The following is a 140,120-nucleotide window of genomic DNA, read 5'->3' on the forward strand; positions in this document are numbered from 1 at the left end:
GCTCAGCGGTGTCCATGTGTCTGCAGGGACCTTAAAGGATGCACGGTGGTCGGAGCTGTGACTCGGAGGACGAATCCTGGGTCTGTCTCCCTAGGGTCTCCAGGCGGAGGGTTGGCTGTGAACGGGGTATGGAGGCTGTTTAGAGCTCCTCGTGTGAGCTGTATGGGGTCCCCCGGGAGTGCGGCCCAGGCCAAAAGCCACAGAGGAACCGGGTGTGGGGCACTTAGAGGTTCCCGCGGGAGCGTCCCCGTATTGAGTCCCTCGGAGGCCCCGAGAGACTCCAGGGTCGCGGAGCAGCCTGTCAGTCGGCTAGTGGGGCTGGGCCCGGGTCGCGGCCCGCCGGGGGCTGGGACCTCACCTGCAGACCCCTGAGCGCGGCCGGCGGAATTCCAGAGGCCACGGCGGCCCCCTGGGGCCCGGAAGCGCCGCCGCCCGCGAGCCCCGCGCGGAGCCAGGCGCCCTGTCCCGACGCGGCGCGCGCTGTCGCGATCCGGCGGCGGATGACGTGGCGGGGGCGGGGCCTGAGCGGTCGCGGCGGGGGCGGTGGCAGCGCGACCGAGCATCCCGGAGGCGCCGGGCCACCACGAGGTAACGGGCCGCGGGCGGGCGCGCCGAGGGAGCCGGGCCGTGGGAGCAGGGCCGCGGGAGCCGGGCTGGGGCCGCGTTCTGCTGGGGCCGAACTCTCTGCGCCGCCGCTGCATGCGGGATGCGGTTCCCGTAACCCAGCACGGGGCAGGCGGGCCGCGGGCACGTGAGAGACGCTGCGAGTGAGCGCGTGCCCGAGGGGTACGCCGTGCGTGTGAGCGGGACCTTGAGCGTGAGGGGGACTCCAGGAGTGTAAGACTGAGCGTGTGAGGAGGACGCCGTGTGTGTGTGTCTGTGTGTGTGTGTCTGTGTGTGTGTGCGTGTCAGTCTGAGGGTGACCCTGAGTGTGCGAGACGCAGTGTGAGGGTGACGCTGTTAGTGTGACGGAGACTCGGTGTGTGTGTGAGAGAGACCCTAGTGTGGAGGTGACTCCATGAGTGTGAGAGGGACTGAGAGAGGGAGATTGTGAGAGACTGAGTGTGAGAGAGACCGCGGTCAGAGTGGCCCTGAGTGCGACCCTGTGAACGTGAAAGAGACCGTGTGAGATACTCCAGTGTGAGTCTGGTGCTGAGAAAGAACTTGTGCTGCGTCGGAGAGACTCAGAAAATGAGTAAAGGCCCAGGGGACGAGCCTGAGGATGTGAGCACCTGAGCAGAGCTTCCTGGGGCCGCGGGGAGACTGGCCTGTTGGAGGGAGGACGGTGTGTGCTCCTGCTTCTATGGCTCTTCTTAGTGTCTTCACATCCTGTCATCTTGTTTGATCATCTCATGTCGTAAATGGAAGGCGATATTTGTGAAACATTAAGAGAATTCTTCACAGAGCACTGAGTGAACAGTTTGGGCACCACTTGTGTTATAGCCAGTGATAAGCAGGAATCAATATTTAATTTAACATTTGTTTTTGAGTACCTCTTGTGTGCACTGGACTGTGTGCTTGGTAAAAAGAATTCAGTCTCTGCCCTTGATGGGGAAGAAAAAGCACTACCAGGCTAGCAGAATGCGCAGCCATCTGGTGCTTATCTCTGAGAGCTGCTCCCTGATTTTGAAGATCTGGGAGGAGCAGACTTTTGAAAGCCTGTGAGAGCTTCCTGAAATCATTTTCAACTCTCTGTTCTTGTTGGGAGGCCCTTGAGGAAACGGCCCAGGCTGCCTACATTGCTGAGGTCCCACTGCGTGCTAATGGCTTTTGCTTCCCAACTTTGGTCTCAGATTGTCATTAAAAGTTCTTATATTTGATTTTCCTTTCCTGACAAATTTGTGGGAAACCACAGGCCTGATATTCTCCTGTCTGCCTCCTTCCCTTTCTGACTGTGGACATATTTTTATTACAAACCAAAAATAATAGGAGTTATATGACTGATCTCTCTGGCATTTCTTGGTACACAGGAAATTTCCTGACTTCTGTCCTTTGTCCTTCCTGCTGTAGCCTCCAGAATGTGTGGATACATTACTACAAAAGTGATGCAGGTGGTGCTCATGGGACCTGGGACAGAGGGAACAGCAGTTGTCTAGACATGCATGACTTGAAAGGACCAGGCTGGTTCTCAGACACGTGTTCAGTTACACCCCACTGTGGGTGTGATGGAACTTCTAAGACTTCATTTTCTTCTTCGTACCTGACCATTTACGATGAGGTGGCTTATGAAAGTGTGATGTTTGCTTATTTCCTCACAGGTGGATATTATTGCTCTGTTCTTCGTTAATTTTCTTGGATCTTTGCAAGTTGTAAACCGTTTTAGTTAGTTATTTGAGTACAATGCTAGTAAAGAGAATGGCTCACACATAATTAACAGTTATGTAACACTATAATTATTATATAAATAACTTATATATTTATTATATCTCTTTCTAAAGAGTAATTTTGGTGGTTTATATTTAAAGATACTTGCAATGAGGAAGTAAAAATAGGAAACCAAAGCCATGGAAAAGACTAGATATCAGGTACTGTTGAAAAGTGAGGGTATCTGTTCACTGTGATTGGGAGCTGAATTTGATATTGAGTTTCCTGGTGTCCTAAGTGAAAAGACAAATGTAAAGAGTCACATAATTTAAGTTTAAGCATAAAAAGAGTAATACATTTTCATTGTAGAAATTTTGTAAAACTCAAAGTATAAAAAAGAAAAAGTCTTCTGTGTTTTCACCACATTTAAGATTTTGGTGTCTTTCTCAACAGCGTTTTTTTTTTTTTTTCATAGTCATCAATTATAAAAGTTTTAGAATACAGCTTGTAAAATATTCTTTGTTTGAACTTTGAAAGAGACAATTTTTCTCCCTGAAAATTGCATATGATAGTTTCATGGTTAAATTTTCATGAGGAAATTTTAGTGGTCTAGTGAATTCCTTTATTATCTGCTGCACAGGAGCTTGGAAAATATGATGAAAACCTGTTAAAAGCTGTGTTATGTCCTTACAAGTGGGGTTTAACACTAGTTTCTCAAGGCAGAAAATTACTTATAGGGTGTATGGAATTGTTTAATGAACACTGTCTTCAACAATGAGTTTAGAGACTTTTGTTTTGTTTTGTTTGCCATGCCGAGGGGCTTGCGGGATCTTAGTTCCCCAACCATGGATCGAACCTGGGCCCCCTGCAGTGGAAGCACAGATCCTAACCACTGGACGGCCAGGGAATTCCCAAGAGACTGTGTTTTCGAGAGAGGGAGACTAGACACACACATGCAGGGACACAAGGATATGTGTGGAGAAAGAAGTCAGCCAGGATGTTGAGGAAAATGGTGGGAGGAGAAGGGTGTTAGAGGCAAAGGACTCAGTATGAGCAAAGATGTGTTTTTCTGATGGGCTCTGGAAACCCTGGACTACTCCAGGTTCTGGAAACTGTAAGTAATTCAGTGTGGCTGGACCATGGGAGGGACCATATGCAGCAGGGGGTCTAGTGATAAGGCCCTGATAAGAAGGTTGGAATTGATCCTAAAGACCTTGGGCAGCACCTGAGGAAGGGTTTCTAACTGTGCTCTGATAGCAACCAACTCAGTAGATAGTAAGGTTGGTATTCTGTTGTGAAACTTGAGGAGCCAAAGCAGTTTTTCCCTTTTGGAAGGCTGTCTCCCACCCCTGATCTGCCCCCATCTCCTGCATGGAGGTAAGCCCTATTGCAGGTGCCTTTGTTTGTTTTTCCCCTCAGAATTCACATAATTTTAGACAAGAACTATGTTGGGACATTCCATTTTCAGGTGTTCTAGATCCTTGCTGATTTTATGTTTACTTGTTCTGTTGGTGACTGAGAGAGGTGTATTGAAGTCTCCAACTATAATCGTGGATGTCTGTTTTTCCTTTCAGATCTATCACTTTTTGCTTCATGTATTTTGAAGCTATGCTGTTGGGGGAAATACACGTTTAGAATTTTCTTCTTGCTGAATTGACCTCTTTATCATTATATAATGTTCTCTTTTATCCCTAGCAATACTTCTTATTCTGAAGTCTCGTCGGATGTTAATATAGTTACTCCCCTTTGTTTTTCTTTTGTTTTTTGCGGTACGCGGGCCTCTCACTGTTGTGGCCTCTCCCGTTGCGGAGCCCAGGCTCCGGACGCGCAGACTCAGCGGCCATGGCTCACGGGCGCAGCCGCTCCGCGCTCCGCCCGGGATCCTCCCGGACCGGGGCGCGAACCCGTGTCCCCTGCATTGGCAGGCGGACTCTCAACCACTGCGCCACCAGGGAAGCCCTCCCCCTTGGTTCTGATTAGTGTTTACATGTTTTTTCACCATCTTTTTACCTGTAACTTATGTCTTTATAGTTCAAGTGGGTTTCCTGTAGACTGCATATTGGGTTTTGCATTTTTATCTAACCCAACAATGTCTGTCTTATAATTGGTGTGTTTAGATCATTTACATTTCATGTTATTATTGATATGGTTGGATTAAAATCTTCCACCTTGCTAGTTGTTTTCTGTTTTCTACTTATTTCATGTGTTCTTTGCTTCTTTTTTCTTCTTTTCTCTACCTACTTTTGGATTGAGTATTTTTTATGATCTGTTTTATCTCCACTGTTGGCTTATTATTTATACCGTTTTTAACTTTCTGATGTTTGCCCTAGTTTCACAATGTACATCTTTAATTAATCACAGTCTACCTTTAAATAATATTACATCAGTTTTCACATATAATATTATATAAGAATCTTACAGTAGTATAACTCCCAGTTCTTCTTTCTTATCTTTGTGCTATTGTTTTCATACACTTTACTTTTACCTATGCAATATATTAACGCTGCATTGCTACTATTTTTGCTTTAGGCAGTTAGTTATATTCTAAGGCATTTAATAGAATCAAAAAAGTATATTTTTTAATATTTACTTCAGACCATTTGATATTGTCCTACAACTCTTAGATGCTCTGTTCTGGATTTTTTCACATTTTGACTTGTATGGTTTTCATTTCTCTGCTGAAATTCCACATATGTTCCTGCATGCTGACCAAATTTTCCATTAGAGCCTTTAATGTATCAATCATAGTTATTTTATTTATTTATTTATTTTTAAATTTATTTTATTGAAGTACAGCTGATTTACAATGTTGTATTAATTTCTGCTGTACAGCAAAGTGATTCACATATAAATGTATATATGTATATTCTTTTTTTTATAAATTTATTTATATTTGGCTGCGTTGGGTCTTTGTCGCTGCGTGCGGGCTTTCTCTAGCTGTGGCGAGCGGGGGCTACTCTTCACTGTGGTGCGTGGACTTCTCATTGCAGTGGCTTCTCTTGTTGCGGAGCACAGGCTCTATGCACACAGGCTTCAGTAGTTGTGGCACACGGGCTCAGTAGTTGCAGCTCGTGGGCTATAGAGCGTAGGTTCAGTAGTTGTGGCACACAGGCTTAGTTGCTCCGCAGCATGTGGGATCTTTTACAACCAGGGCTCGAACCCTTGTCCCCTGCATTGGCAGGCGGATTCTTAACCATTGCACCACCAGGGAAGTCCCTGTCACAGTTAGTTTAAATTCCCTGTCTGATAGTTCCAATATCTGGATCATCTCTAAGTCTTGTCCTATTGATTAATTTGCCTCTTGATAGTGGGTTGTTTTTATTGCTTTTTTTATGTTGCTTGTGATTTGTTATTGATTGTCAGATGTAATATGTGGAAAAGTAGAGATTGAGGTACATAGTCTTTATTCTGGGAAATGGGTACAACGTCTTCTTTTGCTAGCCTGTTAATGTGGGAGTTTGAGTCAGTTAGGAGGTGAGTTGGGTTTGAGTTTTGTTGTTGCTATGATTACCTTAGGTGCACCAGTGGCTCCAAATTCCTCTGGTGTTTCCTTGCCCTGAGGGTGCATTTTTCTGTGTTTATGCTCCACCCTCAGCATTAGGTCTTCTTTGTACACCTGTGCCTCAGCACACAGTGTACCACAGCCTTGTTGCTGGGTGCTTGCTAACCTGGTGGTGGGGAGTAGAGCGGTTCTCTGTTGTCTTGGTTCAGCCTCAGCCTTAGGCAGGCCCTATTTCCCTGGGTCGGGGGGGTGGGATCTTTCTGGGTGAGCCTGCCATGTCTAATTGTCTGGACCAGAATTTCCTGCTCCTCCCTCAGGCAGAGAGGATTGTTTTATTTTTTCTTTCACCCTGTCCCAGCTGCCTTGGGAATGACAGTTTCCCCATTCCCCAGGTGTTTAAGATTTTTAGAGAAGGGAGCAGGTGGACCTTCATATTTTTCCCAGAGCAGTGACTGCTTTCCTTCTCCAGGCCAGCACTTCTGAGAGGCTTTCTCTGGCCTAGTAATTCTTGTGAGCACCCACTGAGGTCTCACTGGAGAAAACCCTCTAAGTGTCTACGGCTCTTGCTAACCCAAACTTGACCTTTAGTAATTCATTAAAAATTGTTCCCGAATTGAATTCTTCTTTCCTGCCTGTATGGTGGTTCCATTGTTCTCCCTCCGCCACAGGTAAGCCAGAACTTGCATCTCTCTGGGAGGTATCTGTTTTTCCCTAAATCTCAGTCTGGTTGGTTGGCCTGTAACCTCAGCTCTCTAATGATTTCAAGAAAAGTTACAATTCTGTAGATTATCTGCCTTTTTCTTGTCATTGGAGTCGGAGTGATGCTTTTCCCAGATTTCTACATCTTAAGTGAAAGTTAGAAGTCAAGGCAGTTACATTTCATCCCATTTTTAAATTTTCCAGTGAAGTGAGTTTACCTTTTTCCCTCCCTGTGATATTGTGATTATTTATTTGGTCTTTGTCCACTGTTCCTGTCCCACAGCTCTTGTAATTTCCTAATAAGAGCCACAGAGGCATCTTTTGTTATAACATTTGTTTTGTTCCCAGTTCCTGAAATAGCTCCAGATCAGTAAAGGTTAAACGGATGTCTTTTGTTATTCATATAACCAGCCCCCTTCAACACACCTGAGTTTGTTAATGAGGTGATTTTTTTGAAAGCATCTAGATCCTCTAAGGATGGGGGTTGCTTGTCGCGGGAACCAACCCTGTGATTAGAGGGTTTGGAAGTTTTAGTCCAGGTCCGACCTCCTGGGAGGGGAGAGGGTCCGGAGATTGAATCAATCACCAGTGGTCAGTGATTTGATCAGTTATGCCTTTGTAATGAAGCCTCCATAAAGAACCCAAAAGGACAGGTTTTGGAGAGCTTCCCGTGCCTCTTCTCCATACCTTGCGTCTCTTCCTTCTGGCTGTTCCTGAGTTATATCCTTTATAATGAACTGGTAATCTAGTAAGTAAACTGTTTTCCTGAGTTCTGTGGGCAGCTCTAGCAAATTAATTGAACCCGAGGAGGGGATAGTGGGAACCTCCGATTCATAGCCAGTTGGTCAGAAGCACAGGAAAAACCTGGACTTGCGATTTGGCATCTTAAGTTGGGTGGGGAGGGCTGTTTTGTAAGATTGAGCCCTTAACCTGAGGAATCTGTTGCTATTTCCAGGTAGGTGGTGTTAGAATTGATTAAATTGTAGCAGACACCAGATCTGCTGGGTGTTGCAGAATTGTTTGATAGAAAACTCACAGTCTGGTATCAGAAGTCCAAATAGAATACCTGGTAACCTCCTCCCCCTCTCCACCAGCTGGGGTCTGATGAATAGGGGGAGGCTGGAGTGACCACGGGGGCCAGGTTTCTCTGCTTGCCTCCATGTTGGGTTGAGTGGGCAACCCAAGTCTCTGTGCACTGACTTTTTTGTTTTTTAAAGGAATGTAAGGTGCGGTGGCGGGGGAGAACACTTTCCCTCTACCCATTTTAGGTTCCTTGGCTGGGGAGTTGTAAATTAAACTGGCAAAAGACAGATTAACAAGAGAAAAACAATCAAGTTTATTAACGTGCATAGAGCATACACATGGAAGCACTCACTGATGAAGAGCCTGCACCTGACTCTTTTTTTTTTTTTAATTTATTTTTGGCTGCGTTGGGTCTTTGTTGCTGAGCGCGGGCTTTCTCTAGGTGCAACGAGCAGGGGCTACTCTTTGTTGCGTTGCGTGGGCTTCTCATTGCGGTGGCTTCTCTTGTTGCGGGGCACGGGCTCTAGGTGCGCGGGCTTCAGTAGTTGTGGTACCTGGGCTCAGTAGTTGTGACTTGTGGGCTCTAGAGCGCAGGCTCAGTAGTTGTGGTGCACGGGCTTAGTTGCTCCGCGACATGTGGGATCTTCCAGGACCAGGGCTCGAATCTGTGTCCCCTGCATTGGCAGGTGGATTCTTAACCAGTGCGCCACTAGGGAAGTCCCTGCACCTGACTCTATGTGAGACAGGCTCTTCAGGTGTTTCCTAGTTTTGTTTTCATGCATATCTGAGCTCACCTGACAGACACATGAAAACAGATATTTTCCCACGTGCCTGCATAGAGTCACCTTCATGGCTTGGTGCCAGGAGGAAAGGAAAAGTGGTGCTGCCTTAAAGCCAGGCCTCATAATAAGCAGAAGGAGGCTGGCTCAACTCCGCTGGGAGTGGGGGAAGGCTTATTAATGGCCCCAGAGGAGCTTTTTCACTTGGGCTTAGGTCTAGACTCTGGAGGGGTACTGGGACAGGTAAGGCAGGAGTTTTGAGTGGGGCCTGTGGAGATTGGAGTTTTCCCTGAGAACTACTGTCTTGAGTGGCTGTGGTTCACTTGCTCTGAGCTCCATGAGGCAAGATTCCAGCACATCCGTTGTTGTTGACTAGATGAGAAGGTTCTGGGAAGATGACGTACTGATCCCATTCTTATTCCTGGAAGTTATCTCTGTGACCTTAAAGGACTGACTCCTGGGAGGGAATCAAGTGGCTTACCAGATTCCTTTCTCCAGAAGATGCAGTAGGAGTTGGGGATCTGAATTCCCAATTCCTAGGGCACAGAAATTGAGGAAGAGAGAAGGTCCTGCTGAGTGCAGGGTCAGGAAGGTGCTTGTCTTCCTCCGACAGATTCTGGGTCCTTCATAGATAGGTTGGTGTGGGATCCAGCTTCCTTGAGGTTTCTGGATTGGCCCAATGCTGATCCAAAAGAAGCAGTGTGCATGTATGTACGTGTGCACACCATCTCCCTACAGGATGCCTTCCAATGCCAGATCTGTGGATAAGAGGAGACTTATAGCTTTGTTTTGGTGTCAAGATTACTGGGTCCTGTTTTGGGGGAATCTCTTTGCAGCCCCAGGTGGTAGTGAGAGGCAGGCTGAGGAGGAAAGCAAATAAGCCAATAGCAGATGAGTCCCACATTAGGGTGCCCTCTGAATGTTCTTTCTTCATCTGGTCTTATTATGTTATCCCTCTCTTTTAGGCACTTTAGAAGAAGAAAGGTGTTGAATGAGGAAGCAGCAACGTGGGAAGTGAGGTGGGTGTTAATGGACAAAGCAACACAAGGGTGTGTATTTTCATGGATGTTCTCTCCTTGGTCTAGTCTCTGCAATAGCGATATGCCCTTGTCTTAGCATCTTCCTAGCCCTTCCCACCACCTGTTGATGTTCTTTGCTGGCCTGAGAGTAGCTACAGACCTCTCCACATGTGGCTGGACACTGCAGAAGTCCCTGTTTATGTTTGGGTGGAGGTGAGTGAGTATGGAAACTGAGAGGCCTATCAGGCTGGCTAGTGCTGTGAACCTAGTGCTGGGACTCTGGCAAGTTTGTAGGTTTTAAGTTGGTAAGAACAGAGCAAAACCTACACCTCAGGGAGAATCCATGCTATGGATAAACCTAATGCCAGCCTACCCTGGGCATCAAGACTCTTGTTAGAAGTCACCCTCATGTCGTGTCTGAGCCCTGTTGGTGTCTTTCCTGGGAGCAGTGGAGGTCAGCCTGCCTCCATTTCTCTGTATCCTGTGGTGGGAACTCAGACAGGCTCATTGTATTTAGGTCTGTGTATGAGTCATGCTGTCCCTACACAAGAGGTAGGCAGGGAAATCTGCCTGCCTTGCAGGTCTGAACTAGAGCCTTATCAGCCACTACCCTAGACTGACATACTTATATTCTTTGCCAGGCCATAGTAAACACAGTTGTGAAGGAACTATTTGCCATGGAAGCCAGGGAGCTGGAGAGCCCCACACCCACATACCATCTCATTCCTGAGGCCAGCCGGCCCAGGGAGGAAGAAGATGTCAGCATGCTGCCTCAGCGGTCCACAGAAACTATGCAGCTAAAGAAGGAGATCTCTCTGCTGAATGGGGTCAGCCTGGTGGTGGGCAACATGATCGGCTCAGGAATCTTTGTCTCACCCAAGGGCGTGCTGGTCTACACTGCCTCCTATGGGTTGTCGCTGATCATATGGGCCATTGGTGGGCTTTTCTCCGTTGTGGGTGCCCTTTGCTATGCAGAACTGGGGACCACCATCACCAAGTCGGGGGCCAGCTACGCTTATATTCTAGAGGCCTTTGGGGGCTTCATTGCCTTTATCCGCCTCTGGGCCTCCCTGCTAATTGTTGAGCCCACCAGTCAGGCCATTATCGCTATCACCTTTGCCAACTACATCATCCAGCCCTCCTTTCCCACCTGCGAGCCCCCGTACCTGGCCTGCCGTCTCCTCGCTGCAGCCTGCATGTGTAAGTCTGAGGGCTTAGCGGGGGAGTATGCGTGGGGCTGTGGGTTATTTTTATAATGCTAATGGTAATTTATATTTGAAGAGCATAATTTGCTTTTCTTTTTCTGTGGGGAAGAGAGGCATCTTACCTTTTTGAAGAAGCAATTTCACCAAAGTCATTTGTTCCTGAGATAAGTAAGGGTAAAGGATGGGGATGGGGAGAGTCTGAATCTGTTTGTGGCTTCTGGTGCCTCACTTTCCTTCTTCGGTGTCCCTGAGTTCTGTTCCCCAGTCTATGTGACAGGTTGGTGCATGTCTTATATTTGTCTTATTTTGATTGGTGTCAACATCACTAGTTGTAACTTAACCCAGGAAAAACCCTCAGTGCTGAGGCGTTTATTCTGCTGCTCCAAAAAAAAAAAAAGTTATTTTGCTTCCCAGCTTTTAATCTTAGACCAGTTTAAGGCCATCAGTGAGGAAATGGGCTTCTCTAGACTGTGGGGGTCCCAAGGCTTTATGTCCTACAGGCTCACAGTAGGACCACTCCTTCCTGCCACTGCCACTCTTCACAGGCCGATCTAAGCAGCAGGCACCACACCAAAATGGCTGTTTCCCACTGGTGTTTCAGATTTCTTTATGCTGACTTTGTAAACAGGCTCTGCCTGCGGCCAGCGAGGAAGGTGGCTTCTACCCTGTATTTGGTTTCTGAGGGCAGAACCTGAGATCCCAGTGGATCTCTCTTTATTTTCCTTTTTTTCTTATGAGGTTGTAAGGAGGAATTCTGTGTGAAAACACTGGAAGGGAGAGAAGATTATTGTGAACTTAGTCTAGTAAAGCTAGTGTTTTAGCTGAGAAGTGGCCCAGAATTCCCTGTGTTCCTTAGCACTGTGCTGCCAGAGGCACTTAATTATACTCTGTTCTTTCCATATCTTTGCTTGCAAAGCGTTGGCAGTATGTGTAGTTTATCCACAGTGTTAAAAATAGACTGACAGTACCTTGGACTTAGCCGTAAAGGATTGTACAGTATGCTGTGACTCCTGACTTTAAGGAATTTATTAAAGACAGATGTTAAAAGGGAACTCTTCCACAGATACCCCTGGGAGGAGAGAAAGTGGGAACTCAGCGGTATATGTGATAGGGTTTCACCAGGGGGACTCTAGCCTAAGCTCTCCAAAAAAGGGAATAATTTTCTGATTATAAAACATGTTTGTTCAGGAGAAATTTAAATTAGCCTCAAATCACCTATAATCTACCGCCAAGACATGAGTACTTTTATTTTTTTTAATATTTATTTATTTATTTTGGCCGCGTCATGCAGCGACTGAACCCGCGCCCCCTGCATTGGGAGCGCAGAGTCTTAACCGCTGGACTGTCAGGGAAGTCCCCAGACAGGAGTACTTTTTTTTTTTTAATAAATTTATTTTATTTTTATTTTTGGCTGCGTTGGGTCTTCGTTGCGGTGCGCGGGCTTCTCATTGCAGTGACTTCTCTTATTGCGGAGCACGGCGCGCGGGCTTTGGTAGTTGTGGTGCACAGGCTTAGTTGCTCCGCGGCATGTGGGATCTGCCAGGGCCAGGGCTCGAACCCGTGTCCCCTGCATTGGCAGGTGGATTCTTAACCACTGCGCCACCAGTGAAACTCAGGAGTACTTTTAAAAAAAAATAAATTTATTTATTTATTTGTTTTTGGCTGCGTTGGGTCTTTGTTGTTATGCGTGGGCTTTTCTCTAGTTGCGGAGACGGGGTGGGGGTGGGGGGCTACTCCTCGTTGTGGTGCGCAGTCTTCTTATTGCAGTGGCTTCTCTTTGTTGCGAGCCCGGGTTGTAGGCACACGGGCTTCGGTAGTTGTGGCTCGCAGGCTATAGAGCACAGGCTTAGTAGCACGGGCTTAGTTGCTCGTGGCGTGTGGGATCTTCCCGGACCAGGGCTCGAACCTGTGTACCCTGCATTGGCAGGCGTGTTCTTAACCCTTGCGCCACCAGGAAGCCTGACGTATGGGTACTTTTAATAGTTCAGTTACGTCTTCATTTCTTTCTGTTATAGAATTGGAATCATACTTTGCATATAACTTGATATTCTGCTTTTTAAACTTAGTATATCATGGATTTCCCCCCTTTTTGTGAAATGTTCTTCAAAAGAAACATTTTTTAAAAATAAATTTATTTATTTTATTTATTTATTTTTGGCTGTGTTGAGTCTTCATTGTGGCACTTCATTGTGGCATTGTGGCATTCTTAGCCACTGCTCCACCAGGGAAGTCCCAAAAGAAACATTTTTTAAAGTTATATATATATATATATATATATATATATATATATATATATCTTCTTTTTTATTAAAAGGTGATGCATAGACCCTACAGAGAATTAGAAAAATGCAAAAAAAGAAAGTTAAAATCACCCATGATTTTACCTCCCAGAGAACTATTGTTACTATTTGTGTGAAATACCTTCTGCTATTTTTTTTTCTGCTTATCCATCATTTTAAAAAAGTACCCTTGATATAGTACTCTTTGTGGTTTGTATACTGCATTTAAAAAAATTTAATATTTAATCCCTTTCACCAAATATTCTTAGAAAACATGGTTTGGGACACACAAGTAGTTTCCAGGCAGTGTAATATAGTGGTTAAGATCATAGCCTCCCTTGGGAGTTCCCTGGTGGCCTAGTGGTTAGGATTCCAAAAAAGAGGACTTCCCTGGCGGTCCAGTGGTTAAGACTCTGAGCTTCCACTGCAGGGGATGTGGGTTCAATCCCTGGTTGGGGAACTAGGATCCCGTATGCCTCTCGGCATGGCCAGTGGGTGGGGGGAGGGGGAAGATCATAGGCTCCCATGCCAGGCTGGGTTTGATTCCAGCTTTACCATTGAGTAGCTATTGACCTTGGAGGAGATAGTTAACTGGTGCCTTAATTTTCTCATTTTGTAAAATGGGAATAGTGATTGTACTGTGAACTGAAAAAAACATGCACAACCTAAAAGTTGAGAATTATTTTTATTCAGCAGACAAAACTGAGGACTTAAGCCTGGGGCACAGCATCTCAGATAGCTCTGAGACACTGCTGCAAAGAGGTAAGGGAGGGGCCGGGATATATAGGAGTTTTTGCAACAAAGACCAGGTAGTTGGAACATTAAAAGATTACTGTTTTTTGTTTGTTTTTGGTTTTTCGCTGCCAAAAAAATGGGATCGAACCCATGCCCCCTGCAGTGGAAGCTTGGAGTCTTACCCACTGGACCGCCAGGGAAGTCCCAAAAGATTACTGTTAATTAAAGAAAACCAGATATCTCATTAAGGAATTTAGCTCTTTTCTATGTATGGAAAAATGCAAAAGTCAGGGCTCGTTGAAATCACTCCTTTGATATGTAGCTCAGCTATCTGGGGGCAGTGTCCTGTGGTTTCTCAACCTAAGTCTCTTCAGGGTGCACTGTCGGAGGTGGCTGCAGTTAGTGGGTGGCTGACTGCTAGGTGGCAGGCATCTGTTTCTATCCTGAGTTCCCTTAGGGCTCTCCGGGGAGCAGCTGTTTTGTGATGGCTTGATGGCTGCAACATTCTTTGTTTACTGATATGACAGGCAACATTTTTTTTTCATTTCATTGATAGTACCTATCTGAAAAGATTGTTGTGAGGAATAAGTGAATCAATACAAATAAAGTACAATACTTCTCTCTGACTGGCATACAGTAAATGCCCTATAATATCATTATTAAAAATAATGCTGCTGTGTAGAAATCATTTTCAGAGTTTCTTCATATTTTATTAGGATAAAATTATAAAAGAGAAATCCCTGTGTCTAAAGAATTAAACTGTTTTAAGTTTCTTCGTGTTTTACCCAGTTGCTTTCTAGAAGATTTCGTGAATTTGTACTCTTTTCTGAGCACCTGTGAGTGCCTGTGCATTGGTCCCTTGATGGCCTTAGGATGAATTCCAAGAGTAACCAAATCAAAGGGCACCTCTGTACATAATTTTTCACATAAAGAAGATTTTTGTTTGTTAAATCTTTTTTCTTTTATGATTTTTCCCATTGTTTTTTCTTAGGAAGCCCATCCCCACACTAGGAACTGATCTTTTGATTGGAGGAGAGACCTCACCTCTTAGAAATGCAAAGTTATGGTATCATATAACTTCTTTCATTCAAATGTACTTTTACACAGATTACTCAGTATTTGCATTACCAAAAACCCCTATTCCAGAAACCAAGGTATTTCCATAAAGCGGGCCTGAGGGCGGGAAACTTGTCAGAGCTGGTGCCAAGTCATTAAAACCTTGTCCCATCCTAACAGATTAGGGTTTAGGGCTCAGTTTACTCCTCTTCTTGGAAATTAGGGTGTAGAATCAGGCTGATGTATCATCCAGCTAAGCTGGGGTGTCCTGGAGGGAGCCTCCTTGGACAGAGGTGGCACTGAGAGCAGCCTGGTCTCAAGAGACCTAAATTGGAAGAAAACAACTATGTCATAATTAGGGGAAAAAACAAAGATCTGCACTGAATGCTGGGTGAGGCTTGGGTAGGAGAATTACGTTAGTCTTGAAACTGAGACATGAGAGGGGTCCAGGTTAGTTGGGAGACTGCTTAAAGAAGTTATATCCATGCTAAGCTAGACAATTAAAATTCCATCCTAGAAGAAAGGGCCTAGGCAGTCTCCATATAACTAACTCTAGGGCAGAGCTGCAAGCTGTTGGCCCACAGGCCACCCTTGGCCCACAGATATATTGGGCCTGCACAGTGTTCTAAATAATTTTGAATTACTTGCCAACATTTAAAAATCAGGACTTGCCCTTTCTCTTGAAAAATCAAAAGTTCTGGCAAACTTGGACCCATATTCCAGCCTCACACAATCAGCTGCATTTGAGTAGTGGTTACTCCTTTAAATGGAGCATATATTCTCCCATTGACTGCAGTCCCCCACTCCCTCTTGTTTTATGTCCAGACATTCTTGCCTTTGCTCATTTATATTACCTTCTCGGGCCCTGAAGGCATTGCTATTTCAGATCCTGGCTTCCAGCAGCCCTCCACTCCAGTCCCAGGTTATACATGGCAGGGAGATACATCCAAGCAGCTTTTATTTTTTTGGATTTCAGATTGTCTTAGGTACTCACTATGTCAGAACAGTGGTTCTCAACTGGAGATGAGTTACCCCCCCAGGAGACATTTGGCAAGGTTTGGAGACATTTTTGGTTGTTGCAACTGCTGGGAAGGGGTGTTGCTGGCATCCAGTGGGTACAGGTCTGGAGTGCTGCTGAACATCCTATAATGCACAAGACAGCCCCGCATGACAGACTTATCTGGCCCAAAATGTCAATTGTGCTGAAATTGAGAAACTGTCATTCTGCTATTATGTATTCTGGGATCTTGGACTCTTCTGTGGTGGGTGGGGCCTCAGGCTGCCCGCTGAACTCCGTATGCTTAGGGGCTCTTATTCACTTATGGGACTGTAGGGGAAAATGGCACTTCTTGAGGTCCATAGGTCCTTTCTCTGACCAGGTGACCAGCAGTATTCTCAGTAGCCCAGGTGCCCAGCATTGTAGGAGTACTTGATTTGTCTGCAGAAGTGTGTGTTTCTGGCTTAGGTCTTGGTGCATTTATCCCTGTGAGATTCTGTCTGTTATGTAACCTCAAATACATCATTGGAGAGTATTTGCCATGAACTGACGTGGAAGTCAGTTCAGCACTGACACAGTGGCATCAGCAGAGGTGTGCTCACAGCTGAGACTCCATTGTCCCTGAGGATTTGTTTGGTAAGGCTGACAGGGAAGGGAAGAGGAGGGGAAGGAAGAAGGAAAGGGAGACTGTCAAGGGTGAGACTGCAGTGAGGAAACACTGTGTGATGTATGAATGGCTTCCTATTGCCTCTTGCTGTCTTGGACTCATGCCTGGGCAGGGTTCTAAGTAGGAAGGATACTCTCCTCTATTTTGGTCAGCTGTTGCTATGGATAGACAGCTTTTATGTTCTGACAGTGGCAGGCCTGAGGAGGACTGGCCTTGACCACAGTTGCTCAAAAACCCTGGATTCTAACCCTATGTATAGGTTGAATGTTTTGATAATAAGATTAAATATGTATACTTGTGTAATTGAAAACAAGGAGGCTTTTAAAAAAGACATGTACATTATGTATTCATACACATGCCAAGAGGTAGCTTCTGATTCCAGGATCTCCACTTGGAAGGGTTTACCTCTCCTAGACTGTTGTAGAACATTTCTCTCCTAAGAGAATTGTAGATGTTTTTTTCCCCTTCTTTTTCTTTTCCCACTTTGTCGTCGTTGTTAAGGATTGCACTCCTCTGTCCTTGAAGGCCTGTTTGTGGGAGGAATTGGAATGTTCCTTTTCCTCCCAGTGCTTGTAGGAGAAGGGAGCTGCGACAGTCAGCATAACTGGAACTACGGCTTCAGATGCCAGGCCATCTCCTCATCAGAAGGAGAGTATGAGAGTTGCAGTTTTGTCTGTGGGCACATGTATTACTCAGGATTAGTCTGGGTTTCAAACAACTGAAAACCAAAAGGAGCATGGCTCAAGCATGTTGAAATTTATTTCTCACATGTTAGAAGTAGGCAGCGTGGGGCTAGTAGGATGACTTCATAATTCTTCAGGTTCCTTCCTTCTGTTTTACTGCTCTGCCATCCTCAGCATGTGACTTCTGGCTGGTGGTCCAGGATGGCTACTCAAGCTCCAGTCATGTCTGCCTTGTAGCTGACAGGAAGGACAAAGAAAGACACCTCTCACCCTTCAAAGATACTCCTATAAGGTTTTACTTATGCAACACTTTGCTTATATCCCTGGGTTAAGAACTTAGTTACTTGGCCATACCGGCCTGCAAAAGAGGCTGGGAAATGTCATCATTATTTTGGGCAGCCAGACTCCAGCTAAAATTTCTATTACTAAGGAAAGATGGAAGAACAGATATTAGAAGATATGTAGCCATCTTTGCCACAGAGAGACTTTGGGGATTTATTTCTGCTTAGGGATTGGATCTGGATCTGCTGTTTGAGTATTTCTCAGCAACAAGTCCCTAGAGAGCCTGGAAGACCCTGACATGGGTCCCACACTCATTGGTGCAGGCATGCAGCAAGGAAATGAGATTGGAGGAAGAGGGAAGGCGTGCATGTTTTAATTGTGGTAGTTGAGTCTGAGTGCCTGGCCTCCAGGCTCAGCCTGGCTGTCTTGTATTTGAGCTCTGGTGTAGTCCTTGCTGCTAGATGGGAATGGGAGTTCTGGGAGGCGGGTGGGGGGTGGGGTGGGGAGGTGGGGGATCAGATGGTGAAATTTTGTTTCTTAATTAGAATCAGGAAAACATTCGAGGGAGTTGGCTTCTGCTTGGTAGACTGTTCTCGGAGTTCTCTGTTCTCTGGCAGGGCTGAGAGTCCAGTGAAGCAAGCAGGGCTCCTGGGGCCAGCATTTAAGGATGCACTCACTCTCAGGTTTGCCAGGTTGCCCCCCGACAGTGAGTGCCTAGTTAAATTTTGTGCCCTGGGCTCCTTACTCACCTACTCTACTCCTGGTCCTGCTCCCTGGCTACATAGTGTTGTTGTTGTTGTTTTATAAATTTATTTTATTTATTTATTCATTTTTGGCTGCATTGGGTCTTTGTTGCTGCGCATGGGCTTTTCTCTAGTTGAGGCCAGCGGGCTTCTCATTGCACGTGCTCTCTTGCTGCAGAGCACGGGCCTTAGGTGCGTGGACTTCAGTAGTTGTGACTCGTGGGCTCTAGAGCGCAGGCTCAGTAGTTGTGGTGCACGGGCTTAGTTGCTCGGCGGCATGTGGGATCTTCCCGGACCAGGGCTTGAACCCGTGTCCCCTGCATCGGCAGGCAGATTCTTAACCACTGCACCACCAGGGAAGTCCTACAGAGTGTTTTAAATTAAGTACTTTTACTGAGAAAGAAGTGTATGTGCATGGTAAGTCAGTCAAACTATATAAAATGGTATATAGTGGAAAAGTCTCCTCCCTCTCAGAGCTTTAGTCTTCCTCCCTGAGGCAGCTGCTGTGACCAGGCTTTTGTGTATCCTTCCATCCGGTCTTTGAGAAGGGGCTCTGCAGGGGCTTCCATTGAGGTGCTGCCTTCACTCATTGAATTCCCACTGTGTGCAGAGAGGCCCAAGCCATGGGGGCAGTTTGTACCCGGATGGAGGGAAGGAAAAGGAGCAGAACCCAGAGGAGGGAGTGCCTGTCAGTGGGCTGAGGAGTGTGTCAGCTTCTCTCCCCATTTTGCAGCCACATTTCAGTGCTACAAACCAGAAGCACAGCAAGCACAGCTAGGACATTGTGAGACAGCCTCTTTCTCCGTGTGTATGTCCATCTTTCTGTTTCTATTCCTTTTGTCTCCATCTCTTTGTCTCTGCCTCCTTGTCTTTGTCTCTTGTCTGTCTTGCCTCTGCCTCTGTCTTCTGTATGTTTCTGTGTTTTTCCTCGTCAACCTTTTTTTTTTTAACATCTTTATTGGAGTATAATTGCTGTACAATCATGTGTTAGTTTCTGCTGTATAACAAAGTGAATCAGCTATACATATACATATACCCCATATCCCCTCCCTCTTGCGTCTCCCTCCCACCCTCCCTATCCCACCCCTCTAGGTGGTCACAAAGCACCGAGCTGATCTCCCTGAGCTGATCTCCCTGTGCTATGCGGCTGCTTCCCACTAGCTATCTGTTTTACATTTGGTAGTGTATATATGCCCATGCCACTCTCTCACTTCGTCCCAGTTTACCCTTCCCCCTCCCCGGGTCCTCAGGTCCATTCTCTACATCTTTGTCTTTATTCCTGTCCTGCCCCTAGGTTCTTCAGAACCTTTTTTTTTTTAGGTTCCATATATATGTGTTAGCATACAGTATTTGTTTTTCTCCTTCATCAATCTTTTTCTCACAAGCTGCACAGCTTCTTACAAGCTGCTCTCACTTCTGCTCGTTTTTGTAGTCCTGCTTCCTTCCTCTGCTTTCTTGTGGCTTTTCTTCCTCTATTACAGGGGTTCGTAGGTGATTTTGACTTGCTGTGGCCCCTGACTTCGCTGCTGTTAGATAGGTTCAGTTTCTTGGTATCCTGACTCCATATTCTTGGGAAAGAGAATCAAATAGGCCTAGCTTGGGTCCGTTGTTGGACTCTATCAGCCGTGATAGGGAAGGGGGAGCAGTTCCCAAGAAGGGGCCTGGCAGGTACTTCAAAATATGCTTACTGTATTGCACAGAGGTCTGTGGATTACTGGTGGCTATTTATTAGGTAATCCTCATGTTAGCTGATCTAGGCTTAGCTTCACACAGCAAACTCTGATTAGCAGGGCAGGTCCCCGGGAAGACCTGCCAGCAGTGTGCATTCCTTTGGTCTTATCCCTTCCCCCTTGGCCATTATTTACTCCCCACCGCCTCGTTTCTCCCCCACCCCCCGCCCCCATGCACCCTATATGACTGACTAGTAAGCACCCGTGTCATTTGCCAAAGTACTGAATGAAAGCTCTTAAAGTGCCATGGAGGCTGTTCAGCCACTCATGTTTATATCCACAGGCTGGCCCTAGGCTCTCCTCTCCATTTGAGTGGAGGAATGTCCAACTTTCTGAAAACTGCCTTGCTCCAGGGGATTGGCAGTTAAGCGAAAGTCATCACCATCTTGATTCCAACCACGGTTGATCAGTTCCCATCTTTGCTTGGCAGTAAGCTTAAGAAAACAGTATGCTTTTGTATCCCCCTAAGAATTTGTGATCTCCTTGGGGAAGTACCACCCAGATGCCTGAGGGAGAGAGAGGAACCTTCTTGAGACATATGTCCATATGACCACAGCACAAGGTACTAAGCTGTGTGTTAAGTGAGAATGTTGTAGGGTTCAGGGAGAGAGAGCTCAGGGAGGAGATGGCTGATATATTTTAGCAAGGTTTTACAGAGGAAGTGGGGACTGAGCTAGACCTTGAAAGTGGGAGTTGCTATTGCCTACGGCAGGAGGAGGAGGGGAGGAGGACATTTCTCTCATGTGTATATACGGCATCAGTAAGGAGAGAGTCGGGCTGAAGGAGAAAGTGCAACATGGGTAGAAGTAGGTAGACGTGGACTGGAGGATGAGCCCCCAAATTTTGTAATAACATTTGAGGTTCTCGTAAAAGTTCTATTTTTGGAGGCTAGAGGTGTCACTGTGGAGCCCCTTGGATACTGATATTCTCCATGGATCAGAGCAGTCCCTATTTAGCCGGGGTAAGGTGGTGGGACCTCTAACACAGGACCCAGGTATCACTGAGGTACGTGAGGAGCTGGAACGGAAAGCCAGCAGTGCTGACGCGAGCCCACTTTTCCATGGGCCTATCCGAGAACTGGGAGGTTTGGATAGGAATGGGGGTGGGGGAGATCGGGGGGGGTCTATGTAAGCTTGGGAATGGTAGTTAGCCTCTGTCAACCTCAGTTTCCTCATCTGTAAAATGAGAATAGGAATGTCTGTTTCGTGGTTGTGAGAATTAATTGAGAGGATGTATGTGAAATTGTCAGGCACATGATAGCCTTTTAAAAAAATAATTACATGCAAAACATTGTCTCCCTAACTGCTAGGTGACCTGCCACCTGCATTTAAATTGACCTTATTTGTTGTTGGGCCTCTCTTGTCCCCATTCTCTAATGTGGCCATGGAGAGGTCTTGTGCCCCAGGTGGTTTGAAACTTTGGGAATCTGAGTGGGGAAGAATGGGTGAAGTTCACCATTCCTGGGCCTGGGGGGAATTTCCAAAAATGGTTCGGGCTGTCAGAATGCATGAATATGTGGTAGTGCATGCCTTTGTATCATTACTTGTCAACATTGATGGGATGTTTTCCTCTCAGCTGGGGCAGATGGGGGATGTCCCCCATTTGCCTGTTCTGGTTCTGACCGGTCCGTCGGCCCCTTTGCCTTAGGCAGACAGGATAGAAATGATGCGCTTTGTAAAGAGAGGTTGGGCGTCGGTGCCCTCAGCTCAAGCCTGCCACTGACTTTATGGTTTTCTTCCTAGGTCTGCTGACGTTTGTGAACTGTGCCTACGTCAAGTGGGGCACACGTGTGCAGGACACATTCACTTACGCCAAGGTCCTGGCACTCATTGCCATCATTGTCATGGGCCTTGTTAAACTGTGCCAGGGTAAGAAGGGCCCCAGGTCAGAAGGAGGGTGGGTGACTCCGGGAGTTCCCCTGGATTCCCTGAGGAGGATGTGGGGACTCCGTTAGCTTTACTGCTCAGCTCTTTCTGTATATGTGCTAGACTGTGTCAGTGAGAACAGGAAATCTGTTCTTGGGCTTCTTGGGCCAGGCTGGTTTGGTCTAGTGGACATGAGTTAGCCCCTCCCTCGGGGCTGCTTTCCCTCAGTGGTGGTGGGGAGCATTGCAAGAAGCCAGCCGAAGGCCTAGGAGCTTTTGAAACTTGGGTTGTAATTGGGTCATAAAAGTAATCAGTGGAGATAGAGTGAGCCCTGCTCTGGCTCCTGCTTTTGGTCTGTGACCGCCAGTCAGTGGGGAGGAGGGCTTGGCCCTCCTTGAGAGGGGTGGGAAGTGTGTGGGTGGCAGGGAGATGGGGTCTGGAAATGAGTGGTTATTTTGCAGCCTTTACTTTTCATCTGGACTTGCTCTTATTTAGCATTTCCTCCCAAAGTCAGCTCTCAGCAAAATATTAAAATATTGTGAAGTTGGCACTGACTTTCCTGCCTGTTGGCCTTAGAGAGCTTTTCATTCCCAGATCAGAGTAGGCTGACAGGGAGGGTAACAGGCCTCCCAATATTCCCTGACCCCTTAGAGAAGTCCTGAGGTGCCCTTGGCCAAGGGTGTCTCAATCATTAGACAACACAGTTCTCTGGGTCATCTGTCTCTAAACTTGGCTGTGTTTACAATCCCCTGAGGAGCTGAGACTCCAACCTCAGACCTATTGGATCAAACTCTGGTTGGCTTGGAGTTCAAAAAAATGTGTTTTGGGGAATTCCCTGGTGGCCTAGTGGTTAGGATTCTGGCTTTCACTGCCGAGGGCCCAGGTTCAATCCCTGGTCAGGGAACTAATATCCCACAAGCCGCGTGGCGCGGCCAAAAAACAAAACAAAACTAAAAAAGAAAAAAGTGTGTTTTTAAGAAGCGCCCTGGGTGAATCTTAGGCAGCTGGTCCAGTATCTGTGTGCCTGTGTGCCAAGTTAGTACAGCCAGCCATCTGGATGTTCCTAGAGTCTCTGAAACATCTTGGGGTCTAATTGGGTAGTTGAGTAATTCTCCCTCCAGGATCTGTGCCCTAGGGAACAGCTACTGTGTGTGATGAGTGGCACCCCTGGGGTTCGGGAGTCTCTACTTACCCCCTCTTTGTTGCACACCCAGCCCTTTTTGCCACATTGGGGGATGGGTCTAGGCTTTCTGCAGTGGGTGACAGCAGGCTCCCTTAGAAGTCTGGGTCTTATTAAAAACCTCCAATGTGTCTAGAAGGTCTGTCTCCTGGACAGCTGGGTGCTGTTCCCTTGGCTTGCAAGTCTGCAGTCTCTGGAGGCCTCCAAGGAGGATGACAGATGTCTAGGCAGCCTCTCCAAAGGTGGAGGTGGCCCAGGCCTACCCCAGGCCCAGTGAGAAATAAGATCCCAGTTCCTTCGAAGCCTGTGATTTCCTGCCGCACACAACCATAGCCACTGCGAGTAGAGTTCTCTCCATGAGACTGAGAAACCCATTTGACCAAGTTGTGGAACTGTCTGGGCCATGAGAGGTAGTTCCACAGGAAGATCTAATTGTTAATGAAAAATGACTCCTTTATGTGAAACAGGGTTCTTTCTAAAAATAAGAACTGTGGCCTACCGTGTGGTCTCCCGCAGGAAATGGAAATTCACTAGGGCTTTGGAAAAGGTGTTATCAGGTCAGAAGGCAGCCAGGAATGCCTTTGTTTTTCTGAGATTGTCTCGTTCTACTAAAGGAAAATGAACTATTCAGAGGGAGTGGGTGGGGTGTGGGGAGCTGGTGGTGGTGGTTCTTTTGGTATTAAATTGTTTTTGTTTTTTGTTTTCTTCTCCCTGCCCTCTTGCTTTTCCCTTCTTTTCTTGACCCTCCTCCTCTCTCCTTTTCTTGCCTCTCCCCTTCCTCTTTCTTGCTGTCCCTCCCCCTCCCCCTCCTTCCTCTTCTCCTTACACCTGCCATCTCTCCTGTCCTTCTCCTTCTTCCTCTTTCTCCTCTCTGTACCCCCCGCTGCCCCCCCCACCTCCGCCTTTGCCCCCACAGGACACTCTGAGCACTTTCAGGATGCCTTTAAGGGTTCCTCCTGGGACTTGGGAGACCTCTCTCTCGCCCTGTACTCTGCCCTCTTCTCTTACTCAGGTTGGGACACCCTTAATTTTGTAACAGAAGAAATCAAAAACCCAGAAAGGTAAAGGTGGGATCTCACTCTCCCCAACTTGGCTGGAACTCCTGCTGATAGTGGGCACGCTTGCCATCTTCCCTCCCCTCCTCCCTCTGTCTCTCATCCCTTCTTCCTGTTCCCCCTTCACCAGCTGTGAGGGATTAGGGGCGAGGACGGGAGTGAGTGAAGGTGGGAAACCCCTGGCTCCTTGGCCTCATATTCACACTGGAGGATCCCCAGGGTCCTTCCTGGAGGAGAGGTCCTTCAGTGGGCAGCAGCTAACCCAGCTGGGGCTGAGATGTTAAGACCTTGCACTCTGGTGCTGACACTGAAGCCTGGGGAGCCAGAAGCTTATTCTGGGCAGCCGGGTTCCCAGCCTGGCCTCCAGTCCCTAGAGGACAGTGCTCCTCCTTCAGTGGGACCCAGTGGTCCCACTGGGGTGAGGATCAAATATTGATCATGAGCCATCTTCACAGGGAAGACTGTCTCTCTCTCTCTCTCTCTCTCTCTCTCTCAGGAGAAAGAGCCCGGGGCGTGGGGCGCATACTTCCCTTAGGCTACATGGGGAAGAGGAGTCAGCCTCAAAGATCCAGAGGCCAGGGAATTCCTGGGTAACTTTGACCCCCAAGGAGAGGTTGGTTCCAGGTAGTCCTATTTCTGTTGTCCTGACAGAAATTTGCCCCTGGCCATTGGGATTTCTATGCCGATTGTGACACTCATCTACATCCTGACCAACGTGGCCTATTACACAGTGCTGAGCATTTCAGATGTCCTTGGCAGTGATGCCGTGGCTGTGGTGAGTCTCTTGGGATCCCCATTTGCTCGTCATCTCATAGTACTGAATGGCTGGATCTTTGTTTCTGCTGCCACTCCAGCTCTGCAGGGCCAGGTGGTGGGTCTGTGCCAGAGGGCGGGCTGCTCAGCAGTGATGGCATTTGTCCTGAGAGATGCAGGAGGCTGTGTGCTGAGTGCCCCTTCTGTGCTCTGTCCCCAGACATTTGCTGACCAGACATTTGGCTTGTTTAGCTGGACCATTCCCATTGCTGTTGCCCTGTCCTGCTTTGGGGGCCTCAACGCATCTATCTTTGCTTCATCAAGGTACTGTGTTTCTGCTTCACCGATAACAGACCAGTATTTAATTCTCTGAGGCTCTAGGTGAATCCATCGGAGCCCTTCTTTCCCTTATCCCTCTCTCGGACATGCAGGGTGTGTATGTGTGTGTATGCATGTGTGGCCATGATCGTATAGTGGTTAGTACTCTGTGTTGTGTATGCATGTGTGCATGCGTGTCCTTGCCTTTGTGCAACACTTGTGTGCTGGTTGCTTACATTTCCATGTGAGATGAGGACAGATTGGTAAGAGGTAGAGGGGAAGAAGGCAGTAGCTTGGAGGAGGGATCCTGTTGGGGACAAGACTCTAGGCTCCTGCAGATTATGCTGCAGGCCCAGGATTCATTCTTGTAATAAATGATTATTGAGCACTTGCTGTGTACTGGGTACTGGTACAGGATGACTCTGCCCCTCACATCACAGAAAACACTGCGGCCGACGGGTAGGCTCCAGCTCTTTTCTGTGCACAGAGACTTACCTGTAAGAGCACTGTCCTTCCAGTTGTTTCATAGAGAGGACCAGTTCTGCCTTTTCAGGCTATTCTGCTACCTGGTCTCAGGGTTCCGGCACGTCCCCTCTTCTTCAGCACTTCACTTCATCACTTGGCCCTTCTCCTTGGTAGATGTTCATTTGGAGGCAGCTGTGCACAAGCTTCTCTCATCTTCACTTAGAGAAATCACAAAACAGTTTCTCATCTCCCCTCTTCCTTATTGGACATACTTCTAAAGGAAATGGTTTGCATTTTGACTGTCATTCATCTTTCTACCCATAGGTAGGCTTCTACTACCTTAAAAATGTTCTTGTCAAGGGTGCCAGTGACTTCCTTCTTGGCCTGCTTTCAGTTCTTATCCTACTGGACCCCTGAAGCAAGTGATATTTACCACCCTTCTTCCTCTGAAACTATTCCCATGGCTTCTGTGACCCTCTGATATCTAAGAGGAAGTCTGCTTTCTTGATTTCTCTTCCACTCACCCTATAAATGTTGCTGTCTCCAGGGCCAGGAGTGTAATAGGCATTCAATAAATATTTGCCACATGAACAGATAGGAGAATGAATTAATGAAAGAGATAGTTTTGTCCTATTCATTCTTCTTACTAATTTTGACACCCCAGTCCATGTACTTGGGGCCTCTGTAGGGCAACCAGAGTAATAAAGAGATCAAGGCCTTGTAAAAGAATATGGTGTCAGGGGTTCCCTGGTGGCCTAGTGGTTAGTATTCTGGGCTTTCACTGCCGTTGCCCACTCAAAGATGATGTTTCCCATAGCCTCACCCTTATTGAGGCCCAGGACATCCCAACTGACTCTGCCAATTGTCCCAAAATATTTAGGTAGTTGGTATATTCTAGCCTCACTCAGCTATCTTGTGGCATTGACAGGATGAGGGAGAGGGTGAGGGTAGGGAACTCAGAGTAAGAATCTGGACCTGCACATGAAGTGAACTGCAGTAATGTCGAGGTAATGCACAACCATTTCTGCCTGTGTTACCTTCTTCACTTTCTCTTTATTACCCATGCAGCTGTCTTTGGCTTTGTACTAGACACCTTTGCCTCACCTTCACATCCTCTCCAGCATTCCCTCTGCATATTTCTCCTCTACTTTAGTACGGATATTAGCCTTGTGAGCCAACTTCAACATCGTGCCCTATGACATCCTTCCAGATGATACCATCAACTCCTGTGGCTCCACCTGGATGGCCCATAAGTATCTCAAACTTCACATGCGCCCCACGTATGCTTTGTCTCCAACTGTGAGGTTGTGGTCCGTCATTCCTCCTTTCTTGGCCTCTTGGCCTCTTTTTGTTTTTGTCGGGGATGATGCAGCACACAGCTCGTGGGATCTTAGTTCCCCAACCAGGGATCGGACCTGGGCCCTCAGCAGTGAAAGCGCAGAGTCCTGACTACTGGACTGCCAGAGAATTCCCAGCCTCTCGGCCTCTTGATTTTTTCCCTTGGAGTCCACCCTCATCTCCCAGCTCAAGCGTGTGGGTACACACAGAAGACCAGCAGATTTGTCCTCTGCCAGGGTGTCCACCCTCATTCAGACCTCTTCTATTATGGGACCTTGTCACAGATGTCTGGCCATCCCCCCATACCTTAGCCTCTCCCTGCTTTAGTTGGCCTCAGTGATATTACCAGAGTCTCTGTGTCAAATCCGGTCAGGCTGTTACTTCAGAGCCACAGCTGGTTCTTGGTGTGTGTTCAGACTCCACAGCATGGCCTCATAAGCAGGTTTTTCCCAGCACTCTCGTCACACACCTTATCCTGGGACTACAGGCATTCTAGCACCCACCTTCAAAGAGGCTATACTCTTTTATGCCTCTAAGCCTCTTTTGCCTTTGCCCATGCTGTGTTTCCACCCAACGCTCACCTTCTGGAAAACCCCAACTCTTCTTCCCAGTCCAGATGTGATCATCTCTTGTGAAGCATTTTGTTCCCCAGCCCACCCCCAAGCCTGGTGCTGTGTGCTCCATGATGCTGCTGACTACCTGGATGGCGTTTCATTTCTCTGCTGCTCTGTTTCCCAGTCAGTAGGGCTCATTATGCGCAGAGAGAAAGCTTGGGTTGTCTCTTTGAGCCCCAGGCTCTCCCTGACTTTTCATATACCAGGAGCTCAGGGAAGGTACATGGAGGGCAGACCATCAGAAGTCTGGCTGCCCTTCTTTAAAAAGCCATTATGTTGTGTAGGAAATGTGTGGGGTGGCAGAGTGGGGTACCCTGGTGGGGTGCCAATGGGTGGGGTGCCAATGGGTGATGCCAGTGGGTGATGGCAGGGTGAGGTATCCATTGGGTGATGGTGGGTTGCATAGCTGAGGGGCTGGGGGTGTCAGTGGGTAACAGTGGGTTTGAGCATTCATGGGTAATGGTGGAGACATCTGTGGGTAAAATGGGGGTAGGTTGGGTTGGTCATGCATAGAGAACATGGGAGGTTCCTGAGAGACTGCCCCCTGCTTTCTTCTGAAGCTGAGCCTGGTTTGTCTGAGTGAGGAGTGTGGCTGCATGGCTGAGTATAGAGATCCTCCTGACACATTTTTTTGTCCTTCCAGGTTGTTTTTTGTGGGCTCCCGTGAGGGCCACCTCCCGGACCTTCTCTCCATGATCCACGTTGAGCGTTTTACACCCATCCCTGCTTTATTGTTCAATGTAAGCTGTGCTGGGGAGTGTGGGGATTGGACGTTATCTGTGTGGTACTCCTGCCAACTTCATGAGAAGACTGTTTGAGGGGAGGTGTACTAGCTTCTTGGGATACTTCCTGAGCCTCTCAGTGTTTCTTCCTTTTTCTTACAATTTTTTAAAAATATAAAAGTAAAACATATTTATATTAGGGAAGGCAAATACTACAAAAGAATGTAAAAGTGAATTAGTAAGATTTATCTATTTTTGTCAGTGGCTTCCTTTTTTCCTCCTCCTTCTAGCTCCTCTTTTTTTTTTTTTTTTTTTTTTTAAATCATATTTAGAAAAGCCAGGCAAGTTTGTACACTAGCTACCTAGGGGCCTCTGTTCATATCATAGGCATCATAGATTTATATATAGCAGATAGCATTAAAGTGTTTTATTTCAACAAAATTAGTAAATTATTAAGTATTCTGACAGATTCTGACAGATGGAAGGAGTCCTGAAGGACTGTCATTTTCTAATTTGCACTAAGGTATTATTAGGTGTAAAAGTTAACAGGGACCCTGAGGAAGGCCTTACTCCAAGATTTGAAAAATAGTTCATTTCCTTGTCATTTAGTTCTTTCCTTTATGGTTTCATTACTTAATGTTTTGGATTCATCTGGAATTTATATTTTGGTGAATGGAGTGAGGTAGGCAGGCATTCACTTAATTTTTTTCTCAAATGGCTAGCCAACTGTACAAATATCATTTATTGAACAATTCACTTTTCCGCATTTTTCAAATTTTTATCATATAAAAATAGCTAATTTTTAGAGTGCTTCTTATGTGCCAAGTACCGTGATTTGCCCCTTAAATGTACAATCATCTCAACTCATCTTTCCTCATCCTTGCATCGGCACCAAGCTTCCTTATTTAGCTTTATACTGAATATTTGAGAACTAAAGAGGGGCTGAGGGTACTTCTTCAGTTCCCCTCTCCCCCCTGGAATTTTCATCGCAATTCTCACCTGTTTATTTGTCTTGAAGAACTTTTGTATCATTTTATCAAAATAACAAAATATCCTCTCAATATATTGATTGGGATAGCACTGAATTTATAAATTTAGGGCAATCTGACATTGTGTCTTGTAAATTAATCACCTTCCACCCCACTTTTCTCCTCTTAATATAGGGTCTCCTTTCTCTCTCTAGAATGGGCTCTTCTTGTTTTAAATCCTTTGTTGATAATTTGGGTGAAAAGACAGGTAGGGGGAACTCCATATTCTTGAAGTTAAAGCAAATCTATTTTATTTATTTATTTATTTATTTATTTATTTATTTTTTTTTTGGTGGTACGAGGGCCTCTCACTGTTGTCGCCTCTCTCATTGCGGAGCACAGGCTCTGGACGCGCAGGCTCAGGGGCCATGGCTCAGGGGCCCAGCCGCTCTGTGGTATGTGGGATCTTCCCAGGCCGGGGCACGAACCCGTGTCCCCTGCATCGGCAGGCGAACTCTCAACTACTGCGCCACCAGGGAAGCCCTATTTTATTTATTTTTAAATTTTATTTTATTTTTTTTTATACAGCAGATTCTTATTAGTCATCAGTTTTATCCACATCAGTGTATACATGTCAATCCAAATCTCCCAATTCATCCCTCCCACCCACCCCCAGCCCCTGCCACTTTCCCCCCCTTGGTGTCCATACGTTTGTTCTCTACATCTGTGTCTCTGTTTCTGCCCTGCAAACCAGTTCATCTGTACCATTTTTCTAGGTTCCACATATATGTGTTAATATATGATATTTGTTTTTCTCTTTCTGACTTACTTCACTCTGTATGACAGTCTCTAGATCCATCCATGTCTCTACAAATGACCCAATTTCATTCCTTTTTATGGCTGAGTAATATTCCATTGTATCTATGTACCACATCTTCTTTATCCATTTGTCTGTCAATGGACATTTAGGTTGCTTCCATAAATAGTGCTGCAGTGAACATTGGGGTGCATGTGTCTTTTTGAATTATGGTTTTCTCTGGGTATATGCCCAGTAGTGGGATTGCTAGATCATATGGCAATTCTATTTTTAGTTTTTTAAGGAACCTCCATACTCTTCTCCATAGTGGCTGTATCAATTTACATTCCCACCAACAGTGCGAGAGGGTTCCCTTTTCTCCACACCCTCTCCAGCATTTGTTGTTTGTAGATTTTCTGATGATGCCCATTCTAACTGGTGTGAGCTGATACCTCATTGTAGTTTTGATTTGCATTTCTCTAATAATTAGTGATGTTGAGCAGCTTTTCATGTGCTTCTTGGCCATCTGTATGTCTTCTTTGGAGAAATGTCTATTTAGGTCTTCTGCCCATTTTTGGATTGGGTTGTTTGTTTTTTTAATATTGAGCTGCATGAGCTGTTTATGTATTTTGGAGATTAATCCTTTGTCCGTTGATTCGTTTGCAAATATTTTCTCCCATTCTGAGGGTTGTCTTTTTGTCTTGTTTGTAGTTTCCTTTGCTTTGCAAAAGCTTTTAAGTTTCATTAGGTCCCATTTGTTTATTTTTGTTTTTATTTACATTACTCTAGGAAGTGGATCAAAAAAGATCTTGCTGTGATTTATGTCAAAGAGTGTTTTTCCTATGTTTTCCTCTAAGAGTTTTATAGTGTCTGGTCTTACATTGAGGTCTCTAATCTATTTTGAGTTTATTTTTGTGTATGATGTTAGGGAGTGTTCTAATTTCATTCTTTTACATGTAGCTGTCCAGTTTTCCCAGTACCACTTTTTTTTTTTTTTTTTTTGCGGTACGAGGGCCTCTCACTGTTGTGGCCTCTCCCGTTGCGGAGTACAGGCTACGGACGCGCAGGCTCAGTGGCCATGGCTCACCGGCCCAGCCGCTCCACGGCATGTGGGATCCTCCCGGACTGGGGCACGAACCCGTGTCTCCTTCATCGGCAGGCGGACTCTCAACCACTGTGCCACCAGGGAAGCCCTCCCAGTACCACTTATTGAAGAGACTGTCTTTTCTCCATTGTATATCCTTGCCTCCTTTGTCATAGATTAGTTGACCATAGGTGCGTGGGTTTATCTCTGGGCTTTCTATCCTGTTCCATTGATCTATATTTCTGGTTTTGTGCCAGTACTATATTGTCTTGATTACTATAGCTTTGTAGTATAGTCTGAAGTCAGGGAGTCTTATTCCTCCAGCTCCGTTTTTTTCCCTCAAGACTGCTTTGGCTGTTAAAGCAAATCTAACCTTGTCCCAGGACTCTAGTCCCTGACTCCTGTCTTCCAGAACTCTTTTGTTCCAGAGGACAAATCCTGTCATACTTCTTCCCAGGGGGATGGTTCCATTTTGCTAATCTGCATTTCTAAGGCTCCAGGACAGTGAGATAGTTCTGAAGACATTTCCTCCACTTGTATGCCAGGTAGTTGGGACCCATGTATAACAGTCTCCAGAGGGCACAGTGTGATTCATGTTGAGGTTGGTGCATTGCAGTGAGGAGGGCCTCACTGTCTGCCATCAGAAGGGGAACTGAGTCTGGCTTGTTACTGAAGTGCTTGCAAAAAGAAGGGAGGCATTGAGTGCAGGAAGGGCCCCCAAATGAAGAAGGAGAGAAGGCCATTGTGAAGAATGGACCTATCTGATGCCAAGGGATCACTGAAAAGACCTGGAGGTAATCTGGTGAAGCTAAGTCAGCAGTCAGCAGATCTGGTGCTGACTGCTTGACGGTGGAGTCTCCTGGGTGGCTTGGTGGTGACAGTGCCCACTTCTCCCCAACCTCTCTCCCTCCAGTGCACCATGACACTCATCTACCTCACTGTGGAGGATGTCTTCCTGCTCATCAACTACTTCAGCTTCAGCTACTGGTTCTTTGTGGGCCTGTCTGTCGCTGGACAGCTCTACCTTCGCTGGAAGGAGCCCGAGCGGCCCCGGCCTCTCAAGGTCAGTGGCTCTAGGCTAGGAGGGGTGGGCCATCTCCCCAAGGTGACTTCTTCCCCATACCCCATTCTCCTGTTCCCCCATCCTACTTTATCTAATATCTCACCTCCCTTCATTTCAGCTGAGCCTGTTTTTTCCCATCGTGTTCTGCGTATGCTCCTTGTTTCTGGTGGTTGTGCCCCTCTACAGTGACACCATCAATTCCCTCATTGGCATCGGGATTACCCTCTCTGGGGTCCCCATCTACTTCCTGGGTGTTTATCTGCCAGAGTCCCGGAGACCACTCTTTATTCGGAATGTCCTTGGTGAGCTTCTCTTTGCCTATCACACATTGGCCTTGTGTGTGTGTGTATACAAAGACGCATGCACAGGTGGGTGTGGTGGCTAACAGCTTCCACATACTAGTGATATGCTGGAAGCCTGGCCGCCCCTTTTGGTCTTGACATGATCACTTTAATTCCAACTTTAGATTCGTATTTTGGGGTTAAAACACTCCCTCCTGAAAGTTCAGTCCATATAGCAAGACAAGGAGTCATGCATCAGACTCTCTGGTGGGGCATGGGATGGAAGTCAGTGAGGCTTGCTGGGGGTGAGCTTGGTACAGGGTACCCAGGGAACAGTTGAGAAGGGAACCACATGCTTTTTTTTTTTTTTTTTTTTGGGAACCACATGCTTTCAATCAGCCTGTGGTGTTCAGACTGGGGCTGTGGCTAAATGTCAGTTTGCTAAATTCTATTCTCTATTTTCATTTAGCTGCTATCACCAAAGTCACCCAGAAGCTTTGCTTTTGCGTCCTGACTGAGCTAGATGTAGCTGAAGAGAGACAGGTTGAGAGGAAAACTGAGTAGAGGCCAGAGGTGATATCCCCTGAAGCCTGGAAGGCTGCTACCTGTGGCCACAGCCACCGAAGTCCAGATGACAAGACTGTGTGGACCCAACTCTCTTATACTCAAGGAGGGCTGTTGGCCCACATTATGTAAGGGGGCTCAGGGCTGATGGCCTGCTCAGGTGGTCACTCTCATCGGTAAGCTATGGGTCTCAGGGTCTGGGGCCAGCCCGAAGGTGGGGACTTCAGAGGGTGGTGGTGGCAGAGGGCTCGGGGAATAGGGGAATGGTTGCTTAGTTTTGTTCCTGGTGAGTAGGTGCAGCCCTTGCAAACACTTACTTGGTGAGCTGCATTGGGGGAAGAGGGAGTGCTAGGTTAATAGCTGTGGCTGGTGGTTTCCGAATTTATTTGAGGTTTGAACCAGGAGTTTCTACAAAGGGGCTGCTCTATGGGAAGTTTTCCTCCGACCAGGTCCAAGCATCTGACATTAGAGGCCTGAAATGCTACCTTTCTTCCTCTGGCTCAAAATCCTTCCCTGGTGAAAGAGTTGTATTCTATTATTTATTGATATTATTTAATCCAGGACACCAGTTCTAGCAAAGCATTGGTGTTCATTAATCTACAGGATGCAGTAGGCTGATTGTGTTTAAAAATTCAAAGTATCCCAAAGCAAGTCCCTCTGACCTTAGAGGTGTCTATGTGGTGGTGGTGGGTCAGACTCTGACCACAGATTGTTCTGCTCGGTTTTAGCACAGTCTTCTGTTGAGTCTTACCTGCAGAGGTGAACTTTAAAGATTTTTTACTCATGTACCAGTTACACTTCAGTATACAGATAGGTCACATGTTACAAGCACCTGGCTCAAGTTCCACAAGGACGGGTGAACAAATTCATGAGTCAGAAGTCTGGCAATATTGCTATTTTGAAAGATAATCCTTTATTTTACTTGAGACCTTAGGTCTTTGTTCTAGTTGACAAAAAGCAAATCCCTGGGTTTCTGGTATGAACTCTAAAAGGGGAGAAACTGTCCTAGGATTCAGGTGAATCACTTGAATTCTTTTAGCTGTCAATGGTTTAGAGAACATCTCCTGGACCCAAACTGACAAGTAGCTTGCTCTGTAAGGGCCGGTATGAGGGGCTGCTGTGCAGGCCCATGCAAGCCCATCTTGGTGCTAGAAGTGGTCATTTTTCTGAAAACCTCACACCAGGCTGCATCCTCCTCCTCTTCTGTCCCTGACACCAGGCTTGTTTTACAACTGAGCCACCTTGGTGTGGATCATCGGGATAATGCACTCATCTCCTGCCTGCCTCCCCTTGCCTGAGGTCTGGTGGGGCTGCAGTCTCAGGAAGAGCTTGGTACTTTGGAGACTTCTATTTTCTCTGTGGAGATCAGTGAAGACTCTGGAAATAAAGCTGCTTCAACCTCCATCAGCAGATTCATGATCGGAAGCAACTAATTCTGGTGCTCAGGCTGTGCTTTAGCACCCAGGTCTGGCCAAAGGGGTAGGTTTGCCCTAATGGATGTTCCTTCATGGGCCACATGGCTGCACTGGATTGGACAATTGTCCTGTGATGCTTCTAGACACTGTCATCCTGGACCCAGAAGAACCTGCTGGCTTGGTATGCCCCATGGGCTTCTTGTCCTTAGGTTTTGAAATTGGTCAATGATAAAGACGGGAACTATGAGGCAATCTATCTTTCTGACCATTCTTCTCCACCAAACCGGCCCCAGTTGCAGACGAGGGACTAACCTTGGTCACACTTGCTCAATAAAGGCAATTTAGGTGAGCATGCTCACAGCTGCCTTTGGTTCAGGGCATGCATGCATCTGTGAGAACATGGGAGTACATTCCTACTGTCATGGGTTGGGGATTTGCCTGACAACAGGGAGTCTTGTGCAAAGGCTGACTTGCCCAGACTGTGTAAACATGACTCCTGTCTGACCCAATCTGGCACCTATCCCAGGGATCCTCTGGAGCTAATTCTTCAAGCAGACTACACTTGTCTTTGAAGGATCCCTGACCCAGGCTAGTTTTCTCTATTGAAGTAAATGACCAGCTGATCTCGGGAACTTGTTGCCTCCCAGTGGCTCCAGGGGGAAGCAAGGCCCTCACACTCCAGGTGCCCTAGTACTTGCTTAGTGAGCCGTCACCCTCCTCTCATTACTGGATGGTGACCACATTCTTCCCCTCTGTGCTGGATACAGACTTCTCCCAGGAAGCCTTCTGAGGGAGGGATGCCAGAGACTCCTTACAGCACTCAAGCTTCCTAGTGGAATTAATTTCTGCAAGGTCTTTGTTGTTTATCTCCTTCAATCCTTTTCCTGGTGTGCTAATCCCTTTTGCAGTGGGTACAGTGTGTGAAGCTGTCAGCCCTTTAATGTTAGCAAACTGTAAATGAGTACAGAAACAGCAGTGAGCACATTATAATGGCAGAGTGGTTTTCAATCCTTTGTTTCTATGCTTACAGGAGACTGAGATGACTAGTATTAGATCTGTAAGTTGCTGCCTGTTATAGCAGCACTGAATTGCACCTTAGTGGATAGTTAGGTTGGGAAACCAAGTCTGTTTGTTGGTTTTATAACTGCAATAGTAGGGCCCGAGTATACACACACATGGAAATTAATCACTTTGGGGGGTTTAACAACTTGTAGATAAGAAGATAAAGATGTACAAAAAATAGAAAGTGAAATGGGTGCAGGTAGGATAGAAAAGTAGAGATGCTTATGGAATCTTAGAATTGGCAGGAAGAAGACATTTCCTTGTGTAATTTATCTTCCCATGTGATAATAAGTCTGTGCCACAGGGCAAGAGGGCACACCTTGAATCAAAGTTTCTGTATACTGTTTCCCTAGACCTGTGCAGTCCAGTATGGTAGCTACTAGCTACATGTAGCTAGTTAAGTTAAATAAAATTTTAAAATTCAGTTGCACTAATCACATTTCAAGTGCTCAACAGCCATATGTGGCTAATGGCTACTATTGCACAGTGCAGATATAGAACCTATTCGTCACTGCAGAATAAATGCTAACTCAGTCAGAGTTAAGGCATTTGTGGTTTGGAAAGGAATAGGGAAAGAGAGTGTGCTTACAAGAGATACCAATTTTGGTAAAAAAAAATTGGTCCTGTTGACTGTAGTTTGTTTTTGGTGAGTGCTGTGTCTAGTTAAACATTTCTCAATGGAAAGCCAAGTTTAGGATGTGCTTTGCTTTTCCTCACTTGCCTTAAGTTCTTAGTGTCTGAAACTTCTCACCAACCCCTCCCCCTTTTTGGTGGGGGGGTAAAGGGATCAGGGAGTATGGTGGGAAAGCATATAAGATAGTCAGATTTAAAAACGTTTTAAAGGAATTACTTGCTCTCTTGTTCAAAGTTAGTTTTTATTAAAGAGATTCATACATACCCTGTTCCTTGGCACCACTGCCAGAGGAAACTAGCAATCTTTACAGCCATTATCAGAGTCAGGAAGCAGGGAGCTCTTAGCTTTTAACTAAAACCTCTCATGGCTCAGGCAGATTCTACTTTCTTTCCTAATGGCCATTACTATCCAGTCTGTGCCACTACAAGGGACCCACTGCAGCCCTTCTAGACTCTCTCTATCAAAAGAAACAGCCTTTTACTCGAGGCAGGTGGCCTGGGAAAGCCCAGTCTTAGTGCTGACAAAACGGGAGACTCTCTTCCCCTTAATTGGCTTTGGCGTAGGAGGAGAATGGGAATGCAGGTAAAATGTCTGGGCCAGGAAGCTTCACTTTCACAGCATCTCCCCCGCCCCCAGACTCTAAGGTCAGTTTTGATTGAGACGAAGGGGGGCCCTACAGATAGTAGAAAAGACGGACTCCCTTAGTGCAAGTTTTCACCATGGTGGAATGGTGCTGTTGGATATGCTTTTTCCTTCCACGTGTTAAGCTAGGAAACCCAAGAGGATGTTAACTAGTGTGGCTGACACTGCAGTCACAGAACCCTCAGGGGCTTGTGGTAGAACCTCATGGATATCACAGGATCATTAGTCTGAATCCAGGTCATGGGGGCTGTCATAGCCAAATTCCTTCTGCACATCCAAAGGGTATTTGCTCCACATCTGTGGTCCTCTGTTGTCTCCTTCTTCTTCACTGAGGCTGTTGTAATCATCAGAGACTAGAATGAGATAACAGGAATGGGCTCTAATTGTATGGTTTTCTAAATGACCACAAAAGCCACTTCCCTTCTCAAAAAAGTCTGTTTTGTTTCCTATTATAAAATACTTGCTCAATAAAGAGAACATAGAACAATTTTTAAAAAAGCAATAAACTTCTTACCATGTAAACCAAGTCCTTTAACATTGGAGTGCTTTGTCGTTTTCCCCTCAGTATTTTTTTGTTGTTGTTATAATAGTTGTAGTCATATTGCAAATATAATTTTGTTCCTTGCCACTTCCCCAATAGAATATCCCATAGCTTGATTAACTGTTCCTCTATCATCAAACACCAAGAAAGTCAAAGAACTGTGGTACCAAAGCATCCTTCCTTCCTCTTCCCCCAAGTACCATGTCTGTGTTGTTGCACAGGTAAATGCAACAGTTCTTTGGTTTGTGAAAACCCTGGGCCCACTCCTACTGGCAGACCTCTCCAGCACTCTATTCAAAGTAGGAGGGAAAGGGACCATTGCTAGGCAATGAAAGAACTAAGGATCTGAACCCAGGCCTAACTGACATTATACCTCCAGCAGCCCCCCTGGGAACACTGGTCCTTGCATGTCCTACAGCTCCGCCAGCTTGTGGTCAAGCTGGTGGAGCTCAAAGGGCAGAGAAGGAAAACCAGCTAAGATACACCTGTCAACCTTGCTCACACCTCAGTCCCAGATCCCATCAGTCCCTCCCCAACCAGGGCTGCTACCACCTACCTCTGGAATCTTCATCTCCGTTACTGTTCTCCTCCTCTGGGTACTCATTGCGCCAATTATTCTCACTGTTCTCATCATCTTCATCTTCATAAATGTCCTCTGGTTGTTGGTCATCATTCACCTGCACATCTCAAAATAAACATGAGTATAAGTCAAAACCTCTAAAGTTATGCTCTGGGGGAAGCTATCAGCAGACCAACTTGGAGAGATGTCATTTAAGGGTGATGTGTGAAAAAGAGAAAACATAGGTGTTAGTTTGCTAGAGGCTGTAGTAACCTTAGGCTATGAGAGGGAGACGGTAGCCCTACTCTACTCAGAGTCCAGCTCCAGGAACCACATTTCCCGGTTGGATGATCTGAACTCTACCAGAAGGGAACGCAGCAGGGTGCGGAGGAGAGACAGCTCTGAGCAGGTGATGGCAGTGATCTTCAAACTGCTGAAGGCCAGCCAGGTAGGAGAGGGATTATATGGATTACAGGTGATGCCAAAGGTTAGAGCCAAAACCCAAGTGTGAAATGCAGAAAGGAGGGGGGCTATGCAGTAGTCCAAGGTGGGTACCAAGGTGTGAGACTAGTTATAGTGCAGGTGTGGGATAGGGTGCTTCTCTTATAATAAGAGGATGAGAGGTAGACCTTAACTTTTCTCATTAATAATTTTAGAATTTAATAACGTCAGGATGTTAGCTTTCTTAATCCAACGTTTTTCACCCTTTAAGATACAATTAAAAAAAAAAAAAGCTTTTGTTTCCATAGGTCTCTTACACAAAATGGCTAAGTATTTCCATATAGCCTATGCACATTCTCTCATATACTTTATTCTTTTAGATTTTTACTTACTTATTTTTTAAATTAATTTTTATTGGAGTATAGTTGCTTTACTCCTCTCACATACTTTAAATCATCTCTAGATTACCTGTAATACCTAATACAATGCAAATACTATGTAAATAGTTGCCAATGTGCAGCAAATTCAAATTTTGCCTTTTGTAACTTTCTGGAATTTCCCCCACCGGAATATTTTTGATCTGTGGTTGGTTGAATTTGGGGATGCAGAGCCCACGGAACCTGCAAATTACACAGGGCCAACTGCATAAACAAGACTATGTTGCAAACCTTGTAAGAGACTCATTAAGAGCAAAAATTATCAATGTAGACTGTCTTTCCCAAAATTCCTGCACTAAACCCAGGTTTCTAAAAGGCATTTAGCATAAATTTTTCCTTTTAAGCAAGGATAAGAAGAACTAAGAACAATGGCAATCAGGAGTAGAACCTAGGGAGGCAAAGCATGTGACTAGAAAATGAACTGAGGCTGCCTCATGCCCCCTGCCTCATGGGCCCCCTTACCAACTCCCACTCTTGGCTATAGGGCTGCACAGAGAGGATGTTCTCAATCCATCCTGGAGTGGCCATGTCCAAATAGTAAATGTCATACACATAGTTGTCCTTCTGTTCCTCCTGGTACCCAACTCTTGGTCCATCTTCAGATAAAGTCAACCGCTCACGGATCAACTCTACAGAATTGCAGAGGATCACATCTGGGTCAGATGTCTGTAAAGAGAACAGCAGATGATACATGCATAACTTAAAACATGGATGTCCCAAGAGGAGGAACCTAAGACCTCGGTGAAGGAAGCCTCCCTGCAGTTCTCTATGTTGAATTCAAGATTCTTATCCCCATGGCCTACTAGTCTCTTCTCAGTTTAGTACTTTTTTTAAGATAGAAGCTTCCTGCTCTTTTGTGCTTGGCTGACATAAGAGCACATGGGAAGACGCCTGAGGAAGGGGAGAGCCAGCAGAGCTGGCTAGTCTTGCCCCCAGGCTCTGCTTCTACAGGTCTTCTCTGAGCTCCTTTGGTATGATGTTCTCCCCTTGGAGATCCACAGGCCGACAGCAGCACCGCTATGGTTGACCCCCAAATGGGTCTGCATTTTGTGCGGCCTCCTATAGGGGCCTAAGGGCGATTCCTGGACCCTGGTGACTACCACCAGCCATCACCCACCACTTGGCTTGCTCACCCTGACATCCTGCTTTTAATCACAAATGAGGAGTGGCCTCCCCTATAATCCTTTTTCTGTATTTTTTTTTTTTTTTTGCGGTATGCGGGCCTCTCACTGTTGTGGCCTCTCCTGTTGCGGAACACAGGCTCTGGACGCACAGGCTCAGCGGCCATGGCTCACGGGCCCAGCCGCTCCGCGGCATGTGGGACCCTCCTGGACCGGGGCACGAACCCGAGTCCCCTGCATTGGCAGGCGGACTCTCAACCACTGCGCCACCAGGGAAGCCCTATAATCCTTTTTCTGATAGTTTGAGATGGATTGTCCCAGAATAGAACTTGCCCAGGTAAGATGTGCTCCAGTGGCAAGAGGCTGTGTTGTCTAGGGTAGCACAGGTCACTTTGGAAACCATAGGGACATACTGCCAGTCACTCTCGACAGGTTCATCACCAGAAGCTCTGCAGCTCAAACCAGACACTATACAGGGGGAAGAGGGGGGTGTCCCATGGCCAGGGCAGATAAAGGGAGACCAATGTTCTCATCATTTACAGGCTACAGGGAATTCTTTCTTGCTCCAAAGTCAAAAGGAACTAGAGATGTCAGTTTTTGTGCAGACTCTTGACCAACCTCAAAGCTGCTCACAAGAAAACTTCTGGTTCCAACTCACAAGCCCCCAGCCTTCAGTTCAACAAATTATGCAGCCGTTAAAATATTTACAAAAACTAGCAATACAGGGACTTCCCTGGTGGCGCAGCGGTTAAGAATCCGCCTGCCGACGTAAGGGACATGGGTTCGAGCCCTGGTCTGGGAAGATCCCACATGCCGCGGAGCAACTAAGCCCGTGCGCCACAACTACTGAGCCTGCATTCTAGAGCCTGCGAGCCACAACTACTGAAGCCCGCACGCCTAGAGCTCCACAATAAGAGAAGGCACCGCAATGAGAAGCCTGTGCACCACAAGGAAGAGTAGCCACCGCTCGCTGCAACTAGAGAAAGCCCGCGTGCAGCAACGAAGACCCAATGCAGCCAAAAACAAAAAAAATCTCTTTAGATTTTTGGACGGCTTTAGAATCCAAACAATAAAAATAGTTTTAAAATACTAGTCTCCAATCTATTTTTAGGATGCCTGATATTACTGTAAAGCCCTGTTGTTTTCCCAAAGGCTTGCATCAATTTTAAGCACAACAGTCGTACAATTTTAATCACAGCCTTGCCAGCAGAGCTACCGGCAACCCTTTTCCTGATAGTCTAGTAGGCATAAAACCTCAAGTTTGCTTTCAGTTTAAATTTATGTTCTTTAGTAATTATTCTGCACAAACATTTTTGATGTGTTTACAGTTTGTATTGCATTGTTGGGAAAATCTGTGTTTATATCCTTCCTAATTTATCTACTAGGTTTTCTTATATGATTTAATGAGCTATTTAATTGACTTGATTCCACTGAACATTGGTTTGCTTTTAAAAATATGTAACTCATGATGCAGTGTGGAATTAGTTTTGGTAAAAGAGGTGGCTATGGACATCATGCCCAAATTGTTATCCACGTATACTAGGAATGTGATTAAATATCTTTTGCTTGATACATTTTGAATAAAAATTTCATTTTAAAAAAATAAATTTATTTTTTATTTTTGGCTGTGTTGGGTCTTCGTTGCTGCGTGCAGGCTTTCTCTAGTTGCGGCGAGTGGGGGCTACTCTTTGTTGGGGTGTGCGGGCTTCTCATTGTGGTGGCTTCTCTTGTTGCAGAGCACAGGCTCTAGGTGCGCAAGCTTCAGTAGTTGCAGCACACAGGCTCAGTCGTTGTGGCGCACAGGCTTAGTTGCTCCGCGGCATTTGGGATCTTCCCGGACCAGGGTTTGAACCTGTGTCCCCAGCATTGAGCACTGGCAGGCGGATTCTTAACCACTGTGCCACCAGGGAAGCCCAAGATTTCATTTTTTAAACTTCAGAAACTTAAAAGGAGATCTGAAAAATGTTTATCAAGAGGGGGCATACCTTAGATTGAGAATTTTCTATTTCTTTGGTCTTACTGCATGTAGTTGACTTTGCTTTCTGGTTTTTTTTTTTTTTTGTGGTACGCGGGCCTCTCACTGTTGTGGCCTCTCCCGTTGCGGAGCACAGGCTCCGGACGCACAGGCTCAGCGGCCATGGCTCACGGGCCCAGCCGCTCCGCGACATGTGGGATCTTCCCGGACCGGGGCACAAACCCGTGTCCCCTGCATCAGCAGGCGGACTCTCAACCACTTCGCCACCAGGGAAGCCCGTGACTTTGCTTTTTGGAAGTGAGGTACAAAACTAACTTAGAAAATGTAATTAGTAGAAAGTAACACTGGGGGCTTCCCTGGTGGCACAGTGGCTGAGAATCCACCTGCCAATGCAGGGGAGAGGGGTTCAATCCCTGGTCCAGGAAGATCCCACATGCCGCGGAACAATTAAGCCCGTGCACCACAACTACTGAGCCTGAGCTCTAGACCCCGCGAGCCACAACTACTGAAGCCTGCGCGCCTAGAGCCCGTGCTCTGCAACAAGAGAAGCCACTGCAACGAGAAGCCCGCACACCGCAACGAAGAATAGACCCCACTCGCCTCAACTAGAGAAAGCCCATGCACAGCAACGAAGACCCAACAGAGCCAAAGATAAACTTAAAAAAAAAAAAAAGTTAACACTGAATTAAATGTGAGAAGACTTGCATTCTAATCCAAAATCTGCCTCAAGCTTGGTATGCTACCCAGGCCTGGTCCTTTAACCTCCCTTTGATGAGTTTTCCCATCTGCTTTAGGATTCTTTACCTTGGTCAGAATCCTCCAGTGATTCCCCATCTCTGGGTGAAAGGCAGTGTATCCTTGCAACTACCTAGTTGAAAGGGTTTAGCCGGTATCCTCTCCCCAAATTCCTTACTATCTTCTCCCATCCCCCTGGGCTCCATGCACAATGACCTTGCAAACACCAGACAAATTCAGCTTCAGGGTCTTTGCACTTAGGGCTCCTCAGTGTGGAATCCCTCTGCCCAAAATATCCGCAGTGCCTTGCCATTCAAGTCTTTACTCAAAAGTCATTTTCTCAGTGAAAATGACACTGAAATGGGAGCACGCTCCCCCCGCCCCCAATAGCCCATTTCACCATCTAACATTGAATTTGTTTGATGTTTCTCTCCTCTACCTGAATGTTAGGTCCTCACTGCTGTTATCCACAGAACCTAAGAACCATGCCTGGCACATAGTGGGCGCTGAGTAAATACTTGTTGAATGGATAATCTAACCTGTAAAACATGTCCATCAAGCTGGATGCATCATCCATCTCTAAAGTGAAGCCATGTGTACCCTCCTTAACTGTGTGCTAACTTTGCGTACTCTCTGTCCCGAGAAGCCCAGAGCTCGACTCCCGGCGTGTACTCACTTTGCAGGAGATCGCGGCGGCCTCTGGGTCTCCTTCCTCGTGGACCAGGTCCAACAGCTGGAAGCCTGCGTCCTCGGCGGCTTCTGGGCTTCCCGGCGCGTCCTCGGACCCCAAGCCGCCCGAAGGAATTCCCGAGGATCGGCGGCTAGAGACTACCCTGTAGCGGCCGTTCTGCCGGATCTCCCGAGCCGACGCACGGAGATGACGGCGGATACGCTGCTGGCTGCCCTGGGACGGGCGCAGGGCGGCTCGCACAAGCGGCTGTACTGGCTCCTCCTGCGGGGAGTGGAGAGGGGGAAAAAGCGGGGGTGTGGGGCGGCATAAGCAGGGGTTCGTGAAAGGGTTAGGGAAAATGATGCGCCCCAGCTGCGCCCTAAGATCCCTTTCACACTGGCTCCCTCCCGGCCTTATACCTGGGAGCGCACGGTGGCCACCAACTGGAAGACATTATTTTCTGCTGCTCTCTCCAGATCCTCCGGAGGCGTCTTTTGGGCTCCCGACTCAACTGCGCTGGAGCAGAGGCGTTTACAGGCAAGGACAAGTGCCTCAGCGGGTTCCGCACTGCGTTTCCGCTTCACGCGGAGGACCGCTGTCATGCCGGCCTCCATAGCAGCTATCGTGGAGCACTATGGGAATGCGCGGGGTGCGACGGAAGAGCTTTCCAGTTCTGCTTCCGGGCCCCACCCACGGCCCGCTCAGCGGGCCTAGGGAAGTCCCGCCTTTGAACGCCTGCCGCGGCAAGATGGCGGTGGCGGCGGAAGTGAGTGGAGAGGTTCTCACGGCCGGTGAGGCGCCGGGCTGGTTGGGAAGGTGGGGTCGCGGTTGACGGGTCGGGTGCAGCCAGCATCCTGTGCTCAGCACAAGGCTTCGGCGGAGGAATGTGGCATGGTCGTACTCGGACACTGGGGTACGCATCTCTTCGGGACGCTGGAGGAACTTTCTAGAATCCGTATGGGGCTGCTCAGAGCTCCCGGGCCGGCGGTAGTGCGGGGTTGTAGGCGGTCCCTGGCTCTGCCATCCAGTCGGGTCATTGCTTCTAGCTGGGCCTGTGACTGAGCCACTCCGCCGGGACCTGGATCATAGTACTTGGTGCCTCCCTTCAGCAATAGAGACCCGCGTCGCAATCCTAACGGAGATTCAGCCATCGCGCCCCGACTGGGCCACGGTTCCCTGGCTCACTGGTATTTCCCAGTCACAGTATTCTCAGTAGTTGGAAATCTCGGTAGTTGGAAACCAGTCTACCACACACTGGCCAGAGCGGCCCTGTAAAAGCGTACATCCAACGTAGATATTCTTTTGCTTAAAACCCTTGAGTGGCTTCCAGTGCATTTAGAACAAAATCCAAACACCTTTCCGCAGCCGACATTGCAGAAGCCCACCCCTAGTCGCCCATCATTTCTTCTGCTCAGAGTGCTTCAGTCACTCAGGCTTTTGTCACTCTGCACCTGGTTCTTTACATCTTAGGACCTTTTCTTGGAAAAGTTGGGGTAAGGATTCCTGAAATATGAGCATTGCACTTTCACAGCTTTTAACCTGGGTTATTCTGTAGGCCTCCACTTAGATGCTCTTTTCCTCAGAGAGTCTTTCCATAACTTTGTTATTCTCTTTCATAGCGTCCTGTATATTTCCTTTCTTGCCCTCAGGTAGTCTTTAATTGTATATTTATATTTACTCTCTTTCCCCCATTAGGGTCTGTAAATTCCTGGAGGACAAGGATCTCTTCTGTATTGTTTGTGATAGTTTTCTAGTCCTAATACAGTGCCTGGCATACAGAAGGTGCCTAGTAAATTTTGAATAAATGAACCAGACAGGCGTCTGCTCTGAAATCTGACTAGTAAAGCAATTAGGGCTTGGCATGGTGATTTCCATTAACCCTGTGAGTTCCCAGCTCTTGTAGAATGAGGAGGAGGTTAGAGTATCCTGAATCTGGAGTATGGGCTCCTTCTTGGAGAGGACAAGTCCTGATAATACGAAGAGATTCATCCATAGAAGATGTTTAGTGTTCACCCAGAGAGGTTACAGGACATGGTTCCTGTCCTCAAGCATTTATTTAGACTTATATGAAACCAGTGACTTCTCTACAGATCTGAAAAGACACTGTGGTCCTAGTTACAGCCTCTGCAACATCATAGGTGAAAAGGGAATTCTATAAATTACAGTTCTTTACTATACTCTTAACCTTTAAGTGACTTTATGGTTGATTCCACGTGGACCACAGGATAAGGGTTTCAGGACTCTTCACAACATGGACCCCACCAACATGTTTGACCGCTTGTTCAGTGAAACTTCAGCTAAATGGATTAGTTCACTGTGTATGATTGTCTAAGCCTTTCTAATCTGGTGAAGTGCTTTCTCCCTCTTCTCACCCACCTAAATCCTACCCATCTTTTAAACTTTTGTCTACTACAGCATTTGTTGGACACGGTTATCTAAAGCATATTACAAATTACGGTAGTTCTAGATACTCTGTCTTTTAATAATAAGTATTAGCAGAGATGTGCAGAGCTGATTGTTGCAGCGCTTTTCAAACTGTAGGATGCAACCCTTTGGTGAGTTATTAAATCAATTTAGTGGATCGTGACCAGCATTAAAAATAAAAATTACATACAGTGGACTATATCAGAGGGTTTTGCCTACAGGAAGACTAGGTATTGTTTCGTGAAACTTTACATGTGTGTGTGTATGTTGTGTCTCAGGGTAAAGCATATTTCTTACTGGGGTTGTCAGAAAGCTTGAGAGCCACTAAATTAGAGATTAGACATGCTGAAGTAGAGTTAGAGGTAGAGTTTTACTGAAGGACAAATTGACTACTTTGAGCCAGTCCAGTGACTGCCTGAGTCTTTTCAGAAAAGATTGTTCTCCATCCTCTAGTATAAGAATTCAGTGTTTACTTAGTTTAGATAACTTCAAAAGAACGTAACTCTTGGCAGTAAAATGCCTTAGGAATGTTTAGGGTCCTGTGGAGTAGGCATTCTTTCTAAGGTTTCCTGATGATGGATCAGTGTTTATCAAGAAATGAAGGGGAGTGTGGAACACTTACTGTTTTCTGAATGGTAAGAGGGAGGGCACTATGAGAGGCCATATCTGCTGAGAAGTACTTTCAGACTTTGAGCTTTGGTGTTTATCTCTCAGAAATAGATACCTTTGGAGAAACAGACCATATAAGATATGCATCTGGTGACATTTATTTGAAGCCTTTGTTTTTTTTTCAGACGGAGAAAGGTTTTTAAAAATTGTTTTTAAAATTGAATATGGAGTGGATAAGTAAATTGTTTTTAAAATTGAATATGGAGTGGATAAGTAATCATAAAAAATAGTGAGGCATAAAGAATGACAATATCATGGACACCTGTATTCCCACCACCCGGGTTTTTTAATTTTTAATTTTTTTAAAAAAATTTATTTACCTTGGCTGTGTTGGATCTTCGTTGCTCCGTGCGGGCTTTCTGTAGTTGTGGCGAGCAGGGGCTACTCTTCGTTGTGGTGCGCGGGCTTCTCATTGCAGTGGCTTCTCTTGCTGCAGAGCACTGGCTCTAGGCGCGCGGGCTTCGGTAGTTGTGGCACACAGGCTTAGTTGTTCCGCGGCATGTGGGATCTTCCCGGACCAGGGCTTGAACCCGTGTCCCCTGCATTGGCAGGCGGATTCTTAACCACTGCGCCACCAGGGAAGCCCCCACCACCCAGTTTTAGAAAAATAACAATACTGTTACTTTTGAAGTCCCTTGTGTGGCCCTCGTTGATTCCATCCTTTTCCCCTCCCTCTTAGAGGTAACCACTATCCTCATTCCTGCCATGCTTTTTAGTGTGATCCCTGAAGAATATATTGTTCTATGTTGAATAGTTATAAATTTCATATGAATGGAATCATTTGTATTCTGTGATTTGCTTCTTTTTTGGCTCAATGTTATATTCCTGGGATTAGCCATGTTTGCATATAGCTCTGATTTATTTGTTCAGGTGAGGTTTCTTTGTTGGTTTGAATTGCTTTTTCTTTGTATTTTTCCTTAAACTAAGTGTTTACCTTTCTGAGGCAGTATTGGTGACACTCCTTTACCACCACCCCGATCGATCTCTTTGTGTTCTCCTTTCCTTCTAGCCCTTTCCTTTGCATTATTTCTCTTCTTACCTGCCTTCACCTGAGGCTGTACTCAGATGCACCTGTAAGGGTTATTTGACCCTATTGGAATCGTTGAGGACTGCTGAAGTTCCCAGATAGCTTTCTGAGTTTTTGTCTTAATAGTATTTGATGTTATATGCTGAATATAAAACCAAGTAACTCTGCTGGAAAGATTAAAATGCTGATTAACATATTTTCAGTGGCTCTGACATTTTTGTCTATTTCTTGGTTTCTTTTTTTTTTCTCCTCTACATTTTTGGGCATTACAATTTGAAGAGATTTCTGACGATCAGACCTGTCTACAAGCAGCTGGCAAGGCTGCCTTTCTATGCTAAAACTGAGGAGCTAATTGGCACCATGAAAGTCTTCTGTGGGCGGGCCAACCCAACCACGGGATCTGTGGAGTGGCTGGAGGAGGATGAGCATTATGATTACCACCAGGAGATCGCAAGGTAACAAGGGTTTTTCCACAGTTGGCTGCAGCTGGGTGGGGCCCTTGATCTCAAAGCAGATGCCTTGGAATCTAGTCTGAGTGGGGAATAGGCTGTCACCCAGTGCTTCTGATCAGGGCAGGTGTTGATCACCAGCAGGTCTGCTCAGCTAGGTAGGTTTGTGTGGGAGTTAGGCAAAGTTATGCCTGTGTGGAGAGTCAGACATTTTGTGGCAGCTGTACCAGAGTCCCCGAGGATCTGTCTTGTGGACCAAAGAGGACTCAAAGTTCAGTAGTAGTAGACGAGTTTATGAAGTTTAATTATTTACTTGCGTCACTGAAATGGTGGCACATTTATCATATAGTTAAATTCTCTTTAATGGAAAAAGTGGGAAAAAATGAGGTTTTTTTTTTCCTTTGGAGGGATGTTTAAAAGTATGTAAGTGAGTTACTGTTGTTTAGCAATCATTAAGTGCATATAACACCGTGCTAAGGCTGTGAATATCAAAATGACAAAGATAAGGTTCTCATCCTCAAAGAACATGCAGTTTTGTGGAATAGACAGACATATAAAAAACTATGACACCATGAGATAAAAGTCAGTGGAAATGGGCACAAAAGTACATGGAATCAGCAAGAACCAACTGGGCTGGGAGGGCGATATTTGAATGATTTCCCAAATCTAAAGAGAGGGAGATTGCTTTCTGAGCAGCAGGGATTATGTGCAAACTTCCAGATGAGCTAGTTTGAGGAATGGCTAGCAAGTCATTGTGGCTGGAGTGTGGTGCAAAATTAGGGCTATAGTGAGAGAGGATGCTGAAAAGGTAGGCAGGGGTCATGTTGTAATTGGTGGTAGCAAAATGCAGGAAGAGGAACCTGATTGTATAAGTTCTAGTTTAGCCACTTCTTAAGCTACTTGACTTCTTACCGTCAAGTAGCTTGACGTTAGCCAAGCTACTAAACTTCTCTGAGGATCAATGTAGTAATATATGCCTCATATACAGTATAACAGTATATACCTCAGTATAACAATATGTATATCTCATCATATAATACCCTTTTCTTAGGGTTATTTGATGAGTGAATGAAGTACAATGTCTGGTACAGAGTAAGGGCTCAAACACATTACTTTCTTTCTAAATATTTTGGACGTTATTTTCTGAGTGATTGAGGTGTTAAATGGGGAAGAAAAAAGATTAGGTTGCATTTTGGAACATTAACCTGAGAGCAGTGTGGAAAGTGGGTTGGAGGGTGTGAAAACCATATGGGCATTTGGGTGGATATTGCAACCCCAAGGCTGAGACAGTGGAGGTGGAGAGAGGAGGAAAAAGCTTTGAGAGAGCTTGAGTTTCGTAACTCATTGGATGCAGTGATGGAAGGAGAGAGAGAAAATGAAGTAAGCACCAAGATTTCTGGTTAGAGTGACTAGGTAGATGGAACTCTTGTTGCTTGAGAAGTACACAGGAGGAATGGGTGTTGTTGGGGTGATGAAGATTAGGTATCTGGCTTTGGACATCCAGATGGAAATGCCACTGGGCAGATAAATATGGGTCTGGAGACAGTTTGCAGTTGTTAGAGTTGAAACTGGAAGAGATTGCAGGGTTTCAGAGATTGTGTAGAATGTGAAAGGTAGAGGACTAGAGAAGGAATCCTGGAATAGCTGACGAGGCAAGACAACCAGGAGGGCATGGCCAGAGAGTAGAAAGGAAGAGAACGTTTCAGGAAGAGGGAGTGTCCAGCAGGGTCAGAGAAATCCTGGATGTTAATGACGTGAGTGAGCTGGTGGTGCTTAGGAAGAGTGATGTCAGTGGAGTCAGGGGAGTGAGTGGGTGGTGAGGCAGGGAAGATGGGGGAGTGAAAATGCCCCTTAAAAGGTGGAGAGGGGCTTCCCTGGTGGCGCAGTGGTTGAGAGTCCGCCTGCCGATGCAGGGGACGCGGGTTCGTGCCCTGGTCTGGGAAGATCCCACATGCCGCGGAGCGGCTGGGCCCGTGAGCCACAGCTGCTGAGCCTGCACGTCCGGAGCCTATGCTCTGCAACGGAAGAGGCCACAGCAGTGAGAGGCCCGCGTACCGCAAAAAAAAAAAAAAAAAAAAAAAAAAAAAAAAGGTGGAGAAAAGTAGAAAGGACCAGATTTCAACTAAACACTCGCAGGTGAGTTCAAATGTTAAAAACCTTGGTATGCCATTAAAAAAAAAAGAAGCCTTTGCATTTGGTGCAGTGTTCCTCAAAATGTAGAGTATGAAATACCTGTGTCACAGTTACCTGGAGCACCAGTTCAAGTGCAGATTTCCAGACTCCAGCTCCATCTTCTAGATCAGAAGCTCTTTGTGTGTATTGTGGGAATCTGCATGTAAAATAAGCTCTTCATTAATTCTGATGTTGACCCAAAGCTGGAGGTCCTCTGTTTAATGAGAGTGCCTTAACTCTCACCTGGAATTCTCAGAAAGCATCTTTGGGCTGAGCCTGTTGAGTTCTGGGGGCTTATCCTGACCCTGCCAGAGATTTTTCAAGTTTTTGAATTACTACAATAGAAAATATGGATAAGCAGCTCTCCTCCCTGTAGTTTGGTGAATGCTTCTTCGTTGTCCCTGATGACAACCAAGGGAAAGTGCCAGGCATGATACCCTTCACATATACAGCAGGCATATACTTTCCCTTTCCCCGATTCCTCTCCCCAGTGTTACATCTGTGATCATCCCAATGTACAAATGTATGCAAGATTATGTAAAGTATTGGACACATCTGAGTTGTTCCTGAGGAAAAAATCGTATGATGTACAACATGATCAGTATGCTAGGACTATGGAATTACTGTGACAGGCCTAACTATCAGCATTTTTAGTCTGAGATTCTTTACTGAAAATAAACATCTGTCTCTGAGATTTTTTTCTGCAGTACAGGAGAATGACAGCTTATAGCTCTATTAAAATAGTTTAAAATGGACCTGGATATTTGTTCCATCTGATAAAAGAATATATTTATATATGTAAATATTCTCATATGTTGATGTTTATCATTATTAGCAGAAGTTTCTGACCTGTCTTTTTATTCTTTTAGGTCATCCTATGCTGATATGCTGCATGACAAAGACAGGGTAAGTATAGAAGGAAACTGTTATCTTTATGTGGTGTTTGAAACCTTCCATTACAAGAAGGTTAAAAACTTCCCCCAGAGGCATGATGTTAGAATGATGCAGAGAGGCAGTACGGTGTAGTGGTTGGGAAATCAGGAAGCTGGGTCCTACTTCCTGCTCTGTTATTGACTTGAGCGTGACCTTGGAGAAAACATGGGACCTCTGCAGACCTCATTTATTAGAATTTACAGTGAGTGGGCCATACTAACTGATTTCCATGATCTCTAGATAAAAATACTTTGATTACACAGTTTTACCTCGTATAGTCAGTTTGTAATTTTAAAATAAAATCTCTAGAGGTCACTGCAGACTGTATTTTGTAAAGCATATTTGGCTTTCAATGCAGAATTACATTTCAGCTTTTGTCCTTTGTTTCATCTGAGTTTTCCTTGTCTGTTTGAGTAAATGTTAACAGTTCTGGTCTTATGATGGCTAGCAACCCAGGATTTCCTTGTCTACCAGAGTGCTTGACTAGTCAGCCTCATCCAGATGGTTCAGAAATTGGGAGGCTTGAAGGAGAAGGATGCAGGGCCACACTTAAAAACTGAGCAGTGCACTGCAGAAAGATCAGGGAACATGGCAGGGCTCGTCATGAGGCTGTGTGGTGTCTCCTTGACCCAGCCCTGGTTAACTGCTCAGCTTGCCTACTTCTTGGTAACACTATGACAGAAGGACCTCCTTCAGCACCATTAGTGTGTAGGCTACATGGGAGGGGCTAGGTGCCTCTCTAATTTTCGTCAAATATTTGAGTGCCTTTGCTGAGCTGTTGGGGAATTACAGAATGTGGAACAAATATTGTTCCCAGCTTTTGACTAATCCTTTCTAGTTTAATGGTCTTCTTGGACTCGTGGGCCTGTGAGCCTCTCTGATTTTAGTGTCATCTCCAGTGAGGGTCCTTTTTGACCCAGCTTCCAGGGGATTTGGGCAAATGGCATCGTCATCCATCTGGTCAGCCAAGCCAGATGGCGCCCTTTTCCTTATCTGAGCCTGTAGTTGGTTGGTCATCAAATCCTATGGTTCTTTCAACCCCATTGCCTGCTCAGCCGTCATTTACTGGCGTTGGTCCCTCTTCTCCTTCCTCTATACAGCAGCCCAAGGGGTCTTTCTGAAATGCCCATCTGACCATGTTACTCCTCTGTTTAAAACCCTTCAGTGGCCTGTCCCTGCTTTTGAGGTAAAATTCAACCTCCTTGTTGGAACATTCCTGACTCTTCATTATTTACCTCTAACTTCTGTTCTCCCCTCCCCGGTTCTGCACATGAGGAAATGGAGTCAGAAGTTGCTGGTTAGTGGCAGAGTCAATAAAAACATATTTCTCTATGCTTTTGCATGGTGCCTCACATTTTGTTGTTTTATTTTATTTTTTTTTAGTAAGGTTTTATTTATTTATTATTTATTTATTTTTTTGGCTGCGTTGGGTCTTCGTTACTGCGTGCGAGCTTTCTCTACTTGCAGTGAGTGGGGGCTACTCTTTGTTGTGGTGTGCGGGCTTCTTATTGCAGTGGCTTTTCTTATTGTGGAGCACGGGCTCTAGGCGTGCAGGCTCAGTAGTTGTGACATGCAGGCTCGGTAGTTGTGGCTCACAGGCTCTATAGCACAGGCTCAGTAGTTGTGGCGCACGGGTTAGTTGCCCCGTGGCATGTGGGATCTTCCTGGACCAGGACTAGAACCCATGTCCCCTGCATTAACACGCAGATTCCTAACCACTGTGCCACCAGGGGAGTCCTGTTGTTGTTTTAAAACACTTCCATTATCCCATAAAATTATTTCCTGTTTGTTTGTAATCAGTCCTGGTACCCAACTCCCTGGTTGCCCCTGCCTGCCAGGCAACCACTGATAGGTTTTCTGTCTCTATAGTTTTGCCTTTTCTAGAAATTTCATCTAAATGGAATGATATGATATATAGTCTTACGTGTCTTTGTCCCTTCATTCATCATTTGAGGGTCATTCATGTTGAATGTGTCAATATCCATTACTTTTTTTTTTTTTGGCCATGTTATGTAGCATGTGGGATCTTAGTTCCCCGATTGAACCCATGCCCCCTGCATTGGGAGCACAGAGTATTAACCATTGGACCTCCAGGGAAGTCCCAATATCCATTCCTTTTTATTGCTGAGTAATACTCCATTATATGGATATACCATGTTTTATCCGTTTACCAATTAACAGACATTTGGATTGTTTCCAGTTTTTGTGTATTTTGAATAGTTTTGTTGTGAACGTTCACATATAAGTCTTTGTGGGGACATGTTTTCATTTCTTTCAGAAAATGTATAAGAGGGACTTCCCTGGTGGTGCAGTGGTTAAGAGTCTGCCTACCAGTGCAGGGGACACGGGTTTGAGCCCTGGTCTGGGAAGATCCCACATGCCGCGGAGCAGCTAAGCCCGTGCGCCACAACTACTGAGCCTGCGCTCTAGAGCCCACGTGCCACAACTACTGAGCCCAAGTGCCGCAACTACTGAAGCCCGTGCGCCTAGAGCCCGTGCTCCGTGACAAGAGAAACCACCGTAGTGAGAAGCCCGTGAACCGCAACAAAGAGTAGCCCCCGCTCGCCGTGACTAGAGAAAGAGCACGCACAGTGACGAAGACCCAAGGCAGCCAAAAATAAATAAATAAATTTTAAAAAAAAACAACTACAAAGTTAAATAATGTACACTTAACATATAGACCCAGCAGTTCTACTTTTTTTTTTTTTTTTTTTTTTGCGGTACGCGGGCCTCTCACTGTTGTGGCCTCTCCTGTTGCGGAGCACAGGCTCCGGACGCGCAGGCTCAGCGGCCGTGGCTCACGGGCCCAGCCGCTCCGCGGCATGTGGGATCTTCCTGGACCGGGGCATGAACCCGTGTCTTCTGCATCGTCAGGCGGACTCTCAACCACTGCGCCACCAGGGAAGCCCTCTTATACATTTTTAAAATTTTTATTTATTTATTTATTTTTGGCTACCTTGGGTCTTCGTTGCTGCACGCGGGCTTTCTCTAGTTGTGGTGAGTGGGAGCTACTCTTCGTTGTGGTGCACGAGCTCTGGGTGCATGGGCTCAGTAGTTGTGGCACATGGGCTCTAGAGCGCAGGCTCAGTAGTTGTGGCGCATGGGCTTAGCTGCTCCGCAGCATGTGGGATCTTCCCGGACCAGGGCTCGAACTCGTGTCCCCTGCATTGGCAGACAGACTCTTAACCACTGTGCCACCAGGGAAGTCCCTATCTTTGTAGTTTTAATTTCCATTTTTTCTAATGGCTAATGATGTCAAACATCGTTTCATGTGCTTATTTGCTATCCGAATACCTTTTGGTGTGGTCTAGGGTTTTGAACATTAGGTAGGACTCTTGATAGATACTACCAATTGCCTTTTAAGAGGGCTCCAATAGTAGCTTTAAAGTTGGATAATTAATTTTATTTATTTTATATACAGCAGGTTCTTATTAGTTATCTATTTTATACATATTAGTGTATACATGTCAATCCCCGTCTCCCAATTCATCCCCACACCCAGCCCCCCGCCGCTTGCCCCTCTTGGTGTCCATATGTTTGTTCTCTACATCTGTGTCTCTGTTTCTGCCCTGCAAACCGGTTCATCTGCACCATTTTTCTAGATTCAAAGTTGGATAATTAAAAAGTGATAGCTAGGGCTTCCCTGGTGGTGCCGTGGTTGAGAGTCCGCCTGCCGATGCAGGGGACACGGGTTCATGCCCCGGTCCGGGAGGATCCCGCGTGCTGCCGAGCGGCTGGGCCCGTGAGCTGTGGCCGCTGGGCCTGCGCGTCCGGAGCCTGTGCTCCGCAACGGGAGAGGCTGCAGCAGTGAGAGGTCCGCGTACAGCAAAAAAAAAAAAAAAAAAAAAAAGTGATAGCTAATTTAATGAGTGTTATTAATTTGGAACATATGCAGGCCCTGGTTTACTGTTGAGGGTGCTGCTAATTAGGGTTCTCAGGTGATCAGCTCACTGAAACTCCCAGGCCAGTTCCCAGTCCCACTCTCTTTCTTGTTACCCCACAGGTACAGCTACACAAAGAAAACTGTGCCCTCCTGCTTTTTGGGGATATAGTGTATTTGATGTTCATTTTCCTAGTTCAACAATTCTAACAATTGCCATCCTGATTTTTTTAACTTTTTTTTCCTTTCATCGTGGTAAAAAGCACATAACATAAAATGACATACTGATTTTATCCAAAGCATAAATGCAGTTACTTTAGGAGTCAAATATTTCCGTGAGGCTTATTGTGAAAAATAGCAGTCCCAGGGCTTCCCTGGTGGTGCAGTGGTTAAGAATCCGCCTGCCAATGCAGGGGACACAGGTTTGTGCCCTGGTCCGGGGAAGATCCCACATGCCGCGGAGCAACTAAGCCTGTGCGCCACAACTGCTGAGCCCATGTGCAACAACTACTGGAGCCTGTGCGCCTAGAGCCTGTGCTCCACAGCAAGAGAAGCTACCACAATGAGAAGCCCGCGCTCTGCAATGAAGAGTAGCCCCCGCTTGCTGCAATTAGAGAAAGCCTGCGTGCAGCAGGAAAGACCCAGCACAGCCAAAAAATAAATAAATAAAAAATAAATAATTTCTAATAAATAAATAAATAAAATAAAATTGGGTAGACAGAATACACACACACATACAAAAACATGCTGTTTAAAAAAAAAAGAAAAAAAGGGACTTCCCTGGTGGCGCAGTGGTTAAGAACTCGCCTGCCAATGCAGGGGACACAGGTTCGAGCCCTGGTCCGGGAAGATCTCACATACCGCGGAGCAGCTAAGACCATGAGCTACAACTACTGAGCCTGCACTCTAGAGCCCACGAGCCACAACTACTAAAGCCCGTGCGTCTAGAGCTCGTGCTCCACAACAAGAGAAGCCACTGCAATGATAAGCCCGGGCACTACAACGAAGAGTAGCCCCTGCTCACTGCAACTAGAGAAAGCCCACACTCAGCAACAAAGACCCAACGCAGCCAAAGATAAATAAATAAATAAATATATTTATTAAAAAATAAATAAAGAAGCAGTACCCTGGTGTATCATCCCCCAGACAGTACCTTTTAATAGTTACCTTCAGAGGCAACCTCATTTCTTTTCTTTGAGCTGTTTTATGTTTACTTCCAGATCTAAATAACTATTATCTATTGACTTTCCACTGTGAGAGCTGAGAGTTTGGTATTCTTTCAGCTCCTCCTTCCCACTCGTTCTCTGTTTGTCCCAATGTAGTTATAATTTTTGCTAAATTGATATTCAGTGTTTCAGTAGGCAAGTCACTTAAATTCTTTGTGCCTCTGTTTTCTCATCTGTAAAATAGGGATAACGATAATACCTCCTTTTGAAGGGTTGTGATGAGGTAAACACATAAATGTTCATGTTAGTTAAGATTGTATGTTGACTTTATTAGGCATGTGTAAACACTGTTCACAGTTGAGCTATGCGATATACTTTGATTGCTTTTTCTTTCTTGAATAACTTTATTAATAATTATCTTATTTTTGCTTTGTTTTCTTTTTTTTCTTTACTTTTTGGCCACGCCTTGCTGCTTGCAGGATCTTAAGTTCCCCGACTAGGGATCGAACCCGTGCCCTCGGCAGTAAAAGCGTGGAGTCCTAACCACTGAACTGCCAGGGAATTCCCTTGCTTTGTTTTCTATGTACTCATCCTTTTATGCCCAAACTTTCTCCCAGTAGTATAATTTTCCTTTCTGAAGGAAAGGTCAAAACAATCAGCTATTCTGTCAGTTTCATCTTCTTGGAGATTGTCTCTGGGATCATTTTGCCCTGCTCCAGTCTGGACTGGGTGCCTTCTAGACCTGCTGTGTATCTGTCGTCCTGGGATTCTTGTTTATTGTCTGTAGACTTCCTTCATTCCTCTTTTTTTATTGGGTCTTCCATTTCCTGCATCCCATGTATTCCTCTTTGGTTCCCTCCCTCTTTGGTGAAGCTCATCCTTCCTCACTTTCCTGTGAGAGGGTTTGTGGGAAGTAAGGTTTTTGAGACTTGGCTTGTCCAAAAACTTCTGTATTCTATCCTCACACTTAAGGCTGGATTCTAGTTTGGAAATCACTTCAGAATTTTGACATTATCACTCCATTTTCTTTTTAAGTCTAGTACTATTTTAAAGGCTTTGATATTTTAAACTCTAGTACTATTCGTATTCTTTAAAAGAACCTTTTTGTTATAACATAGACACACAAAACAGTATAAAATGTATATGTATACTTTAAAGAAGAATAATAAAACAAATGCTCATAGACTCACTACTCAGCTTAGGAAATGGAACATTACCATTACTTGGAATTCCTTATGTGTTCCTTGATTGCATTTGTTTTCCTCCTTCCAGAAGTTTCCACTGTCTTGAATTTTGTATCAGTTACTCTCTTGCTTTTCTTTATAGTTTTACCACCTACTACATGTCCTTAAAATATAAATTCTTAGTTTTGCCTGTTTTTGAACTTTATACAATGGAGTCATAATGTGTTTATTCTTTGTGACTTGTCTTTTTGCTCAGCATTGTTTTTGAGATTCATCCATTTTGCATGTAGCTGTAAGTTCATTCATTTTCACTGCTATACAGATTCCATTGTGTAAATACATCACTACTTACCCATTCTTCTGCTGATAGGCTTTGGCGTTGTTTCCAGCTTCCTTCTATTGTAAGTAGTGCTACCTGGAACATTCCAGTAACTGTACTCTGGTGCATATGCTTATTTTTCTCTAGGGTGTGTATACCTGGGAATGGAATTGCTGGCCATCAGCCATCAGGTGTGTCTAGCTCTATGGGTAATGTCAGATTCTTTTCCAAACTAATAGTGCCAGTTTACATTCTCATGTCTTGTGTATTAACCAATTTTTACATCTTTGACAATCTGGTTGGATTGAACTAGTCTCTCACTATAGTTTTAATTTGCATTCCCCTGATCACTGCTGAATGTGAGCTTTTTTCATTTTTCATTGGCTATTCATGTTTCCTCTTTTATGACCTAGTAATTTGTAGGAATTCTTTATATATTCTGGGTACTAACCATTTGTCAGTTACATGTATTGCTGGTCTCTTAGTTTGTGGGGTTTTTTCCACAATACAAGTTCTTAAATTTAATGTCAAATTTATCTTATATTTTCTTTATTGACTGGTGCTTTTCGTCTCATATTTAAGAAATTCTTCCTTTTGCCAAGGGTTTAAAAGCTATTGCTGATAATACTGAATTTCAATTTTTTTTTTTTAATAAATTTATTTATTTTTGGCTGCATTGGGTCTTCGTTGCTGTGTGTGGGCTTTCTCTAGTTGCAGCGAGCGGGGGCCACTCCCTGTTGCGGTGCACAGGCTTCTCATTATGGTGGCCTCTCTCACCGTGGAGCATGGGCTCTAGGCACGCGGGCTTCAGCAGTTATGGCTCACAGGCTCTAGAGCGCAGTCTCAGTAGCTGTGGCGCACGGGCTTAGCTGCTCCGCGGCATGTGGGATCTTCCCAGAACAGGGATTGAACCTGTGTCCCCTGCATTGGCAGGCGGATTCCCAACCACTGTGCCACCAGGGAAGCCCTCAATTGTTTTTTATTTACTGATTTGGAATCCTGTAATCTTTCTCAGTTCTCTTAATTCTAATAATTATTTGTAGGTGTTTTGGGTTTTCTTCACACTCGTCTCATATGTGATTAATAATAATTTTCTTTCTTTCTATCTAGATCTTATTTCATTTTTTCTTGCTGTAATGTGTTGGATAGAATCTCCAATATAATGTTCACTTCATCTGATTTTGGGTGAATTTATTTGCTAAAGATTGTTTTTAATATCCTTTAATCTCTTTTGTTTATTTACTTATTCGGTTGCATTGGGTCTTTGTTGCTGCACGTGGGCTTTTTCCAGTTGCGGCAAGTCGGGGCTACTCTTCATTGCGGTGCGTGGGCTTCTCATTGCGGTGGCTTCTCTTGTTGTGGAGCACGGGCTCTAGGCGCGTGGGCTTCAGTAGTTGTGGCACATGGGCTTAGTTGCTCTGTGGCATGTGGGATCTTCCCGAACCAGGGATCAAACCCATGTCCCTGCATTGGCAGGCAGATTCTTAACCACTGCGTCACCAGGGAAGTACCCTCCTGGTGGACTCTTTAATCTCTGCAGCATATATACTGATATCACCACCTCATCACCCGCCCTTCATTCCCAGTTTTTGGCTACTTGTACTTCTTTTTCTTCCTTTACCATTTTTTTCCGTTTCTTTTTTGGACTGGTCTTACCAGAGGTTCTTCAAGTTTTTAATCTTTTGAAATAACTAAATTTTATCTTCATTGATTTCTGTTTTATATTTGTTTCCTAATTCATTGATTATTGTTCTTTATTATTTTTATTCATCTACTCATTTGGAGTTTATTTTGCAGCCCTGTTTCTAATTTTTTAGGTGGATGCCTGTCTCATCTTTTGTCTTTTTTTAATGCATTTCTCTCCAAATATTGCTCTTGCCATCCCATGAGTTTTGATATATAGTTTTAAAAAAATTACTCAATTCTAGATTTTTTTTTTAATGCAGACCAAGCGCAGACCTCAGGCCCAGCAGAAATCTGCATTCTTTTTGTTTGTTTGGTTTTGTTTTTTGGCCTTGCCATGCAGTTTGTGGAATCTCAGTTCCCTGACCAGGGATTGAACCTGGGCCATGGCAGTGAAAGCCCAGAATCTTTACCACTAGGACACCAGGGAACTCCCTAGATATTTTCTAATTCCCTTTTGCTTTAGTCTTTTACCTGTGAGTTTAAAATTTCTTAGGGTTCAAAAATCTTTTTTCTTTAGTTACATTTTTTTTTTTTTTTTGCGGTATGCGGGCCTCTCACTGCTGTGGCCTCTCCTGCTGCGGAGCACAGACTCCGGATGCGCAGGCCCAGCGGCCATGGCTCACGGGCCCAGCTGCTCTGCGGCATGTGGGATCCTCCTGGACCGGGGCATGAACCCGCGTCCCCTGCATCAGCAGGCGGACTCTCAACCACTGTGCCACCAGGGAAGCCCTTGAGTTACATTTTTGTTATTGAAATTTCTAACTTGATTGTACTGTGATCAGAGAATATTGCCCTTTTGGTACCAGTCCTGTATCAAAATATCAAAATATAGTCCTGTATTAGTTCATTTTCTACTGCATAACAAATTATCCCCAAACTTAATGGCTTAAAGAGTTATCTCACTTTTTTTTAATTAATTAATTTATTTTATTTCTGGCTGCTTTGTGTCTTTGTTGCTGTGCGTGGGCTTTCTCTAGTTGCGGCGAGCAGGGGCTACTCTTCATTGCGGTGCATGGGCTTCTTATTGTGGTGGCTTGTCTTGTTGAGCACGGGCTCTAGGCATGCAGGCTTCAGTAGTTGTGGCATGCAGGCTCAATAGTTGTGACTCTTGGGCTCTAGAGCGCAGGCTCAGTAGTTGTGGCACAGCGGGCTTAGTTGCTTCATGGCATGTGGGATCTTCCCGGACCAGGGCTCGAACCTGTGCCCCCTGCATTGGCAGGCAGATTCTTAACCACTGTGCCACCAGGGAAGTCCGTGTCTCACAGTTTTTGTGGGTCAGAAATCTGGACTCAGCTTAGCTTGAGTTCCCTGCCTCTGGGTCTCTTATAGGCTGTGATCAAGGTGTCAGCTGGTAGGGGAGTCATCTTAAGGCTCAACTCAGGTGAATCCACTTCTAGGTGTTGGCCTCTTTTTCTTCTTTAATATTTATGTATGTATGTATGTATGTATGGCTGCGTCAGGTCTTAGTTGCGGCATGTGGGATCTTCGTTGTGGCACGTGGGCTTCTCTCTAGTTGTGGCCCGTGTGCTCAGTAGTTGCAGTGCATGGGCTTAGTTGCCCCTCAGCATGTGGGATCTTAGTTCCCTGACCAGGAACCCATGTCCCCTGCATTGGAAGGTGGATTCTTAACCACTGGACCACCAGGGAAGTCCATGTTTGGCCTCTTAATATTGCTTACTGACTTGGCAAGGTCATCAGTGCATTTAAACAGATTTACATATATTTACCCCATCATTTTTAGTTATTTTCAACAGAAGGGTCAGGGTACTTAATCGGCCAAATTGTTATAGAGAAAAAAATGTGTCTGCTTAAGCTACTAAGGACCTGAACTAAAAATGAAGAAATGATTTTGTGAGAGGAAAATATTTTTTAGCCCAGGAAGCTGTATGAATTAGAGTCCAGTGAGGAGACCAAAAGCAATGTTATATATTTCAACAGAGGGAATTTAATAGAGGGAATTGGTTACACAGGTGTGGGAGGGCTGGGAGGCACCAGGGTAGCCTAGTGATAGTAATTGCAGAAAGCAGTCCCCTTTCCTAGGGCTGGGGACACAAAGGGAGAAGACTGGGGTTTCCAGAACCTAGATGTGTGGAGGAGAGTTCCTGTGAGGCTAGTGCTCAGATCTCTGAGAGGAATTTCTGCTTGAGTGCTGCTGCTAGCTCTGAAGGACCCAAGGAGAGCCCTTATGTGGGAAGGAACAAGCTTTCTCCTACCTTCCAGTCACCCTCTAGTTCCCCTGTTGTCCAGTCCTAACAGCTGGAAAGAGGAGAATGTAGTTTGCAGAGCCCTAGCCCCAGCATGTCTAAGCAGAGTATAGAAGAGTGGATGTGACGGGGAGAGACCATCGCTTAATTTAAGAGGTTGACCCAGTGCCCCTGGAGCCTCAGGAGGCCTGCCCAACTCAGCCAGTGTAAGTCACAGAGGTTATAGGGTCATGACTTACACTGCTGCTGCCAACCATGACTTCAGAACTTCGCAAAGCACTTATTTATAAAACTGGTATGAAATAACAACTGTTTCTCCCTTTTTCTTAGAATATGAAATATTACCAAGGTATCCGGGCTGCTGTGAGCAGGGTGAAGGACAAAGGACAGACGGCCTTGGTTCTTGACATTGGCACTGGCACAGGACTCTTGTCAATGATGGCTGTCACGGCTGGTGCTGACTTCTGCTATGCCATTGAGGTGAGGCACACTCTTCACATGTGTGTCCTGTGTCCTACGTGGGAAGTCCTTTGTGTCCCTTGCACTCTGCCCATCTGTTTGTTCACAGACAGACATCCATGCCAAGCACAGGGTCAGGTTTGGAGAACACAGAGATGAATCAGACACAGTTCCTTTCTCCAGGAGCTCATTTTCTTCCCTGAAAACAGTGGTTGTCAGCCTTGGCTGCATGTCAGAATCACTGAGGAAATTTAAAAAAGCTAATGTCTAGTCAGTCGTTGTCATGTCCTCCCCCCACCTACCCATTTTTTTTTTTTAAATCAGGGGTGATATTATTATTATTTATTTATTTATTTATTTATTTATTTATGGCTGTGTTGGGTCTTTGTTTCTGTGCGAGGGCTTTCTCTAGTTGTGGCAAGCGGGGGCCACTCTTTATCGCGGTGCGCGGGCCTCTCACTATCGCGGCCTCTCTTGTTGCGGAGCACAGGCTCCAGACGCGCAGGCTCAGTAATTGTGGCTCACGGGCCCAGTTGCTCCGCGGCATGTGGGATCTTCCCAGACCAGGGTGCGAACCCGCGTCCCCTGCATTGGCAGGCAGACTCCCAACCACTGCACCACCAGGGAAGCCCCCCATTTTAATTATTATTCTGGGATATGGCCTGGGCATTGGGATTTTTGAATGTGCACCAAAGTTGAGATTACCTTAAAGGTCCCCACAGAGCCAGCCATCTTACTACATTTACCAATAGTTCCGCAGTCTGCCATTTCTTTCCTTTAATAAAACATTAAACATATATTATTTTTCTGATAATGTAAATAATACATATCCTTATACGAGATTTGGTAAATATAAAATAAAAATAGTGTGTTAACTCAAAGTTAACCATTGTTAAAATTTTGGTGTATTTTCTTCCAAGCTTTTGGGAAAGGGGTCATGTATTTAAGCACTTTGCCCTACAAAATTTGGTTCATATGGTGATTAAGTTGCAGATAACAAAGTCCCAAAATAACAGTGGCTTAAACAGATAGAAGTTTTTTGCTTTCTCACATGAAGTGTAGAGGTCAGCATTCTGGGTGTTCTACCCAGACTCCTTCCAGCTCCCCCGCCACTGCTTGTTTACAGGGTGGCCCTCATGCTTATGGTCTAGAAAGGTAGGCATTTTAGGCTGAGGGAGTACCGTGGTGTGTTTGGGGAAGTGTCATCCAGAGTTGTGGCAGAGGGTTGTCATGGTAGAAAAACACAGAAAGGTGGATTATAGCTAGACTCCGGAAGACCTGAGTGTCTCAGTAAAGACTTTTAACTCTAATATCTTGAGTTAGGTGTTCTTAACTTGAGATAAGAATAATGGGCTTCAGGTCTCCATAAAAGTCCTGAGAGGGGTGTGTGCACGGGTGCGTGCAATTCTGTACACTTGCCTCAGGATTTCATTAAATTGATTAAGAGCCATTTCTTTGCCTTTGTGGGAGTCTTTGAGCTGATAAAAAGAAATCAGTGTAGGCTCAAATAGATTTTTCTTTTTTTTAAATTTTCTTCCAGAAACATTTTAATAAAAATTGGCTATTTCCAAGAAACGCCCACTGCATGCCCACCAATAAAAGGGAACCATAACAAAATAGAAAATTTACCATATGGCTGTGATTTAAATAAAAAAACCTAGTGCACACTCAAGCACACCAGCAAAGTCAAATATTAAAGTTACATTCTTTGTTATGGGCTATGACTAGGATTCTGAAGAGACACTGAAATAAAACTTAATACAAATGCTGAACTATTCAGGTCAAAGAACCTCTACAGAAGCATCTGACCTCAAAGGCATTCCAGTTTGAGACTCAATTTCAGAGTGAGGCATAACAAATGAACACAAGACATACAGCATGAAAGGAGGGATTCTGTAATTCCCAACATACTCTGAACCTGATAGAACAAATCTACGGTTTTTTTTTTTTTTTTTTTTTGCGGTACGCGGGCCTCTCACTGTTGTGGCCTCTCCCGTTGTGGAGCACAGGCTCCGGAAGCGCAGGCTCAGCGGCCATGGCTCACGGGCCCAGCCGCTCCGCGGCATGTGGGATCTTCCCGGACCAGGGCACGAACCCGTGTTCCCTGTATCGGCAGGCGGACTCTCAACCACTGCGCCACCAGGGAAGCCCTGGAGAGGAACATTTATTCGCTGTTCTTGAACCCTTTGATCCCTCTGAGGCCTCTGCAGTGGAATTGAATTTGAGATTGAGGCTTAGACTCTGGACGAGGCTGTGAAGCTGGTACTTTAACAGCATGAGGTGGTATCCCAGTAACTGGAATAGCTCCACTGGGTGGAAGGTTCTTGCTGGTCACAGATGTCCAAGAAAAGGTTCTCAAGTCCTTCTGCACTGTCTGGGCTATGTCTGCAGGCGCTGGAGAAGAACTCTTCTGAGCATCCTCAGGAGCAGTTTCTTCCAATACTGGCTCAGACTTTTCCTCTTGGACTTCAGACACAGGTTCTTGCTCCGGTTCTGGTTCAGGATCAGGCTCTGGTTCAGCAACAGGTTCTTCTAAATGTTCTTCTAAGTCATTGCTGACAGTTTGATCATAGAAAGTTCCAGAATCATCAGGTACCACCTCAGGTGTCTGCTGTCTTTCTTCAGGTTCCTCTACTTCTTCAGATTCTTCCTCAGGCTCAGGGACAAAGCCACCAAAGACCTCATCTTGGTATCTGAAGATATCATTGTGAACATAGAACTTATTTTCAGTAGAGCTCTCAGGAGCAAGGACAAAGGTCTGCATGAATCTCCTTAAAGCCTGGGTGTTATTAGAGAGCAAGCCCATCACCTGGACCACCACACGGTCATTCAGAGTGGCATGAGCATCAACATGACGGATCTTAGAGTGGCAATTGGTGAAGTTTTGTGACTTCACTTTCCTATGGATTTCTTTCTGTCCCTAGACTGCATCTGCTGGCTTTCCATTTGAATCCAATCCCGCATGGACATAAGAAGAGTTCTTTCCATAAAATCTGTGTAACATGTCTGGGGCCTGGTTCAGCAGTGTGTAATACTGTCTCACAAATTCCCGCCTGACCAGCAGGGGACTAGGCTTCTCCATAACCATTGCTTTGGTCGATTCAGCCTGCACGGCTGAGCGGGAGAGGAGCAAGCTCTGCTCCACAGCACGGCAAAAAACAAAAAACTCAACTAGATTTTATTATCTTTGTAAATGAAGAAACTAAGACCCATAGAGTTTAAAGATGTAAGTCCCACAGTTAATAAGTAGGAGAACTAGACCTGGAGCTTGGTCTTTTTAGTTCCTAATATGGTGCTGACTCCACATTGGTAGCTTTGATGGCAGGGTGTGCATGTATGTGAGAGTTAGTTTTCTAGTGTGGGTGTCTGGGGTGGAGGCAGGGATGCCATTGACTGGTAAGAGGAACTCAGAGGAAGATAACTTACTTTGCAGGAAAGACAATGCATTTCATTTTGGACGTGTTGAGTATGAGAGAGACAGGTCTTGTGGCAGGAGCCAGTATATATGTGGACTGCTAATTAAAAATATAGGGTGAGAACATACTTTTCGATAGAATTGGTAGGACTGTACTCTTAGGTTTTTCCATATTTTTACATCACTTACCTGGATTTCTAATTCTCTTGCTACTCTCGCCTGTGACTCTCAGACCTCTTCCATTTGATTCTTGACATCTTATGGTGGCCTCCCAGTTTTTGTTTTAGTGACTACCTGTTTGATCCTCTGTTCTTGTCTGTGGATTGCCCTGTGGTTTCAGCTCTGCCTGAGCTGCATGGCAACAGGAAAGACAGGTGCAGAAGAAAGAGTGAGAGAGAACCTGCTGGTCCCTATAGACGGAAGTCTGAACCTTGAGAGAGTTGCATATATAGAGGATTTGGGACTCACTTGCTAAAGATGTGACAGGTGAAGCTGGCAGTGTAGGAGGCTGTCCACGGAGAGAGAGTACACTGAAAAGAGCAGACCTTGGAACACACCTATGTTCAGGGGGCTGAGGGAAGAAGAGTGGCCATAAAGTCAAGTTCAGACAGACACGAAGAGACCCTAGAGGGTAGGGGCAGACTGCATAGAAATCGTGAGAAAGAGGGAGTGGTCAGTCGGTGTGGATGTTATAGAGCAGCACTGTCCGACAGAACTTTCTGATGTTGAAAATCTTCTATGGCTCTACTGGCCAGTATGCTGGTCCCTAGCCACATGTGGCTGCTGAGCACTTGAAATGTGACTAGTAGGCCTGAGGAACTGAATTTTGGAATTTTATTCAGTTTTCATTTACATTTAAATAGCTACATATGGCTACTGTATTAGCGCAGGTGTAGAAATTGAGCAGGATGAGGACTGAGAAAGCTGTGGGTTGGCAGCTAGGAGGTTATTGGTGACCCCCCTTTAGGTGATATTTTCAGGAGAGTAAGGTTGAGGAATGGATGGAATATAAGAAATCACAGACATTGACTGTAGGCTTCTCTTTTAGTACATTTGAAAAGGAAGGAATATTTAGGGAAGGTGCATTGGTTACAGTGATTTCTGTGGCAAATGCCTTGAAAACAAAGCATGGTCCTGGCTTCCTCTCTTTCTTTCTCCTTTTTAAGGGCAAAAAGAACTTTCTAGGCATCTCTAGCAGACTTCTCTTTAGGTATCATTGGCCAGAATAAGCTTAAATGCCATTTAACTTACCTCATTGACCTTAGACCAGACAGATGCACCACTTGAAAGAAGGTCAGTTCCCCAAACTGATTTGAGGGCCAGGAGAGGACACAGAATGATGTTGGGAAGTCAGCTTCAGGGTTCATTCCAGATAGTGTTTGGGGTGAGTTCTTGAGTTCTTGGTGGCTGAGGAGGAGGCTGTGAATGACAGAGCCTGAAGGGTCAGTGGAAGAGATGAATGATAAGTCAAGAGGCAGGAGGGCTGAGAGGATGGTGTGAGCTTGTGATACTTCTGGGGTGGAGGTAAACTGATAGGTGAGAACTGAGGGTTTGAGGCCCTCAAACTATGAATACATCAAAACCATCAAGCCAGAGCCTAGAAATAATTTGAAACAGATTGTGAAGATTTTTTTTTCCTAGCTGAGCACATATGCATTCTTTATAGAAGAATATAGCATTTCCCTTTTGACTATAATAAAAGAAATACGTGATCACGGCAGAAAATATGGGTGATGCAGAAAAGGTCTTAGAAAAAAATGGAAATCTTGTCATCGTGACCAGGCACTTTATCATTTTCAAAAATTCCCTTTCTCTGTGTGTGGCCCCATGTGCATCTGTATGTTTTATGCAGTGACGTGGTTGGAGCTGTGCAATCTAAGTTGGGCAGGCTGGAAAGTAAGAGTTGGAGAAACTTATGTTTAGGGACATGTGAAGGGTTCAGGGAAGACTTCTGTTGGGGGGGATTTGTGCTGCCCTGGAAAGTTGGGTTTGCTTGCAGGTGGGAGTAGGGCAGGGAAAGCTCAGGCTTGCCTCCTGCACAATGAGGACATCCGCGTGGCTGTAGCGTTGGTTGTGTGTGTATATGTGTGTATCGGGTGGAGGGTGTGGGAGGGGAGTAAGGCTGGGTAAAGTAAGGTGGTCCACATTTTGGAGGGCCTCAAATACCGTAAGAAAATATAGGCTGTGTTCTGCTAGCAGTAGGGATTTGAGACAGTTTTGAGCAGGAGAGTAACCTGCTGCTCACACTTAACATCTACTACAGTTACAGTCTCACTTTCCTCTAGAGAGCGCATACACTTCCTGTCCCAGTTCACAGATCATGGTTTTGTGAGGCAAGTCCCCTTCCTGGTTCCCTCTAGCATAGCACTGGCACCTGCCATCCTTACTAGGTAGTGCAGCCTCCTTGGGAGCCCCCTGCATCCCTCCTGTGCCTGGCATGTAATGGGAAGGCCCAGCTGCAAGTTAAACCCAGCGGAATTTCATCCTTTTGTATTCATTTCCAAGACACACATTTGGAGAAGTATTTAAGTTACATAGATGAAGTCTTGTTTATTTATCAACTGAACCCAAATCAGCCCAATGAAGTATTTTGCCTGTATCAAATGGTAACAAAGGTACATTTTGTGTATTCAGGAAGAAATTCTGTAGTGTAGGCCTCTTTTAGTACAAGTCATAGGACCAGAATCAAGGCATATCTTGGGTTTTAGGATGTTATTTAATTTATTGCTCATTTTTACTTGGGTTTTGTCTCTAATTTTTAGGTTTTCAAACCTATGGCTGATGCTGCTGTAAAGATTGTGGAGAAAAATGGCTTCAGTGATAAGATTAAGATTATCAACAAGCATTCCACTGAGGTGACCATAGGGCCAGGTAAGATCAACACATCCTGTGGCAAAAGCTTTACTTGCTCTTGTAGGAGAGAGGAAAAGGTTTATTCCAGTTTGTGGAATAGATGTACCCAGGTAATCACAGAGACTGGGGCCTCTCCATGTGCTGACCTGAAGATAAGCACTTTGCTTTTCTGTTAGTTTATTTCTCTACTAGTTAAAACAAATCAGGAATGAGTAAACCAGAGCTAATCAAGTATAAGAGTGGTGATGCAAACAAATGAAACCTTTTGCTTAAGCAAGTTGGAATTCAAAATTTATCTGAATTTTGAGTTTTATCAGATAGAAGTAAAACTAAGTTGATAGTAGAAAGAGGTTTGCTTAGTTCCGATATCCTGTCTCAGTATCCAGTGTGAGAGATTTGCCTGTGTAGCTCGGTCTCTCCAGGTTTTCAGAATATTTTTTATAGTTTAGGAATTTGAATCAGACTTCTAACATTTCACATGCCACTGATACTGGAAGAGCACAGTGGACAAGAAGCTTCTAGGGGGACTTCCCTGGTGGTACAGTGGTTAAGAATCCACCTGCCAATGCAGCGGACACAGGTTCAAGCCCTGATCCAGGAAGATCCCACATGCCACGGAGCAACTAAACCCGTGCGCAACAACTACTGAGCCTGCGCTCTAGACCCCGCGAACCACAACTACTGAGCCCGTGAGCCACAGTTACTGAGCCTGTGTGCAACAACTACTGAAGCCTGTGCACCTAGAGCCCGTGCTCCGCAACAAGTGAAGCCACTGCAATGAGAAGCCTGTGCACCGCAACGAAGAATAGCCCCCGCTTGCCACAACTAGAGAAAGCCCACAACTAGAGAAAGCCTGTGTGCTTTCTCCTATTGAGAAAGCTCCCCTAGCTCCCCCTATTGAGAACCCTTGTTCTAAGCAAGCTTTAGCCATACTAGTACAGTGTGACCTTTCTGGGGTCTCTGCTGAATGCCTGGGCACTGGCTAATCAGAACTAGGATGTTTCTTAGTCCTCTGAGCTCTGGCAGTTGTTCAGCTTATAGCTACATGGTCATCCTTTGCCCAGCCTTCTAGAGACTTAGCCTGTGTGTGTGTGAATATAGTCAGCAAGAGACATGAGGGGAACCCTCTGCAGATTTCTGAAGCCCTTTTTCTGTGTAACTTCCTGTCCGGCTCTCTCCCTGAAGTGTAGCCTCCTCCACTCCCTTGAACTCTTTGCTGTCTCCTTATTCAGCAGGACACTTTGCTTGGCTTCTCACTCTGTGTACCGAGTACCATGGTCTGGAAAGTGCCTGCTGGCTGGAAGCCAGGGCAGTAGTAGGGGTCACTTTGTTTCCCATTGTTCAACATCTAAAACCACTTGTTTCATATGTTTTGCAAGGTTTTCTAGTTGATTATGGTGGTGGATAAGTCTGATCCCAGTTACTCCATTTTGGCCCGAGATCTTGAGAGAGCGGAGACTCACCTGCCGAGCAGCCTTTGCCGTGTCACTCACTCTGTGCTCTGCCCTGTGCCTCCTCCAGGCTGTGTGTTGTTCACGCCAGCCCCCTCTTATGTTTCTTAATATTTTTCTATGTAGTGCTTATGACTGCAATAATGAAGTAATTATGTAATTATGTATTTAATGTCTGTATCCCCACACAGCTGAAGCATCCTGAGCTCATGGACTGTGTAGTCTTATTAATATTAATTCCATTCCATAACTTGGCACAGGGCCTGGCACTTGAAAGAATTCAGTCATATTTGTTTAGTGAGTAGCTTGTCAGCTTTGCTTGGTCCTTAACCCCTTGTAAGTGGGACTTTGTTTCTACTTCTTCAACTTGACAAGTGGCTTCCTCACTGCCCGGGCTGATGGTCTTTTCCCTGCTTTACAAACACTGCAGCTTTGGTACTTCTGCCATTGAGTCCTTCTGAAAACTCTCCCTTCCCAGGCCTCAGTGACATCTCCCAGTCTTGGTTGTCCTTTGCAGTTTCCTTTTTGCTCCCAAATGCATATTTCCAAGCTTCTGTTCTGAGCCCTTTTAAAAAATGGCGTCTGAGTTTGTTGCCTATTCCCCAGAGATGGATTACATGCTGAGACGTCTAGCAGCCAACTTGGGGTGGCACTTATTCATTCATCCAGTCATTTGGTGAAGACTTCTGAGGCACCTGGGGTAACTGCCCCTCCTCTGGCTCCCCCTGCACCCTCTGTACCCTTATACATTAGTACTCAACAGGCTCTCAAAAAGTATTTGTTGAAATTCATTAGATCATAAAGCTTTATTTTTGAAGAAGATTTGGGCAATAAATCATTTTAAGTTACATAATTGGCTTAAAAATTATTCAGAAGGTAGAATTGGTAGGGCTTGGTGATTGATTAGATGTAGGGTGACAAAAAGGGAGGAATCAAGAATTTAGCTAACATTTGCTGACTGTTACTGGGTGCTCAGCATTGTTCTAGGCGCTGGGGTGCAGTGGTGAACAGGCCAGTCAGGGTTCCTGTTCTGGAGCTGGTCAGTGATGCCCAGGTTTCAGGACTGTGTGACTGGTGATGCTGTTCATTGAGAAGAAATGTTGGACAGAGAAGCAGGTGTGTGCAAGTGGGGTGGTTGGCTTAGTATGGGACAGTGTATTTCAGTTGGAGTTTGGCATGATATCAGAGAGGATGGGCAGTGACCCAGGAGGGTGGTCTCTGTGCCAGGAGACAGAAGTTTCTTCTCAGCCTCCTTTCACGTTGTGCTGCCATTGAGGACACGTGTACTTCATAGGAACTGGATAGGTTTTACCTTTGTTATTTGAAACACCACCAGGTGAAGCAGATCTTGTAACCTACCACTCTTTTACAGATGAGGTGACTTATGGTCAGGACTGAGGGTTCAGGGCTAGAAAGTGGGATCCAGGCCCAGCTCTCTATGACTCAAGGCTCAAGCTCCCTCTACTGCGTCCTTCTTTGAACCTCTTAATGCTGCTCTTTTCTCACTTCATCTGTGATACTTGTCTTCTGTGTAGGGAAGATGAGTGGGCTTTGTCAAATTGTAATTCATGAGCCATTAGGAGTGTTTACAGTTAATTCTCCATGATAAATACCCCTTCCAAAGTCAGTTTTATCTGGGCTCATTAAAAATTGTAATTGTAGAAGTAATATTACTTTACATTATATTATAGAGGTTTAAAAAATAGAGTTAACAGAAAGACCTTCCATAATCCTACTGTCCTTAAAAAACTGTTATTTGGGGGATTGTTTGGTAGCAAGAAACTAACTTAATTAAGGGGGATTTAGTGTAAGGAACTGGGGTTTCTGAATCCTGGATCTCAGTTGTATCATTGCGTATCAGTGGAATCAGCCTCTCTCTTGCTTTAGTTTTCTCCCCCTCTCTGCAGCCTAGAAATATCTGAAGTACCAGCATTCAGTTTTGCCTTTCAAATAATTTTTGCTAATTTAATAGTTAATAGTTTAATTGTTTGTATCTCTCTAATTGCTAATAAGAATGAAAATTTTTTCATGTATTTGATTGATTTGCTTTCTGTTTTGAATTGTCTATTTGTATTTTTGCCTGGTTTTCTTCTTGGGTGTTTGTAGTTTTCTTATCAGTTTTACAAGTCCCTTGCATTATTAAACATACAGAAAAATTGATAGAGTAGTATGGTGAACACCCATGTTCTCTTAACCAGGACTTAGGAGTCACTCGTTAGCATTTTGATGTATACGTGTTATGTCAGTGTGGATTTTATTTTATTTTATTTTTTCTGAACCGTTGAAAAGTCAGTTGCAGACATGATGACACTTCTAAATACTTCAGCATATGTATGTGCTTTCAATTTTAGTGACCTATTAACCTTTTATCTTTTACATATTTGCTGTTAATATTTGTTCCAATCTGTTGCTTGCTTCTGACTCTTTCCTTTTGTTTCTCAGATGGTGACATGCCATGCCGTGCCAACATCCTGATCACGGAGCTGTTTGACACGGAACTGATTGGGGAGGGAGCACTGCCCTCCTATGAACACGCACACAGGCATCTCATGCAGGTAGGGGACTGAGGGCCTCCTTCGGGCAAATTGCTGTGATCTCAGTTGACTCACACAGCTCTCATTGACACACCACGCTCTACATAGCCTGAGCCCTCAGTGCCTCTCTGTACACCTTAGGGCAACCTTTGATTCCTACGAGATTCTGACTGTCCTCAATTATGACTCTGTGCCTCTTGAATGCCACGTCTTAGTAGATTAGAGTCAAAAGACTAGAAACTATCTTCAAATTGAATTCAGCAAACATTCTTTTAATGTCACCTGTGTGTAAGGTGTTCTAGCATCCAGGGAGAAGTATAAGCCATTCTTCTTGCTTCTATATCCACACTAGTCAGCAGTGGTAAGGACTTGATGGGCCAGATGGAGAGGTAGGCAGAAGCACCACTGACATTTGGTTTAGGGCTGGTGGAAAAGGTCAAGGCTCAGGAAGGAGATGAGGGCATATGTGGAGAGGGTGGAATTTGGAAAGGCACTGAGGAAAAGGAGAGATGTCCCAGGTGGAGGACCTGTTTGGTAGGTCAGTGGGAACACCAGCCTAAGGTGCTTGTAAGCTAATGTGGAGAATGGGGTGGAGGATAGAAGACCTTGAATGCCAGGCTGTTCCAGATGAAGGAGTTTGGGTGGTGATAATCTTTGGCAGGTTTTTGTTTTTTTAATAAATTTGTTTGTTTGTTTTTGGCTGTGTTGGGTCTTCGTTGCAGTGCACAGGCTTTTCTCTAGTTGCGGTGAGTGGGGGCTACTTTTCGTTGTGGTGCTCAGGCTTCTCATTGCGGCGGCTTCTCTTGTTGTGGAGCATGGGCTCTAGGCACGCAGGCTTCAGTAGTTGTGGCACACAGGCTCAGTAGTTGGGGCTTGCGGGCTCTTGAGCACAGGCTCAGTAGCTGTGGCCACAGGCTTAGCTGCTCCGCAGCATTTGGGATCTTCCCAGGCCAGGGCTTGAACCCGTGTCCCCTGCATTGGCAGGCAGATGCTTAACCACTGCACCACCAGGGAAGCCCCGACAGTTGTTTTGAGAAGGGAGAGATATGCTGAAAATTTTAGCTCAGAGATGTTGGTCTTGCTTTTTTATGAACATAAACTGGGAGGTGGAGACTCAGAGGCAAAGGCCGGCTGGGGAGGTGTGAGTGTTTGCTGCTTCTGCTGGCACCTGCCATGTGGGCACTGTTCACATGAGCCCGTAACTGTCTTGGCCCGGTATTCTTTTGAGGGGTACTTAGTACCCCTGGAGTGAGGAAGGGGGCTCCTTCCAAGGCATTTGGGGCCCGCGTCCACATTACTCATGAGGTCAGCATGTGATGGTGATCGTCCTCCAGCTCCCCATCCTGCGTGAGATGTCTTGTCTCCAAAATGCAAAATTCTTCCTAGTAACTTTGGTAGAAATTATTTCTATTTCTCCACATTAAAACCATCAATTAGATGAATCCCTGAAATAGAGAACAAGGATATTCAGAATTATGTTAATGTTGTTCAATTTGTCTTTCTCTAATTCATCTAGTAATTAAAAGGTGTACAGGCAGCCGTCCTCAGCTTCCTCTCCCAGCTGGCCCGTAGCAGCCAGGTGTGCACTGTCCACTCTAATCACTGTCCCCATCTGCCGAGCTTGAGTCTCAGCTTGAAGGAGCTATGGCGGCACACAGTCTCCATTACCCTGTCCCTTTTCCTGCCACATTGGAGGTCATGGAACTGGGGTGCTGGAGTGTCTGACAGATAGTCCATGTGGTATTGCAGTGACCCAGGAATTGATCTCAGAAGACACATTTATTGGTGCCTTCATTTTGCAGAGCCTTTTCTGAGTACCAAGAATATGAGGGTGAGCTCCTGGGGAGGCAGGTAGGTGGGCAGGTGGTCACAGTACAGTTTGAGGTCCACACTGATGGTGGTCGGTGGGGTGAGGTCCTGCCCCTCTGGTGGGAGAAGGCGGGGAGGTTGGGGAAGATGAAGCATGAGCTGAGTCAGTCTTGAGAGTGAGCAGAGTTTGGCCTGGCAGCTGGGGGGAGTCGCGGCAGAGGAGGTCAGCCTGCACAAAGATGTGAAGATGAGTCAGATTATGGGTGTGTGGGAGGCAGGGTAAGAGAGAAGGCTGAAGGGCTGGGCAGGGCCTGACCAAGAAGGGCCCCTGTGCTCCAGAAGGCAATGTGGTAGCTCAGAAGGATTTTAAGCAGAGGATCAGTGTCAGATTTATGCAGGCAGGCATGTGGAGAGCAGCTGGGGTGCAACACTAGGGGCAGGAAGACTAGTTAGAAGGTGGCTGGAGTTGTTCAGGTGCTGGGCTGAGGTAGGCCTTAGTCAAGGCCATAGCAGTGGAGCCCAGAGAGGTAGACTCGGGGAGGGGGAAGGTGGTCAAGGACTTCTGTTACTTAGATGTGGAGGCATTGAGGATGATGCCAGGGTTTGAGGTGTAGGTGACTGGCTTGGATGGTGGTGCTCCCTGTTGACTGGGAGGAGGACCAGGCCTGGGAAGGTGGGGGAGAGGTGAAGGTGACTTGTTTGGTTTAGACAGACTTTGAGCTGAGGGTCAGCCAAGTAGAGAGGACCAGGAGGCATTTGGGTACATGTATTTGGTAAATGAAGATGGAGTGGTTGAGGTCAAATGGGAGAGTACATGGTGGGAGAAAAAGATGGTCCAGACCAGGTCTCTGGGGAATTCTCTCTGTAAGGGATGGGCAGGGGAAGCACAGCTTTGTGAAGGAAACAGAGAGGGAGAGCAGTGCTTCTCATCCAGAGCTGTGTCTGGAGACAGTTTTGATGTCACAACTGAGAGGTGGTGCTACTGTCATGTTGTGGGTAGAGGCCAGGGATGTTACCAAACATCCTACAATGCACAGAGCAGCCCCCACAGTAAAGGATCACCTGATCCAAAAGGTCACTAGTGATGAGGTAGACAAACCCTGTGCTTGTGCTTTCTGTGCAGTAGCAGCTGTGAGTGTTCTCTTCATGGCTGGGCCCCTAGTGCCTGGCAGGTAGAGGGTGTTGGATGAATGAGGCAGGAGGGAAATCGGATGAGGGACTGCAGCCAAAGCCAAGTGAGGAGTGTGGTCGGCAGTGCCAGGTGAGGCCAGGAGGTCAGGTCAGTTGAGGATGGCCACTTGTCCAATTAAGATAGAATTCACATACCACAGAATTCTTCACCCTTTAAAGTTTCCAATTCAGTGGCTCTTAGTACATTCACAAAGTGTGTGGCAATCACCACTTTGTAATTCCTGTTTGTCTGATTTTCTTTTTTATTATTTAAAAAAATGGAAAACCAAAAGTGTAATTTTCATTCAATAAATATCATTTGATCCTTAGGCAGTTTTGTTGCAGAAAGTAAAGTCCATGATTTTAGAATGATGGTAGCAATTCATCAACCAAGTAATCAGTTTTCACACAGTTTCAATAATTGCAGCAATTTCCTTGAACTGTCTAGAAATTCTGAAACTGTGGAATTGTCATTTCGAAGGACTTGTTCTTTACTTGGCCTGAATGATCTGCCACTTTGAGCATCACTGCAACATAAGGATACTTAAGTGATCTGCAGCTGTCTGAGCTCACAGCCATACCCACCTTCCACGGAAAATCTATGAGCTAGTTGGTGACCTTGACCTTAGCATCCAGCTGTGGCTCACTACACCCCTCCATAGCAGCGCCCTGGAATCCCACCACCCACTCAGGTGGAAGCTCCTGGGGCAAGGTTTATTTTTGAAATATTCAAGAGTGTCAGGTAGCTAGGAACTTACCTGACATAAGTCGTCTTAGGCATAATGTGTATTCTTTCTGAAGTCTGGTTTCTTCTGTTCCCAAGGGCATTGGCTGAAAACAGTTCACTGTCCTAATAGTGATAAGGCATTAGATGTTACTAATCTATAATACTATACTAATAATACTATACTAATACTATACTAATATTTATATATTTGTATATGTATTATATATATAAATGTAATATGTAATATTATATATATAATGTAATATATATATTATTATATATAATATACTAATATAAATATTAGTATATTTATACTATACTAATATTTATAATATAAATATTAGTATATTTATACTATACTAATACTATACTAATATTTATAATTACTATACTAATATTTATTCCCTAATATTAGGGAATAAATCTCTTTTGCTCAATGGGAATTACTGTGGGTCAACATAACTGGTTATTTTTTTGTTCTTTTGTTTTACTTTTTTAATATAAACTTAGAAAAATTGTGAGGCAGTGCCTCACAGAGCAACCGTCTACGCACAGCTGGTGGAGTCCAGGAGGATGTGGTCATGGAACAAGCTGTTTCCCATCCGTGTTCAGACCAGCCTTGGAGAGCAAGTCATTGTCCCCCCCTTGGAACTGGAGAGGTGTCCTGGCGCGCCCTCTGTCTATGACATTCAGCTGAACCAGGTGTCTCCCACTGACTTCACTGTCCTCAGCAACGTGCTGCCTATGTTCAGGTACCAAGGAGCCACCCAGGGTCATGGCGTTTGGAGACACTTGGTGAATTGCGGTCTTTGGCAGTTCTTTTTGAGTTCATTTTGACATCAGGAGTCCATTGCAAACAAGTCTCATTGCTGGTGAGGTCACCATAAATGCTTAAAGATGGAGTGTGTGAGCTTAAAATATGCTTCAGTTCCTGAATATTCTTCCACAGTGTGGACTTCAGCAAGCAAGTCAGTAGCTCAACAGCCTCCCATAGCAGGCAGTTTGAACCTCTGGCATCTGGCCAAGCTCAGGTGGTTCTCTCCTGGTGGGATATTGAAATGGACCCTGAGGGGAAGATCAAGTGCACCACGGCCCCCTTCTGGGCACACTCGGATCCAGAGGAACTCCAGGTAAGAGGCGGGAGCTGAGCACGTTTTCGTGGAAATCAGGAAACTTGTCCACTTTTGGTCCTGGGAAAGGAGCATGTTGAATCTTAGATTCCTAAGAATTTAGAGATAGAAGGGACTATGTTAGAATCAATGTCAAAGAAGAGTTTAAAAGAAAAAAAGGCAAGGCTAGCTGTAGTAAGATATAAGATAGACCTTTCAGGCCAAGTTCATGGTCAACACCAGTGGTCACAGTGAGCCATAGGGCAGCTTTGGTGTGCTGGCTCTCCCCTCGTCCTGGTACAGCCACTCTTAGACCTGACCACCGAGTAATCCAGGGGTCCTCAGATTAGCTTGTGATAGAGAACTACAGCCTGTCTACAGCCGCATTTTCTGTGACCTCAAAATCTACCTTCTTCAGCTCAATGGAAAGTGGGGAGGATGTGAACTACAGAAAAGGAAATACATATTATATTCCTTTTTCTTTAAAAATATTTTTCTTAATTTTATTTATTTATTTATTTATTTTTCAGCTGCGTTGGGTCTTCGTTGCTGCGCACGGGCTTTCTCTAGTTGAGGCGAGCAGGGGCTACTGTTTATTGCAGTGCACTGGCTTCTCACTGCAGTGGCTTCTCTTGTTGCAGAGCACGGGCTCTAGGTGCGCGGGCTTCAGTAGTTGTGGCTCTCAGGCTCTAGGGCGCGGGCTCAGTAGCTGTGGCGCATGGGCTTGGTTGCTCCATGGCACTTGGGATCTTCCCGGACCAGGACTCGAACCCGTGTCCCCTGCATTGGCAGGTGGATTCTTAACCACTGTGCCATCAGGGAAGTCCAAGAACCATGCAGATTTAAACAGTGAAATACTGTTTTTCATGTATTAGTGAATAAAGTTCAGAGTTTGCATGCTGTTGGTGGAGCCGTGGGGCAGTGCAGGAGGGTGATCACCAGAGCGTTGTGGAGTGCAGCAAGGCCCACAGTCGGTCAGGATGGGACATGACGCCCCTTCTAGGCATTTAGGCTCTGGATGGAGCTGCATACGTGTAGAATGATGTGTGTGCCAGGATACTCACTGTAGCCCTGATTAAATAGAAAAGACTGGAACAACCTAGAGGCCACCAGCAGGGACTGGCCAAGTCCATTTTCCTGCATCCACGCAGAGGGTGAGGTGGCTGTCTCTGCACTGATGTGGAACAGTCTCAAGGACAGATCAAGTGAAACAACGAGAGGCACAGAACAGTGTGTGCTGTGCCAGCGTTGGCGTTATTAAAAATAAGAATATATGTGTTTATCAGCCTTTATGTGTGGTGCATGTATGCGAGGATATATTGGGAAGAATTCACAGAAATTGGTAAAAATGGTTGCTTCTGGGAAGGGAGCTGGAGGTTAGGGGTGGAAAGGAAACTTATTTTTCATTCCATGACCCTTTTATATCTTTTGAGTTTTCTCTCATGTGCATGTATTATCTACCCCTCTGTACACAAACACAAGGGAAGAAAGTGGGAAAGATGCTTCAGGACCAAGGAATCAAATGTTCCCTCCACCTGGGAGGCCTTGGGCACTGTCCTCTGTGTGTTCTGACTTCCTGTTCCCACTTGCTGGGCACTGGCTTGGCTTTGATTGCTCAGCTGCTGGTTCTGGGTGTATACATGGTGACTTCAGGGAAGGCCTTAGCATCTCATCCTGCTCCCTGAGTTACTGCTTAGGCCAAAGGGTCATGACTGCTGTGCGATTTCGGTCAGTCCTCCTGGGCCCTTGAGCTGCCCCGGCTCCACTCTGCATAGCCTCAGTCCTCCGTAGGCTGAGAGCGTGTGTGGGGTGTGGGGTGTGGGATGTGTGTGTGTGGTGTGTGATCTGTGTGTGTGGGGGGCGTGTGTGGTGTGTGTGTGGTGGGGTGTGGTGTGGGGGGGAGGTCAGAATTCTCCAACAGAATTGAGGTTGGCACTGGGCTGCTTTCTTCCTCTCTAGGAGTGTGGTAATTGCAAAATTAGCATAAGAATTTCATTAAAATGTAAATACTTCTCATTTGTATATCTTCAAAGTGCTTCTATGTGTATTTTCTCCTTGAATCCTCATATAAGACATGCTGGGTAACCACACAAAGCCGGGCCGATGAGGGGAGCAGGGCCTCAGGTGTAGGCAGCCTTGGTGGGTGCTTGTCCCCAGGTGTCCTGACTGTGGGGCTTGTGTCCTTCCTCTACCAGTGGTGACTTTTGGACTGTTTCGAATTTGAAGAGCTGCTAATGAATCTCCCTCATGACTTCATTAAACTGCTTTTGATCAGCCTCAGACAGTGGATTCTGGCTATCATAGCTCTTTAGCATTAGGACCTGGGAGGCTGGTGTGTGGGAGGGACATGGTGACAGGGAAGCACTGTGGGAGACTGGGAGGGGTCAGGGAGGCACAGTAAAGAATGAATAACAGGTTTTAGAGATCTTTTTTCCTCCTTGTTAGTGTTTATTTTTTCCAGAATGTATCTGGTTAGATTTTAATTTTCTAGCTTTTACATTCAAATAGACATCTTAGATAGATGGGAATGTTATTCACCTGTCTTTAAGTTCAAGATCAGGTAGGATAGAATGTGTTGACTGAAAAAAAAAAACAACACAGTGTGAGAGTTGTGACTTAACTTTATTTGAAGTCAGATGAGGACTGTAGCCTGGGAGACAGCCTCTCAGCTCTGAGGAGCTACTCTGAAGAGGTGTGAGTGGGGGCAGGAGGTCAGTATAGGTATGATTTTAGTGGAGGGGAGATACTTGCAATCAAGTACACATTTTGGCAGAAGGTTCCTGCTAGTCACGAACACACACACACACACACACACACACACACACACACACACACACGCACGCACGGCAGAGGCTGTAGTCCCCTCCCCTGAGCCCACCTTGAAGACCACTGCCCTAGGCCACATTCTATCCTTCTGAAGCCAGCAGTGTTCCAGCAAGATTTTGAACCTTTAGCCTCTCTGACTTGAGGATTTTCTTCTTTATCTCTTTGGCCGTAGTAGCTATCTATAGTCCACACAGTGGTTTCCCTGCAAATTGATTTTTGAATTGGGTTTTGGCCCCCAGATTAGATGCATTGCTCTTGTTGCAGCTTGGTGATAGCTGATTCTCTTCCTGTTTCAGTGGCGGGACCACTGGATGCAGTGTGTGTACTTCCTGCCAGAAGAGGAGCCTGTTGTCCAGGGCTCAGCCCTCTGCCTGGTAGCCCACCATGACGACTACTGTGTGTGGTACAGCCTCCAGAGGACCAGGTGTGCCCCAAGCCTCATTGGGTGGGACATTAGGCTTGTGACACTGTGCCTTTATCTAAATTCCCTGTACAGACCCTGTAGAGGTTTGAGTGGGCACATTTGTATCTGAACAGAATAAGAGCAAAAGTTTGTGACTGGGTATTTCAGTGCCTGTTTGTGTGTACTCTGAAGAGGCTGCCCCAGTGGCAGGACCCCCATTTGGAGCAGATATATATGAGAAGCCTTGAATTGGAGGGCCCTCCGACCTCTAACGCCCACTCCACAGCCAGTGCCTAGACTCATGCCCCCTAGAGGACCATGCGTGTGTCCCCTCTCCATCTCGATTTCCCTGGGGCAGGTCCCTGTGCCATGCCTTCATACTCACTGGTGCCTAGCAGGTCATCACCCTGTGTCTGTTCATTTCCTGACCCAGCCCCGAAAAGGATGGGAGAGCCCACCCAGCACGCCCTGTGTGTGACTGCCAGGCTCACCTGCTCTGGAACCGGCCTCGGTTTGGAGAGATCAATGATCAGAACAGAACTGATCAATACGTCCAGGCCCTGAGGACGGTAAGTGTCCAGCCCCTTAGGTGGTTGTAGGCCAGGAGAGGTTTGTCCCATGGACCCAATCGAGCTCATTGCTCACTTATGATTAGCTGGTTTTGTTTTCTGTGCTCCCTTCTCTGTCCATGAGTGGCTTCAGCCGGCTCCTTCTGGGCGGGCATTTGGGCAGAGGCCAGGGAGCTTGTTTCTGGACTACCTGAGGGCTTGTTCTCTGCTCTTCTATGGGAGCCTCTCCCTGGCCCCTGCCTTACCTCTGGACACTTTGCCTTTATGGTCACCAGCAATTCCTTTGCGTGATCCTTGTGGATTCAGCCACCCCATTATTCCTCTCATCTCCTACTTCCTTTCTAAAATTTTCTAGAATGTAAATTTTGTCATGTAACTCTCCTGAAAGACCTTTGCTCCCTGCTACCTGTAGAAGGAGTGTCTCAGCCTGGGGACCACACACAAGGTTTGGACGGGGGTCTCTGGACCCCTTGGAGTCATATGCAGAAAAATATGTGTGCACGTATGCATATGCCTGCATTTTTGGGGGGAAGGAGGGTCCCAACCATCCTAAGTTTCTCTCAGAGGAGTCTCTTGACCCATAAAGGCATTCCTGCTTTGGGGAGTCATTTGACATGCGTACAGCTTTCTGTGCTGTGACCAGGTAGGGAAGAGGCCTGTGGTTGTGGATTGGGAGGTTGCCTCTGATAAACAGGGCAGCCCTTCAGCTGGGCCTTCTAGGATGGCTTGAGGACAGTCTTTCCTGATGGTGGGGAGAGGTGAGGGAGGTGGTTGTGTTGGAGTGGGGGGCTGGTTACCACCTGGGCCTGGGAGGCAGGTATGACTGGTGTTAGGGCATAGGAAGATCCAGCCGGGCTGTGTAGGGGATGGAGTGAGGAGGAAATCAAGATTGAGTAATCACAGAGTGAGTTAGGGGGTCAGATGGGAAATGTTCCTGTCAGTTTGTCAACAGGAATTTCTTGACATTGTAAGAAAATCTGTGCTGAGGTTGTTCTTTTCTGCAGGTGCTTAAGCCGGACAGTGTCTGCCTGTGCATCAGTGATGGCAGTCTGCTCTCCATACTGGCGCATCACCTTGGGGCAGAGCAGGTACTGGACATGTGCCTTCTACCAGGTTCCTGACGGCCGCCCTTGAGTTCGGGTGTCATGTGGTCTGGGTACATGGTTTTGTGACTAAAGCTCTTTCAAGTGCAGCTGCCACATATGTGGCAGGCGTGCTTGTGTTGGTGACTAAGGGGTTGTTGCCTCGTGTGCGGGCAGGAGTCAGGCTATAGCTGTTGCCCCATCGCCACAGCTCCCGAGTCTGAGTCTGCCACCTCGCTAGGCTCAGCGCAGAATGTTGTACTGTCCCAGGGGGATAATGAGCACAGGTAGAGTTAGTTAGATGTTGTCCTCTGCCTTGGAGTTGCATTTTAATCTTTGTTTTCTTTCTCTGTTAAGTGCACCTCCTACAACTAATAGCATGGTATCCTCTTCAGGTATTTACGATAGAGAATTCAGCAGCTTCTCATAGACTGATGAAAAAAGTAAGTGATAATTGTTGTTACTGAAATAATGAGGGGACCTGTGGGGCCTGCCTTCCTGAGTCTGGGATTGATCGCTTTGAAGCAGTGCTGGTACCAAGGGAACTGGGAGAAGTAGGAGCTGCCAGTGAAGTTCTTGTGACCCCTGAGTCGAGAGCTGGCCTGGAAGTCTTCTGGGGCTGCCGTTGAATAGCAGTGAGCGTTTAGACTCTACTTTGTTTGTTGTGGCTGAAGATGTTTAGGCTTCTCTCCTCACTTCACATAAAATGAAAAAAACTAAAGTCTTTGTGGTGATAGAACTGAATTTGAGATTTGTTTCTGGGGCACCAGCGCCCACGGAGTCACTGCTCACAAACTGACCTGACTGGTTGGTTCTGTGACAGTGTTTCTCCTCCTGGCCTGTGATTCCCTCTCTGAGGGATAACCTACCTCCACCAGAACTACAAGCCTACAGCTAAGTCTTGCCAATGTGCCTGCAAGAGAAATTTCTTTTGCTCTTATGACATTTTGTTCCTGATCTCATCTGAGGTCTGTAGGCGGCCTTTGGATGGGAGAAGTTCTGCAAAGCAGCTGAAAGTGGTGCTCCAGAACTGTTTGGCCAGAGAACTGCACACAGATAAAGGAACTGAGATGTTCTTTTTCTGGACAAAAACAATAGTTTTGTTTTCTCTCTAAGATCTTCAAGGCTAACCACTTGGAAGATAAAATTAATATAATAGAGAAACGGCCTGAATTATTAACACCTGCAGACTTGGAGGGTAAAAAGGTAAGTAGTGAGTGCTCTGCGTTTGCTCTGGACAGCACGGCTCTGAGACAGCCTGACTGCCCCCTTCTCCGGACCTCACTGTGTGTCCCCCAGTCACTCACCAGCTAAGGACTCGCCGCTGTTGAGGGTGTGGTGAGGTTTGCAGAGATGCCTGCTGAGCAAATACTTGCACAGCTCTCAAGTGGGTCATGGCTGCTCCTTCAGCAACGGCAGACGAGCTCTGCTAAGAGCGACTTCGGCACATCGTGTCCCCTCCCTTTTCCCCTCACAGCACTGCTGTGCACGCTTCCGCCTCCCATCTGTTCCTCAGTCCCCCGTGTGCCTCCGAAACTGCTCCCGGCCCTCAGTAACCTTAGCTACTAGACACGGTCTCCTTGTCGCTTCATCGCGCTGGCCTCCTGCACCCTCACAACAGGGGCCTCTCCCTCCTCAACATACTTCTCTTTAGGCCCTTAAGAGGCTGCCTTTCCAGGGTTTCCTCTTCTCTTTCTGGCTGCTCCTTCTCAGTCCTTCATCGGTCTCTCTTCCTTCACTTGATCCTTCCCTGCAGGTGTCCTTGGTGCTCTCTTCTTGTCTGTCCTCTCCTCTTCCGTTGCATCTCCTCTCGAGACCATCACATCCCTTCCCAGGTGGGAATCGTGGGTGTCCAAGCCGGGTCTTCAAATCTCACATATCCCACAGGCCCTTCAAGCTGGAACCTGTCATCTTTCTTGCCAACATTTTTTTTAACCCCTTTATTGAGATATAATTGACATACCATAAAACTAACCCATTCCAAGTGTACAATTTGAAGATTTTTTAGTAAATATAGAGAATTATATAACTGTCACACTGTCTAGTTTTAGAACTTCCATCACCCAGCCCCTAGCCCCAGGCAGCCGCTGATGTGGTTTCTCTCTCTGTAACTTTGCCTTTTCTTGGCATTTCGTGTGAGTGGAATAATACAATATGTGGTCTTTTGTGTCGGGCTTATTTCACTGTTCGTGGCTGAAAGGTTCATCCGTGTTGTAGAATGTGTCAGTATTTTGTTCCTTTTCAATGCTGAGTAGTGTTCCAGTGTATGACTGTGTGATATTTGGTTTACCCATTCACTTGTTGGTGGACATTTGGATTGTTTTCAGTTTTTGACTATTATGAATAATGCTACTGTGAGCATGGGTATGTTAAGTCTTTGTGAGGGTTTGTGTTTTCGGTTCCCTTAGATACCTAGGCTTGGAATTGCTGGGTTGTGTGATATTTTTGTTTAACTCTTTTTTTTTTTTTTTTTGCTGTGCCATATGGCTTGTGGGATATTAGTTCCCTGACCAGGGATTGAACCTGTGCCCTCAGCAGTGAAAGTGCCGAGTCCTAACCACTGGACCGCAGTGGAATTCACTGTTTAACTTTTAAATAAACTATTAAACTGTTATCCAAAGCGGGTATACCATTTTATATCCCAACCAGTAATGTATGAGGGTTCCAGTTTCTCCATATCTTTACCAACACTTCGTATTGTCTCTTTTTTTTTTTTTTTTTTTGCGGTACGTGGGCCTCTCACTGTTGTGGCCTCTCCCGTTGTGGAGCACAGGCTCAGCGGCCATGGCTCACGGGCCTAGCTTCCCCGCGGCACGTGGGATCTTCCCGGACCGGGGCACGAACCCGTGTCCCCTGCATCAGCAGGCGGACTTTCAACCACTGCGCTACCAGGGAAGCCCTCTTTTTTTTTTTTTTTTTTTTAAGTATAGCCATTTTAGTGGGTGTGTGGTGATGTCTCGTAGTTTTGAGTTGTGTTTGCCTAATAATGTTGAACACCTTTTCATGTGCTTATAAGCTATTCTATATCTTGTTTAGTGAAATATCTATTTAAGCCTTTTGCCTGTTTTCCTCCCATGCCTTTTTTTTAAGAACAGCTTTCTTTCTGAGATATGGTTCATGCAGCAAGGAAATTTAAAGTGTACGGTTCAGTGATTTAGTATATTCATAAGATTATGCAGCCATCACCACAATCAATTTTAGAACATTTTCATCACCCAGAAAGAAACTCCTTGCCCATTAGCAGTCACTCCCTATTTATCCCCAGCCTCCCAGCCCTAGGCAGCCACTAGCCTGTTTTCCTTCTGTATGGATGTGCCAGTTCTGGACATTTCATATAAATGGAATCATGCTATGTATAGTCCTTCGTAGGTGGCTTCTTTCAGAGTTCATTCATGTTACAGCATCTATCAATACTTCATTTATTTTTGCTGCTGAATAATACTCCACTGTATGGCTGTACCACATTTTATTTGTCCATACTGATGGAAATTTATTTATCCATATTGATGGACAGTTTATGGACATTTGGGTGGTTTCTCCTTTTTGGCTACCACGAAGGATGCTGCTCTGATCATTCGTGTACAAGTTGCTCTTTCTTTCCCTTATAGTTGAGGATTAAAAAGATATTTAGGGAATTCCCTGGCGGTCCAATGGTTAGGACTCCACGCTTCCACTGCAGGGGGCATGAGTTCAGTCCCTGGTTGGGGAACTAAGATCCCACAAGCCGCACGGCACGGCCAAAAAAAAAAGAGAAAGAAAGAAAATTTAAATTCTGAAAGCCATTGATATGGTGCACTGGCTAGACTCCAGGTCACTGTTGAGTAGAAGTGGTGAGAGTGGGCATTCTTGCCTCAGTGTTGGGGGAGCAGGGAATACACAGGGCTAACCCCTTTCTGTTTTCGTTGTTTCCTTCTGCATCTCTGTCATCTCAACTAGGAACCCATGTGTCATCTTGGACTGGCCCTGTCCTTGATGCCTGTCTGCTTGGGCCCAGCCCTGGGTGGTCTGGCTCCTCAGCATCTGCTGTCTGGTTCTCCTCCCTTTGACACAGACTCCCCACTCCTTGCCTGGACTATAGCAGTGCTCGCCCAAGTCATGTCCTGTCCCCAGCTCCACCTGCAGGTAGCCTCCCTACTTCTACATACTTTGGGGATCTTTCTTTTTTTTTTTTTTGGCCACACTGTGTGGCTTGTGGGATCTCTCAGTTCCCCAGTCAGGGATTGAACGTGGGCCACAGCAGTGAAAGCCCAGAATCCTAACCACTAGGCCACCAGGGAACTCCTGAGGGATCTTTCTAAAGCACATTCCTTCTCATACTAAACCCTGATTAAAGCTTTTCGTGATCCCCTCTTGCCTCCAGGGCAGAGTCCAGTCCCCTTTATCTGTCATCAGCTGCCTTTGGTGACCTGGCTTCTCTCCACCTCTGTGGCCTCACCCTTTCTTTACCGTCCTACCCCACCTGCTTGTCTGACAAGCTCCCAAAAGGGCCTTTCTCTATTTCACACCCCTGCTTTTGCTTCTGCCCATCCCTCTGCCTGTAATCCCTACTCCTTTGCTTTTCTGTCTCCTGTTCATGCATTTATTCATCTAATCAGCAAACCTTCACTGACCATCTGCTCTGGGCCAGGTGCTGTGCTGGGAATACTGTGCTGCCACTTCTCTGTCCCTACTTCTGTGGTCTCCGAGCCTGGTGAAGGAGACAGACTAGCGCTGATAATAAATTGTCATGATAAGGCTTTGAGTAGGGTTTACAGGATGCCATCCTGGAAACTCTTCCCTATGCTCTTACCTCTAGAGTCTCTCCACGAGCCCCTTCCTTGCTTCTGTCAGAGCTTACTGCACTCTCTGAGGACGGCCCCCAGCCTTGTCTGCTGCCCCTTCCACTCTGCACTCCTGAGGGCAGGGCTCATGTCTGTTTCTCATCTTTGTATCCTCAAGGGCAGGTGCAGACCTTGATATGCTTGTTGACTGACTGACTGACCAAGTGGGTGAGTGAATGAATGAACGAATGTGCCTGTGAAACTTGTAACCTGTCCTTTACTCCTCAGCCGAATCCTTCTGACGCCCTGGTCCTGCTTCTTGCTCTGATTGCCAGGTTTCTCTCCTCCTGGGTGAGCCGTTCTTCACCACCAGCCTGCTTCCGTGGCACAACCTGTACTTCTGGTATGTACGGACTGCTGTGGACAGGCACCTGGCGCCTGGCGCTGTGGTGATGCCCCAAGCTGCCTCGCTGCACATGATGGTCGTGGAGTTCAGGGTAGGCCACCCAGAAGTTTTCGGGTGGAGGATGGGGGGAACCTTGTTTTCTTGTAAAGACTTTGGATGCAGATGGAGCAACTAGGGTCTTAATAGTTTGGGCCTCTGTTTTTCTGTGTCATCACACTGCAGGACTGAATAGAAGAGGCTTGCCTTTGTAAAAAATGAAGTAATTTGGCACATGAAATGGAAATGGCTGTGTGTTGTCATTTTACAATTATGGCTTATCAGAATAATTTTAAAATATAAATTAAGAGTTTCAGAAGATAAGCTGTTCAGCTTGCTCTGCTCTCATTAAGAGCTGAGGCTCCAATTCTGTTACCATACCTCACACACAGCCCGCGCCACGCTGGGCCGAGAGGCCTGGCCCCCGCTTCCTGTTAATAAAGTGACTGTTCTGGCAAAAAAAAAAAGAGAGCTGAGGCTCCCGTTGTTAAAAGCATTTTGAGATGGGCGAGTCAGCTTCTTTATGCGAGAAAAATTGAAAACCTTCATTTTAATTTTCTCATCAAAGCAGAACCACAGTCACAAAGTCATTTTGGGAAAGGCATTTTTTATTAAAAGGATTTTGAAATGCTTTTAACCTGAAATGTAGCGTGAATGTCATTTGATATTTCTTTGATAAGAACGGCTTTATCCATTGGTAGCTTAGTGGTTCCATCACTTAATTTTCTGGGCATTTCTTTTGTGTTTTTTATTCACTTGATCAGATTCCATGTAAATTCTGGTTTTCATGGCCAAAGAGGGAATGTGGAGAATGACACTGTTCCTAGGCATATGTCCAAGAGACAGAGAATGCAACATTGACTGGCCAGAGTGCACCTCTGGTCCCCTCCGGGGATCCTGTCCTCACGCTCTCTTTATAGGCGTAGAGCCTCGAGAACTGGTTGATAGAGCTCTTCCCAATGAACCGGTGTTCAGGATGGACAAGGAGGGAGAGACACTATCCTGGTAGCTCTGGCCGATTGTCCCTCATAGGAGAGGGCTTGGGATCATGGGGGGCTTTACAGGTTTGAGGAACCATCCTGGGTCTTTGGTGTCTCTGGGCCCATTCAACTGTGGGCATTTCTTCCACGCCTGCGGGAGCAGCAAGATGTGCCTCAGGTTTGGACCTGGGGCAGCCCCCCAGCCTGACCTCACTTACCCTTCCTGCTCTTGTCACCACACTTCCGTGTGCCTGGGTGGGCGTGGACATCTCTGTGCTGTCCCACAGAGCCCTTGGTGTGCCTGCCCACCTGCCCCCATTGGGTGAGTGCGGATGTTGGTGTGCCCTGGCTGGGTGGGTGTCAGTAAGGCTGTGCCTTCCTTACAGGACCTGTGGAGGATCCGGAGCCCCTGTGGTGACTGTGAAGGCTTCAATGTGCACATCATGGATGATATGATTAAGGTAGGCAGGGCCACAGCTCCCACCCACAGTGTCCCACCCACCCACTCCACATGGCCACAGGCTTCTGATGGGGACGTGTGGCTTCCATGGAGGGACCTGGGTTGGGCAGTGCAGGCAGCACGCAGAGAGCTCCTCTGTTGGGGGCAGCGAGGGCAGGTGTATCCGTTCTACTTGGTTCACCATGAGCATGAACCTGAGAGCCATTGGGTCTCCAAGTCTGGCTGGTATTAGGCCATTCTAGCCCCTGGGCTGTAACCCCTGAATCAGAATTTTGGGTTGGGGCCTGTCCACCACCAGGCCACTGGAACCATTCCTGCCAGTGTCAGCAGCTTGTTCTCTTTTCGGACGGTCTCTCTAGAAGGCAATTTTGGCAACCTTCTGAGCCAGCTATTTTCATTTTGGGGACTCTATTCCAGGGGAAAGTGCTAGAGCATGGAGGGGGGTGGGATGTGCAAGGAAGGTCCTGCAGGGTTATTTGTACATCAGTAGGGGATCGAGTCAGCCACCAGGGTCTCCATCTCCCAGAACCCAAAGCAGTCATGAAAGTGCCAGTGATATTTGGCTCAGCCAGGATGGATGTGAAGAGTCATGAGCCCCATTAGAAGGGCAGGGCAGGGAGCACCATCCCATTTTTATGTATTAAGAAAATTCACACGTGTAATAACTATAAATGGAAAGTAACCTTTAAAAATTGTGTACAATATTAATTTTTTTTTAATAATATAAATTTATTTATTTATTTTTGGCTGTGTTGGGTCTTCGTTGCTGCACACGGGCTTTCTCTAGTTGTGGCGAGCGGGGGCGACTCTTCGTTGCAGTGCACGGGCTTCTCGTTGCGGTCGCTTCTCTTATTGCGGAGCACAGGCTCTAGGCGCGTGGGCTTCAGTAGTTGTGGCATGTGGACTCAGTAGTTGTGGCTCGCGGGCTCTAGAGCGCGGGCTCTAGAGCACAGGCTCAGTAGTTGTGGCGCACAGGCTTAGTTGCTCTGCGGCCTGTGGGATCTTCCCAGACCAGGGCTTGAACCCATGTCCCCTGCGTTGGCAGGCTGATTCTTAACCAGTGTGCCACCAGGGAAGTTGCCCCAATTTCTTTTTAATTAGAAAAAATTTGCACATGCAGAGAAAAAGGGGTGGAGCAGTGGACACCAAAATGTTAGTTGTGTGATTAGGAAGTGGTTAATATTTTCCTCATTTTGCTTATCTTTCTGTTTACAGTTTTTCTACAGTGATTGTGGATTACTTGTGTAAACATATTTTAAGTAAATAAATCCAGTGGACATTTTCAGTTTCCATCTTACCTGCCTCTTCACAGCATACCACTAACTGTTCGATTCTTCTAGAAACCACTGCACACCCGGGCTCCCCCTGGCCACTTCTCAGGCTCCTTCCTGGATTCCTCCCCTCTTCTCATCCCCTAATGTGTCCTGTGTTCTAGGTCTCCCCCAGGCCCCTGCCCAGACCCCCATAGCTGTCCCCATCTTCTCTCTTTGCTGGCCAGTGTCTGCATCTCTCCTGAGCTCAGACCAAATAGCTAAGAGCTGTGGATTCTCCACCGAGATGACTTCAAGCATTGTGACCTGATGCTTCCAGAATCCATCTTCTCTTTCCCCTCCCTGAGCCTGGCCCCTTCCAGTGCTCCTGTCCTAGACCTGCTGCCGCTTCATACCTGCCTGCTGGGCTCAGGGCCCCAGCAACCTCCCAGACAAGTCTTCACCTTCCCTTGCAGTTGGTTGTTGGGTTCCATAACCATCAGGTCCTTTGTGAGCCAGTTTTCTTCCCTCGCTGCTGCTGGTCTGGTCTGGGGCACTTTGATCTCTCGTTGTCTGACCATGCACCCTCCTGCCTCTCCCAGTCAGCCTTCCTCCGCAGGGAGCCCAGGTGAATCTGTAGATCCGAAGTCTGGCCCTGTCTGTCTCCTGCAGGAAAACCCTGTAAGGCTCCCTGAGCCCTTACTCCCACCCCAGCAGTCACCCCGCACTGTTCGGCCCGCTCTGCACTGCTCTTCACCCTTCCCCTGCTGGGCTTTGTCCACTCTCCTCTTTGCTGCCAACTTCTGTGTAACCTTCAAGAGGCAGCCTAGAGATCACCCGTCCGGGCAGCTCTCCTGCCCAGCCCTGTTCTCAGCTGGTCAGTGTCCCCCAGGCACTGTGTTCGCTTGTCTTCCAGTTGTCTCCATCTAGACTGGGAGCCTTGTATGGGGGTGATCTGGCAGCTGTAGTGCTCAGAAAGGGTCACTGAATGGGCAAGTGTCCAAATGACAGGTATTTTCATCAATAGACAGTTGGTCTTCAAGGTAGCTCGTGAGATGGGCAGTGTCATCCAGTTTTATATTTTATTTTATTTATTTTATTGTATTTTACTTTATTTATTTTGGCTGGGTTGGGTCTTCGTTGCTGCGCGTGGGCTTTCTCTAGCTGCGGTGAGCGGAAGGCTACTCTTCGTTGCGGTGCGCGGGCTTCTCATTGCAGTGGCTTCTCTTGTTGTGGAGCATGCGCTCTAGGCATGCGGGTTTCAGTAGTTGTGGCTCGCGGGCTCAGTAGTTGTGGCTTGGTGGCTCTGGAGCGCAGGCTCAGTAGTTGTGGCACATGGGCTTAGTTGCTCTGCGGCATGTGGGGTCTTCCCGGACCAGGAATCGAACCCTGCATTGGCAGGCAGATTCTTAACCACTGCGCCACCAGGGAATTCCCAGTCATCCAGTTTTAAAAGGGAGATAATGAAGCTTAGAGTGACTTACTGAGGAAACGACTTGTGAATGGTGGCAGGAACAGAAGCCAGCTGGTCTGGCTAGGCACCTGTGGTCTTTTGTGAGGACCCATTGCCCCACGTGACTATGGCAATTACCCTGAGGGACCAGGGCCATGGAGGTTAGGGGCCACTGGCATAGATAAACCCTGGAGCCGAGGACATGGCCTTGTTCCCTGGTCGCCCGGCTCTGTCTCTGCACACCCCTACCTCCTCTTCCCTTCTCAGCACGCCCTCGACTTCAGGGAGAGCAAGGAGGCCGAGCCCCACCCACTGTGGGAGTACCCGTGCCGCAGCCGCTCCGAGCCCCAGCAGATCCTGACCTTTGATTTTCGGCAGCCGGTCCCCCTGCAGCCTGTCTGTGCTGAGGGTGCCATCGAGCTGAAGAGGTGAGCGTGGTCTCCAAGGTGGGGGCAGTGGGGGAAGTGGCAGGGTTGTTTTCTCATAGTTATTGCCCGAGTGGCTAAGCACTTACTTTGGCCACTTTCATGTGGGTGGGATGGCTGTCCTTGTCTCAGCCTTGCCCCTCCTGAAGTGGCCCTGAGTGTATAGTGGGTCCCCACAGCTTCTGGGTGGGGAGGGCGAGCCAGAGTGGGCTCTCTCAGATCCTCCCACATCTGAGGCTCCCTTTGAGCTAAGCAGCATGTTACACACAGCTGCAGAGAAATGTGAATTTGGTTGCTATGGTTACCCAGTGGATCATATTCCTGAACTCTCCTGGGAATTAAAGCAGGTTAGGAATTGGTAGGGGCTGTCGTTGTGATGCACGGTCAGGCCCATCCAGCTCCAGCCCTAGCTCCCTTCATGGGGAGGGGCGGCTTCTTCCCAGAGGAAAAACTTTCTTCTAACTGGGTGGAGGCCGTGAGCCCAGAACTCCTTTGGGCTCCTGTGACAAGGGGGAGGCAGGACAGTTGCCCATCTGTGCCTGCCATCCAGAGTATCTGGGAGAGCTCTTCTAGACTTTGATGCCTGGACTCCTCTCTGAGCCTTCTGAGCCAAACCTTTCTGTGACCTCAGGCCGAGGAGGCTGGTCCGGCAGCAAGCTGGCCCTGCCCCAGGGTTACTCTTGAGTATTTGGCCAGGCTGTGGGGAGTGAGTGGGAGCTTTGGGTTGTGGCTCTTCTTGCTCAGCATTTTACTGAGTTGCCTTAGTCAGTTGGAGTGTTAGGAGCCTCCTCACTGGGCAGGATGGAAGTGGAAGAGACGAGAGGTTTCTGAAAAGCAGAGGGGAGCCATGACCATGCTTAGCCAGTCTCTCGTGCAGCTGTTTGTTTTTGGCCCAACGTTCCCACCCCCCATCCCACCCTCACCCCCAGGTCTGGGAGGAGCCACGGAGCCGTCCTGTGGATGGAATACCACCTGACCCCGGACAGCACGGTCAGCACCGGCCTCCTGAAGCCTGCGGAGGACAAGGTAGTGCTGTGTGCGCGGGTCCCAGAGTGGGCCGGCCCTGAGAGCAGGTGCCGCCGTGCCACCTGCCTGCGCTCCAGGTGTTCCTGGCAAGTTCAGCCAGATGATAACTCCTCAGTGGCCCCAGGTCACCCGGCCCTGAACAGCAGCTTCCCACCACGAGCTGCCTGGGCTGGAGGCTGGCCAGGAGGGTGCTGGGGTGTCAGAAGCCCTCACCGCCTTCTTGCTGCTTCCCCTGCAGGGGTACTGTTGCTGGAACCCCCACTGCAAGCAGGCTGTGTACTTCTTCAACACCACACTAGACCCCAGAGTGCCACCAGGTGGCCCCCAGACCATCACCTACACCGTGGAGTTCCACCCCCACACTGGAGATGTCACTGTGGATTTCACGCTCTCAGATGCCCTGGACCGTGGGTGCTGACCCTCACTTGTTGAGAAATAAAGTGGCTGAGGGTGCCAGGCTCTGAATGGTGTGGCTTTCTGTGAAGGAAGGTGAAGGCGCCTCTCCTTTCAGGGCCCGGCTCGGCCTCTGGGCTTGGAGGAGACCTCTTCCCTTTTTGTGTTTTTGCTCTGTGGCTCCTTGCTCCAGATATGGTGGGAAGCGGGGATGGCTTTGGAGCTGAGGAGGGGCCAAGGAGCCCACCCTGCAGTGGTTATGAAGTGCTCAGAAAGCTCCAAGGCTACAGCGTCCCTCCTACCCAACCAGGGAGCGGAGCCAGAGTTGACTGGGCTGGGCAGCTTGGGCTGCTCTTGGCTATGCAGTGCTGGGGTGGGCATGCTGCTCTCGTGGGAGCTGGCCTAGCCTGGCCTGCACTGGGGACCTTTGAGTCCCACCTGCCTGCTTCAGCTAGGAGGGGCTTCTGGGGGCAGAGTCGCAGACTTATGGCTGGGCCCCAGGCCTTGAAGACCCTGGCAGGGCCAGGCCAAAGACCGAGTTCAGACCCTTTCACTTGCTAAGTAGTGGCACCAGTCCACATTTGTAAGGGTCTGGCCTCCATGTGCAGCACCAGCAGGTGACCAAGACCAGCACCTAGACACCAGGCTGCTTTTCAGAGGATAGGGAGGAGGCTGTCCCAAAGCAGTTCCTCAGAGGCAGACCCAGGAAACCAGCCATCAGAAGGGAGCCAGGAGGTACGGCCCTTTCCCGTGTGCCCCTCTTTTAGCAGAAGGACCTCGTCCCCTAGAAGTCTGGGGCGGATGGGTATGAGTGCAGTCACCCCGACGTTGCCTTGCCAGAGAAGGTCAGAGAGCCCCAAGGAGGCCCTAGCCTTGTTTCTTCCCACACTCAAGGTGCCCTTCTGCTGTTTACTCCCAGTTCCAGAGGGAGTAAGAGAACCCAAGGGGCCTGATTTCCTGGTGGTTCAGGGCAGACTCAGGCTGTGCCCATCCTGTGGGGAGAGGCAGGAAAGGCAGGCCCCCCACAGTGGCCTCCCCACAGCCCCGCTTGGCCGCCTAGCCCCTTGGAGTCAGAGCAGGGCCCAGCCTAGCTTTTCACTTAAATGAGTGGAGAACACCAGCCTTGAGCCTCACAGTTTTATTTTTTCCTCATTATCCATCCTTTCAGCACCAGTAAAGGAAAAAAAAAACACCTCTCTTTTCAAAATATTTTATCAGGTGTAAAGATTGTTTTTCTTCTAGGGAAGAATCGTGTGGATATATATTTGATAATGTTCTTACCAAAACCTCAGGTGTGCTTACCATATAAAACCCCTAATGTCCCATGAGGATACAATACAGAAAAAAATACAGAAATTAAAAAAGTCTTTTTTTCTTTTTTAAAACAGTATTTCTAAATCTCAGCAAGTTAATACAATAGTTAAAAAGCATCAAGATTAATATCCATACTTAAAACTCAAGGTGGTCTGGACAAATGAAATGACCGTTTTCTTCCAAAGTTGACCCCTGCCTCCTGCCTTCTCTGGAGGAGGCTGGGCCCGGGGCAGGTGCAGGGCCTTGGGGATTTGGGTGACCCCTGGTCCATCCTTCCCAGGCCTAGATGCCACAGAAACATCTGAGATATTTCTTTTCTTTCTTTTTTAAAAATCGGAATGGAAAAGTCTGGCTTGTACGTAGACCCGGGGGTGCACAGGCTTGATGAAACTCGTGGCTGGGTGATGGCGGCCTCAGTGCTGAGGCCCTGCCAGAGGGCAGTGCGAGGGGAGAGGGGAGCCAGGCCAGCTCTGCTCTGGACACTAGGCAGGCTGGGCAGAGGTGACCTTGTTAGGACAGGAAATGACTGAGGCACAGGGAGGTATGACTTGCCTAAGGCCGCCCTGTGAGTAGGGAGAGAAGCATGGCCCCCTGTGCCTTGGCTCCTCCCCAGCTGCCCTGGGAGGCAGGCGGCCCCTCTGAAGGATGAAAGCTGTGCTGGAGTCGCTCTGCTTCAGGAGCCCTGGCCCTGCTTCCGCTGCTGTCCTGGGTACACAGCTGACCCGCAGCCTAGGGGCCTCGGCTCAGGCCCAGACATCTAGGCATCACATCTGCCCCGTTGAGCTCCACCTGTGAGCAGATTCCTGGCTGCTCCTGGGATTGGAGACCTCTGATCCAGTGAAGCCTAGCCAGGGCCTCAAGAGCCACAGCCTTGGAGGAGGGGTGCAGCAGAGAGCCCAAGGAGGACTACACCCTAGACGGTGAGCAGCCCCTCCTGGCTTGACTTGGGGGGTGGGACTGGGGGCCTGGCCAGGGAAGTGCTCCAAGCAGTGAGGCCCTCAGCTCAGCTGCTGCCCCAGCCAGGGGCATTCAGACCAACCAGTGCCACTGTGAGTGTGGCTCTCAGGAGTGTCTTACTCCAGCGCAGGCCTGGCCTCTGGCCTTGGCCCCCTCTTGGTCCCTCTTGCAGCTCAGTGGGTGACAAGGCACAGCATCAGCTTATTGGCACCAGGAGGCTCCTGGCAGCATGGTCCTGGTGTGTCCCCAGCCTCGTTGGGCAGAACTGGCCTCGAGCCAGGCGGGCACATGGGTTGGGGCGCTGTGAAGAGGGGAGACCATTGGGAGTTGTCAGTAACAGCTCCCAGAGTCGAAGGGGCCTCGCACCTGGAAGCAGACAAAACCCTCCCTGCGTGACTCTGGGGGGCGTCCCCAGGTGAGTTTAAAAAGGCCAGTGGGCAGAGGCAGTGCTGCCGTGGGATGAGGAGCTGTGGGCTTCACCTGCAGGCTCTGCCATGCTGTGTGCGTGTGCCTGGGGCTGGCCCTGGTCACATGGTGGCAGAGTGGATGCCAGCCAGTATCACTCCCTGCCTGGGGCGAGCAGTGGCCATTGGCCTTGCCACCCCCGGCCTGCACGCTGGTGAGGGGACAGGCTGCTCTGTGCCTTGGCTTCCAGCCCCTTTGTCCAGGGCCCCCAGATCGGGTTGCTGTTGAGGATTGGCCTGGGAGGACAGAGCCGCAGCCCCACCCAGAGGCAGGTGGACGGTTCCTGAGCTCAGCCAGCACGTGGATGGGGACAGTCCCCAGGAAAAGATTGGTCCCAAACCAGAAGGGTGTCCGGAGGGGAGACAGGATCAGGCAGAAAGAGGATGTGTTGGTTTTGACAGAAGAGAAGCTACAAATCTATCATTTTCAAAACCAGAAGTTCCCCTCCCCCCTAATGCCGTGAGTTGCCCTTTTTCCTGTAAAAAAGTGATGCTCTTTCCTTGGATTCCCGTCTATGGCTCCATTGCCCAGATTGGAGTCTCCAAGGGAGGCTCCAGGCTCTGCTGTGCCTGTCTTAGGAAAAGCAGCATTCTCCCTCGTGGCTTGCAGACCCTTTAAAGTGAAGGGTTGTTTTTGTTCTTAACTTTTTTGATTTTCTTTAAAATGTAATCGCCCTTGAATGCAAGACCCTGGGGAAGAGCCCGGGCTCGCTGGTAACTGGACACAGCCCTCACGGTCCCTGCTCATGAGCTGTCCAGGCTGGAGGTGGCGAGCCGGCGGCCGTGTGTCCAGGAATGCTTCTTTGGCTGGTTCTGATTGTGTTTGGAGTTTGGCCTTGGGTGAGGCCCAAGTGAGGGGTCTGTGGCTACAGCGTGGCACATGGCATGCGGGCAGCGTGCATGCGAGGGTGCAGGCATGCGAGACAACATGGCAGCAGACAAAAATAATGAACCCTGGACGAAGCTTGAAAAGAGATACAAAGAGTACAGAAACCCGGTTCTCATACTAACCCACGGGTTACAAACTAGGTTGTGCTGTAGATTTGTAGAAAATAACAATTTGAAAGAATGGCACTGGTTGGGCAGCCAGGACTCCCAAGCCCGGCCTGACTCCTGTCCATGGCGAGTGCCCAGAGGTGCTGGGCAGCGCTGGTTCCAGCTCACCCAGGACTGGCTGCAGCTCTCCCAGGCCCCTGCCCGCCTCCCCCAGCACGGGTGGTGCTCGCTGAGGGGACATGGCCAGGGAGGGACTGCAGCTCAGAGGGCTGGCGGAGGCCCTGCTGCTCGTGATGACTTGGCCCATTTATGCCTCCTCCTCCCCCGCAGATACCATCAGTCGCATGGCCACCGGGAGGTGGTCTGTCAGGCCCGACAGCTGGGTGATGAAACTGAATTCTTCTACCTCCTGGGCGGGGGGAGGAGAAACATCCCAGTTAGACCCAAAGGGCATCCTGTAAAGGAGAGGCCTGGCCCAGACCTTCCTGAAGGCAGAGGGGTGGGAGGATCCATGGGCCCCAAAGGCCTCCTGGATGGGCACGTCCCATTTCCAGAGGAGAGCTCAGTGCTGCCAAGGGGTGCAGGGCTAGGGTCCCCTATGCCCAGCCCAGCCCAGCCCAGACTCACGGCCTTCCAGTCTGGGCACAGCCCCTCCTCCCCGTGCAGCATGTAGTCAATGCGCCTGCCGTTGCCCTTCAGCAGCTCTTTGCGTCCCTTCTGGCCTCCCCCAGGGCTCTTGCTGCTGGGGAAGGCGAGGTACTCGCGACGACCTTCCTCGCTCTCCAGGACCCTGCTCACACAGAAGGCACAGGAAGGCAAGGTGAGCCCCGCCCCCGCTGCGGTCCAGGTCCTGAGTGTGGAGCCGCGTTCTGCCCGCAAGTCAGACCAAACCCCTGCATTTAAGATCTGTCTTCCCTGTGAGCCCCAAAAGGGACTGGGATGGACAGAGACCGCACCTGAGTCTGAGTTCCTGACCGACCTGGGCCACTCCAGAATCTGCCTGGGAGCGTCCCATGTCCACTGTGGGCTGGCAGCACTCTCTTTCCCTTTCTGAACTAGAACGTTGGCACCACCCAGAGCCTGTGACCAAGCTGGGGACAGAACTGCCCAGCCCCTCTCCAGGATGGTTTCTGCTCTGAGCTAAGAGTGTCCTGTTTTGGGGAACTTGATCTTTGCAGTGAGCCTCAGGGACCTTCCTCTTCTGGAAGTCCCCAGGCCTCCCATGACTCTTGTTTCAGGTCAGCAGGGGGCCAGGGGAGCCAGGAGACAACCAGACCCCATCCCAGGACTGGACTGCTGTGTCGGTCAGTCCCTGAGTGGTTTTGCCATCAAGCCTCTGAGCCTCCACTGTCCCTCCTAACACAAGAATGATGACTGTGGCCCCAGAACACTTTGGGGACCAGGTGTGTGAAGAAAGGAATAAGGTAGGATGCAGCTGTCGCCCCATTTCTCAGTGGAAGGAAACTGATAGGGATGCGTATGTGTTGGTCAAGGATCTACAGGGAGGGCAGGGCGCTCAGGTGGAATGTTACGCCCTGAGTCCGGGTCTTCTGACTCCTTGACTGCCATCTGCTTCCTGCCAGGTTTCCTCCAGAGCCTGAAAATCGGTGGTAAGGAGCCTTCAAGGAACACCCCATCTTAGAGGGCAGATGCAGGCCAATGTTGGGAGTGAGAGGTGCAGCCACTGAGAGACACTACACAGGCCTGCCTGCCCGGCTAACGCCTGGACAAATGGACAGGGCACCTGGACAGGCACAGCCAGCAAACATGGATTTCTGCAGGGTCTTTATCAGCCTTGAGATAAATAACACTAATGACATGCAGAACGTAGTCATATCTCAGAAATATAATCCATTACTGTCCTTTGCCTTTGATAATTAATTCCAGCATCAATGATCTAAGAGTTACTGATAGTCATTTTTAAATCATCATCTCATAAAAAGATAATTTTCTCGGCATAGGATGATGTTTCAAATTTAGTCTATAATTAATTGGCTCAAATTAGCTGCAAGGAGCCATTGCCGTGGCTCTGTGCAGTCTCAGGATGTGAATTATAAATTGGCTCTGCTGCTGGCCTCTCAACTGTGTCCTTTTTGGAAGTCTCGGGTTCAAGAATGCAGTTTGGCTGGGATGGAACGGTCTCTACTTTGAAAAGGACAGGCTTGTCTTATCTCTGTTCGTGTTTTTATTTGCCTAATGGGTGGCTACCAGCTGCCGGGCTCCTGCAGCAGATGCCATCCCCAGGGCTCTTCGGCAGGGGTGTCTGCAGCGCTTGGCCTCGCCCTCGGAGATTCTGGTCCTTTTTCCTGTGCCCAAGGCAGGCTGGGGCTCAGGGCAGGCCAAGCTCTGGTAGAGTGGACCCGGACTCTGGGTGCTGGTGTAGGAAACACCACCTCGAGGCCCCAGGCCTACTCGGAGGCTTCTTCTTGGTAAGGATACCCCTGAGGCATGAGGTCCACCACAGCCTCCGCCCACCCCCAGCTTGCCTCCCTGAGGCTCTCACAGGCGTCGTCCCATGGGGCTGTGCGCTCTTGTCTGCCCGCAGAGCCCATCTCTCCACACCTGTTTCTGGGTTGGTGCTCATCCCAGACCTGAGAGCTGCCTGGATCTGCCTACCCTGCCTGACCACAGCAGCATGGGTGCTGGGTGCTTACTTTTGCAGATTGTCAGGGGTGCACACTTCCTCGTCGTAGAGACCGTCCTTGTCCAATAGGGTACCTGGGGACAAGGGGGTGAGAGTGGTCACTGCGGGCAGGGCCCAGCCAGCCTCAAGGAGGGCTGCCTCCCTGGGGCAGTAGGGTTAGGCCAGGGCTTCTGTGGGCTGGGCAGCTGAGTGCCCCCCCTCTCCCCAGCAGTGAGGTCTTGGGGGCAGGTCTCTCCGGGAAGCCCATGGGGTATCAGGCCTCGGCAGTGCCCCTCCCCTGCCCCAGTCCCCCTCCCCTCCCCCCCAGAGCCCGTGCCCAGCCCCAGCTCACCGATTGCCCATGGCTTCTCCTCCCCAGGCCCCAGGCGGCAGGGGTCCTTGTAACGTGTAAACAGGGAGTGCTGCTGCTCCAGCTTGTCGTCTGTGCAGGGAGGGAGGGAGTGCTGAGGAGCTCCGGGTGTCTGGCCTGTCCTGGAGGGCCACCTGCCCCTGGTTCCGGTCTGACCAGAGTCACCAGGTCCCTGTCCCTCAGGTAACTGCCTCTGGGTGGGGTTTGTGTCCCCAGACAGATGGATCTGTGGTTCATCTGTCACTGGGTTTCTGTGTCCTTGAGAATGCCCCCTTTAACAGCCCTCAGAATTGTGCCTGGTGGGACTTTCCTGGTGGTCCAGTGGTTAAGACTCCACGCTCCCAATGCAGGGGGCCCGAGTTCAATCCCGGATCAGGGAACTAGATCCTGCATGCCACAACTAAAAGCGCCCGTGTGCCACAACTAAAAAAAAGATCCTGCACGCGGCAACAAAGATCCCGCGTGCCGCAGCTAAGACCCGGTACAGCCAAATAAATAAATGTTTAAAAAAAAAAAAGAATTGTGCCTGGTACAAAGTAAGAGCTGAATACAGACTTGGTGAGTATCATTAGCTAACCCCATTAGTCTGGGTTTCAGAGGCTCCCAGCCTTCCCTGCCAGAGGTTCATCTGTGGGGCATCTCTTTTTCTCCAGCGAGGTGGCCTCTGAGCTATTTAGGGAGATCAAGGCCTCTTATTCTAGGAATTCTTGGGGGCAGAGAAATCATAGTCTTGCCAAATGTCCCACCCCCATGCTCTGGAGGAGCAGGAAGTTACTTGAGCTGCCTGACCCCGGTCTTTCCAGCTGTGACTGGAACCCACGCCTCCCCGAGTGGCCGACCCTAATGGTGAGGAGCACGCCTCACCAGAGGAGCAGTTGTCAAAGTTAAAATCTCCGCAGACGACGTCAAACGCCACCAGCTCCTCGGGGTTGGCTGCGCTGGACGAGGAGGTAGATTTTCGGAAATCAGCCAGCCAGTCCTGAAGCATGTTCAGCTGCTCACACCGAATGTCACTGTCCTCTGTGTGGCAGAACCACAGAGAGATGATGAAGCTGCTGCCAGGCCCCAGCCAGGCCAATCCCAACACTCTGAGGGGACATTCCCCACCCGCTGAAGCTTGGGCCCCTGGACCCTACCTGGCAGGGCGTGCAGGTGTGTGCAGGAGATGTACCCGACAATTCTTTGGTCGTGAGGTGTATTTCCTACCTGCACCTGTAGGGGAGGAAGCAAGGTGTTGGTGATGAGGCCTATGAGTTATCACTTCTCTGAGCACAAGGGGACACTGGCGACTCCTGCCCCCAGCCAGGTCAAACTCTCAGAAGCCCAGCTCTGTCGACTCCTGGCTAGACTGGGGCCCTGGGAAGAACAGCACATGTCCTGCTTCTAGGAACTTCTGCTCCAGTGTGGGAGGCAGATGCATGAAGAAGTACCAGCCTGTGGCATGGTGAGTGCCACCGACAATTCAGGCACGGTTTTACAGGAGAGAGATGCAGAAATTGCTCCCCACACCCCTGCTGTCTCCGGGTGACCAGAAGGGCCACATGGATGACCCTGAAGTGCCAGCCCCTTGGTTCTTTGTCCACTCCTGCCTGGTGGCTCTTTCCTCCTCCCCTTGGTCACACCCTGGACCTGATCATGGCTTGGAGCCCATTCCTGTGAAGTCTGAATTAGGCTCCCCTCTGGGATGTGGTGCAGCCACAAAGCCCACCACCCTCATCCACTGTGAGATGCCTTGGACCTTGCCTTCGGCTCTGTCTTCCCAGTCTCTGCCTCTCTGGCTTCATAAGCAGTCATTTTAACTGCTTTTTGATTGTGGTCCCCTGTTAGTCCCCAGATCTGGGATGACAGCTGTGGCTGGTGTCTCCATGGCACCTATGTCATGGCTGGCCCCAGGCACCCCATGGCCTCCATCCTGAGCCCAGTCCTCCTTCCTCCACAGGGGCTTCTTCACGCTCTACTCTCCCCAACCTCGGTCCTTGCCTGCTGCTCACCTCCTTCACTGGAGACAGCGTACCTGGCAGGTGGAGTGGGGCCGAGGGCTCCTCCCTGACTCCCTGCCCAATTGCAGGTTACCCTGGCAGACTGTTTCCACGGGTTGGCATAATGAAAACGAGCAACTCAGTTGTACAGCACAGACAACTCGGCCCCCAGTGGTGAGCCTGGTGCAAGCCTGAGCCCTTGTCGGGCTGTGGTCGGGGAGGGGAGGGTTGGCAACCTAGCCTGCGGGTTCTCAGGCCCTCTGCTGGAGGCTGTGACAGGAGAGTCCCTCCTGGCGTGCTCCCCAGACCATTCTTGGGTGCCCTTCCCAGAGGCCTCTGGTTGAATCCACATCCTCTTCCTCTCTGGGCTTTCCTCCCATCTGAGCCTCAGCTGTCTTTCCCATATTTCACTAATCTATTCCAGACTGGGTTTCGTATGATGTTGAGACCCTGGACCTCGGGAAGTCTCCAGGGAGGGTGACTGTAGAGGCCAGTTCTTGGCTGAGGTGCATGCAGCAGCAGCGCGGGTGCCCCTGGCCTCTGCTGAGCATAGCTCTGCCCATCCTCCAGCTAACAGTGGCCTGGACTCATCACGGGCCCTCTGCTCTGAGAGCCTCGGGAGGCTTCCATCCTTCTTTCTGCTGCTGAAGTCAGGTTGGTGGTATTCTCCTCCATGAGGTCTTTCTCGTCATCGAACACCCTTAGCTTTCTACAGCTCTTCATCCCCTTTCCCAGCCTGGATAGATGCACATCTTTCCTTTTCCAGTGCCCAGGCAGATGAATGTCTGGTTACTTGATAATGGGCCTGGATTTGGGGCTGTTTGTAAGCTCATATGTTCACCATTCACTTCTTGCCCATATTCCAGGCCCAGACCTTTGCCCAATGGTACCCCCACCCCTGGAATCCCTTGGAAATTACACACCATTGGTTCCCCCTGTTGCAAAAACACAACACAGCTTTAAAACCACAGTGCCCCCAGAGGCCACACGATGGTGCTGTCTGCATCCTCAGGCCAGGAGTCTGTTCCCTCCTCTATAATAATATTCACGCTGTGAGCACCATGCCTAGCGCTTCACGGATGCGGCTTTACTAGAGCCTTACAACAACTATGAGGATTATACTAAAATTACACCATCCGTGGCCGGGGTCATGAGGCTCTGGTGGCTGAGGCCGGTTCAAATCTGATGCTCAAATCTGACATTCTTGGCTCATGCCCATTCCTCCCCCTGCTCTACACTGCTTTCTGAGCTCCTGGTGACTGAGCCACGCTTTTCAACAACTGCCCATTTGAGGCTTTTAGTGCATAAGCCCCTCACTCGCTCAGCACTTCATGTCACCTGCCTGTGCTGAATCCTGGGTGGGGACGGAGACAAGTGCAGGGAGGCACCACTCGGCCCTGCTGCTGAGGAGAACCTGCCCGGAGGGAAGACACGCAGAACGAGGTATGTCAGCCCCCCGCCCTCTTCCTTCCATCAGTCCTGTGAGGTCCCCAAGATCCACTTTATTATGTGCTGGGACCTAACTGATTCCCGGGGCTTGAGTCCTCGGGAGCCTCAGAGGCTCGTGTTTCTCTTGCAAAAAACAATCACTCTGAGAGGTTGTGCCTTTAGTCCTGGTGGACAAAGACTGTCAATAGAGCAGGGCCCAGAATCAGGCTCTGTCACGCCTGAGGCAGAAGCCAGTCCATTCCCTCCCTCCTTTCTCCGGGCGTCTCGGTAGCAGGAAAGCACACTTTCCTTGAGGATGAGGAGCTCTGCAGAGTAAATGGGAAGGCAGGGCTGGACGGGGAGCCCCGGGTGAAGGGAGCAGCCCGACTAGCACATTTCCAGCCCCTGGGCCCTTCTGGGGCTGGCCTGGCTCCTGAAACCTCGCTTATTTCACTCTTCTACGTAGAGAAAGAGGCACACTCTCGCCAACAGAGATGAGCGGGGTCTGCTGTGCCGGGCACAACAGCTCTGCTCTCGAGTTCTGTCTGACGGGAGAGGCGGGCAGCAAGACATCTGGGGCCAGGGCTGAGGAACCCCCGAGGGAAAGCTGGCTTGTGCTGGACGCCGCTGAGGAGAGCTCCACTGAGGTGGGGCAGCCAAGACAAGGGGCATCGGCACATGGAGGCCCCTCAGGGTGCTGCTGGAGCAGAGCCCAGGGATGTTGGAGGGGCCCAGGTGAAGGCTGACTTCTCCCTGAGGCAGCAGGAAGAGGGTAAAAGGAGTCAGACTTGGGACATGAGGAGGACAGGTTAGAAATGGGAGGACAGCCCAGAACATCTGGGTGGATGCAGAGGAATGGTGGCCTGGGCAGTGATCTTGCAGCTGGAGATATGGGGTGGACCCAGAGGTATCTGGAAAGTGAAAGTGGGAGCCCAGGTAGATTGACTGGGCTCAGGGCAAGAGAGTCCTCAGCAAGTGCGGAAATGGAGGCTGTGGAGCCACTTCCCCGGGCAGGTGCCTGGGGCCGGCTGGCCATGGTGTAACAGCTTGGAAATGAAGAGGGCTGGCCAAGTGGGGCCACCTGCTCTGGGGGCTGCCAACCCCCAGCTCAGGCTGAGAGCTGGACAGAATGCAGCAGACATGGTGCTGCCAGATCTGCCAAGGTGGGGAGAGAAGTTGCAAACTGAGTTTCATGTGAAATTGCTTGATTTTTAAATGTTGGCCAACACAAGAAATTTTTTAATGGTGTGGACCAAATTAAACACATCTGAAGACTAGTTTTAGATCCAGGAGGTAGAGGGCTCTTCAGCATTTAAAGGATGGGCAGGCGACAAGGAGCCTGGAAGGAACAGCCAGAGAGGTAGGAGGTGGGAGGGAAGCCCGTGTCGGAGGGGCTGTCCCAAGGAGACTTGTGACCCTGGTGGGCATGATAGTTGGGGTGCCAGGCTGAGGAAAGAGAGGAGGAGGGGGCATGTGGGCTGGGGGAAGGCTTGAAGGGGCCCTGGCCTTTGAGCGGTCTGTAGTAGAGCAGGCGGGAGGGAGAGGGTGCGTTCCCTCCCACCCACAAACTGACATGTCCCTTCCTTCCCCAGAAGGTCACTCCGGCTGCTGAGACAGAACACTGACAAATCATATGCCAAAATGGGGAGGTTGGTCTCCTGTAAGAGGAGTGCCTTCAATTTCAGCATCTCAGGAGAGCCAGGGACCACAGATCTGCGCCGGCTGAGCCACACAAGAGCCTGAGCGATGGGAGGGGAGTTCTGGGCGTTGGGGTGTGGCCCTGGCTCCCGCAGGCTCCATGTGGACCATCCGCCGGGCCCTCGCTCCTGGCAGGAGCTTGACTGACAGGTGGCACTTCCCTGGACAGGCTGAGCACAGTCAGAGCTGAGGCCTGGGCATGAGCGCCTCACCACGCTGGGCCTCCACAGTAGCCGCACCAGCCCCCTCCGTTCACGGAACCCCTTCTGGGAGAACTGAGAAGTCTTGAGGGGAATACAGAGAAGATCCGCACCTGAAGCAGCTGCTGCCTCTGGGGGCGGAAAGCCCCGTTCTGTAGCAGCTGGCCAAACGGTGCTTCGGAAAACTCTGGAAGCACCAAGAGCAGCTTTTGAATGGGGAGCAGAAAGTCAACACGCTGAGCGTGTCAGGCTCAGAGGAAGATAAATGCGTAATGACCAAATTACCGTGGTCTAAAAGCTCTCCCAATTGCATCCAAATTAGCAGAAATAATTATGATTCACTTTAATTAGTGACTGTGGAAGTGAAGCCTCGGGCTGGTGGGCAGAGGGCCTGGTGTGGCAGCTGCGTGACAGCCAGGAGGAAGAGGGCATGCTGGCCAGTGAGCCTAGTGGCCTGAGGCAGCGGGTGTGGTAACGCCCAGGGCCTGAGAGGCCTGCCTGCAAGCCTACCGCCATTTGTCTGCAATGATTCAGAGAAGGGGCTCCCTGCCTCCACCGCCTACCACCTTCACCACCGGCACCGTGGGAACCTCCCAGGCCTCGCCGCTCCCGTGCCGCTCCCCACCTTGTGAGTAGGCTCTGCGTTGCCCCCGCTTTACAGATGGGGGAATGGTGGCTCAGAGATCTGAGGAACTTGCCTGAGATCACCCAGCCTGGAGCCTCGGCTCCTGTCCCTGCATTATTTCCCTTGTCTCTGAGCTGGGGGCCCCCCAGTTCCACTCCATGAAAGGTCTTGTCTGCCCCATGCCCTCCAAGAGAGCGAGGACCCTGGCTGCAGCCTGCCTCCCCCCATGGCTCTGGGCCCTGCTGGCTGAGGCCTCCTACCTTGAGATACAGAGCTCCCTTCGAGGCCAGGCTGTCGGAGGACCGCCCGTTGGGGTAACAGTGATAGGCCACGTCCATGATGGGGTAGCGGCTGGCAAAGAAGAGGCCGCTGTTGAGACACTTGAAGCTGCAGCAGCCATGGCAGCCGTAGACTCCGACATCATAGAGGATGTACTCGAAGTAGCCGTGCAGCTGGTCTTTCAACTTGGCGGCCGCCCGCTTGTCAAACACCTCCTGCAGGCATAGGAAGTCCAGGTTGGCAGGAAAGAAGGCTGAGACCTCGTGGTCAAAGGCCTCGTCCGGGTGGCGCCTCCTGCGCACGGCTGCCTTCTTCGCCACCGAGGACTTGTACGGGAGCTTGCTGTTGGCGCCCGGCTCCCCACCGCCGCCGTCAGCCCCGGCCCGCGCCTTCACCAGTGACTCCCTGGAGGCCGAGGGGCTGCCCAGGCTCCCCGAGTCCCCATCCCGCTGACTCTGGTTGGGCGTCTGGCCCCGTGGGCCCCCACCAGCCCCGTTCCTGGCCTGGCCCCCAGAAGGGGGGTCGACGGCTTCAGGGGGCCGGCCCCCCTCGTCGCCACTGATGCGCACGATGCAGGCGTCCTCAAGGCTGCCACCTTCAGCTGGGTCCCCGGAGGCCAGGCCATTGGCAGCCTCGTCGCTAGGGTGACGCCCACCGTATTCCACAGAGGCCGTCCTCTTAATGCTCCCAGGGACGGCCCGGGCCACGCCATCACTGCCCTGCGGTGACACCAGGCTGCTGAAGCTGGCCGCGCTGATGGAGGTGTTGGTGGGTGAGTCGATGTAGATTTTGATCTGGGGCCTACTGGCCCCATTGCGGATTCTCTGGCCGATTTCTTTGGCCCGGGCTTGGGTGTTGAAAACGTTGTTGAGCCTAGCCAGCGAGTCCGGGAGGAGGCAGAGGTTGGCAGTGGCGAAGCAGAAGCTTTTGCCAGGACCTGTACCCTTCCATTCACTGTGCAGGGCCGCCCCGCTGGCTGGGCCCTTGTCCTCCAGCCGGGAGTAGACGTAGGGCCGGCGGGCCGACTGCAGGGTGGACCAGAGGAGGAACCCAAGGAGCGCAAAGGGCAGCGAGGCGACCAGGAGGGCCAGGTAGACGGGCGTGAAGAGCACGGTGCAGAGCAGCTGGAGGTAGCACGGGTCATCCGCCCGCTGGCGCTTCTCGTAGGTGGTGGGTATGAAGGAGGCCAGGAGCCGGTCCGCCAGCCAGTAGCATGGGAAGATGAGGGCCCAGGACACGGCGTGCAGGGCGGACAGACAGCTGTTGGGAAAGGGGGTCGTGTACAAAACCATTGCAGCTCAGTGGGCGCCGCAGCCGGCCCTACTACATGATGTCCCTGGCGGTGCAGGCACTTTCCTGGGCGGGGCGGGCGAGTGGGGGGCGGCCGGAGGAGGGTCACGTGCTGGTGAGACACGACTGTGGATGGTCAGCGGCACATGTCGGCCAGCCAGTCATGGTTCCCCTCAGTGGGCCATGCTGGGCCACCAAAGCCTGCTGGAGAACCTGCAAGACAGAAAGTGAGGGGTCTTTTATTCATCTTTAGGGGGCCAGGTCGGATGCTGGGGTCGTTGCCCTGCTCACCCCACTCCTGCCTCCTCTGACATGAGCAGGACTGTTCTGAGGACCAGGCTGGAGCTGGCAGGCTCACGTGGGGCGTTTGGGACCAGGAGCGGGCCTGGCATGCTGCATTTGCCTGTGTGTTTGGCTCTCTTCAAGGAAACTGCCTGGTGACCTGACTGCCTCTAGCTGACCTTTTTTTTTTTTTGGCTGCACTGTGTGGCTTGTGGGATCTTAGTTCCTTGACCAGGGATCGAACCTGGGCCCCTGGCATTGGAAGCTCAGAGTCCTAACCACTGGACCACCAGAGAATTCCCTAGGTGACCATTTTGACTTTGTAAGCTAATTGCTTGGAAACTGGCCCAGGATTTGAGGAGCACAGTTTGTGGGCATGTAGGGCATGGCGGGTCCTAGAGGATGCCTGGGCCTGACACTGGCCTGGAGCAGCCTGAAGCCCGTCAGGAGCCAGGGGTGTGTTTAGAACAGGCGAGGGGTAAGCCTGAGAGGAGCCGCAGACACAGCCTCCTGTCACTGAGTGCCAAAAAGAGGCCAGGGGATCCTGGGGCAGAGGGCAGTGTGGCTGGCGGGGCCCCGGAGGGGAGAGTCCCTCCACAACCAGGCTCTCACTGTGCCCCAGCCTGCAGCATCAGACCGTCTCTGCCATCCCAGTCCTGCTGAGCCCCAGCAGAAAGTGCCTGACGAGGACCCAGGCACTGTGTGGGCCTTCCGAAGTTCTAGAATGATCAGAGTTACCCAGTTACAGGGGACCCTGATGGTCCCTGTGACCTTTGAAGAAGCTCCCTGGAGCTTTGAGGGTCTGGCCCAAGCTTCTCCCCTAAGCCCCCCCGCCACACAGCCCCAGGGCCCAGCTGAGGCTCACAGCTGCCAGAATGAGTCCACTCCGGGTCCCCACCCTAGCCTGTGCGGGAGCTGCCATGGGTCTCAGAGCAGGCCCAGGGCCCCCGCCGGGAGAGGCCGCAGGTGCATTCATTGTACTGAACGTAGAATCAATAAAGACAAGGGTCTGGACTATTTACCCAGCCTCCAGGGACCAAGGGTGATCATTCTGTGGTGCAGCTGGTATAAACATAACGCAGAGTTTTTACGACCAGATCAGCTGGGGGACTCATTTCCTGTTGATGTCTCACGGGCCCAGCCCTGCTTCTGCCATGGCACCTTGGGGGTCTGTGTCCACAGGGCCGTCTGTCCTGGCCCTACACCCTCTCTTCCTCCTGCCTTCCTGGTCACCTCAGCCGGGACCTGGGTGCCATCTGGACTCTGCCTTCCCTCAGTCCTCACATCCTATCAGTCCCTCCTGCCCACCCAAGCCCCCGTGGAGCCCCTGTGCTGGTCCAGGACTGCATCACATGTCACCCACTTTCCCGGCCTCTTCCCCATCAGGCCATCCTCCACACGATGGCTGGAGAGACTCTGTTTAATCTGATCACATCACAGACGCCTCAGCCCCACTGAGGCCTTGCTCAGCACTTATTGGGCGTAGCGTCTCCCCAGCCAGGCCCACCCATGTCTGCAGCCCCAGCCCTCTTTGTGTTCACCTCCCAGTCTCCGGATGTGGTTTCCTGTCCACGCCTTGCTATTTTCTCTGCCCCTCGTCTAGCTCACCCTTCTTCTTCTAAGACTCAGCTTAGAAATCACCTCCTCAGACAAGCCCTTTTGTCCCCCTTGCCAGGTGGCTTAGGTTCCTTCTCTGGGGGCTCCCGTCCCCCTTGGGCATGGCCTGATCTCTGCAATTCTAGATCATAAACGCTCATGGGGTGAGGCTACCTCCCTGCAGAACTGGGGGCTTCTTGGAAGAAGGAGCTGCACTGAGGGCGCTGGGGTTCCCCGGGCTGCACCAGCAGCGGGATCTCAGGAAATGGGTGAGTGAACCTTGGTCGATCTGCCTCACGGTGTAAGGAGGGGGAGTTTCAGTCACCCAGTCGCACTACTGCAGCCACCATCTGATGTCGGGGTGTGGTGCTCAACCTGGAACAGAGCTTAATGTCGGAAGATGAACTTAAGCCGGTGGCTGTGTCTGGTTCTGAAGAATGTGTTTCACAAAGATTTTACTTTCTTCAGAGGAAATCACTTTGAAGCAAACACAGGAAGGTTACGTTTCGAAGCAGGTGTGTCTACTCAGACCACAGCCATCTGACCAGGAGCCCCTCACTCAGGTATGAGCAACAAGGCTCACTGGTGGTGAGGCCAGAGAGCCGGCCCCAGTATCTTCCCTGCCACATGCTGTCCTGGAGCCTCAGACTCAGCCAGTGGCCTTCACCACCTCCCCCATACCCAGCCCGAATCCTGGCCTCTGAGGGCCAGACCCCGGGTCGGGGATGTCCTAACCCTGATGGCTTTGGTCCTGTGATTGGCTCTTTCAAGGGCCCTGTGAACTCAGGCCAGACTGGTGGGCTCGGGCCCCAAGACCAATTTCATAATGACAGTGGCTGAAATTGGAGGACTTGCTGCAAGTGTGCTGACCCTCTGTGCCATGATCTCCTCTAACCCCACAGCAGAGCTGTGTCACCTCTGTGGCTCAGGGCTCACAGCTCAGGCTTGGAGGGGCCGCTGGCTACCCAGGGAGGCCACACCTGCCATCTGACATACTCACTTATTCTTTCTTTAAATCCCAGCAGTTTCATTTGAGTTTAACCTGGAGTTGGGGTGACAGCCCCCTCGCACTCCCACGTAGCCTGATGGGTTTGCCTTCCCCTCTCCCACGGCATACCGAGTGTACACCTACAGGAGCCAGCTGGCTCCAGGCTGGCTGCAGCAAGAGCTGCAAGAGAGGATGCAGCCGCCTGAACCATCTGGGCCCCCAGGAAGAGCCTGCAGGTCCTGTCCCTGTGGGGTGGGGTGTCTGGAGCTGCCCCAGCTGCCAGGAGCACCTGCGGTTGGTACCAAGGTGTTCGGGGTTGGGGTCCAGGCCAGAATGGGGAGCCCTGGATGTCGCCCCAGTGTCAAAGAACAGACCCCCTCCCACGTTTCCCTCCCCTTTCCTCTTCTCTGTAGTCTGAGGTCATCAGCCCAGCCCAGCCAACGCCATCTTCCCCTGCCCCACCCAGCACCGTTCCCCTGTGCTCAGTCTCAGGCCACAGGCCCCAGACCCACAGTCTGCACCGCGGTCCGGAGGAGCTTCCGAAACAATCCGATTAGACTCTTTCTCCCTTTGGTGGTCTCATTGTTTCGGGGGACGAAGTCCAGTCTCCCAGTCTCTGTCTAGGGTCCTCTGTGTTCCTGCCCTCACTGGCCTCTTTCCCCACCCAGCCTCCACCTGGGCTCCTCCACCACCTCTGATGCCCACTGCTGTCTGACCTCCAGGCCCCTGCCGGGCTCTCTGCCTGAGACTCCTTTCCTGCCTTGTTTCCTATCAGCTCCTCCTTAACTCTTCAGGGCCCAGCTGATATGCCGCCTCCTGGCGGGGTGGGATGGGGGGTCAGGAGGGGTCTTCTTTGACCCACCCAGGGCTGCCTGTGACCCCCAAACCCTCTCCATGCTGTGCTGTCATCCTGGCAGGAACTGGAGTGGTTTAACATCTGGATCCCACAAACGGAACTCCATCAGGACTGTCTGGCTGAGCTCAGGGCGGGCCTGAGGAAGGAATGGGCCCTGCTGTGTCCAGGCTGAGAGGCTGGGAAGGTGGAGCGGGTGGGGCTGTCTGCCCTACAAGGAGCACTGTCACACTGTGTTAGGAGTCAGGCGTGGCCGAGCCCTGGCTGTGATGACAGCTCTGGAGAAAGGATTTGGGAGGAAAGGAGAGGGTCTGTTCTATTCACGCCTTGCTGCCCTCCAAGCAGAACTGGCCTGTGTTCCGTGGGGTGGCCATAGCTCCGTTATGGGTCAGAGGTAAATGCAGCCTCACTTCATAAAAGGCTTCCTGAGATAAATCCTTAAACCTTCGGTTGTGTGTGGCTCATCCCCAACACTGGCTGATCAGGGTTAGGATCTGCTGGGACAGGGCTATTGGTTGGTGGTGAGTGTCCCTCTTCAGCTGCCCTGGGTCCTCCTCACTTCTGCTGTGGCCCCCAGTGCCGAACCCTTTTCGGCAAGTTCCCTCCCCAGCCCTGACTGCAGTGGTAGGTGTGACTTTTCTGCCTTCCCTGGGCTGGTCGTAGGAATGTTTTTTGTCCCCATTCAGGCATCGATGGATTTGAGGGGGCTGGCAGCCCAGAGGGCCGATGGGCAGCGGTGGCCATCACGGCGGTTCTCCGAGATGTGGTAGATCCGAGCACCTCAGTCCTTCCTGCCTGCCATCCTGGCCCTTCACGACTCTCCTAGGTCCCCTGTCCAGAACCCCTCCACCCTCCTCTCCTTCCACGGTGCCCTGGACATAAGGAGCCTCAGGTGCTGCCCACATGCCCTGCTGCCACGTGCAGTCCCTGCATCCACGCACAGAAGCTGCTGACACAGTTGACACAAAAGGGATTGCCACCAATGGAGCTGGTTTCTAAAGCTCTGTGGTTAATTATTTTGTCTCAGTGAAATGAAAGGAGGGTAAACAAACAACAATACATTAATTAGTCTGATCTACACTTTCTCCACGAAAGAGGAGAGCAAAGTTAAACATTGGAGGCTGGCAGCTTTTCAGAGAACCCGAGAGTCCTTGGAGGGCTGGCAGGGCAGGATGTGGTGCACAGGCACCCAGCCTGCGCCCCCAGTCCCAGCCCTTTCTCTCGCCTGGCCTGGCCCGGGTTCTGTCTCCCAGGGAGGAACACCTGCCTCTCCTCCCTGCCGCAGTTCTCTGCTTCCGTGTCCTGGGGTTGGCACCTTTGCCAAGCAAAGTCCACCATGGGCATTTCTGGTGGGGCTGACAGGTCTCTCAAAGGCCCTGTGTGCTGAGCGGTTGCCAGTCACCCCTGCAGGCAGGATTGCTCTCTCAGGTTCCTATTTTAAAGCCGACCATCACGCTCGGGCTTATCCCTATTGTGAATCCTGGTGTGTGGCTTCTAGGGTTGCTTGGGATGACCTCTGCCCCAATACCATCATTTCCAGAACTGGCCTGGAGTCCCAGACACCCTCAGGTCCTGGACTCAGGAGTGGGGGTCTACAGAGTGCCCAAGAGAGGGCTCCCAGGACTCAAACACTCTGTTCTAGAAGCAGAGACCACAGCCTCACTCCCTCACCCCCGGCTGCATTGCTCAATGCTCAGCATGGGCTCAAAGGTCAGGCTGACCTGAATGAAACCCTGGCACTGGAGTCAGGCTCACTGAACCTCTGTCTCATCATGGGAGTAACAATACCTGCCTCCCAGGACTATCATGAGGATTAAAGGGGGCCAGGCCACTAACATGGCTGGCCCTGTTTCCTTCCCTACCTCCCCCTCTCCTTGCAGGGCCTCCCTAACCACCCCTCCCCTGAGGCTGGCCCTGTGTGCCCTGTTTGTTCTCCCCGACCTGTAAACTCAGTGGAGTTTGCAGACAGGACCAGCTGGTTCTGTGTGCTGTTCTGGGGCAGCCTGAGCCTGCCTGCTGTATTTCTAGGCCCCGGACTGACCTGCAGAGCCCTCAGATTCTCAGAGATGCCTCCACACCTTAGGTCGGAGCCGCTGGCCTTCACTAACTTGTTCCTCTCCCTGCGGCGAGGACTGGACTGGGTCTGATTGCGACAAGGAGACCGGGCTGTGGAGCCAGGATGGACAGAGGAGCAGAGAGCTCCACAGTTTGCAGATGGGAGAGGACGAGGCGGCTGGTCAGGTCCTGGACAGCACCTGGGAGGTCACAGGCCCAGCCACTCCCAGACAGGCAATGCCTGGGCCATTGAGAGCAAGCAGCTCATACCGCAGTTGCTTCTGCAGGTTACTGATGATCTGTGGTGACCCGTCAACACGGAGACCCCTGTTTGCTAACCTGTGACCTGCGGCCACCACAGCATGAGAAATGGGGACTCGGACTGATCAAAGTCACTGTCCTCAGAGCTCTGGGGCTGGCTAATCTGCCCTCCCCTGGGGAGGGCATCCTCAGGAACAGGGCCTGGCCAGGCCTGGTCCTGTTTGAGTGAAGATGGCAGGGTAGAGAGATGGGTCCCCAACAACCCTTGTGGGCGAGCTGCAATGGACAGGATCTCTGCTACTGGATGCCAAATAACACTGGCACTGAGACGCCATCCCACTTCCATCTCCCTGGGAAGTGGACCTGGCATGTGTGCTGATCCCCAAGATGAGCTGCACAGAGGCCCAAAGGGTCCTAGGGGTGCTGACTTTGAATTTAAATTTCTCCTGCAGCATGAAAGTGAGTAAGCCAGACCAGTTCTACTGGCGAAGGCAAGCCCTGGCCCCTCTGAGGAAGCCCACACCATCTTTTGGGATCTCTAAGCCTTACTTTGGGAACTTCTGGGAATCTGGGTCAGGTGTTGCCCCATGTTGGGCTAGGATGGGCCCTGGCCCTCCCTCACACCACTTGCATCTGGTCCTCATGCCTGCTGAGCCCTCTCATCCCGGCAGCAGGGCTGGGAGTCCTGGAGCAGAGGGACCTCCTCTCATCGTCTTTGTTTCCAAAGGCTCACGTCTAGCAGGAGCTGAGCCAAGCCCCAGGTTTCCGCAGGAAAGGCGGAGAGGAGTGTTCCAATCCAATGACCAGAATGTGCTCGCATCCCCGGCAGCACTGAGATCAGGGCCGGCCCATTTCTGCCTGGATGCCTGCTGGGGAGGGGTTGGCATGGCAACATGAACTCTGAGCTGCTGAAACTTGGAGTCAACTCGTAGCTGGGAGGACAGAAAGAACGACGGAAGAGGATGCTTTCCCATGCGACGCAGGTGAGACAAATCCAGGCTAATCCCTGAAAGCCACATCCCAGAAGCAGAACCGGGGTCCAGGGTCTGGTGTGAACACGTGCTGTAGCAACGACTCCCACCAACACAGCTGTACCAGGTAAATGTCTATTCACCCTTCCATGTCCAAAGCACCTGCCTCCCCTTCCTTGAAGCCCTCCCCAGCCTCCCTACCCCTCCCATCTCTCCCTCCCTTGCATATCCCCAACTGTCCCTCTAATCTGGTACTTGCCGGTTTGCACATAAGGGCCCACACCAGCCTGGGAGCTCCCAGTGGAGTCTCAAACACCAACACAGGCCCGAATCCTAGCCTGCTCCAGCGCTATGGATGTGGCAGACCTACATTGCTGCCCCACACCAATGCAAGGGGAGGGCCATGAGCTACACCAGGCCAGTCGGCATCCCAGCAGCCTCTTGACCCCACTGAATGGTCACACGACCCTAGCCCTTCCTGGATCCCTCGAGAAAGAGGCCTGCATTTTCTCTGAGATGGAAGCACTAAGAGCCTAAAGCTTCTGGAGCCCTCCTGGAGAGTGAATCCAGTTCAGAGGAAAACAGACCTTAGGTCTGGAAGGAGAGAGGTCAAGTCCTGGTGACATCTTTGAGCTCCAGTTTCCCTGTGCCTGAGGCCAACGCAAGCCCCAGAGTTTCTAACTAACGAGTTGGCAAAGTACCTTTTTCTTTGCTCTAGACACTTTGAGCTGGGTTTCTGTCACTTGCCCCCAAAAGGATCCTGACTAATATATACCTGCTACTTGATTTTTCCAAAACTTAATTCTTATCAGTTCCCTTCCTGTGCAAACCTCCCTTGGTACCCCCTGGCTTGCCTACTAGGAAAAGGGGGTCTCCCTCCCGAGTCCTCGAAGGCCTGGTGAGACCTGGTGCCTGTGGTTTGTGCCCCATGAGCATCCCTTAGGAGACAGCAGTGCAGATATTATAAGCACAAACTCTGGTGTGAGAAGTGCAGGTTCAGGTCCTGCTTCTGATATTGGACAAGGTGCTTAACTGACTCTCTGAGCTGTAGTTTTCTCATCTGTTAAGCACACATAGTAACAATATCTCAGGGTAGTTAGCGAGGATGGATGGGCAGCACTTAGCATGGTGCCTGACACATCTCTAATACAGTCAGCCCTCTGAATCCACGGTTCCTCACTCCTCCGTATCCATGGATGCGGATCCCACAGATACGGAGGGCTGACTCGAAGGGACTTGAGCGTCTCTGGATTTTGGTATCTGTGGGAGGTCCTGGAACCAATCCCCTGTGGATACTGAAGGACGACTGTAATATTACTTTATTACTGCTACTACTACTGTTAATTTCTTTGTTGCAAAGGCCCTCAAGATACAGCTGGAGCCTTTGAAGTTTCCTCCTCGTGTGCTTGGTTGCTTGACAAAAAGCGTGCCCTGCTATCCCAAATGAGGGGCGGGGATGGTGCAGGGGATGCCGGGCCTCCATCTCCAGACAGGACTGTCTATTGTGGGCTGCTTGTGCAAGCCCAAGTCACAGGCCTCTGCAGAAGCCAGATGCAGGCAGTGGGGCCATAAAATTTTCAAAACGAAATTTTCCATGGGAGCTATTAATGCGTCATGTGGTTTCTGAGAATAGGAACAGGCTGCAAGCAGCTCTGTGGCGCTCCTTCAATCAGTCAGCCTCGGCATTTCCATGTCAGAACTCAGAAAGCCCAGATAAAGGCAATTCCTGCGTGACCGGAAAGCAAATCTTAAGCCAAGTTGAAGTTATATGTGCTGGGGTGCCCCAACCAACCTAGTGTTTAGAGTTGCAAGACCTCTGGGTTCAGGACCTTGTGTAGCAGGGATGTGGGCCAGTTGCCTGGGAGTGTGGGCTCCATAATGGGGTGGGGCTGAGTTCAAAGATCTGGCCACCCTACCCTCTATGGTCTGCCATTCCAGAATCATCTGTTGGTGACTGAAATGGGGACTGTTAAGGAGAAGGCTGGATGGTGGCTGATACCTAAATCCACCCCTGCGCCATCCTGAGCGGCATCTTCTCTCATTCCTATGTACCCTTGTATTAGGTTCAGGAACCTGCCTGCAGCCAGATCTGTCTGCCTAGAGTCTGCTGAGGGCTGAAGCCCATAGGGCGCCTGCCAGTCCTTTGCCCTCACGACGGCTGAACCCAGGGTGGGGAGGTGCTGGGGAGTGAGGGCTTCCTGCATAATGAATATCAGGTCTGAGATGGCCCTGTTCACAGGGTCTGCTCCACTTGGCATTGACAGGGCAGCTCCAGGGCAGGACTGGAGCAGGCAGTTGTTGACCACTGGAGAGGTCACGTGCCAACAGCTGAGCATCTAGACGGGCCTGGGCCTCCTACTTCAAGAGCTCTGAGCCTGCCCAGGTGCTGAGGTTTGTGCCTGAGCCTCACCTTGCAAGTGGCCAGAAGCCGGGCATCCTGGAACTCCCTAGCAGGTCACGTCACCTGCCTCAGGTGAGCCCTGTGTTGTCTGCTGTGTGACCAGCTGAGTGCCAGCCCCCAACAAGTTCCCTGCTGGCCAGTGCCACTCAGGAGAGTCCTTCCTCAGGGACGGACACTAGGAGGAATCTCGCTTCTCTCAGGCTCCGCTGTTGAGGCTTTTGTCCCAGCAAAGTCCCTGCTTCACTGACATGAGAGCTGATGTTAATGGTCCCTGAGCCGAACAAGGCTTGGAACATACTTCACTTAAGAAGAAATGACAACATACTTTCTGTGGGAGTGGAACTTTAAATACAAGTCCACACAAATGGCAGGATTTATGCAGACTCAGTGTTCAGCTGGGTTTCAAATACAGCCTTTCCTCCTGGAATGGATTGGCTGGCAGAGCAGTGTGTAGGCATTTCAAGGCACCAGAGAACACAGATGAAGACAACAAACCTCCCTAAAACGGAATAGACTTGCTAAAATTCTTCTGAAAGGAATCATTTCACATTCAGCCTGAAGTTTTCTATGCAAAGAACATTTAACAAACTGAGTCCTAGAGGAGAATTTATGCAAAGATTAAAAAGCAAATCAGTGCGAATGAGTAAATAAAATCAGGCATCAGCATCTCACCAACCTTCCCTGTAGCTCTGGGCAGCTGGGCCCGAGGGCTGCATTTCTGAACCGAGACTGGATCTCACTCCCCACTGAGGGCTGAGGTCCTTGTCCTGGGCCCTTTCAGAGGCCTTGGACACCAGGCCACTGCTATCCTCAGGTCCTGCCTCTGCACACGGCACCACAGGAGCCCTTGGCTCTGAGAGAACCAGCCAGAAGACCTCCTGAGAGAAGATGGCCCAGCTCAGGCCGAACCATGGACTGCTTGCTTGGGGAGGCCTCCGACCTGCCTGCAGGGCTGTCCTGGGCCTGCTCCAGAAGGTATAACTGGGAGGGGATTGGGGGCTGCTGTCTGCTACCCTGGGGAGTGGGACTTAGAGCTACATAAGAATGTGCATAAGAATGTGAATTAGTCATTTGTCCACAGCAAAGACCAGTGGAGAAGACATCATGGGGATCTATAGCCCCCCAAGTACCCTCTAATTGCTACCACCAAAACTGCTTCCAGGGGTCTTCTGAGGCTCTGGGTTCCAGTTAACCCCTGCCTCTCTGGTAGTGGTGCCCTGTCTATACCTGCTCTTAGCTGTTGAATCCTACACTTCTGAAAAGGGAGACAAGAACTCTTGGATGGAAACCACATGTCCCCAGATTGCTGGTGTAGACATTGCTAGTGTAGACAGTGACGTGTTTCCATTCAGGAGTGACTAACTTAAAAAGATATGCATGCTTTGCCTTTGTGAAGATCCGGGTTAGACTTTTCTTCCCTTTTTGCCCACATCTGCCTGCAAGCCTAGGACAGGCCTCTTACGTCGCTTCTTCTGGCCCCTAGAGCAGTGCGGGCCTACTTTCTAGGCATGAGGCAAGATTGCACCTCCTGGTCCCCTTGCAGTTGGGTGGTATCGTGTGACTAGCTCTGACCCACAAGCTGTGAGTGAAAGTGATGTGTGTCACTGCTGGGCCAGAGTACTTCACAGCAGGTATATGCGGTTGGTCCTGGGGGCCAAGCAGGGCCTGCAGGGGATGGGAGGAGGGAGCTTCGAGATGAAGCCAACAGCCTGGGGTGTCAGAGCCCAGAGGCCAGGCGTGGTCAGACGCTGCCAGGTCGTGCTGGCTGACTGGTGCCCGCCAGGCCTGGTGAGGGGCAGAGGCAGAGGCAGAGGCAGGGGCAGGGCAGCAGCTGTCGAGCTGGGAGGCTGGGGGTGCTCGGCATCCATTCCCTATGAGTCAGATGCTGCTCGGGGTATTTCACAGCAAGGGCCCAAGAATTTCTGGGGGCAGAGCCTTGCTTTCTAGGGGTGTATATTAGAGTGTGTGTGGGTCCTCCTAGAGGGTATGGAGACAGGAAAGTGGTGGGTGGTGGGTGAAACAAGCAGTGAGCAAGGGAGGGAGGTAAGATGGGGTGGCAGAGAGAGCTGAGAGTAGGCGCGAGGAAGGCAGTGTCACTCAGGAGTCCTGCCTGCCAGCCTGTGCCCTCGATGGCCACAGTGACCGCCAGATCCCAGATTACAGGCCAGGAGGAGACGCCGGGGGAGGAGCAGCTGTGGAAAATGGGCTTGAGAAGAGGCTCCAATGCATGCACTTACAGTTTACCCCTAGTTGGTTCTGTTTAACTTAAGTGCTTAGAATCCGGTTAGCATCCAACCCATACCACACAGACCTCAGAGTAGTGAGAGCCTGGTGTGTGCTGGCTGCACTCTGGAAGGACTGAGTGACCCCCTGGCTGTGACCCTCTGGCTGGCTTCGGGTCTGGGCAGCCACCCAGCTTGACGCTACCTGCACCACCCCCACTGCTAGACAGAAGGTGCACAGGGTATCTCACCGGGCTTTCCGGTAGAGATTTGGAAAGAACATTTCCAGAACAGAGGTCAGCACCAATGCGAAAACAGTCTATGCAGTTTCAACCAGATTTGCTTTAAGAAACAGGTCCAACAGGAGGCCTAAGCGGCTTGATCCTCATCTCTCCCTCAGCTCTCTTCCCCCTGGTCCTGGGCCACCATCCTTCTTGTTCCCTTCCTGCCCTTGGGACTGCTCTTTCTCCGAGCCCTTTGTTGTCCCCTCCTCCCTGGCCCACCCCTTAGGAGCTGGACCTTCCCCTGCCTCCTCTCTCTTCTCTTGGTTGATCTCTCATGGGTCACCTGTTCCCAGGTGATAGCCAGCCCAGGTGTCTCTCCTGACCTCTGACCCCATGAATTTAATTGACAGCTCTCTATCTTCCCCTAAAAGTTTATCATTTGTCTTCCTCTACTTCCCCAACACCAGCTCTGTCTCCTGAGTGGTCCTAGGCCCCTGGACCTCCTCCATACCCACCTCCTGTCACCCAGCCCACGGTTCTGCCTCCCTAACCCCTTGCATCCATTCCCATGGCTACGCCCAGTTCAGGCCTCACCCTCTCCCACCTAGATGCTGTGACAGCCATCACCTGGTCCCCCTGCAGCTGGCCTCCCTCCTCTGATCCACATGGCAGCTGGTGGCATCTTTCTAAACTACACATTAGGTCACATTGCTCCCCTGCTAAACTCTTCAGTGGCCCTTGCTGACCCCAGGAAGATGCACCTGGCAGAGAAGGACAGGAAAGGGGGGGCGAGGCCCTGCAGCCTGATTGCTTTGCATCCGCCTACTTCTGAAGTCCCGGGGACCCCAACCTGCGCAATTTCCCCCGAAGCCCTTCTAGCCCTCCATGCCTTTGCTGAGGCAGTTTCCTGCAGCCATCATCTGTGCGAAGGGATGAGGCCTCAGCAGAGGCGCTCAGGGTTTGGAAGTCACAGTGATGGTCTCTTCACCAAACCCCAGCCAGTCCCCTCCTCTGTGGCCCCAGGGATAACTAGAGACCTTTGGCCCGGCTCAACTGAGCCATTTCTCTCTTGACCTTGTTAGTTTCCATGCATTTATTGCATGTTTGCAGTCTGCACACCAGAAAGGTAACCAGCCTCCCATACTTTCAGATCTACCACACTAGACACAGAACTGAGAGAGCGAAGGCTTGAGCAATGTGGGCAAATTCCATACCTCAAAACAAAGGGAGGGAGGGCCTTATGTGTGTGGCCCTATAGGGTGTCTGCAGGACCAGGGACCCTGCCCACATGGTGACACCAGCAACTTTGGAGCTCATCCACCCACTTTGACCTCCAGTCCTGGGGAACTCAACTTCTTTTTTTCCCTTGCAGACACTCAGTACTTTATCCCATCACCTGTATGTGGGGCACAGAGTAGGCAGATAAGAGGAACCCCTGATGACTGATTGACAAGCGACAGCCCTGCCCCCTGCAGACCTGGAGTCCAGCCAGGGTGGCTTCAGCAATCCAGCTCATCTGGGGCCACCTGTGGCCCGCTCAGGACCTCAAACTCATTTCCTCCCTCCCTGCCACACTCTCTCCCTGTGAGGTGGGACTACGAGCCAGTCATGGCAGAGCCATGAGGGAGACTAGAAATGAGCCTCAGAAAAGCAGAACTAACAGTCCACTTCTTGGGACATCTGAGCAGTTGTTGCACAGAACACATCTCATAGAATGTGCTCTTGACACTGATGGTGCAGCTACACTGTACAATCACCCCAAGCAGATATTGTTGGCTCCATTTACAGATGAGAAAACTGAGACTCAGAAAAGTAAATGACAGTCCCCAAGAAGTGTAGCCTGGTCATCAGACCCCAATTTCCCTTTCCTCTCTGCATTTCTCACCAAAGTTTAATACACATGATATGCAAAATATGCAAATGAGCGCTGTCCAGCACCAAGCCCTGCTACCTCCAGGACAAGTTCCCCACACTATCCCCCTTGTCTTGCTTGTTCTTCCCTCTCAGTTCCCACCAAACAAGATCCTCACCCTGTCTTTCCAGTCTCTGAAGCTTACATTTGTCACCCACCCCCACTGAGCCCTTAGTGAAGACCCTAATAAATTTCCTCCCTCCCTGTGGACTGCCGGCCTCATCCATCTCCTCTTTTGTTTTTCCATCACCTTGGACCCCCAAATCTCCCTACTCCCAGCTTGGTGACCTCCCCAGAAACCGTGAAAACATCTAATTTACCAATATTTGGGAGGAAGCAGGTTCTTATAATGGTCTTGCTGTGCTGGCTCCTGGACTGAAGTTCCCAACTGTCAGGGGGTCAGAAAATGTGTTTCTGGTTTCCACTTTTATTGTAGTAGTTTGAATTATTTCTCTGGGATGGATTCGAGACTAGAATTATGAGGTAAACTTTAAAGCTTCTGATACATATTGCCAAACTGCTTTTCTCCAAGGTTGTTTGAGAGTGCCTGTTTCACAGCATCCTTTCCGTGAAATGCACTGGGTTTGAGCATTAAAAAAAATTTTTTTTAAATAGTTTAATGGGTAATGATATCTGATTACAATTTCCAGGATATTTAAATTGTATTCCTTCATTATTGTGAAGTGCTGCCTCAATCCTTTTCCTACTTACTGAAGGAGTTAGAATTTCCTCCATAGATTTGGGTGTGTCAGACATACCCCCTCTGCAGGCATTGAACCACATGAGGGTCGGTTCAGAATGGGACCAAACTGCTTGCCCCAGATTGCTTACCCCAGAGCTGTGTTTTCAAACTTTTTATCCAAGCAGCAGAACCTTTTCTCAAACAATCTCACACAGCACCTCTTTATATAAAACATTAATAAGTAGCCTATGAGGGGAGGCCTGGAGCGCCCCCTCCCGTCCCCCTCCCCCTTCCAGAAGCTCTTCTCACCTGAGGAGGGGCCGCGGGGACCTTCTTGTCCTTCTGGCTGAAGAGGGAGCACTCCCTGCGTGAACTCAAGGACCTGAAAGTAGATGAGCGGTTCACAGAGGTGTCCGGACCTCCACAGTCACCGAGCAGCGCAGTACAAGTGACCCAGGTACAGAGACCGAGGGGCCGCACCTGCGCCGGAGGCACCGCCACACCCTCCACGTCGCCAAGGAGAGGGTGTGGGCCCCGCTGTCCCCACGAAGTTCAGCCAGAGGGGGTGGGAGCTGAGGTTTGTGGGACAGACCTAGACAGGCCCGGGGGATAGGAGGGTTGACAGGTGCGGAGGACTCCGTGGGTGGGGGGCACGAGGCTTCCACGTGGACGGCTGGACCCTGGCCAGGCCGGCGATGTGCAGGTGAGTGGCAGGGGAGAGGCGAATTAGGAGCCCCGGCCGGGGGGGTGGGGGGTAGGGGTTTGATCTGATAGGCGAAGCTAGAACAATCAGAGTTCTCCCCAGGAGCTTTGTGTAATCTCAGCCTCACAAAGACACCTGAGGGTGGGGGAGAACTGAACCCAGACCCGGAAAGAGGGACAGTGGCTACTGGGACGAGGGTGGGGCACAGGGAGGAAGTCGCTTGGCCGCAGATAAGGAGTAGACCGGCAGAGGAAAGGCTCAGCGGGGACGCTTCGTGAACCCAATGGGGTCTTCGGAGGGGGGCGTTTGAGAGGGCGCTCGTGTGAGCGGAGACCTTTGGACACGAAGCCACCGGCTCCTGGCATTCCTTGTTGACCCAGTCGTAGGATCAGCGGGCCCAGACACTCACTCCCTAGTAGGGGTTCTTAGGCCCAGCTGACTCTCTGGCCCCGCCCCACTCTTGTAGCCCCGCCCCTGCCTCAGGTGTTGGATCCACCCCGATTTTCTGGTCGCGCGGCCCCTGGGCCCTGGGCCTCAGGCACTACCTGGCCTCGACTCTCTCGGCCCCGCCTCCTGAAACCTGGCCCCGGGCAGCTCTCTGGCCACGCCCCCTGGCCTCGGGCAAAGTCCTGGCTCTTTAGTCCCTCCTTCCAGTCCCAAGTCACGCCCCCGAATTTGCAGCCGAATCCCTGGCTTTTGGCTCGGCCTCTTGGATTTCGGCCCAGGAAGTTCAGCCCGCACCCCGCGCAACCCTGCGCGGAGCTCGTTGGTTTTACACCTTTTCAAGCCAGTTCTGCTGCCCGGCCCAGAGCCCTCTTACCACCCTCACATCGCAGGCAAGGCAACCGTTACTCCCCAGGGCCCCTCTGGACCAGACCCTGTCCTGTATATACACTTACTTTGCAAATCACCCAAACTGTTTCAGAAAAATCTGAAATTGAGTCCCAAGCCCTCTGCCCTCAAGCCAAAGATGTTGCAGAGGAGCTGGAAGGAGTGTCTTCTCACTTGGGAAACAGTTGGGCCCTCCTGATTAGAAATCCATTAGAAAAGCTCCAGAACAAGGGTTCTAGTCAGCTGAAAGGTCTTGGGCAAGTCATTTAACTTCTGAGCCTCAGATGCCCCCTCCCCCGTAACACTGGGGTTCCCTACAGGATCTTGGATGGCTATGGCCAGGACCAAGTGAGCACAGGTACTGGATGTTACCAGATCAGAGCGGGAAGAAGGAGGCCTGAGCCCCTAGGTCCTCGCTCTACATGCTCTACACGAGGGGGCCCTTGTTTTTATGGGGACACCCTGGCTTATTTCCTCTGAGTTAAGCACTTGGCAGGCATCCCTCCCCACCCATGGCCTGGGGAGTCCAACCTGCCAAGATGTTGGAGGGTGTCCTGTCCCCTGTGCCTGGGACGCCTGCCTCCTCACCCTCAGTAAGCCGCCTTCACCCTGCCCCTAGACCACAGGCTGACAGACATCTGAAAGTGGACACAAAGGAGCCATCCCAACCTTTGCGGCTCTCAGCTCCCACCACGCTCTCCCAGAGCAGTGAGGAGCTCACACCTCATCTCTCGATGAGAGATTTGCCAAGGAGGGTGTCTTTGTCCTCAGATATTCCCCTAACTATCGCCCGTAAGCTGCATAGCCTCTCTCCCCTCCCAAACTCTTCTGAAAAATCCCCTGTGTGTTTTTTCAAAATAAAATTAAATGACAGGAACTAACTATTTAGGGAGGGGTTCCTGAGGGGAAATGGAATCTCTGCAACCTTGAGATTACAGGACTTTTCCTCTTCTCAAAAGACAAGAAAAACATGTCAGATCATTGATATTCTGAGCCAGACCTTGTTTTGAAATACGCTCTCCTCTGTCCTTCAACAAACTACAGCCTCTCTCCCTCTTTGAAAATAAGACCACATCAAGTCAGGGATTAGAAATGGGAAAAATTCAATCAGAGCCTCCCTCTGCCAGTTATACATCTCAGTACACTCCCAGGCGAGCAGAATCAGCTCCCACTATAACCCAGCTCAGCATCATCATTCAAAACGCACCAGTAGGAAATGGTGAAACAGAAGGACCTTTCATCCCGAGTGAGCGAGGCCTGCAGCACTGCTCTCCTAGCTCTGGAAGCTGGCGGTGTCTGGGGCCAGTGGAGCTGGGGCCTGTTGCTTAAATAGGCAGTGGGAGGGGGTTAGGGCGGGCCTGGGGGGGTGGGCATGGAAAGTGGGCCATTTACCCAGCACAGAAAGGCAGTGTCCGCCGAGCCAGCAGTGGTCCTAAACACGCGCCTGCCTGCTTATCCACCATGAGCCTCAAGCCCACAGGCCCACAGACCACAGACCATCACCTGGGATGACCCCTGATGGACGTGCAGCTCCAAGTGAGACCACATGCCCAGACGCACAGAGCTTGGTCTGGGTTCCTGGATGCCTCTACCTGTCCTGAGACACAGCCTGGAGAGCAGAACCAGCTGTGGAGTTGGATGGACCTGCTCCCTAGACCAGTAAGTAGTGGCCTCAAGCAGGGCATCTCACCAAGCCTCAGTTTCTACTTTCTTGTAATGAGGATAATAACACTGACTTTATAGGTCCATAAATAACGTTTGCAAAGGGCCTAGCGCCTAGAAGGTTGGTTTGTTTAACCACATGATGATGCTGGAGTCAGGTTACCTTCAACAAAGTTCAAGCCCAGAGAGGTTTGGTAACATAAAGTCACACAGCCCTTCAGCTGAGTGTCAGGGTCAGACTTCATGCAGACCTGAGACTAAGTTGGGTTGGCAGAAGCCCCTTGAGGTGAGTGTGGGGAGCAACTGCTGGCCTTGGGGAAAGGTCTTGACTGAACTCTGGTGAAGCAGTTATCCCTAGAACCCCAGCACCAAGGTAAGGGAAGAGGCATGGCTGGACAGGCAAGCTGAGCTGGCTAGTCTGTGCATTTGGTTGGGACCTTAGTGGGGGATGCAGAAGTATCCTAGAATAACTACTAGGAATGGCTGGTGAGAGGAGTTTGTTTCTTTCTACTTGTACAGAGCAGGTCTTGTTTAGGAGCATAACTGATGTGTGGTTAGAATACACATGTGTGGTTAGAATTGCACGTTTTTTCCTGAGGTTTATCTTTACTCTCATGATGTCAGCTCTCTTGTCATTCTAATTTCAAAAGAACCTATCTCCCTTCATTTTGGCTTGCCAGATAATTTATCATTCAAAAATTGAACTAGCAAATATTTATTTCTTTCCCTGAGAGTCAAACTTGAAAGGCACAGTGTGTATACTTTAGTTCTAGGCTGAGCTGTTTTTTCATCTCTGGAAACTTTTCTTGTATTATTTCTTTCCAGATGTTTTCCTCATCGTATGCCTCATCCCATCCATCTCTCTCTCTCTATTTTTGGGCTGCAACCCCATTTCCCATTTTCCAGATCAGTTATTTGCACCTTTGTTTGTTTTCTGTGTCTCCATTTCTGGTTGGATGTTTTATTTTATCCTCAACATCACTGATTCCTTTGTTCTGTTGTTTCAGTTAGGCAAACTACTACATCCAGATGTTTTTCCATTCTTTTATAGTCATGGAATTACAGCCATTTGTTGTTGTTGTTGTTCTGTTCTGTTCCTGTTAGTAGTATTTTGGTCATTTATTTCTTTCAGCGTAGTTACTACGCAGTTCACCTTACTTGCTCCTGAGGCTTTGCAGATTCCATCATCTAAAAACAAATTAATTGACGTTCCTTGAGGGCCTACTGTGTTCAGACACTGCTGCTTAGTATCTAACACTGTGGCGCCTGCTTCCCTTCCAAGGTTAACTCAGGAGAATTCTGCAGTTAGAGCTGCTTTGAGGGAGATTCTGATTAACTGATATTTATTCCATCTTGTTCTAAAAACAATTCAAGATGACTTAAACTGTGTTCTATGTACAATATAATACGACTTTTTTTTTAAGCAGTGAGAGAATTAGGGCTAAGGGAAAATAAAGGTGGAAAAAACACGAAGCAGCCAAGCAGAGATGGGAAGATGGAGTGAGTGAAGGGAGGGTCTTGATTCTGACTGTAGCCTCAAATGGGCACAGAGGAGATGTGCTTTATGACTGAAACCTGTCCGTTTGATTTTTGTTGGTGTTGACCCTTTGAGTTCTTATTTGAATGGCTGCAGCACAGAACGGACCACATGGTACAGCTCACTCTGCAGGCCCCCAGGGTGGGAACCGCTTTTGTGTTTTGTTCCCAGTAGGGATGGAATTGAAAGGAAACAAGAGGTGAGATACACTCATGATGTGGATGTGTGGGTGGCTGCCTGTAAACACTGGAACAGTTGCCTCATGCTCGTCTTCCAAAAGTCAGTATTGATTGAGCAACTAATTAGCCGTGTATTTCCTGTGCTCTCAATCAGATTGTTTCCCTGTTTTGGGGTGGCAGGTGTCATCTGGGTGAGAAGAAGGCTTTCTGGGGGGCTCTCTCTTCCCATAGAACACCAGAGTGGCCTCATTTCACACGTCTCAGGAAAGTTTTCCGAGTGACAGATTGATTGGTGTATGGGTGGTTACCAAAAAAGATTCTATTTTATTAAGCTGTTTGTCTTGCAAAGTGAAATCGTTTTTTTTTTTTAAAAAAACTTTATCAAAATGTCATCGTCCCGGGGTTTAAGAACGTGCCCTCTGGCTTTGAGGGAAGATTTGCAGATCCTACGGGTAAAGAGCTGTCATGTCAGGGTCTCACTCAAGCCCTTGAGTGATGAGCTCAGTCGTGGCCGCCAGCCTGAGTCTCTCTTGCGGTGGGGTGGAGGGCACCCAGGGCCAGCTGGGCACCAAATGATGTTGCCAAATCTCACCCTGGTGCCTGAAATGCCTTTTTTTTTTTTTTAATACATCCAGGGAAAATAAAAATTGAGAGATTCATGCACATGAATGCTCATGTATAGGTAATTTTGCTTTTCTGTTTGAGGAGGAAATAGAAAACATTCCACTTGCTCATTTTTTTTAGAGTAAAAACAAGGAAATATATTAAACAATTAAAAAGTATTTGGTTTCCTGGTGGGATGAATTGGGAGGTTGGGATTGACGTATATACACTAATACGTATAAGATAGGTAACTAATAAGAAGCTGCTGTATAAAAAAATAAACAAGATTCAAAAATTCAAAACAAAAAAGTATTTGGTTTCCTGTTGGTGGCACTTAAAGAAGAGAGAAAGAGAGGAGATTGAAAGCAGTGGAGGGAAGGCAGGAGTCAGAGTCCTGTCCCCAGGGACCACCCTGCCCTCTCTGCTCCAGCTCCCAGCCCCGGCAGCCCCGGCCCCTTCAGTCGGGTGGGCAGGCTTTGTCCTTGGCCTCTTCCTCACCCTCGACGTGTCCTGTCCAGAGCCAGTTCCTCCCAGCTCTGTGGTCCATTTCCAGTCCCTGCTACCCCCCTTCTCTGGCTGTCATTTCCTCTCAGGCCTCCTCATTTCTTGCCCGCATGGTGGCACAGCCAGTAAGCCCGGGTGTGGCCCCTTCCATCATGCTCCGTGTCCAAGCCCGTGATCCCCACCACGAGCAGTCTGAGTTCATCCTGCCCTTGCCCAGCATCTCAGATCTCTCTCTGTGCACAGAACAAATCCCCCTACCTTGCCTGGCTTGGGGGCCCTTGGTGATGGGCCCCCCCCCCTCCTCAGCCTCACGTCTGCCTTTTTCTTCCTCCCAGTGATTCATTGTGATGTCCTCAACCTCTAGCTTTCCTCTTTCCTGGAACATGCCATGCTCTTTCACGCCTCCGTGCCTTTGCACATGCTGTCCCCTGTGTCTGGAACACCCTCCCCAGTCCATCTACATGGCACCCAGCCTCTAAGGCTCAGCTCTGCAGCTGTCAAGCCCCTCCCTTCAACTGCCCACCCACCGGGCTTTGTGCTAGCAGCCCAGAGCCCCCCGAGTGCAGAGCATGGAGCCCAGTCCCTGAGAGGCACTCAAGGAACCTTGGCTGAATTAATAAAATGGTTTCTAGCCAGACCAGAAAGTCAGTCACCAAAAGGTTCAGTTCCCTCTGTACATACCAGTTGGGACAGCAGGAGCTGTGAGAAAACTGCTCCTAATTGTTTGAACTAGTGCATCCATTAGGCTGCCTTATATAAAGGGAGATAGGCAAACATTTAGCCTTAAATGTTAAAAGACCTCTGTGAACTCATGTGTGTTGGTGGTAGCGCTTGCAGCTGGCTGAGATCACTACCATCATCATCATCATCATCAACCTTTTTGGGGGCACCCGCTGCGTGCCAGAAACTGCGCTAAGGATGTTGCATGCAGAACCTCTTGTTTAATTCTCTGAACAGCCTGGGAAGGTTGGGGTATTATTGTTCCCATACTCAGAGAGGGAAACTGAGGCTCGGGGAGGGTAAGTGACTTGTCTGAGTCACACGGCTAGAGAGTGGCAGAGCCCAGACTCTGGGGAAGGCTTATCGATGGCTCCCTCCTGGCTAGCGTTTTGACCCTCCAGGGCTGCCTAATGCTCAGGAGGCACCCACAGACCAGGGAGGAACACCCCAGGGGTCTGGGAAGGCTTGTAGCCACCACCCTCCCCCCTCTCTGCTGCCACCCTCCTGTCCCAGAGGGACTTGAGGTGGATGCTGCCACTATTTGTCCTTAGCACCAGAGTGTGGATTTGTCCAAGGGCTATTGCTCTGGACAGAATGCTGGTGAGGCTTGGAAGGTATGAACCCGCAGGAACTGGGTAGAGCTATCGCTGTGGGGCTGGGCAGGTGCTGTGAGGACACGCTGGCCAAGCTCACTGTCTCTCACCTGGTCCTTCAGCCTGGCCCCCACCATCTGTTCTCACACAGAAGCCAAAGTGATCTTTCTGCGTGCAAACCTGAGTGCCTTCCAAGCTTAAAACTCTTTCATTGCCCCCAGAATAAAATCCATGCCCTGAGCCCACCACTGTGTCACGTCTCACTCTTTGCCAGTCTTCTCCTCCTCTGCTTGTCCCCTCATGCTGGAACCCCCCTGCCTTGGCTGGCTGGCTGCTCCTCAGCTTCAGGCCTCAGCGGAAAAGTCTTCCTCAGGGAAGCCTTCCTGATCTCCCCGGCGGTCAATATGACCTCCTGCAGGCCTCCTGCAGGCAGCACCCGGTGCTCCCAGCCCTGCCTCAGAGGTGAGCTCTGGAGGGGCTAGGGGCTGGGACCTGGCCACCTGCATACAGACAGAGCCATGGGGACTGACGACCAGGAGGGACAACATACCCCAAATATGACCCTCCAGAGGAAGATGCCAAATCTGGTTCCAGGATGTTGGGGCTTCATACTGGGAGAGGGGCGGTCCAAGAGGCGGGCAGTGCCTGGAACGTGCGGGGCAGTGGCCACGTGGACCCCAAGCTGAAGCCACAGCTGTGGACGTCCGTTTTCAAGGAAGGCAGGTGGAGGGAAAAAAGGGGTCAAGGTCAGAACCTTGAGACGTATCCCATTTTTGGCTTGGTGAGGAAAGCGGAGCCAGAAAGAGCACTTGGGAGAAGGCGGAAGAAAGCAGAAAAAAAAAGTAGCTAAGATATAGCACTGTTTTTATTTAGGTCTCAGATAGTCTTACTTTTTTTCTGTTTCACTTAGAATAGCTGGAACAGGAGGGCCCTACGTGGCAGTCCCTGGGATGAGAAAACCGTGTGTCAAGGCGGCTGCCGAATCCCTCTCTATTTTTAGGTTCCTGACACTACCTCTTTGAGCCCCGAGGAGGCATCCTGGCCTGAGGTGGACCGAGCTGGCGTCTCTGAGGCAGATGTGGCCAGCCCTCACCTCGTTCTCCAGAAACCACCAAAAAGTCAGGTATTCACTTCTCTTGACCAGAAATAAATGCATTAGACAAATGTTCTCAGGCAATCTTGAGGGATGTGAACACAAAATCACCCCATAAATTGTTTCCTTTCCTTGGTTCAAAGTTGGGTTTTTTTGTTCGCGTTAGTTACATTAAAATTGGACAGTAATTAATGTTCTTAAAATAGAATGTCTGTATTCCCAAGTTTAGAAAGAAAAACCACCTAAGAAAGGAAAACGTGGACGCATGTGAAATGCCATTCCATTGGCCACGGAGGCTTTCACGAGCCTCAGCAGGGAGCCCTGCCCAGTGGGGTTTATGGCAGAGCAGCCCGTGTCTGCCGTCGCTTTCCACCCTGTCTCCCCCCAACCCCTCCACGCGGCTCCAGGTCAAGGAAGCCTTTGACATCTATGGCCTGGAGCCCTGGGGGTTTGCCAACCTCTAATTACATTTCTTTTTTTAAATATTGATAAACAGTTCCTCTGTTGATTCAAACATTTTAAAACACTGAGCCTGTAGCTGTTGGCTCAGAAAAAAGAGAACAGATCCCCCAGGCCTCCTTGGGCCGAGGAGCTTCTCCCTGAGCTTCCTTGGGCTCTTGGCCTCTCATTCAAACACTGAAGGAAGAAAACTGTCCCTCTGTGTGTGGGTGGGGGGAGGTCACTTCAGGATTCAAAATCAGGCCTGGCTGGGCTGAAGGGTGAGGCCTGGCTTTGCCCAGGTGGGGACTTCTGGCCTCTCCTACTAGGTGGGCTCCTGCTCTGGGTTCAGGGTGGGGGTGCGGCGGACAGTGGCGGCAGGTGAGGTGGGAGGAGCTATCATCCGGCTGCCACTGCCCCGGGTCCTGATGCTCCACTGCACATCTGTTACCACCTCACTTCATTTTTGAGGACTGGTCCCTGGTCCTCACAGGCTTTGCATGTAAACAGGACAACAGTGGTGGCCTCCGCCTTCCTTCCCCCCAGCACAGCTGCTATGTGGGATGGAGGGGAGTGGGAGTGGAAGGGACCCCTTCTAGTCCCATGGGGTTCCAGAAGAGCTAAGTGCCATCCATTTCATTTGGGGACACCCACATACTAGGACCCTCCAGGCCCAGGCTCCCCCAGATGTAGCTGACTGCAATATGGGGGGAGGGTGGTGGTCCCCATTTCTCCTGGGTGACTCAGAGCCCAGTCAGCTGCTTCTTGCCCAGACCGCCAGGTTCCCTGTCTTCACTGATTAGAGGACTTGGCCAGCTGGCAGGTATCGACATTGCTTCTGTAGTGCCCACGTCCAGAGAAGAGTGCCTGGTGACAAACACGGTCACATCAGGGGTATCAGTGATACCCCGAAGCCCTCGGCTCTGTGGGGCTTACACTGAGTTCCTGACATCATCACACCTCCCCATTCTACACCATATCAGGGTGGCTACTGTTGTCGTTACCATTTTACAGATGAGGAAACTGAGGCCCAGAGAAGTAAAGCGTGCTGCCCAAGATCACAGTGGAGGAGCTGTGATTTGAACCCAGGTCCATGTGATTCTGAAACCAAAGCTCTTCTCAATCTATCCTGTCACAGAGCCTCCTGGTCTCATTTCTTGCCTTTGGCAAGTGGCCTCTGGAAGGGGCCACCCTCAAACAGAAGCATCAGGGGTGATGTGGTCCTGGGTCAAGGGCTTTATGGAGGTACTGGCAGCCATGGTGCTTCTTGTCCAGTCTTGCCCAGCTCTGCTTGGGTGTCCCCCTTAGTTGAGGGACCTGTTGGCGTGACCCATTTGGGCTGCAATTTTAAGAGGCAATTATGGATCATCTTGGTGACCATCGGGCCCTTCTGCTACATCCCAGGAAATGGACCTAACCCTGTTACAGGGTAAATCAGATATAATCAGCTTCTAATTCAATGTAGTGGCTCTGTCAACATTTATCAAGATATAGAAGCTGGTCCAGTGAGTTAGACAACAGTGATGGTTGGATTAGACTCAGACAAGAAGAACCAACCAGTATTTTCTGACAGCTTTAAGAAAAATTTAAGTGGAAGAGACAAACTTTTTCAGTACTATACATTATAGGTACACACAGTCATGTGTCCCAGACATAGATGGGGGCAACTTTCAGACTGGCCACGTGCACACCGGCAGCCTCATCCTGCCATGGTCACATCTTTCAAGTCCTGACAAAAGTACCTGGATACCTGGAACACTGCCCTGTTCAAAACCGAAGCTGGGAGGTCAACCAGTAATTGCAGCTGGCCCTTCCTTCCCCTTCTGTGCCTGAGGATCATAAAACTCTCAGCCACTGAGCTCACGGACATGGAAAACTTCTGACCAGCTCTGAGTGGGAGAGAATTTCTCTTCTAACTGGTGGTTTGGGAGTCACATAGGCCAAATAATAATCAGATTATTGGGGATTGTGATTGGATCTGTTACTTTCAGATTAGATTGACATTTTTGTCCCCGGTTCTTTCTCGACTGCCAGCCCAGCTGACCAACAGAGATCCCAGACCCTTCTCTGCAAATTCATGGAGGTGGTGGCCACTAAGAGCCAACAACGTTCCGCAGACTCCTACCCCAGCCTCCCTTCACTGCACGGGCCTGCCTTCCAGACCTCTCTGCAAAGCTCCAACACGCCCTCATGCACACCAGGGCCAGCTAATGACCTACCTCTGGTCCATCAAGTCCCTCTTTTGGACTGTTGCTTCTCCAGCTCCTCTCACAATTGGTAAGGTCTGACTCCTATAATAATCTCCTTATGCCATCATGCTTGCATGATTCTGCCTCCGACTGAGCCCTGAGCGATACAGCACCCTCAGTTTGTCTCCCCCATAAAATGGGGGTGATGTGAGATATACCAGCCCCGGGAAGGGGACTGCATCCATGTGCTAAGGGCTGTGAGCCTGGGATTGATCCTGGCAGTACATTTGTCATCATCTGAGGGTAAGCTTTAGGCCAGAATCATGACTCAGTCGGGCTTTTCGTCTTGGTACCAGCAGTGGGAGCCCCACACAGCAGGGTCCACATGAGGTCAGAAGACACGTTTATGCTGGTGGTGGAAGGCGTGGGGCGTTCTTCTAATGGTCTGATTGGTTGTACAGCCTGATGGGTACCGTGACTGAGGGTTTAAGGCAATGGCTGGTCAGAGCCTCTCCTGCTGGTATCTCAGTCCGGAACGTACCCCCAAGTTGGCACATCATTCCCCTGGGAAGCCAGTGTGTGCTGAGTTAGGAGGCTTCCAGGAAGATGCTGAGAAGGACAAGAATGGCTCATTGGGACTGAGGCCCACTCTGTTGACTTGCTGGTGAGGAGGCTTTGTTCCTGGATTGATGAGGAGCTAGTCTTGCCTCTTTTTTTTTTTTTTAAGACATTTATTTAGCTTTGCTCTTATTATTATTATTTTTAAAGTTTTTGGTTGCATTGGGTCTTAGTTGCTGCGTGTGGGCTTTCTCTAGTTTCAGCGAGCAGGAGCTACTCTTTTTTTTTTTGCGGTACGCAGGCCTCTCACTGTTGTGGCCTCTCCCATTGCGGAGCACAGGCTCTGGACGCGTAGGCTCAGCGGCCATGGCTCATGGGCCCAGCCACTCCGTGGCATGTGGGATCTTCCCGGACCGGGGCACGAACCCGTCCCCTGCATCGGCAGGCGGACTCTCAACCACTGCGCCACCAGGGAAGCCCCCTTTTTTTAAAAAAAATTTATTTATTTATTTATTTATTTTTGACTCCATTGGGTCTTCATTGCTGCGCGCGGGCTTTCCCTAGTTGCGTTGAGCAGGGGCTACTTTTTGTTGCGGTGCACAGGCTTCTCATTGCGGTGGCTTCTCTTGTTGCAGAGCACGGGCTCTAGGCGCGTGGGCTTCAGTAGTTGTGCCTCGCATGCTCTAGAGCGCAGGCCCAGTAGTTGTGACGCACGGGCTTAGTTGCTCCGTGGCATGTGGAATCTTCCCGGACCAGGGATGGAACCCGTGTCCCCTGCATTGGCAGGCAGATTCTTAACCACTGCGCCACCAGGGAAACCCCTAATCATTACTCTTGATCATGGGATCTGTAACCATTTTGGAAGTGGATTTGGTGTGATTAAATTCTTTCCTGGCTTAATCCTTTATGGAAAATAAAAGTTTTAAATGAGGTGAATTAGGATGCATTTGCTGATGTTTGATCACCTGCAGGATAATTTACCCTGGCTCACTTCAACCCTGAGGCTTGGCCAGCACCCTGAGGGATACACCACTGGATCCTCCTACAACGGAGGAGAGAAGCTTCCCCTTTTTACAGAATGCCTGTGACTAAAGGCACCAAGGCCCTCGAGCAGCTGTCAGAAAGCCCGTGAGCTTTATACTGCAGGGAGCACCAGTCCTCCCGGTGAGGCTGTGGCGTGGCTGGGATGAGGGGCAGCATGACACCCCTGGCCTGCTTTCTGTGTTTTCTCCTGGAGTCCCCGTGACCACAGCTTAGCAAACGCAAGGGTGGGTGTGCAGTGCTGGTAGATGAGGAGGGTCTGGTGGGAAACCTTTAGTAGCAGGACTGCAGGATGAGTCAGGGTCCCTCAGGGAGCAGGAGGGGAGTCACCTGTGTCCCTGGCCCACCTGTCACTGAGGCTCCAGCCCCCAGAGACTGTTTGTGGCCCAGCCCAGTGCAGAATCAGGGGCTATCACGACAGCCTGAAACACTGTTTCTAAGAATAGAACATAGAAAAGAAAGCTTTCTGCCCAAATTGGAAACGAAAAGGCACTGGTACTTGGCGGGGCCACTCCAGTGACTTGGCACACTCTGTGGGAGACCTTGTTCTTGATGACACCAGAAGTGGGGCAGCCTCTGTAACCCTAGTCACATGTGTCCGGACTTGCCAGGCCCTGTGGGCCAGGCTGGGGTACACCCTGGCTCTTACCCAGACATCTGGTAACTCTTGGAAAATGGGATTTTCCTCTTCTGATAATTTGGTTTTTAACTTATTTATGGAATCTGTAGCTTTTGGTGGAGACCTATTTCTGAGGCACTATGAGTGGGGACAGTTGGGTTTCTTCCCCCAAGGCAGGTGTTTTGATGAAGGTTTGGGGTCACATCCTTGGGACTCATGGCTGCCCTGTAGCTTCTGTCCTACTGGCCAGGACTTCATGGTTTCCAAGACTCTGCTGGCTGCCTGGCCGGCCTTCATGAAAGGAGATGCACAGAATCATTCTGTCTGGGAGGCCTGATGTTCCTCTCCCATCACGAAGAGCCAAGCTACACGCAGAAGAAAATGGTGACTTGGAGTAAAACATGTTAGGCTGAAAGCCCTCTTCCTCTTTCAGAAATGTAAGTAAACATGGCCCGGGCCCTGGAGAGATGCCAGCTCAGCTGCAGGATGGCACACCTCAGGGGCTGCCCTTTCGCAGTAAAACCCTCGGTTCACGCCCCCTTCTCGCTGGGTACAGTTTGGAGGCTCATGTGGGCACATGCCTCTCACCCCTGAGAGTGGAAACCCAGAGACATCCCTCTGCCCTCAACCCAATGCTTAACAACAGCTAACACAGGTGGAGCCCATTCTTTATGCTGGACACAGTGTCAAGGTGTTTACCCCACTCTGTACTCAACCCTGATCCCGTCCGAGAAGCCCTCAGCGGTCACAGCTTTTGCCCTTGGTCAGCAGCAGGGCTGGGTTTTTGAGCCCCGTGGGTCTAATGCTGGAGCCTATGCTCTTAGCCGGCCTGCCATTTTTCCCACGGGGCCTGTCTGGTGATTCACTTCTTATTCTACACCCAGAGACAATGAGGCGTAAACCAGAATAAAAGGGGGCTATTATGATACCACTATTTTGCCCTTTATCTAAATTAGATAATGACTCACAGAGCTACTTGAAACAATATACATGTCAACCTCCTGAGCATTTAGTTATCACTTAGTGCCATTTGATGGTGCCTATGGTATAATTAACACCTTTGTCTAGAAATATGATATTTCTGTGAAATGGAAAAGTGAAAGAGAAAATAAATTTAACCTGGTCCTTCTCTTCCATACGGACAGGGCAACAGACCCATGGTGGTGGTCAGCTGGCATGGCTTAGGCTGGTGAGTGGACAAGCAATCATTCCCAACTCTCTCCAGGCGGGATTGTGTCCTGGGAAGGGGGCAGCCTGTCGTCGAAGTAGCAGCAGGCCCAGCTGAGTGATGCTGCTGAGCCCCAGATAACTCAGTGCCCATTCATCAGCCTCAGCAGAATCGGGCATCTGCCACTGGCATCTCCAGATGTTTGCCTTTATCAGATGTCGATGCGGTTCAGTGTTTTCATTAAGGGCCTTGTTGAAAGCTCTAGCTGGTTGGGGACGCTTATTGTTCATTTTATTTGAGTTCCTTATCATGTTCAAAATGTTCCAGGCACCATTAGGAGACACAAAAGCCTCAGAAAACACAGTTGCAGGGGGCGGAAGCTCACTGTAGCCTGGAGGAGACACACCACCGACATTTACAAACATTTGCTGAACAGAATCAGCTGTTAGGAATGAAAGTCGCTCACAGCAGCACAACAGTGCATGGGGGGCAGGGAGGTGGAGACAGGATTTAATGTTTGCCTGAGGGCATCTTCTAAAATCAGATGGGTGTTCCAGCCTGTTTGTTCATTAATGTGGTCTTCTGATTGCTTCCCAGGGAGAATGGGGTGTGGGGGCCAGACATGAGGCAGAAGCTTGATCAGGAAAAGATTAAAGGGGACACACATCTTGACTTGAGGTGAACATTTGAGGTGCAGGTCCAGGCACGTTATAATTATTGCTTAATCATAAATGTAGCTTGGTGAGATGCGTTGATTCACACACAGGTTGCTAAAGGCATTTAGGGAAAACAGAACGTAGGCAATGAGCACTGTCTCCATCAATTTGTAAAATTCACATCTGAGACAGCATCCTGGAAGGGCAGAGAACCCTGCTTATAGGCATAAATTAAAGCCATCTTCCTCAGAAAAAGATAATTTCAATGATCAATAACCTCTTGAAAGAATTCCTGGAGAGTATGCCTTTTTAAAAATTGACTTCATTTATTCTCCTCCTCTTATCAAAAAAAGGATTTTGGAGGCTTATAGCAAAAGATATGACAGTGAGGTTATTAAAATAGAAATGGGAAATTAAAACCCAGTCAGAAAAGAGAATACAAAATTTCTAACTACAATGACTAACCTTTCTTCTGTGATCAAGATCTAAATTTAGCCTCGAGCTTCTTGGAATCCAAGGTGAAAAGGGAAAACAATCAGTTATGTAGGTTCAGTTACATTTAGGACAAAGTGTGTCAATTCATGAGTATTTATTATTTGTGAATTTATAACAGCAAGAGAGGCAGAGGAAACTCCTAGGAAAATGGAGGAGAGATTTTTAAAATATTTAGAAAATATCGAAATTTTTTTGTGGATATCGAAATTCTTTTGTGAGAGCCAAAGCTTAGGCAACAGTGGCAGACACGTTCACTGAGATCTGGGTGGGTGAACCTGGGCTGGCTTTGTTGCGATCAGTTTATTGATGAATAAATCACAATTTGTGCTTTGTTGAGCCAGCCAAGGCCATGACCAGGACCCAGGCATTTGGCGTGTCTGGCCCATCCTTGGGAAGAGGCCGTGTCCTATTTCTCTGTACCAGTGCCTGGTACATTTTGCACATAAATAACTCAACCATGGCTCTGTCTGCCCTGGGTTGAGAACGCCAGGAGGGCAAGAACACAGTCCCAGCACCCCGGGGTGTCTGCCAGCTCCTAGTAGCCATTCAGTTAGAGTTGTATGCTAATAGCTCACAAACTAAAGATGGGAGAAGCACCATAAAATGCCAAGCACTATTAGTGGAAGCAACTTAGTGGGAGCATTTTCATTACTCTCAACCGGCAATGATCAAATCTGCCGGTTTTCACTGTGGAGAACTCCTGGATTGGACCTGCCCAGGGGCAGGTGGGCAGTTATGATGTGTTGGATGAGTGGGTACAGTTGTGATGTTGGACTTCTTTTTATTTATTTATTTTAAATTTATTTATTTATTTTTGGCTGCATTGGGTCTTCATTGCTGCACATGGGCTTCCTCTAGTTGCGGCGAGTGGGGGCTACTCTTTGTTGTGGTGCACGGGCTTCTCTTGTTGCAGAGCATGGGCTCTAGAGTGCAGGCTCAGTAGTTGTGGCACACGGGCTTAGTTGCTCTGCATCATGTGGGATCTTCCCGGATTAGGGCTAGAACCCCTGTCCCCTGCACTGGCGGGTGGATTCTTAACCACTGCGCCACCGGGGAAGTCCTGGACTTCTTTTTAGAAGGCTCTGTCATGGCCCTTCTGATGGCGCACTCACTGCGGGGCTCTGCGGGCTGTGTCGGGTCTCATAGGGCCCTGCTAGTGGGTAGGTGGGGGAGGGACCCTCAGTGACAATGCTGACCTGTCTCTAGCTGTCCTCCCAGCAGGCTTTAGGGTGGGATTCGAGCAGGCACTGCATTTTACCAGCTGGTTTGCAGCTGCCTTTTATCCTCAGTGCAGATTCCTGTGCTTCTCTACAGAGCCTTTGTATTTCACGCTTTTCTTTGAAATGTCCCTAGAGGGCTCATTTTGGCCCTGCAGAGAATGCCTTTCTTGAGAGATGGAGCCCTGGGCTCAGGGGGGCAGGGTCTTGTGGAGGCTGCTGAGGTCGGGGAGGCTGGGGGGCCAGGCGGGGGGCAGTGCAGTGAGGGCAGAGCGCCGTGGCCTGGACATCAAGTCCCCAGGAGGGGGGATGCATTGCACACAAGACATCACGTGTGGCGGAGGCAGGCTGTGTGGGTCCCTCACGTCCTCCCACACTAGGTCTGTGTTGGGCGCAGTTGTGTCTGAAGTGAGGAGCTGGGAAGCAGCAGGAGCGCTAGTCTGGGCACGACGGCACGGGGGCTCTGCGTTAATCAGGTTCCCTCTCTGAGACCCAGTTTTCCACATCTCTGAAGTGAGGGTTGGAATAGTAGCTCAGTAACACCAGATCAGGGTGTCCGGAGGTAAAAGGCAACTCGAAGTCCCATCGCAGTGCCTGGCTCGGAGCACGTGCTCCTGCGGCTGTGATTCCTGGGCTGATTATCCTGCGCTGGAGGCTGAAGGAGCTCCGTCCCCCAAGCTCTCACTCCCTCGACGCAAGTTTTACACCCTCAGGAGAGGACGCTGAGCTTATCGCCCATCGGGCAAGCCTCACGGCCTGTCTGACCCCGTGTGAGAAGTGGGGATCTCTGATTGTTCCGCCTGTCCCCCGAGGGCTGCGAATCAAGTGCTGTCCCCAGAAGGTCCGCAGCCCAGAGCCGGACACACAAATGCCCCACGAGGGCCGGTGTTAGTATTAGACACTGTGGCTGCTCCATGGGTGTTAGGAAGCACAGGGCTCTGGGGTGGTGGTGGGGGGCAGATGCCCCTGGGGGAGGGAGAAGGGGAGGGCTGAGGGGCGGTCCTTGCTGTCCACACACTCGGATGGCCCCACCAACCTGAACATTGTTGGTGTTGTCACCCCAGACGCTGCTTTGAGGTTCAGGCACAGATGACGCATGAATTCCCCTCCCCAGCGGGTCTCACCACTGCCACCTCGGCCTCAGAGGCAGGACTGTCTTATATTTTTATACGCTAAATCTGGCATCCCTAAGCGAAGGGGTTAAGAATAAACAGTGGGTGGGCTAAAGGATTTAAATCAGCCTGACACTGGACACTCAAGACTCAAAACAGCTGTGCATGCACGAGCATTCCCAGCTACGAATCCTCACTTTGCTGCAGGGTTTGACTGAGAATCATTTTATCTGTTTCTCCATCACCATGGATGGAAATACTGGAATAGATCCTAATTTTTTTTGTTTGTTAATTCCAAAGTTTCCCAGACATGGAAAAGGACTTATAAGTCAGATGAAGGGCCCAAAAAGTACTTTAGGTAAAATAAACAGAACAGGGATACCAGCAGCATTAGTGGGCCCTGAGCCTATAGTGGACGGAGAGAATTTAGGCAGAGCAGACTCTTAATGGCAGGACCACAGCATCTGAAATATCAGGTCAGGAATCGCTCAGACTCTGCGGCAGATGCTGGTGAGTTCTGCCCAAGTAGGGAGCCCGCTGGCCATCGTTGGCTGCCACTGTGGGAGGGTGAGGGCTGCTGTCAGCATTAAGGTGTGAAGAGAGAGACCAGAACGAGAAGCCAGCAGGAGGAGACCATGTGGCTGAACTGGTTTAAGGTCTGAGTGCCCCCCTGGGCATGGTTGGGGGGGCAGCGTCCGGGCAGCGCTGGCCTGTGTGCCGCCCCTGGGTCAACCCGGTCCCCCTGCTCCCCCAGGCCTGTCCTCCTGCCAGGACCACCTCAGTGCAGTGATCAGAACCGGCAAACTCCTTGGGTACTTGTTA

General features: G+C 49.2%; 5 protein-coding genes and 1 pseudogene across 10 annotated transcripts; 2 read left to right on the top strand and 4 right to left on the bottom strand.

The window, feature by feature from the left end:
- The first annotated feature begins 545 nt into the window (after positions 1–545).
- On the top strand, positions 546–33,829 carry SLC7A6 (solute carrier family 7 member 6). The gene is made up of 11 exons (XM_082676540.1): positions 546–588; positions 9,273–9,326; positions 9,968–10,526; positions 21,446–21,571; positions 23,665–23,809; positions 24,455–24,578; positions 24,777–24,880; positions 27,935–28,031; positions 31,775–31,924; positions 32,043–32,226; positions 32,675–33,829. The coding sequence occupies exons 3-11, from the start codon at positions 10,004–10,006 to the stop codon at positions 32,767–32,769; spliced, it is 1,548 nt and encodes a 515-aa protein (XP_082532666.1). The 5' UTR covers positions 546–588; positions 9,273–9,326; positions 9,968–10,003; the 3' UTR covers positions 32,770–33,829.
- Positions 33,830–36,102: 2,273 nt separating this feature from the next.
- Positions 36,103–43,633, bottom strand: SLC7A6OS (solute carrier family 7 member 6 opposite strand). The gene is made up of 5 exons (XM_082676541.1): positions 43,421–43,633; positions 43,008–43,283; positions 38,963–39,166; positions 37,620–37,740; positions 36,103–36,875 (listed from the first exon to the last, which is right to left on the bottom strand). Exons 1-5 carry the CDS (start codon positions 43,613–43,615, stop codon positions 36,745–36,747), a joined length of 927 nt encoding a protein of 308 aa, XP_082532667.1. The 5' UTR covers positions 43,616–43,633; the 3' UTR covers positions 36,103–36,744.
- Positions 43,634–43,689: 56 nt separating this feature from the next.
- On the top strand, positions 43,690–92,770 carry PRMT7 (protein arginine methyltransferase 7). 5 transcript variants are annotated; one of them, XM_082676538.1, is made up of 18 exons: positions 43,690–43,792; positions 47,401–47,576; positions 50,612–50,648; positions 61,445–61,594; positions 67,751–67,859; positions 71,735–71,847; positions 76,043–76,284; positions 76,482–76,662; positions 79,764–79,891; positions 80,304–80,439; positions 81,444–81,527; positions 81,917–81,964; positions 82,638–82,727; positions 86,617–86,778; positions 88,090–88,164; positions 91,134–91,294; positions 92,221–92,317; positions 92,556–92,770. In XM_082676538.1, the coding sequence occupies exons 2-18, from the start codon at positions 47,482–47,484 to the stop codon at positions 92,733–92,735; spliced, it is 2,088 nt and encodes a 695-aa protein (XP_082532664.1). In that variant the 5' UTR covers positions 43,690–43,792; positions 47,401–47,481; the 3' UTR covers positions 92,736–92,770. The 5 variants fall into 5 exon arrangements, with proteins under 5 accessions (XP_082532664.1, XP_082532661.1, XP_082532665.1 ...); XM_082676535.1 differs by having other exon boundaries at positions 43,699–43,767; XM_082676539.1 differs by having other exon boundaries at positions 43,785–43,914.
- On the bottom strand, positions 62,656–64,661 carry LOC309836605 (ras GTPase-activating protein-binding protein 1-like; annotated as a pseudogene). The gene is made up of 2 exons: positions 63,714–64,661; positions 62,656–62,720 (listed from the first exon to the last, which is right to left on the bottom strand). The product of its transcript is annotated as a ras GTPase-activating protein-binding protein 1-like (transcript).
- On the bottom strand, positions 74,947–75,500 carry LOC309836780 (COMM domain-containing protein 6-like). The gene is given in 2 exon segments (XM_082676948.1): positions 74,947–75,252; positions 75,254–75,500. Coding segments are annotated over 2 exon segments (174 nt in total). The 5' UTR covers positions 75,385–75,500; the 3' UTR covers positions 74,947–75,209.
- Positions 92,771–96,748: 3,978 nt separating the features above from the next.
- SMPD3 (sphingomyelin phosphodiesterase 3) lies at positions 96,749–106,935 on the bottom strand (the record flags this gene model as incomplete). Its single annotated transcript, XM_082676375.1, has 7 exons — positions 96,749–96,850; positions 97,069–97,231; positions 99,096–99,159; positions 99,417–99,506; positions 100,299–100,454; positions 100,571–100,646; positions 105,625–106,935. The coding sequence occupies 7 exons, from the start codon at positions 106,933–106,935 to the stop codon at positions 96,749–96,751; spliced, it is 1,962 nt and encodes a 653-aa protein (XP_082532501.1).
- Between the last annotated feature and the right edge of the window lie 33,185 nt (positions 106,936–140,120).

This window comes from Grampus griseus, assembly GCF_964374135.1.
Source record: "Grampus griseus genome assembly, chromosome: 19".
Classification (NCBI taxonomy): domain Eukaryota; kingdom Metazoa; phylum Chordata; class Mammalia; order Artiodactyla; family Delphinidae; genus Grampus; species Grampus griseus.

Bases quoted from the DNA above. Each gene is read 5' to 3' on its own strand.
- SLC7A6 (XM_082676540.1), top strand. From the start codon at position 10,004: ATGGAAGCCAGGGAGCTGGAGAGCCCCACACCCACATACCATCTCATT. The intron at 23,810-24,454 runs GTAAAGGTGGGA...TTGTCCTGACAG, and splicing joins GAAATCAAAAACCCAGAAAG to AAATTTGCCCCTGGCCATTG. The intron at 31,925-32,042 runs GTCAGTGGCTCT...CCTTCATTTCAG, and splicing joins AGCGGCCCCGGCCTCTCAAG to CTGAGCCTGTTTTTTCCCAT.
- SLC7A6OS (XM_082676541.1), bottom strand. From the start codon at position 43,615: ATGGAGGCCGGCATGACAGCGGTCCTCCGCGTGAAGCGGAAACGCAGT. The intron at 39,167-43,007 runs GTGAGTACACGC...TTCTCTTTACAG, and splicing joins CCGCCGCGATCTCCTGCAAA to ACATCTGACCCAGATGTGAT. The intron at 37,741-38,962 runs GTAAGGGGGCCC...TGAGATGTGCAG, and splicing joins ATAGCCAAGAGTGGGAGTTG to GTGAATGATGACCAACAACC.
- PRMT7 (XM_082676536.1), top strand. From the start codon at position 47,543: ATGAGCATTATGATTACCACCAGGAGATCGCAAG. The intron at 49,707-50,611 runs GTGAGTTCAAAT...TTATTCTTTTAG, and splicing joins TTTCAACTAAACACTCGCAG to GTCATCCTATGCTGATATGC. The intron at 71,848-76,042 runs GTAGGGGACTGA...ATATAAACTTAG, and splicing joins CACACAGGCATCTCATGCAG to AAAAATTGTGAGGCAGTGCC.